This window comes from Akebia trifoliata, chromosome 1 (genome assembly GCF_017979445.1).
Source record: "Akebia trifoliata isolate Shusen 1 chromosome 1, ASM1797944v1, whole genome shotgun sequence".
NCBI lineage: Eukaryota > Viridiplantae > Streptophyta > Magnoliopsida > Ranunculales > Lardizabalaceae > Akebia > Akebia trifoliata.
In genome coordinates this window covers 32869051-32991288 of record NC_141375.1, presented here as the reverse complement: position 1 = coordinate 32991288, position 122238 = coordinate 32869051, and the positions used below count along the sequence as shown (strand labels likewise).

General features: G+C 34.9%; 12 protein-coding genes across 17 annotated transcripts; 7 read left to right on the top strand and 5 right to left on the bottom strand.

Annotated features, from left to right (window-relative positions):
• Nucleotides 1-2694: 2694 nt before the first annotated feature.
• EMB3142 (nuclear pore complex protein (DUF3414)) lies at nucleotides 2695-32992 on the top strand. 3 transcript variants are annotated; one of them, XM_086453486.1, is made up of 45 exons: nucleotides 2695-3023; nucleotides 3110-3205; nucleotides 5357-5431; nucleotides 5531-5635; nucleotides 5748-5858; nucleotides 6542-6701; nucleotides 7436-7521; nucleotides 7904-8026; nucleotides 8123-8350; nucleotides 8573-8662; nucleotides 9306-9467; nucleotides 10539-10655; nucleotides 10733-10939; nucleotides 11961-12062; nucleotides 12193-12336; nucleotides 13746-13876; nucleotides 13981-14100; nucleotides 15303-15426; nucleotides 17396-17593; nucleotides 18123-18241; nucleotides 20258-20408; nucleotides 20494-20606; nucleotides 20682-20763; nucleotides 20868-20954; nucleotides 21079-21156; nucleotides 21454-21660; nucleotides 23253-23345; nucleotides 23417-23530; nucleotides 23721-23867; nucleotides 24035-24090; nucleotides 24184-24256; nucleotides 24381-24571; nucleotides 24652-24778; nucleotides 25786-25863; nucleotides 26454-26618; nucleotides 27423-27593; nucleotides 27661-27798; nucleotides 29198-29341; nucleotides 29635-29757; nucleotides 29852-29947; nucleotides 30075-30203; nucleotides 30317-30417; nucleotides 31753-31872; nucleotides 31975-32080; nucleotides 32707-32992. In XM_086453486.1, the coding sequence occupies exons 1-45, from the start codon at nucleotides 2883-2885 to the stop codon at nucleotides 32788-32790; spliced, it is 5613 nt and encodes a 1870-aa protein (XP_086309612.1). In that variant the 5' UTR covers nucleotides 2695-2882; the 3' UTR covers nucleotides 32791-32992. The 3 variants fall into 3 exon arrangements, with proteins under 3 accessions (XP_086309612.1, XP_086309604.1, XP_086309615.1); XM_086453478.1 differs by having other exon boundaries at nucleotides 31954-32080; XM_086453489.1 differs by lacking the exons at nucleotides 29198-29341; nucleotides 29635-29757; nucleotides 29852-29947; ... (3 more) ...; nucleotides 31975-32080; nucleotides 32707-32992 and having other exon boundaries at nucleotides 27672-27804.
• A 1439-nt stretch (nucleotides 32993-34431) lies between these two features.
• On the bottom strand, nucleotides 34432-40702 carry LOC147411888 (DEAD-box ATP-dependent RNA helicase 15-like). The gene is made up of 12 exons (XM_086453500.1): nucleotides 40541-40702; nucleotides 40333-40449; nucleotides 39070-39170; nucleotides 38294-38466; nucleotides 37949-38180; nucleotides 37717-37835; nucleotides 37129-37185; nucleotides 36857-37041; nucleotides 35385-35529; nucleotides 35190-35273; nucleotides 35030-35093; nucleotides 34432-34832 (listed from the first exon to the last, which is right to left on the bottom strand). The coding sequence occupies exons 2-12, from the start codon at nucleotides 40446-40448 to the stop codon at nucleotides 34822-34824; spliced, it is 1287 nt and encodes a 428-aa protein (XP_086309626.1). The 5' UTR covers nucleotide 40449; nucleotides 40541-40702; the 3' UTR covers nucleotides 34432-34821.
• A 2895-nt stretch (nucleotides 40703-43597) lies between these two features.
• Nucleotides 43598-48069, bottom strand: LOC147411887 (heme oxygenase 1, chloroplastic-like). Its single transcript, XM_086453470.1, has 4 exons — nucleotides 47424-48069; nucleotides 45699-45922; nucleotides 44637-44744; nucleotides 43598-43904 (listed from the first exon to the last, which is right to left on the bottom strand). The coding sequence occupies exons 1-4, from the start codon at nucleotides 47875-47877 to the stop codon at nucleotides 43812-43814; spliced, it is 879 nt and encodes a 292-aa protein (XP_086309596.1). The 5' UTR covers nucleotides 47878-48069; the 3' UTR covers nucleotides 43598-43811.
• A 1029-nt stretch (nucleotides 48070-49098) lies between these two features.
• On the bottom strand, nucleotides 49099-53173 carry LOC147411886 (peroxidase 25-like). The gene is given in 5 exon segments (XM_086456515.1): nucleotides 49099-49579; nucleotides 49581-49716; nucleotides 50613-50775; nucleotides 51692-51871; nucleotides 52961-53173. Coding segments are annotated over 5 exon segments (975 nt in total). The 3' UTR covers nucleotides 49099-49296.
• Nucleotides 53174-55390: 2217 nt separating this feature from the next.
• Nucleotides 55391-58563, bottom strand: LOC147411885 (DNA binding / DNA-directed RNA polymerase). Of its 3 annotated transcripts, none has more exons than XM_086453458.1 (3): nucleotides 58439-58563; nucleotides 57150-57981; nucleotides 55391-55586 (listed from the first exon to the last, which is right to left on the bottom strand). In XM_086453458.1, the coding sequence occupies exon 2, from the start codon at nucleotides 57883-57885 to the stop codon at nucleotides 57181-57183; it is 705 nt and encodes a 234-aa protein (XP_086309584.1). In that variant the 5' UTR covers nucleotides 57886-57981; nucleotides 58439-58563; the 3' UTR covers nucleotides 55391-55586; nucleotides 57150-57180. The 3 variants fall into 3 exon arrangements, with proteins under 3 accessions (XP_086309584.1, XP_086309575.1, XP_086309569.1); XM_086453449.1 differs by lacking the exon at nucleotides 55391-55586 and adding an exon at nucleotides 55636-55650; XM_086453443.1 differs by lacking the exon at nucleotides 55391-55586 and having other exon boundaries at nucleotides 57095-57981.
• A 1446-nt stretch (nucleotides 58564-60009) lies between these two features.
• LOC147411884 (RNA-dependent RNA polymerase 6-like) lies at nucleotides 60010-66986 on the top strand. The gene is given in 4 exon segments (XM_086453431.1): nucleotides 60010-60197; nucleotides 61941-64363; nucleotides 64366-64814; nucleotides 65910-66986. Coding segments are annotated over 3 exon segments (3615 nt in total). The 5' UTR covers nucleotides 60010-60197; nucleotides 61941-62094; the 3' UTR covers nucleotides 66807-66986.
• Nucleotides 66987-69404: 2418 nt separating this feature from the next.
• On the bottom strand, nucleotides 69405-70588 carry LOC147411883 (ethylene-responsive transcription factor WIN1-like). The gene is made up of 2 exons (XM_086453419.1): nucleotides 70365-70588; nucleotides 69405-70242 (listed from the first exon to the last, which is right to left on the bottom strand). Exons 1-2 carry the CDS (start codon nucleotides 70442-70444, stop codon nucleotides 69690-69692), a joined length of 633 nt encoding a protein of 210 aa, XP_086309545.1. The 5' UTR covers nucleotides 70445-70588; the 3' UTR covers nucleotides 69405-69689.
• A 12087-nt stretch (nucleotides 70589-82675) lies between these two features.
• LOC147411882 (phospholipase D alpha 1-like) lies at nucleotides 82676-88102 on the top strand. The gene is given in 6 exon segments (XM_086453408.1): nucleotides 82676-83132; nucleotides 83273-83378; nucleotides 84885-84959; nucleotides 85061-86948; nucleotides 87484-87797; nucleotides 87799-88102. Coding segments are annotated over 5 exon segments (2484 nt in total). The 5' UTR covers nucleotides 82676-83132; nucleotides 83273-83285; the 3' UTR covers nucleotides 87913-88102.
• Nucleotides 88103-92653: 4551 nt separating this feature from the next.
• LOC147411881 (phospholipase D alpha 1-like) lies at nucleotides 92654-97717 on the top strand. 2 transcript variants are annotated; one of them, XM_086453397.1, is made up of 5 exons: nucleotides 92654-92900; nucleotides 93040-93149; nucleotides 94697-94771; nucleotides 94885-96775; nucleotides 97071-97717. In XM_086453397.1, exons 2-5 carry the CDS (start codon nucleotides 93069-93071, stop codon nucleotides 97502-97504), a joined length of 2481 nt encoding a protein of 826 aa, XP_086309523.1. In that variant the 5' UTR covers nucleotides 92654-92900; nucleotides 93040-93068; the 3' UTR covers nucleotides 97505-97717. The 2 variants fall into 2 exon arrangements, with proteins under 2 accessions (XP_086309523.1, XP_086309518.1); XM_086453392.1 differs by lacking the exon at nucleotides 92654-92900 and having other exon boundaries at nucleotides 92933-93149.
• A 2728-nt stretch (nucleotides 97718-100445) lies between these two features.
• Nucleotides 100446-101803, top strand: LOC147411880 (HSP20-like chaperones superfamily protein). The gene has a single exon (XM_086456447.1). It carries the CDS (start codon nucleotides 101133-101135, stop codon nucleotides 101622-101624), a length of 492 nt encoding a protein of 163 aa, XP_086312573.1. The 5' UTR covers nucleotides 100446-101132; the 3' UTR covers nucleotides 101625-101803.
• A 10231-nt stretch (nucleotides 101804-112034) lies between these two features.
• On the top strand, nucleotides 112035-115858 carry LOC147411879 (EIN3-binding F-box protein 1-like). Its single transcript, XM_086453382.1, has 2 exons — nucleotides 112035-112392; nucleotides 113216-115858. Exons 1-2 carry the CDS (start codon nucleotides 112368-112370, stop codon nucleotides 115135-115137), a joined length of 1947 nt encoding a protein of 648 aa, XP_086309508.1. The 5' UTR covers nucleotides 112035-112367; the 3' UTR covers nucleotides 115138-115858.
• Nucleotides 115859-119938: 4080 nt separating this feature from the next.
• On the top strand, nucleotides 119939-121928 carry LOC147411878 (uncharacterized). The gene is made up of 3 exons (XM_086453371.1): nucleotides 119939-120637; nucleotides 120804-120976; nucleotides 121561-121928. The coding sequence occupies exons 1-3, from the start codon at nucleotides 120023-120025 to the stop codon at nucleotides 121694-121696; spliced, it is 924 nt and encodes a 307-aa protein (XP_086309497.1). The 5' UTR covers nucleotides 119939-120022; the 3' UTR covers nucleotides 121697-121928.
• The last annotated feature ends 310 nt before the right edge of the window (nucleotides 121929-122238 follow it).

Here is a 122238-nt window from a genome sequence, read left to right as displayed (position 1 = left end):
CAATTTGTTCTATTGAATATATATGGATAGTGAAGGGTTCGAGGAAACCATGAAGTTGTTTATTAGTGAACTCCTCTAGACTACATGACAATGTAGTAAATGACATACATGATTTTATATGATGCAATTTTTGTGAACCTAACCGAAGTGTATGTGTAGATTTCTTTGACTTATCTCAGACAACTATTCGATGACATGTTCCCTTCCTCCAAATGCCAATTGTGGCATTGGTGTAGTATGTGTTGGTGGCCCATCAGGGTCTAGGAGGGTTCAAGAAAGTTTTGGAAAGTTGAGAAAATTCCATTTTTTCTGTAAAAGTCAAGGGATTGGTACGAGAATTAGTGGAAGGGTGTTTGAGGTTTGAGGTCTCGGGACGGGTTCTGAACTTCCAAAAAAGTCTAGAGTGTGTGTGGAAGGGTTTAGGGCTTTCGATTTCAAAAGTGATTCAAACATTTGGATTTCTAGGAGGCTTTAGGGATTTTGGGGAGAAGATCAAAGAGTAGGGTTTCAGTTTCTTCTCTACCTTTTGGACCTAACTAGAGAATCATAATCCTTGCTGAATGTTGTCATTTTGTACCGAAAAAGATCAATACACAATTTTTAGATGTCAACACATGAGACATGTATATTATTCTATGAAATAATGCTAAAAGGCCTTTTTTTAAAATTGAAACATCGTTCATTTTAGAACCCACTTTATTGATAAAATATTTTAATTTCGAAAATAATAATTTATCATTTTCACAATTAAAATGAATAATGCGTCGTTTGATAAATTTCCAATTTTGGCATGTTGATTTGATAATTTGCTATTTTTTTTTTTAATGGGTACGAGGTCAATAATCAATTATCTCACCCCCACATAACTTATCATGGGGGATGTTAGTTGCACTTGGCAATTATTTTTGTAACAAATTACTTAGAAAAAGAAGGCTACCTAAGAAAAAAAAAAGCCTTTTACTTAAATAAAACTAATTTGTTACCTCTTATTATTTTTCATGTCAAGGATTAATTTATTTGCAGTTGTTTAGCAAATATTCTATTAAAAAATACTTTTATCGCAATTGTTCTTGGCATATTCATTCAATGCTAAAAAGTAAAATCCGTTGGACCATAGAGTTTACTAAATGACCCGTACAAAATTATATCACACACAAATTGACTTTTCACCATCAACGCAATAGTTAGAATTTGAGGAAAAATAAAGATTTCCTAGAGACCAGTTCAAATCTTCTAGGGATAATACACATTTTCCTAGGGATAAATTTGTCTTAGGAATCCCTAACACTCCAACGGTCATGTACCGTTGGAGTGCCTCAACCCTATAGGTATGTTTGATTGCACATGAAAATATAGGATGAAAAATCAATTTTCATGAAAAATGACATTTTTCTAGTGCTTGATTGCACATGAAAATGAAAATTCATTTTCCACCTCAATCAAAAAATCTACCAAAACATATATTTCACTTTCTCACCCATATGGGTAGGAAAGTGAAATACACCTATATTTTTCATCCCCAATTCTTTCACACTCATATATTTTTCTTTCGTACTACCACCACCACCATCATATTAACCTTGCTGTCGTCATTGCCTTCGTTGTCACCGTCATCACTATTTTCAGTCACACACACACACACTCTCTTTCTCTTCTCATTTTTTCACCCCTCACCTCCGCCACCGCTACCACCATCACTACGTTCTCCCCTCATCTTTCTTATCATTTTCTTCCTTACTTACCTCCGCCACCACCGTTGCTATTGCCGCCATTGCCACCACCACTGCATCCTCCCCCCTTCATCTTCTTCCTCTCCCCCTCCTCTCATCTTCTTTCTCCTCCTCTTCTTCTCCTTCTTATTATTTTTCCTCGTATAATTTTCCCATGATTTTCTCCAAGTAAAATCAAATATAGAATTTGATTTTCTAGTCCTACTTATTTTCTATCACAAAATGTTCATGGATTTCAAATTTCATGGAAAGTCACTCTCCATGCAATCAAACATACCCTAATAAATTGGGATTAAAAGTTTAAGAATGGCTTGATTTTCGATGAGGATGATCTTTTAACCATAGAGATCATTTTTACAACAAATCAACTCATTCCAAAACTTCTAACCCCATAAAAAATGATCTACAAGAACACTCAAATCTTATGCGGTGCCCCGTTCCTATAAATTAGGATAGGTATCTATGTGGCACACTTTAATTAGTATTTAAAACACCTCAATGCCCAATCAAATCATTCTTGCAGCCCAAGGTGTTTGAATTCCAACAAAATGTACCATTTAGACACCTAACATTTTTTTTAATAGGAACATGAACGGGACATTGAGTTGTAACTCTAATAAAAAATAGTTGTCGCACTTGTTGTCAAATTCGTTGTCCCTTGAGCCGTGCTGCATTTATTTGAACAAATAAATGGATGCATTAAGTTAATTTTTATTAACACACTAACTTTTACTCATAACACACCAATTTATATGTAGGTAAGGGACTTGTTCATAAGATTGGAGTGTTGTCAGTAAACTTTGGTGTGGCAATAGAATTTATATTTGTTAAACATGTGCACCGGTTCGGTATATTGCCTCATCCGAGTTACATCGGGTTCTGAGGCACCGATCCGATCCAAAAACGGTCCACTGAGGTCACTCCAGCGTTATAAACTTTTAAAACCACTCCACTTTAGGGCATCACGGTGCTACACGTACAAACCCGCGTAGGGTTTAAAAACGAAAGGGTTTTGCAGTCTCACACAGTTCTGTACGCACTTCCCAAATCTCAAACATTTCGCGCCCTTTTTTCTCGCCCTTCGTTTCTCCCCATTCCACTCTCCAGGGTTTTGGAATCGCAGAGAAGCAGAGAAACAGAAGATCGAAAATCATGGTTTCTCCAAAACTCCTTCTCTCCATCATTGAATCTTCTCTGCTCGGCCCTTCTCCTCCAACACCTCGTCAGAGAATCGAACTCATGCACGCTATACGCAATTCTCTATCATCTCTCCAATCGCTTCTCTCTTACCCGGTATGTGTTGATTTCGGTTCTCCAAGCTACGGATTTTGTTTGATCGTCTTTTATTTCGTGAATCTGTTTGTTTTCTTCATTTGCAGCCTCCGAAACCATCGGATAGATCTCAAGTTCAATCAAAAGAAGTTAGACTTCCTGATTCTCCACCAATATCACTTGATGATCAGGATGTTCAGATTGTAAGTTACTTTGATATTCGTGTTTAGTTCCATTTATTCCCCTGAAATTGTAGCTCATTATTCAGAATTGGCAATTTTTTGCTGTTTGGTTAGCTCTCTAATACTGAGTTTTATTCTTACATTGTGAAGAACATAATTTAAATTATGAGTCCGAACAAAGATCTCTGCTTTATCTGAAACCTCATGCAATTTTGTTTTATAATATATAATATCATATGTCCTCATCCGCTGTTTATTTGCTGATGATTTTTAGGCTTTGTTATGGTGTCAATTTCCTTTATATCTATTACATCTTGAATATGACGCTCCACGAAGATTTTTATCTCAATCTCATGGAATCAGTTTCTCCACTGTCATTAATCACATTAATACACTAGAGTTTGCCTGTGCTTATGGTATGGGCATCCTCTTTGGGGTTTATGGGATGAAAAAGGAAAAACAATAAATTTGGAAGAGTATTATAGGAAAAGGGGAAAAGAGGAAAAAAATATAGAAAATTGTATGGGTGTTTTTGGAAAGGGGTAGAAGAGAAAAGACAATAAAGTTGGGGGGTATTGTTGGGAAGGGGAAGGATAGAGATGACAAAGGAGGAGGGACAACCGTCCTCGAGATACGTTTATGGGAGGTATAAATCTTGAGACAAAGGAGAGGGGTCCACCTTGTGTTTTATTGTATATATTTTAAAATAGATGTACTCTCAAATAAGATAAATTACTTCTTCACTATGTCTGTTCCTATGGTCATTAATGGATAACCTCTCAAATTTTATAGTTGACATTGAAATCTTAGAACCCATTATATGTTTTGGAAGAGACAATGAGAAGAACATGTAAACTTCTTCTTTTTTATTGGTAGAAGAACAAGTAACATTGATGGTCAAAATTTTATAACACTAACCAAATGGACTTATTATTATTTTTTCAAACATACTACGCAAAATAATGTTACTTGAAAATATACTGTCAAAATTTCTGAACACTAACAAAAAAGCACATGAATGTTTATCTGCATTTCTATTTCTATTTCTCCTTACACTTGTTTGGGCTGTAAATTTGAATTAGTCTCAACGAAGATGAATTAGGTTTTGCATTTCTCTAAAGAGAGCAATGCAGAGAGGGGAAAACGAGTGTTCAACGTGGGAGAGGTAACATGATCAGGTATTCTGAGGATAAATGGTGTGATGATTGCTCTCTTAAATTCCATTATCCTCTCCCATTCTTGTTATCAAATAGAAAGAATCAGTTTGTACAAGATATGCTTGGAATTTAGGCTCAAAATGAATCTGAATAAGTGGGACATGGATTTGATTGCCAACTTGATGGAGCATATATCAGCTTTTAATGTTGCCTCGGGAGAGAAGATAACTGAGTGTGAATAAAGAATCAAGATGATATGTTTTATGTAAAAGTATTTATTCTTTGCTATCTATCTATCTACTCAATAATATGTTGTTTATTTGATCAAGCGAGAGAAGGTCATTGTCAACTAATGGGTTATATGTAACAAAATGGTGAAAAAATCTACCATTTCCTTCTTCTCATTGCCCCAAGGCAAAGTGCATCTGGTTCCATTTCTTTTTGCGTTTCAATATTTTTGAATAATTCTGTGTTCTGTTTTGGTCTTTTTCGATTCATGGTTTTCCTATGCATATGATGTTAAAGGTAGAATCCTATGGAGTTTTTTACCCTTCTAATTCGTTGGTGTTTTTGGAGAGGGAGGAATGCCTTTTGCAATATCTTCATTGTTTTTTTGGGCACGGTTGCAAGAGGTGTTTTTAGGGGGTCTTCTTTTAAACTTTATTTTGATGGGGTTCGTGTTGGATAAGGTTTTGGGGGCTTGAGGCACCCGCTTTTGGGGCGGGGGTTTGGTTTTGTAATGTTTGTTTTGGGTAGCTTTTTGATAACCTTCTCAACCTGTCTGGTTGTGCATTTGTTTTGTTTTTTTTCCCTTCTTTAGAAGAAATCTTTGTATTTATAGAAAAAAACGGAAAAAAAAAATCTGAATTTCCAAAACAAATAAATTATAACCTTTGGAAAATCGGTCACCAGTAATATATGTCATGAAAGTTATTATTGTTTTCATTTTCTCTCGCCTGATTGCTATGTGTTTTGAATGTTTTTTGATAATTTTGGCAATGCTGCAATCTCTCAGGCCCTGAAATTAAGTGACGATCTCCATCTTAATGAAATAGACTGTGTCCGATTGCTTGTTTCTGCCAATCAAGAGGTACCTTGATGTTTTATTCATTTTTCTCAACTTGCAGTGACTTATTTTTATACAGATATTGATATTAACAATAATAATAATATTACTGAAATTTTTCAGTGGGGTTTATTGGGAAGAGAGCCGCTGGAAATTTTGCGTCTCGCAGCAGGGATCTGGTATACTGAGCGAAGGGATCTAATAACTGCGCTCTACACTCTATTAAGGGTTAAGTTTGTAAAATTTAGTTAATTTATTACACTGAAAGTTGATTCTTCTGGTTGCACCGACCCTATTTATTTTGTTTCATATGGGTATCTTTTGAATTGGGGTTTTGCAGGCTGTTGTTCTTGACCAGGGACTTGAAACTGATCTTGTGGGTGATATTCAGAAATATCTGGAAGATCTCATCAATAATGGGCTTAGACAACGGTTGATTACTCTTATAAAGGTTTCAAACCTGTTCCGTGCCCCCTTCTGCCTTCTGCTTTTGAATGTTGAAGTCCTGTTTGTTTCCAACTCTTTGTAGTCAAAATTAGTATAACAGTCTGACAGCATGGACGCCAGTCCAAGATATTCTTTTTTGCTGTCCTGATTATTTGTTTTATGTATACAATAGCTTCATTTTAATGCAGTCTACTTAATACTCATGTCTTGAGGAACTACTGTTTAAGGTCAAGCGCACTTGTTCACACTTCACACTTCCACTTTTGATTCTCAGGGAATAAGAAATTTTATTAGAAGAAAATAAGGAATGGGAAGCTAATGATCACTATAAATTTCCCTCTTTGCCTAATGTTTTGGTTAATGGTTATTCAAATTTATATGAATATGCATTGCAAACTTTTATCGCCTGTATACTGTATTAAGGATTATATATATATGGTCCATTATAGAAAAAAGACATACAAGCCTTCAAGGAATATGGGTATGCCTTTTTAGATTATTTCACTTTTGTTGTTTAATTCCATTTTTTTTTTTTGCATCTTAGATTGCTGTTTTTTGGTAGTCTTTTTTTTAATATTAAGTTTTCTATACATTCGTTCTTACTTTTTTTTTTTTACTCTCTCTACTTCTTGATTGACTGTTGTAATGGTTGGTGGCTTTTAAGTGTGTGTGTGATCTATATTTTAGGAACTCAATCGGGAAGAATCAGCTGGTTGGGGTGGGCCTTACGCCGAGCGCTATGTTCTTGATTCTAGAGGTGCTCTTGTAGAACGACACGCAGTGGTTTGTAGGGAAAGACTCATCCTTGGTCATTGCCTTGTCCTATCTGTCCTCATTGTGCGGACAAGTAAGCTCATAAACCATCCATTGTGTTGATATTTTCCTGTGGTTGCTCTGTTTTTGAGGTCTAATGATCATTAAATAAGTAGTTTCACGAGAACCTATTTTCAGGTTGAACTTTTGATGTGAATCATTGGAACAAATGTAGTTTGAACCTCTACTTGCTTATGTGGATTTCATATTTCTGGATGCCATGTGCCATCAACGTGGAAGTAGAAAATTTTCTTACTGTACATCTATTCACCTCAAGTTCTACGTGTTAAAACCTGGTTCTTTAATTTTTGTTTTGTTAATTTGTTGTTTAGGTACTTGTAATAGAATACTATTGCTTGTTAGTTGTAAAAAAAAAAAATAAAGGGCTCTGTTTGATCTTTGCTGTTTTTGTATCCCTCGCTACTCACTAGCATGGAAGAAAACACAGTATAATAAGAAGTCCTTGGAACAAGCGCAATGTTACATGACAAGATCATATTCCTTGTAATAGTGAAATAAATATGTTTCTTTTCGGGCTCGCTTACTGGAAATAATATGCTACATTCTTTTTGTTTTGAAATTCACGTCTTATTAATTTAAACGTCATGTGTGGTTAGCATTACATATGTTATGGTTCTGTTACATGCTCCATATTTTAATTGATCTGCCCTGAACCTTGATTGCCATGTCTTTGCTTGAAAAGTCACCGGCTATGTGGCTGGCATCTAATCTATAGTGAAAAGATTTTGAAGTTTTGTCTTTGTGCAGGCTCAAAAGATGTAAGGGATGTGTTTTCTGTTTTAAAAGATTGCGTTGCTGAAGTGAATGGTTACAGTGGGACCCTAAAACTTCAGGTATATTTTACTATTCACCTTGGCCAATGTTGTTAAATAGCATAGGCGACCAGCACATGCTGTTGGCATATGCGATTTCGCACATGCGGCAAGAAAATTTTTTTGAAAAAAAAAAAAACGCAGAAAAATATGGCATCGCACAAATCGCATATGCCATCACACACAAAAATATACCATCGCATATTGGCAGATAGCATAACTTGGGGTATGTGACCGCATTTGACAACACTGATCTTGGCCATCCCATTTGGGTTTTCATTCTTATTCAGTAGTTTCGGTCCTACTCAAATTCTAGAAGATCATATTACGACAATTTTTTATCCTTCGAAGTGCCATTGTTGGACCTGTCTTATCATATAGTACTTATTCCATGTCTATGCAGATCGCATTTGGCCTTCTGTTTTCTCTCTTGATTGCTTTCATATCAGATGCTTTGAGCACTGTTCCAGATAAAGCTTCTGTGCTGTCCCGTGACGCTTCTTTCAGACGTGAATTTCAGGAACTTGTAAGCTGAAAAAAAAATCGGTCTGCTTTTGTCATTTTTCCGATATACTGGTTAAATTTTCCAAATGTTCAATTGATATTCTTGGGTCTACTTTAGGTTATTGTAAGTGGAAATGATCCTAATGCCGAGGGTTTTGTTGGGGTTGCAAGACTTGCCTGGACTGTACATTTGATGTTAACACATGATGGAATTACTACAAGGGAAACAGTTTCAGGTTCTTCTTCCAGTGAATTGGGAAGTATTTATTCATGCTTGGAAGTCGTTTGCTCAAACAATGTTTTCCAGTTTCTGCTAGATAAAATCCTCCGAACTGCAGCTTACCAGGTTTGACTATTTATGTTTACTGATGTTTTGATCGTTGAGTAAGACATGTACGGGTAGTTGGGTTCATGTTGCGTTCTTTTTTTTGTTTCGAACTTCAAACAATGGTTTCCTTTTTTTCTATGTAGGCCTCATGGTAGTATTGGAAAACAGACACATGAGGCCTGCAACGCTAGGTATTTCACTTCCTTTATTCTGACTCTTTTTTGCTTGTCTTTGGTACAGAATGATGATGAGGATATGGTTTATATGTATAATGCTTATCTGCACAAGTTGATGACATGTTTCCTTTCGCATCCGCTAGCTAGAGACAAGGTTAGTTGGTTTTCATTGTCTTCTTTATTCTCATAATTTTTTGATATGCTGTTTCAAATATTTTGGTGTGGACAATAAAAATAGTTTCACTGAACCTTTCTATTTGAATTCTTAATAGAGACCTGTTTAAGTCACTATTTAAGGAACTTCGATCATCTGACCCAACTTGGGATTGGCGTTTGGTGATTTAAAAACACCTTTACAATTTGGAATCTGTTTGGACTCTGCCTGACTCGGTTTCTGTCTCGTTTTATGATTTGAATCTTTTGGTTTCTAACTCTTTTTATGACTTAGCAAAATTTCACTACTCAGTTGTTGCATCGCCACTTGGGGGTCACATGGGATCAGGTTGGGATCTTCCAAATTGGTAAAAATGACTTGGGATTGGTGCTGGACGTTCCCATTATTTATTTATATATTTAATCAGTGACTATCTTGGAAGGAAGCAAGATAGAATCAGAACAATACAGAAATCAGTTCATTTTTTTTCCTGATCATCTCCACTGTTATCTGATGTTATTGTGAACATGGGGAGAGATGGTTTTATATTGTTAAATGGCTTATATCATGTTGTGCTTATTTCAATGAGATGCTCTTCTTATCTGGCTTTCATCTCTGATGCTTTCACATGCTTGCTCTAAAGGTTAAAGAAATAAAGGAGAAGGCTATGAGCGCCCTTAGCCCGTACCCTGTGACTGGATCATATGACATCAAACATGACACTGATATGGATTCTCAACAGACTATTGAAGCAAGTCCTCAACCCTTTGTCTCTCTCTTGGAATTGGTTAGCGAAATCTATCAGGTCAGGAGACGGTATTATGTGGTTTAGTATAGTACGTTTTTTAAACATTTCTCATTAGAAGTGGTAACGGGTGGAATCACTATGCTATCTTTTGATAAGGTGTGATGTGAACTAATAAGAATTTGTATGTATATATCGATTATGGGATTTTGTGCAATTTTCCCCCCAATAAATATAAAGATTCGTGAAACCCAAGGAAACGGATACGGACCAGCAGGTCAGGGAGACCTTCGTAAAGAAAAACAATAGAAGAACACACCAAGAACAACCAAAATTACAATGCACATGATACAGTACATCCCCACAAACAATCTCCCACTTGGAAAGGAAGTCCCCAAAGAAGATTACTCTTAATTTATTCGATAATTAGTCCAAAAGAAAAGAGAAAAAAAAGATACCTAAAATTTTGATGATAACTTCACTGTTCTAAAGTTCATTTCCATTGAAGACACACCCTCTCTTCTCTTTCTAGATGCCCCAAACAAACTGCAAATGGAAAAAGACTCCCAAAATTTGTTTTTCTTGATCTAAAAGCTGTGGTGTGCCAACTTGGGAAGCGAGAGAAGAGTGATATGGAAAAACCTAGTCGATATGAAAATGAACAAAAAATTGGATCAGATAGCTCTAAAAAAAACTATATGGTGGAGAATACGAGTATACATGTATGACATTATTCCATCAACTTCACATGGGGGCAAAAGTTCACTGTGATGACACCTCAAGAAAGTAAGTGATTGGTGTTTCTTGGAATAACCTAAGAGGTGCCGAAGGACTAGAAAAATGAATGCCAAATCCAATACAAGAAATCACAATGAGTAAAGTGGTTAACGGTCTTCTGACATGCTCCACAGAGAGAGCTCATATTAGGCATTTTCTTTTGTCTTTATTTTCTGCTATTAGGAGTCAATATCTGTTTCTACGGATGCTTCATGCTGTTTTCTCAGATGAATCTGATTACCAATGTTATTTGGTCCTGTAAATTTTCTGTCTGTTATATGCTTCAATATTGTTCTCATACATTTTCTGTTAAATGCACATTGACACGTCCTTGCTATGCCAACATTTTAACAGAAGGAACCAGAGCTGTTGTCTGGTAATGAGGTCTTGTGGACATTTGTAAACTTTGCTGGAGAGGATCATACTAATTTTCATACGCTTGTGGCTTTCTTGAATATGCTAAGTACCTTGGTATGTAAATCTTACTTCATGATGCCGCATACACTTTGTTATACTTGTGAATTATTATTTGACATGTGCATTTTCAGGCATCTGGTCAGGAGGGTGCTTCAAAGGTTTTTGAGTTACTTCAGGGTAAAGCATTCCGCTCTATTGGGTGGAGTACTTTGTTTGATTGCTTATCAATTTATGAACAGAAGTTTAAACAGTCCATTCAAAGTACTGGAGCTGTGTTGCCCGAGTTTGAGGAGGGTGATGCCAAAGCACTTGTTGCATATTTAAACGTTCTTCAGAAGGTTTTCTTATTGCATTTGTGCAAATGTTAAATGGCTGTTGTAATACCTTTTTGTTTAGCATTTAATTATACAATTAGTGTGCTCTAGAAGTTGCAAGTAGTTCTATTATCTCGAGCATTATCAGCTTAATCAGTTTTCTTGCATCTAATCTGAATGTGTTTGTGAACCCTGGCATGCTAACAAACCTCTGCCTGTGTGCACTTGCATGCATTGTGGGGTGCATATGAGGGTGATAGTTGTATGCGTGTGTACAGGCAGATGCAAGTGTGGTGATTCTGAATATTTGTTGGTTTGTGACTTATCATAGAGCAAACAAAACATAAGCTACACAGTCAATTTGTTTTCCCCCAGCGTATTTATCATCAATTTATTCATTCTGAACTTAGACTGAACTGGCAATGATGGAGGTTCTTTGGTTCAGGGGCAAGGGCAGGGTGTTAAAATACCTCTCTCCTCATTTCTTAAACCACCGGTCTCCTATTTTTTATCCTTTATGCCTCCCCTTTTTATTTGTTGACTTCTATTACTTCTGTGAGATTCATTCCCATTTAAGAAGACTGGTTCTTTCCAGAAAAATTCCCTTTTGTCATGTTAGACAAGTTGGGAACATACATCACACCTATTACATTAATTCTATTTACTTTCTAGTGTTTTCTTCTTTTACATTTCTTTTGATAACTTAGGATGAGGATTAACTAATTTCCCCAGTTGATAGTTTTACACTATTTTTATCTCATCAAGTAATCTTTGTATTACCTCATGTTAATGTAGACCTAATTACGTCATACCGTCATATGTTATTTGTATCCTATGCTTATATCTTCTAATATATAACTTATTGTATGTCTGCACTGTTGGCTTATAAGAATCCTCAGGGCCAGGCTGCTGGTATGTTTTACCTTAACCCAATCACATGTCCATGGCTCATGTTACTCATGTTACTTAGTTGACCATCTATATTTTGTTTACCAACTTTAGGTTTCTATTAGAAGCTGATAAGGTCATTTTGACTGTGCTGTAGGTTGTGGAGAATGGAAATCCCATTGAAAGGCAGAACTGGTTTCCTGATATTGAACCCTTATTCAAGCTTCTTAGTTATGAAAATGTCCCTTCTTATTTGAAGGTCAAATGCCATTTTCTGACGCTAATGTCTTATTGTTGCTTCTTTATTATAAAATTTGCCTCATGTTGGAAAAAGAAAGGTGCTTGGATTTTCCTAGTTATGCATTCTCTTATGTGTTATCTATCTACAGGGTGCTTTACGGAACACAATAGCCAGTTTCATTCAAGTCTCTCCCTTCCTAAAGGATACTATCTGGAGTTACCTTGAGCAGTATGATCTACCAGTAGTTGTTGGCCCCCCCATTGGGAATAATGCACACCAGATATCTACACAGGTACACACTGTGGGTACCATATGGTTTGGTGCATAGCTAAAAAACTACTTGAAATCATGACATGACCATAGGCCAACATTGTATGCTTATCTTTTATTTTAAGCTTCACCTGGTCATTTCCTAATCAGTTCTTTTGTTTGATAGATGAAGATTATGATTATATTAATGATAATGACATGGAGAAAATCCCCTTTTCATAAAAGAGCACTCTACATAGATGATTAGTGAGGCAATACTTTGTCAGCTACATTTACAAAATGTATGGCTATGCAAAAAATGAAAAAGAAAAAAACAGCTACTATTGCCTAACAATAAAAGAAAAAAAAGCCCAACTACTGTACCCCTTTAAAGTATAATTGTTTTATGAGGATGGTCATACTCTATCCAAAGTCTTAAGTTGTCAAAAGAAATGCCTTCAAATTGTTTTACGATAGTGTATAAATCATACAACAAAAACTTTTATCCTATCAATGCCGATTCTTTCATTTTGTTGTATCCTCAGATGTTTGGTTAGTCCTTTCTATCCAAAGGTTTCATCATAAAGAAAGGGAGTATTGTCCAATGGATACAACTAAAAATACTTGAAGCTCCTATATTCCAACCATGAGTTAGCATGATCACACTATTTGGATTGATCCAATAAATTTCAATATAAAGAGCTCTTTGCCTTACTCCATTTGTGAAGATTTTGTACGTAGATGGTGATCAGTTTAAATCCGAGTATGGGGATGCAAATGGGCCAGGCTGGGTTGTCTTCGAGCCTGGCTGTGTGACAAAGGCATACCAAGCTCGACCCGTGGCCTGCCTATACTGCAAGCTTCGAGGCGAGCCTATTTTTATAAAATTTCAGGTTTTTACATGCCCCTCTACGTTTTGGTGAGTATTTGATTTACTCATCTGTTTTCAAATTAGTGGCATGCCCCCTTGGCCTTGGTCCTCTCTTATAGGCTAATGAAAAATGACCTAAAAGCCCTCTTCTTCGACAACTTTCAAACTGTAAAAGAAAACGTTCTTTCTACAACCCTCGTCCCCCCCCCCCCCCCCCCCCCCCCAAAAAAAAAAAAAAAAAAAAAAAAACTTGGTTGGACCCACGTGGACTGCCATATTGGCCAAATAACACCTCAGCCGCCTAAAGTTTATGGCCTGGATTAGATTAAAAAGGAAAGAATAATTCAAAAATGGAACTTTTTGTTTTGGCTTGAGCAATGGCTTTGAAAATGGATGGTCACTTAAGTTCCAAATTAAAATCCAATGGTGAAAAATTACCTTTTTAATTTTGTGCTTTACATCAATGTGGTATCTGATCATTTTTTTGGATGTGAGATGTCTTTGAAAAGTTACTCTCTTGCACAACTACTTACCATTCAATTTAGTATTAATTTAACATTGTCAAACTGTGATTGTGACAGGTTTATGACATGCGGTTTGAGTTGAATGAAATAGAATCAAGAAGAGAGAGATATCCTTCCACTATATCCTTTCTCAACTTGTTAAATGCTCTTATTGCGGAGGAGAAAGATGTGAGTGACAGAGGGCGTAGGTACTGTTCTTTGCATTGCTTGAAGGTTTTTAAACTGTTTTGAAATCTTGTTTTCCTGTTCCTTAGAATTCAATACTGAGGACTTAAGTTGTTAATTTTCCCAGGTTTGTGGGCATCTTCAGGTTTGTATATGATCATGTGTTTGGGCCTTTTCCCCAAAGGGCTTATGCAGATCCCAGTGAGAAATGGCAGTTGGTTGTTGCTTGTCTTCAGCACTTCCGAATGTGAGTGCATACTCCAGTATATTCTGAATGAAAGTAACATTTCACTTCTTTGGTCTTATACTTAGATGTAGCAGGGAAATTTTGACTTAATATCAAATCATTTGATAGTGTCATTGTTCCTTACAACTTGAACTTATTTCTCCCTTACGTAGCGAAGACATGACATTAGTGTTTCACGTGGATACAAAATGTTAGATACACTGACCCCTTTAAGGCCGATAAGGTTGCACATCCATGGTTGTCAGCGAGATTTACAATCTTATTCCGAAGCAATATTTTGGTTAGGAGAAGAACTGAAAGAGTCTCGACCGAACCAACTGAGACATTCAGAAATGTTAAATGCTTCGGAGGAAATTATTCAGTCCAGTCTCGGCTGCAATGGATTTTTCCTCTGAACCATTCCGAAACAGCACAAACCTTTGAACCATGTTTTTCGGTATTAGTCTCAACTCTCAAGGCCTGGATTGTTCGGTGTCGATACCAAGTTGAGTAGGCCTCCTAGATGATCTCGGAACTGAGATAAACAAAAGCATTGCCTTTTTCTTTTTCTTTGAAAATAACCAGAAAAGAGGATGGTGTGCCCACCTCTCCTCCAAAAGTGTATAGTTTGAATTGCCCAAGTTGACTTGAGCTATACAGGGAATTTACCCTTGTCAGGAGAGAGTCATGCTAAATCAAGGGAGGTCCCTTGTTGGTTACTATTCACACCTTGATCTTGAATCCGAATTTAGCTGAGGCCGAGATGATGTGGGCAAGTCATCTTAGTCTTTTCTGAGACTTGAAACCATGGACACGTTGGGAAAATTTACTCCATATTTTGAGAGAGATGGTTATTAAAGTAGTTTAGTTGATCTGAGTATTCGTTGTTGAAACAATATAGTTAGATCGATAGACATTAACATCATGTTAAGAATATGTAATATTAGCTGAAAATAAAGTATTTGAATAAATCTTGAGTATATGTTGGCATGTGTCAGTTGTGATTGCAATATTCTCTTTAGCGTGGGAAATTCTTAGAAAATGAAATTTCTTTTTATAAGGCTTGTATTTTTTGATTTGTTGTATACATTGTGCGCTTCCCCATTTGGCAAAATGCATTTATTCGTATAATCTAAAATGATTTTCCACCATTGATGGGGATTTTGTTTTGTCAAGCAAAAAAGAATTGAGATGTTCACATTTTGAGATGTTGTACTGTGCAGGATACTGAGCATGTATGACATCAATGATGAAGATGCTGATAATATTATTGATCCAGCTCAGCCTCCAACAGTGTCACAATCTGCTCCTCTTGAAACACAGCTCCCTGTATTAGAGTTGCTGAAAGTATGTGTCATGTTACATAGTTCATTTGCTTTTCATTTTTTTTGTCAGCCAACAAAGGCTTCTGTATCCAGCTATATGCTTTTTTAACCCGAAATTTGTGCTTATAATTATTTTTGTTTTGATTTTTTTTCTCTGTGATTCTAGATCTAGTGTTTTTCTTTTAGCTTGTTTTCCCGTGTTTGGATGCTGTGAAAATTGATGTCAATTATGTTTTGCAAATTGCATATTCTTTTTTCTATTCAAGTTCATGTTAGTCTGCTCATAAAGCTTGCTCCTTAAAAATGATAATTATTCAACATATTTTTTGGGCTACGGTTTACAAGTCAGTCAACAATTAACAGGATCATTTTCTAGTAACCAATGGCGTGCTCCAGTCGGTCAAACTTAACATAACTACATGTTAATGGTGAATCAAGGGTAGTCGGCTTCCTTTTTTTTCAAAAACCCTTTAGGGTGTGTTTGAATAAAAAATAATATTTTTATGGGGAACTATCGCTTTCATTGTCCCCAAGTTCAAACCAACCTTCTTTTTCTTTAGTAACACCGACTTCTAATCTTTCCCTTATTTTAATTATTTCCCCCTAAAATTGATGAGAAAAGAAAAATCTTATTATCATTAGGGGTGTAACAATCATCTTGCTCTTTGCTCTTCATCCACCAACACGACCATTGATCTCCAGCCTTACGTTCACCCTTGCTCAACTACTTCTCCCTGCACCTTTCACAAATCTATTGGCTTTGGTAATCTCTCATTATCCATACAAAAAAGTTTGGTTGTGGTTGGGCCTATTTAAAAGTGAAAAGCCTCCAGTGATCGCATTGGGGTCCATCTCTGGGCTTCTTGTCATTGTAATTTGGTTCCCTTGATCTTGCCCTATCGATTTTTAATTTATTTATTGTATGAATTACTAAATCGGTTTAGTGATCTTTGAAACAATTTTTTTACCCTGATGCGTGAAGACTGAGACGAGGTATGTTTCACTAGTTAAAGATGCCTCACGGAGACTGAATTGATTTGTCCGAGGCATCGTCTTTGGTTAGTCAAAACATTTAAATCAAGTCTTACATATTTTCTTTTATAGGGTTGGCTAGTAGATGGTTAGTCACAAAATCTTATTTTATATAGTTTTTTTAAGAAGTGCCACTTAGCTAAATGGTAAGATGTGTGGAGAGTTGTTCCCATGTCTTAGGTTCAAACCTCCCTTGAAACCATACTTCTTATGCTAACCACTAACCCATCTTTACCTATAAAAAAAATAGATTTTATTTTTATTTTTAAATTGATTATGTCACCTATAGAATCTAACCCGGTTTACTTGGTCGAGTTGTCATAAAAATCGACCTATCTTGAAGTAGCTGATGTGATGGATGATTCACGTTGACTATCTTGCCCGGAGGTATCCAAGAATGGGATAACTTGCCTGAGACATTGGAGGAGTTTTAAAGCTACAGTGAGGCATGTTCCTCATGAGCATACCTTTTTTAAATACATAAAAAATTAATAATAGTAAAAATAAATAAATAAAGGACTGAATATAAGAGAAAAATCTCTAAAAATATAAAAGATATTTTGAATGCCTTCTGGCCAAGGCCAGGCCTAACCTAGCCCAACAAGTCACCAGGCTACCAAGCCATGGTCAATCCTAGCCTAGGTCTTTCCCCAGGCCAACCAGGTTATGGCCAATTATTTTCCTTGATAGAAACTTTGAGACAAAAATTTCAATCTTGGCTCATTCAATCACTTTGAGAAGTTTTCTTCAATTATGTCTTCATCTGTTTGTTTGTTTGACCGCTTATGGAAATGTTACTTTAGTGCAATCTAACTTAGTGTATTGTTAGCATACTGGAGACTGGATGATTGATGGCATTGCACCATTGGATTCTGAATGGTCTTAAATCTTAATGAAATTTTGGTAACATTCTGATGTCTACCTTGCTTTTTTTTTTTTTTTTTCTGAGGACTTTGCAGGATTTCATGAGTGGTAAAACTGTTTTTCGCAATATTATGAGTATTCTTTTGCCTGGCGTCAATGGCATCATAGTTGATCGAACTAGTCAAATCTATGGTCAACTTCTAGAGAAAGCCGTGCACCTCTCCTTGGAAATTATAATTCTTGTTTTGGAGAAGGATATATTTCTTGCTGATTTCTGGCGTCCCTTGTACCAGGTAGTTCTAATTTCACTTTTTGCGTAGTTACAGTATTGATAAAAGTAGATATATGTTGCATGCAAGGTCATTAAAATGTAGGCAATTCTTGATGGCAGAACATGGTGCCTAGGTGAACTGCTGGGTTCTTAATCAGGTTGTTGGTGATTCATGACACATAAGCAATTAGATACCTACAGAAAATTAAAAAAAAAATAGATTAGAAAAAAAAAATTCTTCCTGTGGTGAGAATGACAGGTGAAGTCAAATGTTGGAACATTAATGATTGAAAATAGATCATGAGGAGATCAATAAAAAAATGTGTCAACTGATTTAATGTAGACATATCCTTGGGGGCTCATGTTGATCTGACGAGTTACCTTGGAGTTTGTTTCAATGCCTGGCAGGTTTCCTAGAAATCAATGAGGTTCTCTTGAGTATTTAACTAATTACATACTGTTCCTTGTTGCCTTGGTTTGTGATTAAGCCTTGGCACCTGTTCAGTGTATTAAATAATGATCTCCTCATCAGATTCTTCTTTGCTAAGCAGCCTTTGGATACTATCCTCTCCCAAGATCAGAATCAGATTATAGCTCTGTTGGAGTATGTGCGATACGATTTTCAACCACAAATTCAGCAGTGCTCTATCAAAATCATGAGTATTCTAAGGTAGGCGACCTGCTCTTACTATATATATTGCATGTCTGCTGTTTGTAATGCTTTTCAGCATGGGTTAAAGTGCAAGCATCTCAGTAAGCTGAAAAGCTTATACTTATGGTTTGAGATGCTACAATACGCTGGAAAAACCATCATACGCTTTGACACCGAGATACATTAAACAACTCTGTTTGATGCCTATCTAATGTGGAACAAATATGATACTTAATTGCTTATAGTACTACCTTTTATAACACACATCAAAGCCTTTTCCCAAGAAACAAAAAACTGGTTTAGTTAATTACATTAAATTTTTAATACTATATTTTGATAGATCAAGAATATTTTTAGTAAAAAGAGGAGGAGGTTCAGAGACCTTCCTTAAAAAGAGCTACGACCAAAAGGAAAACATTAGGACTTACAAAGAGAGTCCCATCTAAAATGAAATTCCTCAAAGAGAACACCTCTGAAGAACGGAAACAGTTTTGACCAAAAAAAGAAAAAAAACTCAAGATATTAATATTGATCTTTTGCAATGAGTGAGCCTTCCCCTTGAACACACAATATCCTAAATTTAAGCCCCAATAATTTGATTTTCCAACAATGAAATAGAGACAATAAAGAATTAGGAAAACACTAAGACACATGAAAAAAGGATAGAAAATGACTCCAAATCTTTGAAGCTAGAGGATAATGAATGAAAAAGTGATCAAACGATTCCCCACTTCTTTTATAAAGACACCAAAAGTGGCTCTAACTAAGATCCAATGATAGAAGTTTGTTCAAAGAAGCAGCCAATATGAAGAAAGAAACCTTGGATGATACATTTGGTCCCCAAATTAATTTCGCAGTGTAAAAAGTGAATACATAAGTAAAATGGAATCATGGATTGATCTCGTAGAAAAATCTCCATTGCTTTTTGCTGCCCAAACCAGTCAGTCATCCTCCCTCAGAAGCATACAAATATATGAGATAATACTAATTAATGATGCAACAACCTGACACTCCAACATTGAAATTTCTTGTGAAATGGAAGTCCCAGGAAAACTCATTACCTGATTGCATCCTTACATTAGATATGAAACACCCTTTCTTAAAAGACAATTCATATGGGGTAGGGAACTTTTCCTTGATAGATGACAAACAGCATCACTTACCTCTTAGAACCTGACTCTATTCCTAGGTCCAACCCTAAATGCTATCCTATTATGGAAACATGGAAGGTGCTTCATAATCCCTTTCCACACACTTCACCCATGAGATGATCCTAAATCCTTACTACGCCACCCATCATGACTTTGACCGTACTTTGCTTTGATAATGTCTCTCTACAATGAATTCGTCCCCACTCCAAATCCACAACCATTTGCTCAAAAGAGCTACATTTGTCTAAGACTCTGAATACCCAAGCCTCTGCGATTCTTTGAAGAGCACAATCTCTTCCAATTCACGGAGTTGATTTTCTTCTTCCCCTCCTTACCATTCCAAAGGAAATCCCGGAACAACTATTTCAGTTGAGACTCGATCGACCTAGGCATGGATAATAAAGAGAGTATACTGGGGTGCTAGCTAAAGTACTGTTAGTCTGAGTAAGCTTTCCCCCTTTGGAAAGGAGGTATCTCACCTCTCGAGCCTAACCTTCTCACAACTCTCTCAAAAAACTGGGGTCTAAATTTGAAAACTCCGATAATAATCTCCAAAGTGGAGGCCAAGATAATGTGATGGGAAAGAATCCACTTGACAACATAAACAACCAGCAAGGGCACAAATGTTTTGGACATTTCCAACTCCAAAAATCTTGCTCTTCCTCAAATAGATCTTTAAACCAGAAATTGCCTCAAAGTAGACAAGAAGACCTCCTAAAAACCTAGCTTGCCCCACGAAGCATCCATGAAGGGAAATTTAAACCATGATTAGGGGCTTTACCCAGGTTTTTGATGTTTGTATGTGCTAATACTTATGTGTGTAAGCTGCTGCTCTTCTTCTGTTTATCCTAGAAAGTTTAATCCCGAATCCGATTGTTGACAGTTCTCGCATGGTTGGGCTCGTACAGTTATTGCTAAAGTCAAATGCTGCAAACTCTTTGATTGTGGATTATGCAGCGTGCCTGGAGTTACGCTCAGAAGAGTCTCAGGTCATAGAGAATAGCAGTGATGATACTGGTGTTCTTATAATACAGGTTGGCACCCATGCTATCTCTGTTCTCGCAAAATATCTGATATGGCTTCTGGATGGTTCATAATTTTTCCTGTTTTTGTCTTCAGCTTCTCATTGATAATATTAATCGGCCTGCCCCAAATATTGCACACTTGCTGCTGAAGTTTGATGTGGATATGCCAGTGGAGCAGACGGTTTTACAGCCAAAATTTCATTATAGGTTCAGTAATTACAGATTGCACAACATTTAAAATTCTATATGAATTCTTTTGAATCATAAAAATTGTTTGTGCAGTTGCTTGAAGGTTATTCTTGATATTTTAGAAAAGATTTCGAAGCCTGATGTAAATGCTTTGCTGCATGAGTTTGGTTTTCAGGTTAGTTGGTACTTGGTACTCTGTTAGTTTTAGGGGGGGGGGGGGGGGATCTTTCTTTTGTTTCTATGAATTTTAGATGAATCTTGGTTGTTTTCTTTATGCAGCTCCTTTATGAGTTGTGCTTGGATCCACTGACATGTGGTCCTACGATGGATCTGCTGAGCAATAAAAAGTATCAGTTCTTCTTGAAGGTACTGATAATGAGATTTTAGAATTTTCTCTCTGGTTTTGTGATAATCTTTATAAAGCAGTTGGGTATTTATCTTTTGTTTCTTTTCTGCCTTAGTTGAAGAGTTATTTTGTGTATAATTTCAGCACTTACATACAATTGGCGTTGCTCCTCTTCCTAAAAGAAATACCAACCAGGCTCTTCGTATTAGTTCCCTCCATCAGGTATGTTTCTCGTTTGTGTTCTATTCTGAAAATCATCTATTTTGGATGTCTACGAGTGCAACTTCCCATTTTATTACAAATTTCCCTTTACTATGATTTCTTTTCTAATTGTTGATATCTCTAGCTTGTGTCTCTCCCCTGTTTGTAATTGTTAATTTTTTTTTTTTTTTTTGAACTTGTTAATGGTTTTCAAAAATGAGGGTGGCTTGTACTTTGATACTTTGATTTGGTTGATGCAAGGTTTTTCCTTTTTCTTTGTTTGTACCTTTTTGTTTACTTACACTTAACTGTTTCCAGAGAGCATGGCTATTGAAGCTTTTAGCATTGGAGTTGCATGCTGGTGACATGACAACACCCACACACAGAGAAGCATGCCTGAGTATTCTTGCTCAAACTTTTGTCCAAGACATTCGAGAATGTGGCACGAATCTTAATAAATCATATCCTTTAACCTTCCACACAGATGCTGACCATCCTGGGATCCAAACTATCAGTAAGAGTAAGGTATTCATGGAGAGCAGTCTTATTTATTTCCTTATAGTGGTATTTGTTATACACTAATTTATTATTTAAGATGGTTTAAGCATCTCATGCGCTTCACTCTACCTTGCAATAACTTCCGTTTTTGCATATTCCATGTTTAACTTTTGTATCCATGCGATACCCTTTGTCAAAATAAACCCTGATTGTTTTGTATTCATTCTTTTTGGACAATCTGACACATACTATATTGAAATGGTATGTAGGTTGTTTGGTTTCTTTGAAAATATTCTCCTGAGAATGTTGAATTCTCAATAACTCATTTGGCCATATACCACTTTTCCTGAAAGAACGGAACAACAGTGTTTGATGCACCTGAAAAAAATGAAGAAAATTCCAAATTCAACTATTTGATCGAGATATTGGAGAAGCTATTAGAAAATTAATTATGATGCACAATCACGGCCACAATGAACATGATCCTTAATTGAGTAGAAAACACCATTTTATACTTAATTGACCTATTGAGTTTCGATTGGACAAGTGGTTTGAACCTAGGATGTGGGAACAGCTCTCCACACATCTTTAATTAGAGTATGGGTTCAAGGGGGTTTGAACCTAGGATGTGGGAACAACTCTCCACGTATCTTACCACTTAGCTAAGTGACACTTCTTATGCTAACCACTAACCCATTTTACCTATAAAAAAAAAATGTTTCAATTGGGAGATGCATAAACATAAAATACGACAATGTAAATTTATTTTTCCATAAATGTATAAAGAAATCCTAATCAAATCCTTTTATTGCATAATTGTACAAAAAGGGGACCTTAGTGTAATCATATTTCCAACATTAGCTCACAATCTTTTGAAAAGCCCCAAGTGAAGCTTAATTTATTAATTAGAGTTTCATGTCTATCAGTACAATATATATATATATATATACAATTAAAGATGGATCTCAATACACGTGGTAGTATCTTTTTGTTTGTACCAACTAGTCTAGAATCTCTTTGGTTCGGGCTCCTATCCATTTCTTAATTGGTTCTTTGCTAGGATCCTGCTTGGGCGTCCCATCACATAATGGGTTCCATTAGGTTCTTCGTAGCATTATACTTCCCCCTTGCAAGTAGGGGAGTGTAAAATATGAAGGTATCAGTTACATACATTTTCAGGGGGAAAAAAAGTCTAGCTGACCAAAAGGCAAGGCAACCCCCCATCACCTAGGCGCACCTAGCGCTTTTGGTAAATTTTTAGTGGCGTGGTGGTTGCTCTTTCTTAAAATAAATAAATAATAATAATAAAAATAAAATAACTCACATTTGGAATTCTTGTTTTTTTTTTCTTACATATTGCCTCTGTGTTGGGTGGAATTTGCCTTTTATTTCTTCTGTCAAATGCATTAACCATTTTATTCTTTAATCAAGTTTAAACACCATACTTTCCTTTGGTCTATTTATGCACGATTTTATAATTCATTATATGCTGTGGTTTCTAGGCCGTTTCTAATGGTAATACAATTTTAAGTCATCATAAGAACATGGCTTTTAATTGGGACCTCCTTATTCTCATTCTTTTACTGGCAGCAGGGTGATCCTTTCTTTGTCAATTTCAGGTGTTAGAGTTGCTTGAAGTTGTTCAGTTTAGATCTCCTGATACAGCTATGAAGTATTCTCAATTTGTCCCTAACTTAAAATATGACTTACAGGTAAATTTCACTGTTCTTTCACGCATGTTATGTTTCTCACTTATTTATGCCTGACAATATCTGTTTTATAGGTGGAAAAGATACTTGGCAATCCTGCAACTTCCGAAAAAGGTGGTGTCTATTATTATTCAGAGCGTGGTGATCGTTTGATAGACCTGGCTTCATTCCGCGACAAGCTCTGGCAGGTTGCTTCCGTTATTCTTTCTCAGTACACAATTGTGGGAGCTTGTTATTAGTATTATATGTAAATCAATGTGAATTCTTAAGATATTGCATAATTCAGTGATGCTTCATATTTGTAAATGTCTATGTTAGAAATTTCTGCTATGGGATTTTGTTTTGCTTTCTGAGAAGTGCAATTTTGTTAATCCCCAGTTGAGCTCAATTGGCAGTGAAACTGAGCTCAGTGATCTGAGAGAGGCAATCCAGCATCTGTTGCGATGGGGCTGGAAATACAATAAGAACCTCGAAGAACAAGCTGCCCAACTTCACATGTTAACTAGCTGGTCTCATATTGTAGAGGTTAATGGTTTTCTTTTTCTCTTTCGTTTTTTTCTTCTTTATTGCATTATTCATTACCGAACTTTGTTTTCTTTGTAGATCCATGCTACTTGCTAAAGTGGGTTTCTCATTAACTTTATTTATACAAACTTCGTAAACTTATACTTTGTTGTTTAAACTGCTTTCAGATCTCTGTCTCTAGAAGAATGACCTCTCTTGAAAATCGATCTGAAATTTTGTTCGAGTGAGTTTCTCTTATGACTTGTCACCATCTTTCTACGTTCCTTGGGCATTTTATATATATATATATATATATATTTTTACTTGTCATTGTCAGGGTGCTTGATGCTTCTCTGAGTGCTTCTGCTTCTCCAGACTGTTCTTTAAAGATGGCAATAATATTGAGTCAGGTATTGCTGTTCCATTTCTACTTATTCAATTAATTTCCATGTCTTAGTGCTGGGTGATTGTTATTTTACTTTCTCTTCATTTTACTATGGTTGACCTTGCGTTTGTATTCTGTGATTTTCCAAGGTTGCTGTTACATGCATGGCCAAACTTAGAGATGAAAGATTCTTGTCCTCTGGTGGTATAAATTCTGACAATGTCACATGCCTCGATGTTATCTCGGTGAAACAATTGTCAAATGGGGCGTGTCACTCTATACTGTTTAAGCTTGTCATGGCAATTTTGAGGCATGAATCATCGGAAGTCCTGAGGAGACGGTATGTTTGTTCTGTTATATTTTATTTCTTATGATTTTTTGTCTCTGAAGGCGTCTGATCATGTTTGATCTTTCATTCAGCCAATACGCACTACTTCTTAGTTACTTCCAGTATTGTCGGCATATGCTTGATCCAGATGTCCCAGCATCAGTACTGCAGTCCTTGCTGCGTGAAGAGCAAGATCGTGAGGACCTGGATCTCCAGAAGGTATCAAGCTTTTGCTTGGTCACAAAAGCTTCAGTTTTGGTCTATCAGAAAGTACAAAAAAGGGCACGCAGTATGCTGAAATTGGTGCCATACCCATTTTTAAAATATTTAGCATGTAGGGTAAATCCCCGTTTCAGTATTGAACTATTTTTTCCAAAAAGGGTACCAGTTGTACTTGCGTTTTGTTAAGTTTACTTTTTTCAAAATGGGGATGTAACTACATGGTAAACATTGTAAAAATGGTTATGGTCAGTAATTTCGGCATCTTGGTTGTCCTTTTTGGTAAGACAGACTATAGTCTATGTAACAATGCCATGGAGACGGATACAAGGTGTCTGATGGCACCTTCAAGAAGTCCAAAATGTTGGCACTTTTATACACGTATTATAATATATTATTTTTGTTATACTTATAAGTTCTTGTAGCCAATAAAAATAAGGGTAATTTAGTAATACTCCCTGCATATTTGGTGGTATTAGGTTTACCCCCTTGACCGAAAGTCAAAATCCCTTTTTGTTGATGAATTAACGGTGAGATTTTGATTTTTTTTTCAAAATTCCCTTAAAAACTTAAAAGTGCTAAATCAAAATTTTACTGTTTAATCATCAACAAAAAGCAACGTCAACTAATCTTTCATTTTGTGGCACGTAAACCTAATATCACCAATTTTGCAAGATTACTAAATTACCCTTAAAAAATAGTGAAACTAATCTATGAAAAAAGAAAGAAAGACAACTTTCATACACCATAAATCTATCAATAACACAATAAATAAGCAGATTTAGAATGTCAAACAACTGCAGTTTTTTCTTTTGAAGAGTTCAACAACTGCAGTTGTGCTTAGTTATCTTATAAATTATTTATGTCTTCTGTAGAAAAGCATTAAGATAAAAAATGACATGCCTTCATGTCCAAGGATCTGTGCCAGCATGTGTTGACATGGATACACATATGTATATGAATCCTATACTGCAAAGAAACTCAAGTTCACTTTTCTTGTGTTACAGATTGATAAAGAGCAGACTGAATTAGCAAGAGCAACATTTTCTATTCTAAGGAAAGAGGCTCAAGGCATCCTGGATTTGGTAGGACCTTTTTCATCATGCATATACTTTTCCTGTATAATTATAATCATTATGAAGTTTTTAATATTTATGTCATCCTTTTACTTGGATGGAATTTATTTGTCGGCATAAGAATTTCATATTCTTTTTTATGTAATATATTGAAGACTGGAAGACATGCTAGTCAATGTGATTTTTATTGACCTTGGTCCAATGGAAAAAAATTTACGTGGACCAGTTGCAGAGATCACTATGTTCTTTCGCCATGCTGGACCAGTTGAAGGGCTACGAGTTTGATTTGTATACAATATTTTGGAAGTTGAACTTTAATTCACCATTTTTAAGACAGTTATATTCCTGTTTTAGGTTCTCCATGAACCTGAACTGCTGGTGTTTCATGGTTGGTTGTTGAGTGTATTCAGCATATTTTGTTATCTTCCATTTTCATTTAAACTTAATGATAGTCTTATATTTCTATATTCTTGGCTGATGGGCTGTTTTGAAGGTTAAGATATCTCACTTCTATGATAAAAATGGTCTAGGATTTTGACAGTGCATGTCTCGATTTTTATTTCCTTTACATTTCTGTATTTTCCACATGTAATCTCCAGGTAACAAAGGACGCGATTCAAGGTAGTGAAGCTGGAAAAACGATATCACTTTATGTTCTTGATGCATTTGTCAGTATTGACCAAGAGAGGTTCTTCTTGAGCCAGCTTCAAAGTAGAGGATTTTTAAGGTCATGCCTCACAGATATTGGCAATATCTCCTATAAGGTGTGGTTTTGTTCCAGAATAAAAATTCTAGTCTACTTTTACATTAATGACATACTAGCATCTATCTATATTTCTTTACACTGCTATGTATTTCTTTTTGGTAATATTGATGTTGAACATTGATTTTATTTACAGGATTTGTTGTTGTATAATTGCATTGGGCCTTACTGATAGTCAATTTGTACAGATGCTTATAGCCTTCCCATTTTATTTTATATGATCATGATTATGTTATTTTAGAGATTTGTTCCCATAAGCATTAACACATGCAGGAATTCATACGTGTATTGATGCATATGAGCATTCCTCTTGCAACAATAGGGTCATTTTTATGCATCTCTTTTTAAATATAGCATTTGTAAACTCATGTACACTAAAATGTGTCATGTTAAATTTTTCTTTGTTTTGTGTTAGTCTTTTGTTGTATGGTTAAAACAGAAGAGATTTACTCGCGGACAGATAAACTAAGCCACATTGATAGAATGATCATAGGTAAGTATGCATTGACTCCAGAATGTGCAAAGCGATTACCATTAGGTCTCCCACGTACTGACATTGAACGAGCACTTACATGAGAAGATCTAGGTCTAGCAGTTGTGCACCATGTGGAGTTGATGCTGCTCAATGGAGATTTCCTATCAAAGCTTTTTTTTTTCTTCTTCCAATTGATCCATGTTGCCCCAGCTACAGTTTCATATACGTAGTCTGCTACTATTTCTTCTTGTTATACTAAGTTTTTTTTCATTTATAGAATGTAGCATGCACTTCTGCTCTTTACAGTTATTATTTTCTATTCTTTCCCAGGATGGTTGGCATTCATTGGATTCACTCCAGCGAGTATATACTCTTGAAGCTGAACTTGCGATGCTGTTGAGAATAAGTTACAGCTACGGAAAATCTGGTGCCCAGGTTCTGTTTTCCATGGGTGCCTTAGAACATCTTGCTTCATGCAGGATGGTGGGTTTACAGTTGAAGGTATGGTTTACATGTTTACATTTGTTTCATTTAATTTGATTTAAATTGATGAGATAGTCTGTACCAGGGAGGTTTCAGGCGGGTTGATGCAAAGGATTTCAGAGATGTTTCTGTGGGGATTGATAAGCAACGGCTTGTTATATGCTCAATTTTGAGATTGGTTTCTTCTTTGACATCATTGGTAGACACGTCAGATTTTTTTGAGGTCAATTCTTCTTTTCTTTTGTAGTTGATCTTTCCCTAAAGTCCATATGTTACTTGCTTCCTCTATATTTGAAATATATTATATTTTATTTGTTTAAGTGATTTTATTTATTGTTTTCATGGTATTTACTTTCGATATATTTCCAAGAAATATACCAAAATATTTTTATTTCCACAAGGCCTAATACAAAATTTGACTCTGTTTTCTTTTATATATATTTCAGTGGAGTCACTATTTATTGCATGAAATATTTCAGTGAATTGTAATTTCAACCGAAACAATCAAATTTTCTATACAAAAATGCAAGATTTCGGTGGAAAGATTTTGATAAATGGTAAAACTCAACCAAAAGACTTTCTTTAATTATTCTAAAAATATTGTAAACTTATAAAATGATATAAAATATAAATTTTTATAGAATGGATTCGTATATTACACTTTATTCATCAGCAGGACCTAGGTTCAAACCTCGTTGAACCCACATGTTGACTGCTAATCCCCATTGCTTGCCTTCCAGAAAAAAAAAAAAAAATTGTTTTACATCCACCTTCTCATAGGTAGAAATATTAGTAACTTATTCATACATATTTAAAATGTTTTATTTCCTGGCTGACCGAAATAGATACCAAAAATTATATCTAATATCTTGGTTTAGGCATTAGTTTATGGCGATTAGGATAGTTTTGGAGGTCAAATATAATTGTTAGAATCATAGCATAATTTTTTTTTTTTTTACTAATAAAAAAAAAATTATGCTATGTTGTGCGCATATGCGATCATACAATTTTAAAATATAAAATAAGGAAAAGTTTGCAATTATGGAAAATTTTATAAGACGGTATTAACACTAGCTATGTTTTATGGAGCTGGATGTTGGGCAATCAAGAAGTATCATGTTGATAAATGCATTGCAGAAATAAGGATGTTGAGATGGATGAGTGGAAGGACTAGGAATGATAAAATTAGAAACGGTTGTATTTGAGAAAAAGGTTGGATTGGCTCCAATAAAAGATAAAATAAGAGGAAGTCAACTTATATGGTGTGGAATGTCCATTGATGGTCAACTAAAGCCCCAATTAAGGAAATATTTGAGTTGAAGGTCCTAAAAGAGCCGAAGAAAGACCCAAAAGAGTATGGATGGAGATACTGAAAGCATTTACGAGTTCACTTCCAATAACAGAAAACTTGGGTCTGGACAAAGTGGAATGGAAGACTAGGATTTGTTTAGCCAGCTCCAAATCTTTGAATAAGGTGTTCTTTTTGTTATCAATAAGCTAGTTAAAAGTTGCACCGGTTTCTTTCGACTCTATTTTTTTAAGTTTTGTTTTTCTTACTCTCTTTCTGGATTTTAACTTGCATGCTGTAAATTTTATTATTGTTATTTGGGATATTGAAATAGGTGAAGAACAAAATTGTTCGTGAGGTCATTGATTTTGTGAAGAAACATCAGTTGCTTTTTGATCAAGTTCTCAGGGAAGATGTTACTGAAGCCGATGAGTTGATGTTAGAGCAGATCAATCTTGTTGTTGGTATCCTTAGCAAGGTAAGGACATTTTTAGTGGGGCACAAGGCTTGATAATTCTAAACAATGTGGGCCAAAAACTTGCTTCTTGTCACCACTGTTTTGGCATGATTTCAAGAATAGAAACTTAATTGGAGAACATTGTAAAATAGTGCCTCCCTTGTAGCTGGGCTGCAACTGAATGGTCCCTAAATAATTGGGTTCTAGTAAATTTATCTCCCGCTTTTGAATGGTGTTCTTTCTTGGCCAGTCGACATATTAATTTTTTCCTCAAAGCTCCATTGGATTACAGTATCACCTTGGACATTCTGTAGGTTTGGCCGTATGAAGAGAATGACGAGTACTGTTTTGTTCAAGGGCTTTTTGGTATGATGGGCACTCTATTTTCTCTTGATGCAGAGTCCTTCTGCTTTGCTCAATCATTACGCCCACTTGAGGTAACGTTATGTTTCTCATGAAAGCTTGAGGCTGAAGAAATTTATGTATTGTGACTTTATACTGAGCAGCTTAAGTTCATTTGGGTTTTATCAGAATCAAAGGAAGTCAGAGCTTATCTTGTTTAGGCTGTGCTATAGTCTGAGTTCTTACCTCTATTTTCTAGTCACGAAGAAGTCCCTGAGGTTGCAGGTATGCATATTACAGTTAATATAGCAACAATATGATTAATATATGAGCCTTTTTGCAACAATTTCAAAATTGATTATGCTCAGAGATGCACTTATTCTTCTGATGAGAAATGTTTGTGAGGTGACAGATTTTAGATGGTCCTAGAGATAGTCAGACACAGCAACAACCTCGGCTAACTTCACTTGTTTGCCTTCTAAATTCTGTAACAACGGCTCTTGAGAGAGCTTCTGAGGAAAAATCTTTGCTCGTTACCAAGGTAAATATAGCTTGAATGAACATGGAATTGTTTTGTGTGTTTTCTTTCTCACCAATTACCCTTGTTCTTTTTTTTGCAACCCTAGTGTAATAAGTACTTGTATGATTTTTCAGATTCAAGACATTAATGAGCTATCAAGACAGGAGGTCGATGAAATAATAAATATGTGTGTGAGACAAGATTGTGTATCTTCTTCTGACAATATCCAAAAGAGGTATTCCATCTTATAGTGCCTGATAGTTCGACTCCATTTCGTGAGATATTCCATTTATTTTTCTATTTCCCACAATCTTATTATATTAGAATAATCTGCCTTAACATTTTTTTCCCTTTTTAAAGTTTTGAATCAGATTATGTTTACTACCTACTATTCAACTGTTAAAACTACATGATTTTTCTTTGTTTGACTACAAGCACATCACTCAAATACGGAAGAAATGACCTTGTTTGGATTGGCATCCCCTTGTTTTCCAATATCGGATGTGGTGGTCATTAATGTTTCCTTAACCATCACTAAGAGATTTACTGTATTTAATTATATTAATCATCGATTCCTGTTATTGGGTTATTTAGGTCGAGTTCCAAAATGTGCCGTCATGTAACTCTTGTAATCCCTGACCTATTATGATACCTAGATAGTTTATGCCCAATATACCCTTATCCACACTATATGATTTTTTTTTTTTTTGATAAGCAATATGATACCAATCCACACTATATACTACCAATACTGATAATCACAAACTACAAAGATATTAAGTCATAACTTTCCTATGTATTTTACTGTTATTTATATTGTCAACTCCTCTAACATTTATTTGTTGGTCTTGCAACAAGAAATGAGTAAATGATATATTATAACAAGTATTACTGCGAAAACTTTGTAATATTTAGTACTTTTGAGAACTGGATTTGGGGTTCAGAAAAAAAAAAGTCATTATTATTTCCCACTTCGGCATCTGTATTTGGGCATCTTTGTCATTACACTGGTCTGCTTTAAGCCTAGCCTCTAATTACATCATATTCAGTTAAGAATTTTAGAAGCACTGATCTTCAAGGACTCATTCTGAAACCAAAAAAGGTATTGCATTCTGTTGTCCATTGTGGAATCAACCCGGATATTTTAGAGATTAGAAGCATTTGAATTGAAAATAATCTGGAAGAACCAATAAGCTTTTGTGTGAAGTTGACTTTCCTTTAAAGTTCTTGAAACTCATTCTTGTGTGGATAGGCTACAATTTATAAATCTTGTCCGACTTGGTTTGACTTGGTGCCAGTGTGTGTTTGAATCATGATAAACTTCATATAAATGTGGATGGCCACTGGTCCGATTTGGTTACTTGTACACTGTTATCCATTTCATTAGTGCTTCTATATAGTATAGGGGCCCACTGGCTCCATCAGTTTTTAATTCTACTCTACTCGTTTCCTTCTTTTTCTTTCATGCCAAGATCCGTAAAAGATGTTTCTCAACCAATATAACTCCAACGGTTCCCCATCTCAAATGTTCTTGTCTGTCTTCTCATGGGTGGTTGTTCTTATGATGCAGGAGGTATATTGCAATGGTTGAAATGTGCCAGGTAGCTGGCAATAGGGACCAACTTATTACTCTATTACTTCCGCTTGCAGAGCACGTGCTTAACATTATTCTCATCCATTTTCGGGAAGGGTAGGACCTTTCACTAATTGTGGACAATTTTGAACTTTGTATATTTTTTCCTATTTTGATTTTTAATTTTTTTTTTCACAGTTCTTCCATTTCTGAATCCAGCGAAACTATGAAGATGATTACATATGGTGTCAAGCCTGACTCTGGACAGGATTTGTTGTGTGGAAAGTTACTTTCTACTCTAGAGAGGCTGGAATTACTAAACGAGGTATAGTTTTTCATTGCCTATTAGTTATTCTTAGGGATGCAATTTGGGTGGGGTCAAATCCCCCAACCTGATGGATTCAACCTGACCTTGGGTCAGGTTTGGGCGCGGTTAGCTAGGGTTCGGGCCCAGGTTTTGGCCAAAAAAAAAAAAAAAAACATTTTGACCTAACAAAACCGGGTTGGGTTTGTTAATCAATATTTTTTTATTGATACTTTAGTTAATCATCATCATCTTTTCTTAACATTTACTTATAATTTCATGTATGAGAAAATGGAAGGAAGCAGAGCTGGAGTGACAATACAAACTTGATAATAGCTATTTGTTAATGTGAATTGTTTTGGAAAAGGGAATCATATCCCAATTCTAGAGCTTGTTAAGTAGGTTAGAAGTCTCTTTGAGTGTTGAGTTATCTTTGTAGCTCCAATTTACCTATTTTCTCGTATAAATTGGCGCCTATGTTTTATGTCATTTCCTCCATTTTAGATGCTAAAAGTTTCTAAATGCAGATATAATTAATGTCCAGGTTCATTAATAGATTGAAAGATAAAAATTTATGACCTCTGGATTTTAGTAATTTGCGTGGTTGAGACTGACATGTATGTTCACTGGTTGTGCCTTTTGTTTAGGATAAAGTGGGCCATAACTTGAAGGTTTTCCGTAGACTATTGAGTTCGCTTAAGGAAATGACAATTCAGAGGATGGCTATCTAAGTTGGAAGTCCAGGGTGGTTTTTGTTTATATCCTAATTGGTTTTCTGGGCATGGTCAGTGCATGCTCAAGACACCTGAAACCACATTGAAACGGCAAATCATTTAAAATAGGCTTTGTTTTCTGTATATTTTGAGCTGTATTATGGACATTTTGTACGTTTACTCCATGTATTAATTATCATGTAAGTTGTGTTTTTGGTTTCGGGAATTGTAACAATTATCTAATTGGAGGCTTCTGCCCCCCCCCCCCCCCTTTTTATTATTATTTTTTTCTCTTGTTTCGCTTCAATTCAATTATAGTCTGCGTTCACCAAGTTTTGTCTACAGTTTTATGGTGCCAGACCAATTTTTTATATAACATGCCAAAATGTGAATTTGGGTATGATGTTCAAAAACCTTGATGGTTGAATCTGGGTCTATACTGTGGTAGAAGAGAAAAACTAGGGACTGGTATTCAAAGCAAGAGTGATCAAGGACTCGTAGGTTATCAATCCACTTATCCGTCTCTAATCTTTTTTATTTTGATAGGTATGTCTCTAATCTATCTTTAGATAGAAAGGTAAGAATAAGAATGGTTTCCCAATTCATTAAAATGTTCTGAAAGGATTGTGAAATAATATCCAAGAAAAATTCACTTCCCTCGACTAGTCCTATTTTCTCCGACTTCAAATTGACTAGCTCGTTTAGATTGAGTAGATTTAGCGAGAAGATACTGCTGCTCATGAACATAAGACGTGATCGTAGGTGGAAGACCTTTCAAATAATATATATAAAGGAGTCGCATGTCCCGTCTCAGTACTCACAAATTTTTATGAGGGGGCTGAAACAAGAAAATATTCGAATTAAAAAAAAAAAAAAAGAGGAAGAATTAAGTGTTGCAGCATTTACAATTGAGTGGAAACTTCCAATAATACTACATTATGTTGTTTTAAATATATTCTTTTTTTAAAATTAGTATGTACTGCTACACATGATCATATAAATTTTTTTTCCATCATAAATGTTTAAAATAAAAAAATTGACGTAAATTTAAGTAAAAAACATGAAAAAGAAGCATCTAACGTATTGCTATATACATAATTCAACCTATTTTATGTTACAAACATTTTACTTCCACTTGGTAAAATGATTGCAACAATAAGCAATCATTTAAAAAAAAAAAACATTTTACTACACTGGGCCACATGGAATCTACAGACTTTTGAGAGCAGCGAAGAACATATATTTAGATGGGCATCCTAAGTGAAAATTGGTAATTTCAAAGCTATAAAAAAGCCTGAAAAAACAATCAAACAGCTATCAATTATTATGAAAACAATGCCCACTCCCGACCAGCAAGACCAAATACACTAAACTACCAGTTGTTTTGGAACAAATTTTTTATGTGAGGCTACCAAACTGACAACCCTCTTATCACCCACACTAATAAAAAAAAACAATGATAGAATACCAACAATTTTACATGTGTTTAGCACCTCTGGTGAAACAAAAATACCTACTCTTGTTCACCCCTTGGCCTCAAGTCCCTGCTCAGTGAAGCATGGTGTCATCAACATAGAAGAGACCAGTCCCTCTAACAAGCATGGAGTGTAGTGGTGGGAAACAGATCAGTAAGTCACACACTTCAATAATTTCTCCAACTTAAGGAAATGCGGTGATGGTAATTTAAAAGTTCTAAATAATATCTCATGTAAATACTGATGCTAAACTAGCATACCACACAATTCTGATAACAATCTAAGAGAACTTCAACGCAACAGTTGCGTGTATGAAATTAACATGGAATCTCTCTCTCTCTCTCTCTCTAACCCTAGCTATTTAGCAGTTAAGCATTCTACCTTGACGCCGGTTCAATCAGTTCCCATAAGAAAATAAAGCAGAAGTCCAATCATTATCCATTAAAAGATGAGTGAATGCAAAGGCATTTCACAGAAGACACTTGTACACACCACCCTCTCTGACCAACCTGGCCTTGCATATGGAGTTCAACTTCCTCTCTGAATAAGCTACCGTGCACCAACTGAAAAACAATTATGATGGCACTGCAAATAATACAAAACACAACAAAAGAGTGAGATGTAGTTTAACAATTGTACGATTCAGTAATAAATTCCTTCCTAAAAAAGCCTAAATAAACCAGGCTGTATGAGGGAAAAAAGAAACCATGTGCATGCACCACATACCAAACCGATGAGAATTGCTAACAAAAAAATTAAGAAACAACAGAAAGCAGACATACTATATGTAGAGGTATCAATTTGCTCTGGCAGCTCCTTTATGTCTACTTCAAACCTTTCCTGCACCTGCATTCAACCAAAACACAAAATATTAGATCACATTCAAAACTTGCACGATCTGATCATATAACAGGTCATTTTGACTTTGAAAAGCTTTGTAACCTGATTAAGAACATCAGAATCCGAAGCAGATGACACAAAAGTGATTGCTAATCCTTTTGTGCCAAAACGACCAGCCCTGCCCACCTGTCAAGAATCAGGAGGAGAAAAACACTGGTCAGTATATGAACAGATATGTTACAAAAGAGTAGGAAATTCACTGATTAATGATGAACCAAAAATGATAAGAAAACCAACCCTATGCAAATAGGTGTCTGCAGAATCCGGCATGTCATAGTTGATCACAATGTTGACACGCTCAATATCTATACCCCTGCCAACCAAATCAGTCGCCACAAGAATCCTTTTGTGTCCCTCTTTGAAACTCTTATAGCGTGTCAGCCTGCAAAACCATATTATGTCCTGTATATTTAGATGTTGAAGAAATTTGAAAAGTCATCCCCAGTTGAATTTTAGGATAAGAGTTTAATTGACCATCTAATTACAGACAAGCATAGTCACCAAAGTCTGACTTATTGAAAAAGTCACGATTAAATCGTGACTTTTTTTCTTCACCGATTTAATCATATGAGTTAACTGCAACTTTTTAATAAGACAACTTTTACGAACTTCACGATCACAATTAAATCATGAACTTTGCGATTAAATCAAGAAAATGAAATAAAACATTAATGTACTAATAAGAGAATATGGCCTTGATGAAGATGATGTGACCATTTTACCAATAAAACATAAGATATTAAAGATGTAAATGAGGATGTCAAAATAAAACATAAAATAATAAAGCTGTAAATGAGGATGGCATTAATTTTGATATTTTTGACCAGTTGATGAATCCTAACTCGGACTTATGATTGTATTTACCAAAACAAATATTGACTATATTGTGGACCTGTGACTACTTTGATATGGTATGATTATTATAGTTTGATATGGTATTTAATGATGTAATATGAGAATACCACTTAGTAGAAACAATTCCACAGTCCTAACCATAACTTGATTTTATCCTGATATTATCGAAGTTTTTGATTTTTCCCCTTGCTGACTTATAAAAAAACAACTAACAAGATTTAATAATAAAGGACTTGACATGCATGCATGTTTATCACCAGAAAATAAATTGGCCATGGTGCAAAAATATTAGTCATACAAAGAAACAAAAAATCCTACTGAGGAAATAAATTCAGTTCGAAAACAATTTTAACAATAAGACAAGCATACTATCAAACTACCGTGAACTCCAATAATCCTAACCAGGAAGCCTAATCCTCTTCCAATATAATAAGCCCATAGTTGTCATATGCAATTTCTGGTCATATGATCACATGCCATCATGGCATATGCAGTAAAACGACCACTAGGTTATTATGCCTTAATAAAAAAAAAAATTATGTGATGGCATTGCCCATCGATCAAAATGTGTACTTGTCCTTGTTGGGTCTTTTTATTTTATTTTATTTTGGGTCTAAGATTTTGAAAGAATCTAGGGGGGTCTTTTTCAAGGATTTTATGGGTAGATGGGAGTGGGTTTGCTCTGTAACTCCAGTCTAGTAGTATGTTTCTGGTTTTGTACTCTTTGTTGGTCACCTCTACCACATTAACATAATTTTCTTTTACTTATCAAAAATAAAAAACCTAACTAGATTTAGTCGTGAAAATAGTTTAACTAGAAAAGAAAAATCAACAAGCTGAACTGATGTTACAACCTTTCTTCCTGTGACATTCCAGAATGGATGCAAATAGATGGGAAATTACATTCCACAAGTAATTTGTTAAGCTCAGCTGCTCTGTTCACGCTTTTGACGAAAATGACAACTTGATTGAAGTCCAAAGCATCAAGCAGGTCATTCAACTTGCGGTTTTTCTCCAGCTCGCTCAATTTAATGTAGTGCTAAAATACAATAACGAGGTTCAATATATTTGTTACCTGCCTAATGAAATTAAAATCGAAAGACTGAACCTTCCATATGTCAAATACCTGTACGAGGCCATGTAGGGTCAACTTCGCTTCATCGTCCACATAAATTTCCATTGGCTGAAGGGGAACAAAAATCACATAAAATCAGATTAGAGGCTTTCCCTCAAGCAAATTGAGTCCACTATCAAATAAATGATGAATGGACAACTGCAACTAGTATTATCCCTCCTTATAGGTGCCTTCTTCGTACACTCACAGTCTAACAAAACATACCGACTCAACATAAGTCATGTTACAATGCAATGGTACTTAACCCCAAGCAGAATCCCTTGTACTAATCTCCAACAACCTCCAACCCAGACAAAATGGTAAATCATCACCAAGTCAAAGTAAACAAATTCAGAAAACATAAGACTTCAATCAACAACAAATACTAAAAACTTTTGAAGAAATCCAACCACTATTTCGGTATACTATTAGTACCATACCAAGACTCGACTTCCTAACAAAGAAGTCCCACTGAGACTAGATAGAAAACACTAATCTCAGAGAACACCTCTCTTGTAACCCTTAATATATCTTTTGCAGAAAATTGGCAATATAAACAAGACGACTTCTAAATCTGAGAGTTAGGCCACATGACATTACGTCTTGCATAAATCTCTTGCAAACAGGGCGAATCTCCTTGCTGAGTGTTGCTGAAAACATCATTACTTGCTTATCATGAGGTGTCATCTTGAAAATCTCTTGCACATCTCTCCGCATATCTACAGACATGAATGAATGAAAAGATAGGAACCAATAAATAGAGAAAATAAAACACAAGATAAAGGCATGAATTTTAGGAAATTGCGAAGTTCAGAAAAAGCAGCAAACATACCAAGTGACTCTAGCATCTTGTCACATTCGTCAAGGATAAAATGCCTCACATTCTTCAATGAGAGGTCCTTATCTCTTGCCAGTGCTAATATCCTCCCAGGTGTTCCAACAACAATATGTGGGCACTCATTTTTAAGCAAATCCTTGTGATTTTTTATGTGAACTCCACCATAGAAAACAGCAACCTTAATATCAGGCAAGTAAGTACTAAACCTCTCGAACTCATGACAAATCTGCCAAGTAATCAGAAAAGGGGGGGGGGAATAACTTAATAATTCCAATAAATCTATTGACAAAACACCCAGAAACGATAAGCACCAAATGAAGATCCATGTAATAAACAAACCTGGTAAGCTAATTCCCTTGTATGGCACAAAACAAGTGCAGCAACTTGTCCTGCGACAGGCTCAATTTGCTGCAAAGTCGATAAGACAAATACAGCAGTTTTCCCCATCCCAGATTTGGCTTGACAGATAACATCCATCCCCAAGATAGCTTGAGGGATGCACTCATGTTGCACTGATGAAGAACCAAAAAAATTGGAGCGAACGAACTCTCAGTAAGTAAAAAATGACCATCTGGGTTCCCTTTTTATGGAAATGTTTACCAAACGAGTTTCTCTCCCGAAATCAAGAGTATGGAAGTAGTGTTATTACCTGAAAAACACCAACTTAAAAACTTTAGAGCTGATCCCATCATACATAGAAAACTTGTAATGCAATTTAACATAAAACCTCGAAAGGAATGTTCAAATTATACTTATTGAAGCAAGAGACATTAAGCTAAATTCGAGGCCACTAATGTAATTGACAAGAAAAATCAATGTTTATATTCCCTCTAGGCCAGGCTATGCACACACATAGAAAATTAGACTATGTTCCAAAATAAGCAGAAAATGTGCAGTCCAACACACCACAAAAAAATTAACAGTGATGAAAATAGAATAGGGTAACAAACTTGAGACACCATTATCTCATCCACTATCCAATCAGTTTTCCAGGATAGTAAGATTTTAAAATTTAAATTTAGTGCTAGTTAATTGAAATGATTCAACAACTATGCGATCATATTTTCTTTGGAAACTAACAAGTTAGATGGAAGGAATAAGTCAAAAAAGATTGCCTTCTGAAGGATGCTCAAATCCCGAGTCTACAATAGCTCGAAGAAGCTCTGGCTTCAAAAGAAAATCCCTGAATCCCGAACTGTGAATTCCAACATAGCCCCTGTATCACAGAAAAGATACAAGATTAAGAATGACTAATGCAGTATACCCACAAAGGCATTTTAAAGATATATAAAAAAGTAAATAAAGTAAGGCAAACAGTGGAATTTTATTTTAATCGGCAATTCAATTTTGTATAAGATAAGAGATAAATAAATAAATGTTTATTAAGAGGGGGGGAGGGGGTTGTCATATAAAAATAAGTAGCATAGTTCGGAGATAAACAATTGTCTCCTGAGCTGCAGCCACAAACAATTCAACCAAATTCCATGAGATGCAAAACAATTGTTTAGTGGAACAAACATCATCATTAGCTATTTTCTCATAAATCAGAAAGAGTCTGAATTGTATACACCTAAGGTGGAGGATTGAAACCCTCCTCCCACACCTCAATACATGTCACGTAAGTCACAATCTGAGTAATTATGCTTAAAATATATTCAATTTATAATTTCCTAAGATTGTGGCTTACATGGCATGTATTGAGTTGTGGGAGGGTTTAAATCCTCCACATTGGGTGTATAGGATATGGACTCAAATCAGAAATAGACCAAACAGCTTGCCTAATTAACTCTCAGAATAGTGTTTTTGAATCCTTGATAGGGATTCACCAGTTAAAACAGGTTCTTCGAATCTGACATGGCACAACAACTGGGCAAGATCTGACAAACTTGAAAACTAACAAGCATTCAAATTGTTGTCAGCCTCATGTTTTCATTGATGAAGACAATCTTCAACAGCTATGGCAACTGAGTCAAACTGAACCTGAAGTCATGATCTACTAAATTGAGTTACACTATGTTGCCACCTTAATCTCGTCGCCAGATTCACCATAACCAGACTTTTAATGGACAAACCAAGAACATGAAACCAATCACCCAAAAAACCAAGAAACTCTACATCATTTGAAATTAACTGAATGCAGTAACCCTAAAATGAAAATTTTAGATTGGAGGGAAAAATCACTCAAGGAATGAGAACCCAAGTAAAACTGTGAACACTATAAACGCTTAAAATATTCAGATCTACAACTAAAATTACTGCCTCAAAACCAGAACTAACAAAAACCCTAATTTTTTTCAAAAAGGGATCAAAATATACAGAATCAATCTCATAAACAGAGAAAAACATCAAATCAAGGAAGAGAACATCAAGAGACTAACTTCTTCACTGCTTCTCCAGTGCCTTTGGCCGCAATGGAATCGGGCGCCTTGTCTTCGTCCTCTTCGTAGTCGAGGAGCTCTTCTTCGTAAGCATCGTTATCTCTTACTTCTCCCATTCTACATAACAAATTAGGGCTAGGGTTTTAACTACAGCAAAGGAATAAATGTTAGGGTTTAAGATTTTCCAATGAACTTCTGCGGATCTTACCTTCGAATCCGCGACAACAAGAATGGATAGGGTTAGGGCTGAAGAGTCTGCAAGAAAAACAATTTTAAAAGAACAAAAAACCAAAACCGGGAGAAGAGAAGCACTCGACTCGACTCGACTCAAGGATGAGAGAGAGAGAGAGAGAGAGAGAGAGAGAGTGTTTTAAGGAAGAAGTAGAAACGACAATAACAATGCAATTTGCAAGTAGAGAAAATGTACGATATTGCCCTTTTGTCAGTGAATGATTGAATTTTATTTGACAAAAGTGCCCTTGCTTGAAATGGAAATGTTAGGCGGCGTTTGCCAACGATATTAGTTTCCAATAGATTATGGAAAATGATTTTCAGAATAATTTGTTTTGGGGGAATTGATTTAAGATGTGAACTTCTATACAAACACCAACTATTTCTTACAACACTCCAATAAGAAAATTATATGTGATGTCTCGTGATAGTAATATTTTCCACTTTTTCACAATGACACCCCATTCTTTTCATTTGAATTATATTGATTGTTATTATAGAGTGGTGCACTTGTGTCGGGGTTTCATAGTGTGGTCGATACCATAATAATACATGGAAGTGGTGGTAAAAAAAATCGGTTCAAATGAAAACAATGTATTTTTAACTTTCAAAAGAGTCGAGGAAGTTGAACATGAAAAGTGATATTTCTTTTTTAAATTCAAAAGGCGAATCTCAAGTCATCAAAGAAAATGGGAAGAGATGGATTTGAACCCTCAGTACGAATGACGAATGTGCCTCTATCTTTTTATTACAATACGTCATTTATTTTGGATGCTCGTAATCTCAAGCGATGATTTCGTTTGAATTTACTTATAAAAAGTAGTGAAACATTTGATTTTTTTAGCTGAGTAAGCAAGGGATTAGTAGTTAATGGATGTGAAGGTGAGGTTCGATGTGATTTAAAGCTAGTTCATGGAATCAACTCTTCTCAAGCCAATGTAAGACCGTGTGAGTAAAACATTTGACCTTGTGTCCATTTAACTAAAATATTTGTAAAGATCTAAACTCATTTGTGCCACCTTAGTATTTATTATAGAGTCACGCCGGAGTCACTCAAGATTGTATCTCGATGAAAAGTATCTATGGTTCTTACATACTTCCATGTCTGAAAAGTCAGATATGATATACAATCTTGACGTCACTTCAACATTTAGTGTGTCATAAGGTTTATGACAAATTGATGTATTTATATATAAAACTGTAATTGAAACTTATAAAAAACATTGATAAATATATTTTTAGGGCATTTTTGAAAAATAAAAAATAATGGAGACATTTTAATGTTGAATTGACTAAAAAAAAATGACACTCATTGATGTAGCAATGTGCACAAAACCATTGATTTTTTCTTATTTATCTCAAAGAAAATCTATGGCCCTGTGCACACTTGTCAATGAATGTCTTTTGAGTGCCTTTTTTAGTCAAGTTAACATGACTATTTAACCTTACTAACTGCAGTGCTGATTTTTTAACTAGAAAGTCTTCACTTGGCTGAGGTGGCACGAATACAGAACCATAGATCTTTTTCCTTGGGATGAACAATTGCACATGTTAGAAAATCATTATTCTTAGCTATACTCCAACTCAATCATTGTCACCACGAATCAATATATTTTAATAGTATTAACTATTATAAAGAGATTTCCTTAAATGAACATTCCAGATTCTTCAAATTCAAGTCAAGTTATAGTCGAGTAGGTCAAAAAAGAATGAAATTTTGTCGAATGATTTTTAGGCAAAGTACGGTTGAATGATATAAAATGCCATTAACGTGAACCCCACAGACAGGGATGCAAATAAAGAGTAAAAGATAATACACACAAGAGTCCCGATGAATGCACACCATTCCAAGGAAAAAGATCTATGGTTCTGTGTCCTTGCCACATCAGCCGCATAGGATTTATCGAATGCCTTCCATCATTATTCTACACACAAACATGCGGCTACACAATGTATCCCAAAAGAGTCGTGACAATCTGACTCCCTCACATGGCATACTCAAAATACTCTCTGATGTGGCATGTGCTATAACTAGATCTTTTTGCCTTGGGACACAAAAATACATGGTTATATATATGTATCTGAGTAAAAAATCTATGGTCATAGCAAAAACCACATCCGGAGAGTATTTTGAGTATGCCATGTGGGAAGAAGCTCAATCTGATCTACGAGCACCCTCTCCTTCTCAATTACATCTCAATTACATCGATCCTCATATTACATTGACCCTCACTTCTAAAAGCAATACAAACTAGATTTTCACATCATAACTTGTTGGTCTGTACTCAGAGACACCTTGGGAACGGTTCTTCTTACTAAGGAGGCGCTCTTAACTCTATCCGTTTGCCTCGCGGAGCGCTAAGAGCTGATCACAGCCGTCTCGTATAACAACCGTTTGTGGACATTCTGTCATGTAGAGTCTTTATAATTATTCCCATTGTAAGATCTACCATTGAGTGAGGCATCCTTTTGTCTAATGCTTCCGATTGTTTAGCTATTTTAGGATAGCTACTCAGATTACATTGACCCAAACTCCCTAGCAAGAAAACGGCTTTAGTTAGCTCTATGGCCGTGAGCTCCAAAAATCATTACTCGTCCCAAAATACAGGCCACCTATCATCCAAAAAATGACCCTAGCTTTTCACAAGCTGCCAAGCTCAAGAAACTCTCAAGAAGGGTTTCAATGGACAATGGGTACCCATTTAACCAGAACTGAATTAGAATAGGAACTGATAAGATGGTTCTGAGTCCATTTTTTATCGTACAGATTAGAATTGGATCTCTTGGAACCAAACCGATTGAGAACCAAAATCAACAAGGAATCGATAAGAATTGAGAACCAAAATTATTTAAAGAGAATTGTTTACCATTCTGATTCTGGTTCCATCAATTTGAGAACCAGAGTCAAAACAATAGGAACCGAGACCGAGAAAATTAATGGTTCTGATTATGGTTCCTTTAAGAACCAACCCAGAACTGACCCATTGACACCCCGTACTTTCAACCATCAATCATGATCCATAACACTACAGACTACAAGCGGCAAACTTGTGTACTTGAATTTCTATCAAATGATAGGATACAATCTTCCTTATGCACAAAAGCAGTAAAATATCTGTTTACTGTAATTGACATTGCAGAAATTAATATAAAAAAAATGTTTTTAAATACATATAGAATTGCTAGAGTTTGTGCCATCACATAGCATACACCTGACGATGAGGCAAGCAGGTTCATATTTTTACACGTCACGACAATATCAAACGGAGGATATCTCCCGAGTGCTTGAACGATTTTTCGGTTTCCTCCAAACAATGGTTCTTTTCTTCTCTGGACCAGCTCTGAGTGAAGGCCAGAAATAAACATAAATAGATTAGCTATAGAGCTGCCATTTTATTGAGAAATTCCAAAAGGTTGGATCAAGGTGAAGAACAATGATGCATAAAGGAGGCTGTGAGTCTAAATTTTTTCAACACCATCTAGGCTTGAGACCCATGGCTCGCTGACATAATATAATGCAACTTTGAGGTGTTCAGATTCAGCTTATCCATGTTTAAAATGGGGTACAAATACTTAAGAGGGGAACTAAGACCACCCTTGAGAAATAAATATAGTTTGAAGGAGGGCGACCATCAAAGTTTGGGATCTTAGCTCGGGTTCAAAGGTGGACTTGGAGAGTTAAATAGAGAGTATATATAGACTGCACGTCCATGTGGAACCCACCCAAAAACATGATCGGGTGCCCTCCCAGGAATGACTTTTTCACTATTGGATTTGCATTTTAAAATTTTGGGAGTTCAGTGGCCGTCCATTTTCAAAGCATTTGATCAGGCAAAAAAAAGTTTGTTTTTAACCTAAGCTAGACCATGAACTCTAGAGTGCTGAGGTGTCATTTGGCCTAATGTGGCAGTCCATATGGCCTAAATTGTCCCAATTGAGGACCTCAGTCCAAGCTCTACATGGCACTTAGATCCATGTAAACTTTTTCTTATATATGAAAGGAAACTAACAGAAGAACTAACCGATATAAAAATAATAACATAAGAATTAAAAAGGTTTATTTAAGAACTTACTTCAGCAACTCCGTTCAGCTTCTCTCTCACATTTTGCAACAGTTGGGAAAGGTCACCGTCCCACTTATAGAACTCCAACTCTTTTTTGTCAAGTATCTTCTCAGCTACCTAGAGTGATGGGGGAAGAAAAAATGGAAAGAATGAAAGAAAGAACTAAAATCAAATACAATGAAGTTGAGGAAAGAGTTGAGTCAGACATGGCCTGACCTGGCTTGTGCAGATGTTGAACCTTTACTTGAAATTATTCATAAAAGATGGTTTTAGACTCGATCCATGATTCTGTAATTAAGATATCTAAGAGAATACTTGATAGCGCCTACTAGCCCCAGTCAGAAGGAATGTGCAAGTTGAAGGTAAAAGCATGGACACACTTGAATTATAAAAGACATGGCTTTTGCGAATGAATGGCCAGTAAGGATTAAACCTCAAGAATAAATGTTGCAAAGCTCCAAAATGCAATAGTGAAGTAAATTCTTCTAACCAAAACCTTGAAAGTTAGATGATGAAAGGATACTAAACTTCCACCTGACCCTAACAATGGAGCAGCGGTCAAGCTCACTCAACTATCTCCGACAGTTGGGAATCTATGGATTCTACCCAAGCTCAAGCAATCAACAATGGAGAAGCAAACTCTCTCTCCTAGATCTAACCTTCTCCCAAAACAAATTCAAAAAACTCCCTCATCTCCTAATACAATGGGCCTTCTGTATAAGGTCCCTAAACCCTTGTCTATTGGTTATTATTTTCCAAAAGATCCTATCTGCAAAACCTTCAACAATAACCAAAAGTTACAAGTCAAAACCCAAACACCAATGTAGTTCACATCACTAAGCCTCAGGGTTTATAAGGTAACATCACGTATTCATGCAAGTAGCCCTCCGACTCATATTAGATTGGAAACATCGCCGAAGGCACACCTACCAAATGATCTTAACCACAAATCTAAATTTAAAATACGAAATGCCAAGAAAAAGAGTTGCTTGCTGTGAAAAACATAATGTAAGCAATTAGAATTCCGAATCTTGGGTATACAATTTCCTTAATGAGTTAATATCTTATTACCTTTTTACCAATCATTCGACCTCCAGCAGAGTGTGCGAAGTACACATTGTAGAAGTGACAAATGAATGCTTGAGGATCCTTCTCAGATAAGTCTTCAAGATAACGAGCATACGAAAGCCCAGGTGCCGATGGCTCAGGAATGGCATAGCCTCGCTCCTTGAACCATTCCAAATCTTTAGCCAATTTGTCTGACCTTTCCAGGCCTGTATTCTGGAACTCAGCATCTGAAACCGAAGTATCATCAAGTTTGATGGTCATGGATGAACTTCACTGAATTCAAGGAAAGACATAAAATAAAAATAAAAAAAGGGGGAGGAGAGGGGGGTAATTCAATATTCTCTGTTCGGTGAAATTTTGTGCCTTCCCTGTTCATAAGACGGATGCATACATATAGCAAACATTGTCATAAACTAAACTGGCCATAACCCCTAAAAAAAGGTGTGCCAAACCCACTTTTTTAGCCACCCCTCATGGCAGAGGTTTCATCATGTCTTGCATTCTCCTTTGAAAATAAGATTATCATCATCATCACCATCACCATCACCATCGATGCCTTATCTCGAAGATTTGGGGTTGGAAAGACAGAGGCTCATAGATAAAAGAATTGACAAGTTTCAAGTACTAGGCTAGATGTAGACCTGTGTCTTGCTGTTGTCACAAAATCGTACAAATGTATGAAATGGTACTAGCGTGTTCAAGATGACTCATTAACAAAAAAGGACTACATCTGTTGGTATGCCTTCTGATTTCTAAAAGGATTCAATTACTCAACATCACTGATTCACAACAACAATCAATACTATTTAGCCGATTAAGCAAAGCCCTATCAAAATCTAACATCCAAGGTGCCAGGGCACCAATCATATTTACGGCACATGGGCCTTTTCTTTATAAGTAGCCTTGGTTGCCACCATTCCTCGCCATGGCAGCAACCAATCTTCAATGTGACCACCAGTATTAGGCAAAAAGATTCAACCCATCAATTAATTTGAAGTCAATACTGTCATAGACAGCACCCAAATCTCCTACCTCTTTGATAGAGACCAAAGATTTCAGAGTTAAATGCTTACAAGATATGATAGATCCAATACCAAGATCAAAACTACATACCCACAAAAAAAGTAAATAAATAAAATATGAACATGTGCAACGACATAAAATTGAGGACAATGTTGATTTGTTCAATAATTTCAGAAAAAGCAATACAATAGGGGCTTTCATAAAATTGGGTTTGTTCATGCATGTATCGTAAAGAAGGTAGCAGATGCTCAATCATAAACCTTATTTTTCATAACTAAAACATATTTACATCACTAAAAAATATAATTATTTTACATCAAAAACGCAAAACCTGGTTCACAACTAGATCGAGATTTTCAAATATTGAACGAGTCATCTTGGATGAGTCAATGTTATGGAGAATTAACATTGATTATCTTGCACGGTAGCCTCCCGGGGTGATCTCACCTGAATCATCCCGGTCTCGGATGAGTTGTAAAACCATGACTAGTACAAAATACAACTCAAACAATAAAAATAAAGCAGAAACAAGATTACCAAAACAGAGAGAAAAGAATTTAGAGTGATGGGCTATGCAACATTTATTATAAAACCCTAATTCCATAATCAAAATTGAACCAAAACACAACCGACCCATTAAAGAACAATAAAAAATAAGAGATGGGCAGTTCACAAAAATTCAATAAAACCAGTCTAACAGCTTACATTCAGGAAAAGCAGCTTTTTTGACAATCGTCTCGAGTGTATCATAAACTATCTTGCTATCAACCAGAAACTTAAGATACCCCTCGATCGAAGGTTCCCATTTCATCAATGGCTGCCCTTCAGATTCCTTCTCCCCCTCTTTTGCTTGATCCCTTGTATGCAATTTCATCGCCACAAATCTCATTTCCTCGACAAACCCTTTCGCCTCACCTGGATACCTCTTATTCGGCTTCTCAGCTGTAGTTGCCGAAACAATAACTGATTTCAAAGGCATCTCTACTCCTCCTCTTCTTCCACCTATACCCAAAACAGAGAAATTTCTTCTCAACACCTTGGATTGGAGACCAAGGTTTCTGAGAGAAGCAGATGTGGGATTAGTCCGAATTTTTGGGGTTATGAAGTGGGTTTCGTTTGAAAAAAGCTGAGATTGAGATGTGCTTATTGCAGAAGCCATTAAAGTTGAAATTTTGAAGAAAAAAATCGGGTTTTTTATGAGATTAGAAGACAAATCAGGGAAGAACGGATGATTGCGTGACTTCAAATGCAAGTTCACTTGGGATTTAATTAAGACGTAAGAGATGCAATAAAATATTCAGTGAAGATTTGTGTCCTTATGGGTCACTGTAGAGTCCTATGAATAAATAAACAATTCAAAAACCTGATTTAGAAGTTTGTTGAAGTTATCCTCTATTTAGAAGGAATCCAAATCCTGTACTCTTGGGAGTTGGATAAGATACCAAAATCCAGGTTCTGTTCTGCTCCACGTGGGTCTCTTTTGAGCCACTAACCATGGGAGTCAGGCAGGGGGTATCAAATGGGTCGGATCTGGTTCAGCTCTTTGGATGTGTAAACTTGAAATCATTTTATTTTTCAATTTTGATTATTCTCTATTTCGATTCTAAAATAAGTGGAATTGAAATTAGAATTCCAAATATATGGATATGTTTCAATTACCATAGATAGTAGCATTTCATATTCTTGACATGTAAAATTTTTGAGTTGTGATAATGTTACGCTCTCCTCTAACATACACCACCATCACAGAATCGTAAATCATGTGCCTAGGGATATACAAGGAAAAGATTTATGATTATGTGTATCCTGATGCAAATGATGATCTATAGTTCTGTGATGAAGGCGTTGCGGGGTATGTCAGAGGGAGGGCGGGGGATTCATAAAATCATTATTATTATTTTTTTTTTCATCACAAAATATGCACACACAAACAAAAAAAAAAAAAAAAAATAAAAACAAAATACTTATGAATAATTGTAAATTATTTTTTCCTTTCAATTAGAATATTTTGATACATATTTATACGAAAAGTTGGTCTAAATGTATGGTGCATGTTGTTGAAAGGGAGCAGGCAGGCCAAGTTAATACTCCGATTTATGGGGGTGTCAATGGGTGTTCAATTAATTGATGTTCGAGATTATGTATTTTTATGTATCATTTTTCAAGAATCCATGGATTCTACATCCGTATGAAATTATTTCAAACCTTAGACAATTGCTACTAAAACTAAACTTAAAATGAGTAGAAATGTTTTAGTAGGGTAACTTGTGAAAAATGAATCATTGAAAAAAAAAATTCATATTCCGATCGTTATGTGACTTTTTTTCTTCTTCTTTAAATTACCTTTATGTATTTTCATTAATACTAGCTCAAATCCAATGAACCTAAACGAATTATCTTTGTCTAACCCTACAAATCAGGTTTGCTCCAGAGTAGCGAACCGTGATTCACAAATCCAAACTCGAACCTAAGGAGCCAATGAACAGGTAACATAGGGCTCAAATTATTATTTAGATAAATATTTATACATTAAAAGAAAAATACTATGCTTGTTTGCTTCTACATAACATTACTTTTATCAATTAAACTTAGAACATATCTTTCTAATCTCTCCTTGTGGTCCTATCTTCACCTCCACACTACTCATCTTGATCATAACTTTCGGAAATTCCAGGTCGAATCGTAAACCTAACAAACCTCTTATGCTTCCTGCATAATTTTGAATTATGGTTCGTGTAGCGGCATCTCCCCAAAGCCTCTGATCTGATTCAAGAACTCCATTTCCATCTCTCACATTCTTGAAGTATCTAACGTCGAATTTAGTCTGGCTGTCCTTGTCTAGTGCCACACGTTTGAAGGAACCCATTAAGAGGACAAAGTGCTTGGAGTTGTGCCAATAATGCTTGGTTCATGGTTGGATCAGCATTGCCTGTTGCAGTGAAGTTGTACAAGCGATATCGGAAAAATAAACAATCTGTTTGCCCAATTGTATGTGCCCCTACAAATAAAAAAACAAATATTGGCTAAATACGTGTATGTATTATTTTATTAAGGGTCAGATTACTAATGGAAAACAAAAAACATAATTCCTATTTGAATAATTAGTTATGTTGCATTGTAATATGATGTACTATGATACACCATATTATATCTATTGAGATTAAGATAAGGTTAAATTGATTTGGTTGAGATTTATTAAGGATAGAGTTTATTTCTAGATATAATTTGATTTCTATAGAACCCTATTAGGATTGCTGTAATTATTATCTAAGAGAATCAATAATATCTCATTATTCTATAACCCAACTATTAAAACATGAAATTCAATGGTTCTTATATAAATCTTGACCGTTGGATTTTGTTTTAACTGTCAGTATTACGTGTTTTTCCATGAATCATCTAATTGCTTAACCAATCACACTTGACACACTTGACAAACACCAACCTCTACCCACGGCCAACCCAACCTTGGACATGAAAAGCTCAACCCAAGCCCAACCCAAGTCAGATTGGTTGGGTTGGCTCATAAAATTTATGATTATTTATCCTAAAAATATATTTCAAAATTCACATACATGAAATTATAAGCAAATATTAAGAAAAAGATGATGATGAATAATTAAAGTCTGAATTGTGAATTGTGAATGAGAAAGAAACAAAGACATTCAAAAATATTTTTAAATTATAACCATATTAAGTTCGAGTACGGGTAATTCAGGCAACCCAATGTCTATGCCCGAACCCACCCCGGTTTGGTTCGATAAATGTTTTTCCCAAACCCGACCAAATTGACCGGATTAAACACATCGGATCCAGGTTTGACCCACCCAAGTTGCAGCCTTACATATATGTAAGAGAGAAAAAGAGAGAGAGAGAGAGAGAGAGAGAGAGTACCAACTAATGTGACGAGATCTCTGTCATCTAAGCCTTTAGCTGCAAACTTTTGTCTTTGAACGGCTATAGGATCGGCAGGAGCTGGTAAATTTGAGGCTCGAGATGATGATGAGATCCTACCATCTCTTCTTCCCGTTGGTACTGACCAGCTTGGACCATCACTCTTAATTATTTCACACCAAAAACTAATTAATGCACACTAAAGTACACTTGGAATAGATTATAATATATGACAAAGTCAATGGTCAAGATATCATGAGATAGGTGGGTCCATTTTAGTATAAAAGATCATGTAGGGAAGGCCCACAGAAAGTTGGTTCCAAACCTTTACTCGCACGATATCGTGTAAAACATATCTAAGATGAGCATGGTTTCTAATCTCAATTTGACATCCTGTTTCAATCATGATTGAATTATCTTGGAGGAGTCATCTTGTCTCAGATGAGATAAACCATTTAACTTGATTTACAATTATTTATTAAAATATATTTAAATATAAAAATTATGTATATATATTTTTATATAAAATAAGATAGATTACAAGATCATTTGTTAATATTTAAATCATAAAATATAGTTATTTTCATTAAAAGAAAAAATGCATATATAATCCTTAATTGACTTGATTAAGTTTTATTGACTTAGATGATATTTTCAAAATATCGTCTTAGGCATCTTGTACGTTCATGAGAAGGAGTGAAGCCTAAGATGCAGTCCATCTCATTAGTGGATGATACCAAGATAACTCCGAAGAGTCATCTTGGTTTCGGAGTAGATTTGAAACCATGGGGATGAGTGATAGTCTAATACTTATGGTGTAACTTGAGTTGTCACAGTGGAGAACCCAACCCTACTTGGGCGAGGTTTGGGTTGCTCTTTACCTATCACAACTATATAATGTGGGAGCAAATTCAAAATATATCAAAATTTCAAGGGGGAGAATGTAAGTTTAAAAAAAAAATGTAGGAAAAAGTGCCCTACTGTAAATCCGCCCTACTTCCATGGACTAATTGTCCATTGTACAAGAGAATGTGTGTGGGCGTGCATGCATGTATTTCATGATTTTTTAACTCATTTACCAGGTTGACCGAATCACGAGCAGCTAAGGCTAGGATGTCGGCACATGAGACTACACCAGGGCACAAGGCCTCCAATTGTGTTTTCGCATCATCGATCACTTCAAATCCTCTTAGTCCAAGATTTGGCAACGCATTTCTCTCTATAGAAGACCTAGTAATTAAAATCGACTCATCACAACCCTGTTCAACATATTGGCCGTTTGTTCACAAAATCAAGTCAGCCTCTAGTTCAATCTATTTAGAAAAAAGTCCCTCCGCCAGGGTCCTTTAAGGTTTTTTTTTTTTTTTTTGAAATATTTCGTATCGGTAACATCCACTCCACTATTTGGTAATGTAAAGAATTAAAATTATTTTTATGCCCTTGGTTCAACATCATAAAATCTTACTAGGCTTTTAGTTTGGATCATTAAACTCCATTTCTAGAAATTGATTTTAAGATCTGTTTTTGTATTTTTATGGATGTGATGTTTACCTTTGCTGATCATGTCTTAACAATTGTGATTAAGAATATTATATACCTAAGAGCCAAAAACATCACTTCAGAGCAAAAAATGCATGAAACAAAATTTAAAATCGCAAGAAACAGGTACTAAATTAATTCTGATTTTAATCGATGTTTTATTCTAATCGCGGGAGAATCACTTTTATAATCCAAACCAAATATACTATTATATTTAAAAATCAGATTATGGGCAAGTATCTAGACCAAGAATCCTAAACAAATGGCCCCCTTAGTATCACATATTAAATCAATAAAAAAACAATAAACAAGAAAATAATTAAGAAACACAACATTTATGTCGTTCACTCTATGTCCATGGAAATCATAAAATTAATTAGTTAGGTATGAATTTGTAATTCGTTCAAAAGATAAAATTGCCGAAAGGAAAAAAGTTACCAAATTAAGTTACCCCAAAGAATATAATATGTCTATTAGTGTGGTGAACTATACCAACTAATCTTGGTGAGGACACCACATCCACAACACGTCTTTAAAACTCAATTTGACGTCTCGTATCATTCGTGAACGAGACTGAGTCGTCTCAAATGAGTTTTTCGATACGTTTGAGATATCTCGTTCAACAATGACAAAATTGATCGTGAGTTTTAAATCTCGTCCGATACATTGCCTTGTCTGTCGGTCTCATTATTGGGTGATTCCGAGACGACTTGGACGATACGTCTCAGTCTAGGACGAGTTTTGAAACCATGCACCACAGTGTCCCTCAATTAACAATAGGAGTGATAATGAGATCCAAGAAGAATTACCTGGACAAAACAATCATGGAAATGTAATCTTAACAAACCAGCTGCAATGGTAGGATCTTTATTAAAGTGTGTTTCAACAGTAGACCTAACTATAACCTCAGCTCTTGGGCATGTAGAAGAATAAAACCCTGGTTTTAAGCCTCCTTGCCCTTGGACTGAAAAACCCATTAATAAAATCATTAGAGAAGGCAAGAACACTGGTGCCATTTGCATTAAATTCCTCTTTTGAGTCTTTCTAAGACACATCTACTTGGTATTGATGGTGAGTTTGCTTGGCTCATCCCTTTTTTTTTTTTTTTTTTTTTAATTTAAAAAAAAAAAAAAAAAAAACAATATTTGGTCTCATCACCTACACTTTGTGACAGTGGAGAGCAATTGGCACGTGAGGACTATTGTTGATAAGTTCTTCTTTATTGACTTTGGATTTTGTATTGGTGTTGGAGGTTGGTTTAACTGCTAATATTGTATATCGAAAGGTATGAAAATGGCTCATTTCTTATCTTTGATTCCTTTGCTTTATTCCACGACGCGTAAAATGTTTCTTTCTATCATTTTCTTCTTTTTCATTTAGTGCTTCGTGCTTTGTTAGTATATATGTTCACACAATTTTGATGTGACTTAACTTCCAAACTAGACCAAATTATTTAAATATGTAACATTTTTGCAGGCATCAAAAAATAAAAATTTTATTTAGAAATTTATACATTTCACGGGAGTTGTCAACTTAACTTGACTTGGACATTCAACTTGAGTCAAGTTTTCGAGTTTCAAAAATATGGTTCACGCTAGCTTTAGTTTTTGTGGATTTGATCGACATAGGTCAGAACTTGGACACCATCATCTCTTTCAGTTCCAGTTGATGAAGTAAAGAAAGGACATTGGACTCCTTTGGATGCTTTATTAAAAAGATGAAGATTAATCTTTAAATAATTTATGCTTAACTATGTTTGGATTGAGTGAAGTGGAGTGAAGGGAAACTCATTAAGAGAAGAGAAGAGAAGGGAAAGGAAGGAAAGGGAAAAAAAGATAAGATAAGAGAAACTCAATTTCTCTCCACTATGTTTGGATTGATAGGACAGAATTTGGAATAATTTTAAAATTTTAAAATATCTTAAAAAAGATCTAGGGGTAGAGTTAGAATTATAAAATATTTTAAAAGACCTTCTCTCCACTTCTAGATAAAAAGAAAACTCACATGTTTTTCTCTCTTCTTTTCCCACTTAACAATCCAAACAAAAAAAAAAAAAAAAATAGAGAGAAATTCATTTATGTTCTCTTCTCTTCTCTCCATTTCTCTCAATCCAAACACAATGTAAGTGTCCGACAGCCAAATACCTACTATTACGTTTTGATTGACTATAATCTATAACCTTCCATTAATTATGACACTAACCCTAAATCTCTCTCTCTCTCTCAAGCAATCCAATTTTTTTTTCCATGAGAGAGATACAGAGAAAAAATTAAAGTTTAGATAATTTGTTCTCTTTTTAAAGCGAGGGCACTTCCAATTCCATGTCATATCTCTAGGGTTTGATAATTTTATGTTATTTATGTATCTTTTATCCAAATCGTTAGATGGATTCTCAATCTAACAGTTAGGATAAGTTCCTCTTTTGTAATCCTATAAATAACAATATTTGAAATGTTTTAACATAATATTCAATGAATCTTGAAACGAGACATGACCCTCAGCAAACAAACAAAGCTAGGCGGTTCGATTAAAACGAATTGTTATTTCGACTAAACAGTTCTGAATTCATTCAGAATTCCAATTCGAATCGACTAATCCGGTATATTTTTTGCATTCATATTTTTATGCTTTTGTGTACTAGCTAAAGTGTTATGTATGTCTTGGGGAGATCATATTCACTCAGGGATGGTAGTAGGTAAACTAGAAGGGGAAAGAGAAATCAACTTGGACTTTTTATTTATTTACCACGCGATGATTTTATAAAAAAAGATTGAAATCACCATCTTTATTTCTTGCAAGATTGGGTCTCTCTGATGTTTTGCCCGTGGCTTCTGGGCATTTCTAATAATATCACATGTAATTACAATTTTGGCATTTCTAATTTCGAATTACAAGTGAGATCTCGATGAAAAGCATCTATGATTCCTACACACTCCCCTCTCCCCCCCCCCCCCCCCCGCCCGCAACACACACACACACACACACACACACACACGCACATATAATGTTACTTCAGCAGTATCACAAAATTAATACCAAAAGCAAAAATGCGACATTTGAACAATGATCTAGAGGGCTCCTTGAAATCTAAGCAGCCATTCTGATGAAACCTAACTCTTTTAAAGAATTTCATGGAAAACCCATATGAGTCTGAATTGAATTACTTCCATACCTCTTCCACCTTGAAGAGTTCTCTCCAACCATTTGGCATGTTTACTATTAGGAGCCAACCTGCAGCCAGTCCAGCATCGGCTTCATCATCTCACTTTCAGACGGATGACAACTTTGCATAAGAACTTGCGATCTCTCCATAGACATTATTGGAAATCAAACTCGCTCTTTGTTTATATTGGAAACATTATGAAAGAATCATTGTTTTATGCACAAATAGAGCATTTCACAAAAAATACCGCCAAGAGGAAATCCCTAATCAATCTTTCAAAAAACAAAAATTCCGTATTGGTCAACACGAAACAACAGGCAAGTCAGACTCGGGCACCTATTGAGTAGCTGAAGTCAGTCAATATATTACAAGTAATACAATCAAAGCTAAAAAAAAACACGTATAGAAGCCAAAATGTTAAAATTAATCAAAAAGTAGGCATTAAAGACTAAGCATAGGGCCTTTCACTTGACTTAGAAATTGGGTCTTCTCCCAGTTTCATTGTTTCAAGCCTTAAGACCATTGTCTCTCTCTATAAATTGTTGATATTTAGTTTAAAAGAACTAATCTAACATAACCATCTCTCCAAAATGTTTAGCAAGCCTCACTACCTCTAGCTAAAATATCTAGGCAGATACTTAATAATCTAACCTGATAATAATCTAACCTAATAGAGCGTTGATTCTAAAATATGAAATTTCATTAACTTGAAAACGGTCATTTTTGACAGACCATGGAGTTATTGGTCCATCCATGAAAAACGCAGAAATGTTCGGTAAAAGCTAGTTCTAACGGAAATTATACTAGGGAAAACAGGAATTAATTACCAAGCCAGAGAGCCTAGTAGCTGACTTAGGAAATTGGTCTCTCAGTTCAGGCCCAGAGACATGTTTCTCCCTTTTGATCTCTGAGTATTCTATTTGTAGAAAAATAACTATTCCACAATTGGCATAACCATCTCCCTAACATAGTTAACCAGCCACGACTTCAAAACTTGGAATTTCAAACAAAGAAGCAGTAAACTAGGCACTAGACAACAAATTAACTATACAAAAAATCCATATTTCTCCCAACAACTCCCTTGAACATGTGAGAACTTTAAGTAACAAATCTAATTATGAAAACAATAGGGTTGCAGAACATATTTGGTGTAGCCATACCTAGAGACTACAAGTATAGGCACTACCGTTTTATTTTTCTTTTTCTTTTGCTAAGTAAGGATAAAGGTGTTTTATTCCTTTGCCGCATTGAAGGAAATAAGATACTCTGGCCAATGCTGCTAATGTTTCATCAAAATTTTCTGTCCATTTGAAATACTCTTGGTAGTAAAAACACATAAATCTAACTAAGCTACTCACACTATCGAAATGTGAAAGATGCAATTGGAAACAAAAAGAAGTTAAATGACAATCACCTTTAAAAGTTTAACACAGAACTCATTGTTGGAACCATAAAGGTCAAAATTAAGTTAAACGGTATGAATGGTCCACGAACAACATTGGAGAACCCTGAAATGCATGCAACAAAAGTGGGACCCAACCAAAACTCAATAGGTCCCAACATTCTTAAATGACTGTAAATATCTGATTATTAAGTTGCTCTCAATCATTTGTAACATTCTTTTATGTTTACAGGTAAAAACCATTCGAGAGGATTGAATTTAGAACTGCGATCCGTTATGCGACCCAGCAAACATCAACTCCCCCCTCCCCAAGAAAAAAAAAAGAGCAAGATTTAAAACTCTGACATTTGGGTCTAAAAAATGAATGGAATTCGAAGATCAAAATCAAGAGGTGTTTAGTATTCATAATCATAACTTAGAACTGAAGATATACCTTATTGGTAAATGGACAGATACCAATCCACTTAAAAATCCAACCACTTATTGTAGTAAACACAAGTTTTTGGGGAGATAATCCCATCAGGTGTGCACTCATATAACCATGGACAAACACCACACGGAATTGAAGCCAAGCCCCCAGATTTCGGAACCCCCATCTTGTTTGAGCGTCTGAAACACAATGTCCCCAACGGAATATTTTCAAAGTCCCCCGTCTCTGTACTCCTTACCTCCACAACCTCATCATCCAAAACCAAAGTTCGCAAAATTTCTGCAATTTGTTGAGTAGTACACTCTACCGAAAACTTACGAATCGCTTCTGAAATCTCCTCAACTGTGGCAATCTTCAACTTATTTATTTGCTTCAAGCATTGCTTTTTCAAAGTGGTTATAAATTCTGTGTTAAGTTTCCCATCCACATACCAAGCACCACCTGTGAGTTCCTTTGAAGGTTCAAACTCTACTGCCATGTAGTGTTTTTTTCCTTTGTTTTTTATATTAACAACCTCCTTAATCAATCCCTTGACTTGAAGAGATTTGAGGGACTTAGTAACCACATTGTCTGGTAGATTTGTCTCACGTTTCATGTCCCTAGTCCAAATTCCCATGTCTTCTTTGCTTCGAATCAGGTCATAGAGCACACGCTCCGCATCCGAGAGAGTTTGAGAAACTGTCTTAGAGTCGGGTCTTTTTCGTTTCAATGCCACCGAATTTTCCACTACTCGGCCCATTTCTAAGATATAATTTAAACTGATGATCCAATATATGATGAAAGAATATCAATGTCTTCTGATTTCCAATCAGAACTTGGTACACATAATACAATCCTGTGAGTGAAAATAAGATTTTTCACATTTGAGCAACACATATTCTAAAAGAAACAAAGAGAAATAGACATCCTAAACAAATTTATGTCCAATTCCACATAAATAAAAATTCAAAAAAAAAAAAAAAAAAAACCAATTTCCAATTGTTGTGATCAGAATACCTAGAATTACAAACCTTATGAACAAGAAGAACTCTTTATTAAAAAGTACTCATTTCCATTAAAAACACCAAAGATATTTAATTAAAAAAAAAAAAAAACCCCAAGCAATTAAAAAACCAAAAAAATAAAATAAAAATCAATCCCCATTGAAGAAAGCACAACAAAATCAATACCCAATAAAATAATGCACCATTTTTTTTTAGGGGTTACAAGGTTTGAGATCAAATTTCTCCATAATTTGAAGGAGCGAACTTTGGAAAATAGTCAAAATCTATGAGAGAGAGAGAGAGACTTACCACGGCGGTGACGTCGGTCGTGGTGGTGGTAGCGGCGGCAGTAGAGATGGTGACGGTGATGAAGACGAAGAAGAGAGTTGAGAAGTTTAGGTTTTGTGATTTGAGTCGAGATCCCACACGGTGTCCCTTTGCATAGATAGAAACGGTGTCTACGTGGCAAAATTTGATTAGCAAATAAGCACGTTTGACCGCATAAACGGCTTGATTAGGAGCGGAGGTGTTTTACTCACCACTTGGTGTCAGAACCCTTTATTTAATTACTGTTAAATTCTACAATATGTTTAGAAGAAAAACTCCACGATGATTAAATAAAAATGATTAACTAGACGCTATAATGTGAATCAGAATTTTTTTTCCTGATTTTTCAATTTTCATATTTTGTAAATTTTCTTGAAATATTAAAAAATATATAAATTATGATTGAAAATAAAAAATTACTATGTAGTTATAAAAAAAAAATTCAAATCTCAATTTCGTTCTTCAAATTTTATTTATTAAAAATTATTAAAAAAAATATATCTAGATGTTCAAAATTAAAAGAATATCATTCTTCATGTGTCATTCATGATTAAAGATTATCGAAAATAATCTCAATCGCAATTGGAAAACTTGTGCAAAGAAGATGAGAAAAAGATAATTTGGATATTTCAAATATTGTATATAGGTGAGATGAGGTCGAAGGACCGTTAATAAAAGATGAGTTTACTAAATGGATTATTAAGAAATCTCCTAAAACTTAAGGATTATTTAGAAAAAAAAATCCCTTCGTTAAGGTCTTTTAAACAATTTTCCCTTAAATTAATGATAAAATAATACAAAAATCTTAAATTTATTATAGATACTACAAGATGGCATGTGTAAACCCATATGTATTTGAAGGACTTATTTGTAATTTAAAATATTCATTAAAAGTTGGTTTTGAATATTACATATATAGTAAAAAATATATTTTTATAATTTTAAAAATTAACCAACGTGATTGTAGAGACGTGTAATTGTAATTTTCTTATTTTTGATCAAAATGACCTTGATCATATTAAATTTAAATGTTAATGTGGGGTCATTTTTGACCTTGATCATCTCACTATAATAGTAAAGATGTAGAAAGTAGTTATTTTTGGGAAAAAAAACTTATTTTCACTTAATAATGAATTTGCATGGGCACTTTCACCTAAAGTGCATTGTGCTCCCAAACAGGGCCTTAGTTATAGAGGGTAACCCAAAAATTAGAAGACTGCCTAACACTGATGACATGCAATTTTTTTTGACTTGAGTCTTCTTTGATAGACTACTTGAAAATGTCTTGAACAAGGGAGTTTGACAAGAGATTGAAGATGAGGGCATTCATGTCATTTACATTTGTAAATCATAGAAGACTGACTTCAAGGGGCCTATCAATAGTTCGAAAACATAGAGTGTATCTCAAAAATTCACCAAAATGTAGAGGTGTATACCAAAAATGTCCGAATCACAGATCAAGCATTGTCCGAATCTTGCAGTTACGAAGCCGTGCGGAAGATATAAATGCCCTTCCCGCGTGAAGCAACCATAATATTCCCCTTCTGACCCAACCCAACTATTCTCACCGCTTTTTTTTTTTTTTTTTTTCTGATTCTAATAATAAACCTTCCTCAAGAAGCAAAGCAAGACTAAAGCAGCTTCACTTCTCTCACTTGTCCATCTCTGCAAAATTATAAATTATTTCTCAATCTTCGGGGGCTCCATCAACGATCGATCGCTCGCTTCGATTGCTAAGATGGTTTGTAGTGTTTCGTTTCGCTATGTTCCGATCAATTTTTCTGCACGCATGGCGATTTCAGTGTTTAACAATGTTGGTCTTTTTTTCCTTTTTTTTTTTTTGGTTTTAATTTTTGATCTTAGGGTTGAATTCAGGTCTAGTATGAAATATGAAAATTCTCTTAAGATTTCTTCCCAATTTGCAAAAAAAAAAAAAAAAAAAAATCGAGTCTGTTAAAGCTAAAATTGTTTGTTTTGTTTCAGATTAAATGTAGAACTGTTTTAATCGTGGTTTTGGTGAAATTTGTTTGTTTGTTTTGTTTCATTATTGTTGTTGTTGATTTTATTTATTTATTTTTAATTTTTAATTTTTAATTTTAGGGTTGAATTCACGTCTAGTGAGATGAAATTCATTTTAATTTGCGGGGATTGCTAAATTCAGTGAAGATTTCTCCCCAATTTAAAAAAAAAAAACCTCTTGAGGCTGATAAGACGAAATTTGTTTTGTTTCAAACTAAATGTAGAACTGTTTTAATCGTGGTTTTGGTGAAATTAGGGTGTTTAAATACTCACTTAGTTTGGAAGTGAAGAGTCGGCTAAGTTTCAATGTCATGTTTGGGCATTTACTTGTCTTTTGAATGTGAGGTTTTGATATATGGTTGCCAACTCACATTGAGCGAATGTGATAAATATACATGTTTTAGTTTGTAATCTTGCTATGAGAGCAGGATGAAGCTTGGTACAAGTTTAAATGGAATTTTGTTTAATTTTACAGCTTTAGTCTCGCCATTTTCAGATGGGAAGAACATATCTTTGAAATCTTTTGTAGCACAAAAATGGCAATCCAAGAGTGCCATAATATTATACCAAATCTTACATAAATTCACTAGAAAATAAAATTGAAAATTGTATCTTCATATGGAACTTCAATAAAGATTTCTTGCCACATTTGAAAATAAATTGTTTGGATAATAAGACAGTTTGTTTGTCACTTATACTAAATATAGAATTGTTAAGAGTTCTGATAATATAACTCGCCAGCTGGCATACTCAATCAACTCCCTGACGTAGACAAGTTCAGGAACCGTAGATCTGGATGCTTCGGGATACACTTTTTATGAGGTGCAATCGTGTATCCCGAGGCATACAGATCTACAGCTCCTGAACTTGTTATGTCAGGGAGTTGATTGAGTATGCCACCTGGCGAGTCATATTATCACGACTCAATTGTTAATTTTGGTTTCAATGTTCTTCAGATTTGGTGGTGCATAGTCTATTGTTCACAGGCAATTCCGTACAATTACAAAAACTAGAGAAATGATCCAGAGAAACTAATAATTGACAAAAACTGAAGAAATATTGTTGCCTTGATCAATAAGATTTATAGAACAATAATACAAATTCCAAAAAACTAATACCCCTACCTAAAAAAAAATTCGAACTCCAGATCAAACCGAAAGAACAATAGCAAAGATGACAAACACATATGACCGATATATAAAATATAATTTTTCTGGCATGAAAATAATAATCCAAACATGCCCTTAGCTTCATTTAATTTTAAATAACTATGAAGCCTTTTCCCTATTTTTTCTAAGAAGCTTGTGTTGGGTTTTATTTTATTGTCACAAATTATTTTGATACGAGGTTATTGATTTGGAAATTTCTTTTAACTATATCGTCCTTCCGTGAGATTATCATTTTAGGATTATGTGAAAGATGAATTTTTCACATGTTTTCTGGGTTTGTCTTATTCTTTTTGCAGTTTTAAATTAATTATGGTTTCTCAACTTCCATGTACATGTAGAGTTTCGGTTTCAAGCAAATCAGGAGAATTTGAATAGGAAGGATCTAAATTACAATCATTGAGGCTTGGTGTCTGAATTTGTGAAAGTTTTCAAAAAAGAAGAAGAAGGAAAATGGGGTCAATTGGAACTGAAAATGAGATGAAGGATATGGTCATTACGCAGGTAAGTTTTGGAGGATTTGATATACAAATTAGCGCAAAAACACTTGCAGCTTTCTTAGAAAATGAAATTGGAATCATTTGGAGGTGTAGATTGAAGAATTCTTGGACCCCTCCTGAGTCCTATCCAAATTTTGATGTCACAAACACTGCAAACATCCAAAGAACTGAAGATTATGAAAGGGTAGAACCCCATGCCTTTGTTCATTTTGCATCTCCTGCGGCAGTGACCAGAGCATTGAATGCTGCTGGGCGTTGTGAGCTTATCTTACACGGGAATCCTCTAAAGGTGAATCTAGGACCTGAGAGTTCGTTCCGCATTAATAAAAAACGGAGGACAACAATCCCCTTTAAGTTCTATGATGTCCGTGTTGAGATTGGAACTCTGGCTAGTCGGGATGAGTTCTTGGTTGGTTGGAAGGGACCAACATCTGGGGTCAATTTTGTCATCGATCCCTTTGATAGCACCTGCAAGATTATTTTGTCCAAGGAGACGGTTTTCTCATTTAAAGGTATGCCAAGGCATGCTGTGATAAATTGTGATTTCAAGGTGGAGTTCCCTGTGAGAGAGATCACTGAGATTAAACAATACAAGGGTACATCTTCATTGATAATGTTATTGCAGCTGGCATCATCTCCCCATCTCTTTTACAGAACTGCCGGTGATATCCATGATACAGTTCCATTTGATTTGTTGGATGATGAGGATCCGTGGATCAGGACCACTGATTTTACACTTGGTGGGGTGATAGGTAGGTGTAGTGATTACAGAATCTCTGTGTCACCTCGTTTTGGGTTGAACTGGGAGAAGGCCATGAATTACCTAAAAGAACGGAGGATCCCAAATGACTGTCCTAGACATCTGCTTAGGGTTCAAGATGAACCTGATTTTGGCACGCCCATTTCGGACTCTTTCTTCTGCATTCAGTTCAAAGAAGGAATAAACTTTGAGATAATGTTCTTGGTTAATGTTGTAATGCACAAAAGTATTATCAATCAGCACCAGTTGTCTGAAAAGTTCTTCGAGTTACTAAGAAGCCACACAAGGGAGGTTAATGTCACAGCATTAAGGCATATTTGTTCGTAGAGGCATCCAGTATTTGATGCATACAAGAGGTTGAAACTTGTCCAAGAATGGCTACTTAAGAACCCTAAACTTCTCAAGAGCTCCAAGATTTTGAACGATAATGTTGAAGTGAGGAGATTGGTGATCACCCCAACCAAAGCTTACTGTCTTCCTCCAGAAATAGAGCTTTCAAATAGGGTTCTTAGGAAATATAAAGAAGTTGCGGACAGGTTCTTAAGAGATACTTTCATGGATGAAGGTTTGCAGATGCTTAATTCTAATGTTCTCTCCTATTATGTTGCTCCTATTGTGAGGAATATTACATCAAATTCATTCCCCCAGAAAACTAGTGTGTTTAACAGGGTGAAGAACATTCTGAGAGATGGGTTTTATCTGTGTGGTCGGAAGTATTCCTTTTTGGCCTTCTCATCCAATCAATTGAGAGACCGTTCTGCCTGGTTCTTTGCTGGAGATAAGAGCATTAGTGTCTTTGATATCAAGACTTGGATGGGGAAGTTCAACGACAGGAATGTTGCTAATTGTACAGCTCGGATGGGGTTATGCTTCTCATCCACCTATGCCACAATCAAGGTTCCATTGGATGAGGTCAATTTTGAGCTTCCGGATATTGAAAGAAATGGGTACGTATTTTCTGATGGAATCGGCATGCTGTCACCAGACCTCGCAGCGAAAGTTGCAGAGAAATTGCAATTGACTGTGAACCCTCCTTGTGCCTATCAAATCAGGTTTGCTGGTTGTAAAGGTGTCATAGCTTGTTGGCCGGGAAAAGGTGACGGGATCCATCTCTCCATGAGACCGAGCATGAATAAATTTGTGTCTAAGCACACAATCCTTGAAGTTGTGGCATGGACTCGGTTCCAACCAGGGTTCTTAAACAGGCAAATCATAATTCTGCTTTCAGCCTTGTCTGTACCAGATGAAATTTTCTCGAGAATGCAAGAATCAATGGTTTACGAACTAAACCAGATTTTCGAGAACGTTGATGTGGCTTTTGACATCCTTACTACTTCATGTACTGAGCAAGGAAATACTGCAGCAATGATGCTGAGTGCAGGTTTCCAACCTCGAACGGCGCCTCATCTAAGAGGGATGCTGTCTTCCATAAGAGCTGCCCAGTTGGGAGACCTTCTTGCAAAGGGATCTTTGTTCCTTCTGGACGGTGGCTTATGGGGTGCTTGGATGAGCTTGGAGTGCTTGAGCATGGACAATGCTTTATCCAAGTGTCAACCTCTTCATTGGAAAATTGTTTTTCGAAACATGGTTCTGGATTTTCTGAGACTACGAAGAATGTACAAGTAATCAAGGCAATTGTCGCTATAGCTAAGAATCCCTGTCTTCACCCTGGAGATATTCGGATTCTTGAAGCTATAGATGTGCCTGAACTGCACCATCTTGTTGACTGTTTGGTTTTCCCTCAAAAGGGAGACAGACCACATACCAATGAAGCCTCAGGGAGTGACCTTGATGGGGATCTTTACTTTGTGACTTGGGATGATAATCTTATACCTCCGAGCAAAAGGTGCGAGCCAGCAATGGATTATGCCCCAGTTGAAGCCAAAAAATTACCACATGCGGTCAATAATCAGGTAAACCATCTGACATGCTTGGATTACTACTCATTCTGTGCTAATTTAATTTCCACTCAGAAAGTTTGGATGCGCATATTAGGACTTTCTATCGGAATCTCTTGTTTTATTTCTTCTTTAAATCTCATGTTTTAGGTCCAGTTGGTTTATTCATTTCATGCATTTAGACCAGTTAGTTGGAAGTGCTCCATCATCAAACTTATCTTATTGGTTGCTTATGCAATTTGCAATCTAGCATCACCAATTGCCTTTTTACAATGTATTTCTGTTTTCACTGCTTCTTACTTTGAGATCTAATCATTCATTTTTCTCTCTTAGCCGGTGATGGAACACGATCAGGAGGGCTTTCTTAGTAGTTCTACTTTTTGACCTTGGTTTTATATCACCTGTGTTTTAGAGCATAGCAATTAGTCAACTTTTACTAAATTTTAAGAAAGATTAACCATTCGATTGAGATCATCATCATGATCATGAAATTCAAAAATTTGGGGTATGCTGAATGAATCCTATTCCTCCATTCAAGTATGTTTAATGCCATGCTGTTTGTTATGTTCATATTCAAGGTTTAAATCCCATTCTGTTTCATTTTTTCGGGTTTTTTTTTTTATGAACATAAATTTGGTTTTAAATCGATCAAATATAATTTTTATTCATGAATAAATATAGAAAACTGCTTTTAAGTGTTTAAAGTAAAAGAATAAAATCACTCTTTTTCACATTGGATGCGCATTGAAGCTATTTAAAAACATTCCAAAACAAACATAGGCACAACAAATGATGACTTGTTGCCATACAAACCAGTTTTTCTATATTTGGATAGGATAACTGATGGGTCTATTTGTTTCTTAGGAGTCCCTACGTGAGATCTTTTTTTTGTTGGTTCCATCCTAAAATTTCTTAGACATAAATATTTTACTTCTGCTTAACTCCTTTTCAAAATGTCATTATTCCGAGAATTTTAGATCCTAAAGTAGTTCCTTTGCCTTTGGTTTTTCTTTTCTCGTTCATTCTTTAGTTTTGGAATACTTGCTTCCAGAATTGAACCTGGGCAATGGAACAAACTCTTTCATTCCCAAGTCCGTATTTGTTTAACAGGACATAATAGACTTTTTCACTAAAAACATGGTGAATGAGAACCTTGGCACAATCTGCAACGCCCACGTGGTTCACGCTGATCAGAGTGAGTATGGAGCCTTGGATGAGAAATGTATGAAACTGGCGGAACTAGCAGCCACAGCTGTTGACTACCCAAAAACTGGAAAGCCAGTAACCATGCCCCAATCACTTAAACCAAAAATGTACCCAGACTTCATGGGTAAGGAAGAGTTCCAATCATACAAGTCAAACAAGATTTTGGGAAAACTCTATCGCAATATTAAAGACGCTTCTGACAGGGACAAACTATCACCATCAGAGCTATCCTTTGCTCGTGAAGACATACCTTATGACACCGATCTCGAGATTCCAGGATCTTCAAATTTCATACTTGATGCATGGAATCATAAGTGTTCATATGATGGGCAAATCAATGCTCTTTTGGGGCAATACAAAGTGAACACCGAGGAAGAGATTGTGACTGGGCATATATGGTCGATGCCGAAGTACAATAGCAGAAAGCAAGGAGAGCTGAAGGAGAAGCACAAGCATGCTTACCATGCCCTAAGTAAGGAATTCAAGCATGTTTTTGAGAACTTGGGGCAAGATTTACAACTACTAACCAAGGAAGAGAAGTGCACATTGTATGAACAGAAGGCGTCCGCTTGGTACCAAGCCACATACCATCCTCTCTGGGTGAAGAAATCATTAGATTTGAGAGAGCCAGACGGTGATAGAGTACCCGCAGTGCTGAGCTTCACATGGATCCCTGTCGAGTACCTAGTAAGGATCAAGATCAGATGCCGGGGGACTGAAAGTCTTGATACTCGCAAGCCTATAAATAACCTTGCAAGTTACTTGACCGTCGAATTTGACCAGAAATCGAGACTGTTATAGATTCTATTCTGAGTCATATTTGCTTTTTTGGGTTGCAAAGCCACTCTGCAATGTTTGTCATATAATGTTTAAAGGTTTTTGAAGTGGATCCCATGACTCAAATGAACAGACCAACATAATGGGTTTTTTGTGGTAGTCCCTTGATTCTAGCTTGAATGAAAGCAAATTTTTTCTTTGGTTGTTGGTTATGGTGTTGTGACCTGTTTTTTTGTTCAGTTATTTAAAGCATGAGAAAAGGGTTTGCTGATTTTATCTAATAATCAGAGTTGGAACTACTTTCTTTCCTATTTTTAGTATAAAAAAGGTGATTATGTCAGATATTTTGTACCTTTCCTGTCACAGAATTTTACTAGTGCAGGTGGGTTTGTGTATTGGGTTTAAGGTTAGCTGATCATGGGATCCATGCCTCAATTGTATTCAAGTGTTGTTTCCATGACCTAGGTTCAAATCTCGTTGAACCCATGCATCTTCACATTGACTACTATCTGTATACTATCAATCTGACATCGAATAAGATGAGAAAAAGAGATGTAAGCCGTGGTTTGCCGACAAAAACAAAAAAAAAAATTGAATATGCATCGACAGAAGTAGGGATAATTATCTCCATAATAGGCATCCTAAAGAATTTCATTAATTGAGATGTTATAAATAAATAAATAAATAAATAAACATTTTAGGGGGGGTTCATATTATGGAGATAAATCATCTTTACACTACTATAAGACAATAAAATTATTTTTTAGGAGCATTTTTGAAAATAACAAAGATTCTGAGCTTGCTAATATCCATCCAATGCTTGTATTTGATATTAACATCGTGTCTGTTTACGTGTAAGCATATTTGGTGTGTGATATTCATTGTACATATACATGCGTTACCCTATTTTTTTCCTAATTAAATTCAAGAGATTTGGAACCACAAACTTGTTTCTCATCTCATTAGATAATAGATTTTTATATAATTTATATCAGTAAGAAGTCACAATTAGTCTTGATTGATGTATGGCACGCGAGTTTGTCTATAGTTTTAAAACATTATGTTGTAAAATAGACTTGTCATTAAGTATAATTGAGAGGTTGGTTCAGAGATTTAAATCTGTCGTCTTCCATTTTCCCGGATCGTTATCATTTTATAATTCGATGTATTATTGAAATCACATCAGAATAGAACCCAAAGATATAATTAATTAATCGACAATATGTTTTATGATTTATCGATAAATTAAGACTTGTTTGGAGTTTTCTAATTATCGTGTTTTGTTTCCTTTTCATTAGCTAGTTGTATTCTCTTTATGTTCTTTTCGACATCACTATCTGTTGTTTTCGTTAGTTAGCAATTTTTTTACAGGCCAATTTCTTATGTTCTTGATTGTCTTAATCACGCTTTATTAAGTCACGTAACAACCTTATTAGATTTATTTTAAGGTGGAAGATCAATTTCTAAGCAAAATTAGTTGTCTTTTTCAATACAGATCATCACATTTTTTTGTATGATTGGCTTTGTTAATGTTCTTATCAACATCAAAAGACTAGAGAAATGATCTTTTTCTCGAGGGTGTCAACACGTAGATTCTAGTATCGATATATTTTGTTGGTTCTAACAGTAGTTACGGTACGGGTTGATTATCAATGATCCCATTGAAACCTTCACGTACAATTATTTTATTGTATCTATTCCTTGTATATGTTTGCAGAATGGATTGTAGACCAACGAGCGATTCATTATGGTATCTTATTTTACTCAATTTTGTAACTATCTGCTCGAGGAGAAAATATGATATTTTGGGAAGAAAAATAAGTTGGTTACCGTTGGGATAACCAAAAAGGCATTAATTTTGTGTTAGAAAACCCGTGAATTTGTAAGGATTGTAATCATTCTCATACATAGTAAAACTCTAGCATCTCTCATCCCTGGACGTACGCATAGCTGAGCTACGTAAAATATTGCGTTTATTGTTGATTATTTTCTTGTTTCTTTGTTTAATCTATGCATTGCTAGATCTTGCATTTGATCCTGAAGACATCTATATCCATTTATTACTCTAATAATATAATTAGATGCCTTCAAATGATAAAATTGTTAACTGATGAGGAAAAAAATATCAACTTAATTATATTAAGCTTGATCTCAAAAATCAATGTAGTAATTTTAATTTGAAGCCTTTTGTTTCATTTATATTTTCAGTTGTTGGCTTAAAATCGATAATTTCATTGGAGAGGAGGGAGGAGACCTTCTAGAACACCATGTTAGAGCAATTGACCAATAATACGAATCCAACAATGATTTTCATTAAGGATGTCTTCTTTTATTCATTTATCCCCATAATGTAGCAAACAAAAAAGTTTCTCATAAATAAAAAAATTAAAAAAAATTAAAAAAAAAAAAAAATCCTTCTCTTTCTACCATAACCTTATGATGAGAAAAAGAATTATTACTATTCAGAAGAAGAAAAAAAATATTCATCACCATTATTCCATCTAATCATATATTTTATTATCCATTAGTTCTAAAGTTAATTAAATCAAATCAAGAACATGAAGAAAACCCATAGCTATCATATACATATATATATAATTAAAGAGAAAAAAGACAAAAAGATAAAAAAATCAAAATCAAAGCCCAATTAAATGGGGACAAACAAGTCACTCACACAATTTCATTTATTTTCTTGCTATAACATAATATATTTGTTCAAATAGTCCTCTCCTATAAGTTGTTACAATTAACTTCTATTATTATTATATATATAGATATATAGATATATATATATATTTTTCAGAAACATAATGTAAATTGTGGATAAAACTATATCAAGCAAAGTAGCCTAGAATCTTTATGCCAAACCAGCTACTTGAATTCAAAGACCCAAACCATAGATAAAGACTACAGTTGAAAGCTCCCTTCTTCCCCTTTGAGAGCTCCATTTGAGGTTGAAGAAGGAGTAGGATAATTCCTGCTTAGAAGCTCTTCTATCATTTGTAATGCAATTCTATCCTCTTCTTCCATCCCATCTCCAATTACATCTTCTTGATCCCTCTCCGGTGTCTCCGGCAACAATAGTGGTGTTGTCTTCATCGTCTCGGAGGAATCCGCATTCTTCTTCCCGAGCTCGACCGTCATGACCCAATTCGAATCCGAACTAGCCCCGGCACGCTTTTGCCAAACTCCAATATGGGAATTCTCGGTGTCGAGCCTAAGACATGTTAACGAAGGCGAGGGAGTCTTACAACACTTTCGAAGCTTGGCATTAAGTATCGCCGATAAACCCGTCGGAGACGAAGGAGAGTCTTCATTAGTCTTTGGGTCACCGGCCGGGGTCTTGATCATAGGGAAATTGGTCTTTGCATTTCGACCACTCATCAAGATAGCGGCCGCATCGTAAGCTCGAGCGGCCTCTTCGGCTGTTTCGAAAGTTCCTAGCCACACCCTTCTCTTCCTATAATACAAAAATTAATTAAAACACAATGATAGAATATCAACAAAAAAAAAAAAATTGTTATTTGTTATTGTTACTTGGTAGAAGATTATATATATATTATATATAGATTGAGATTTTACAAAAGTGGGTGCCGAATTTCAGAAACCCATGAGCCCCAGTGTCGTTGCCTGACGCCTCTGAACTTCTTTGATTGTACCATATTCTTGTCTCGGTGTTTGAAGAGTTTATTAAAGTACTGAGAGTTGCAGAAATGAAATCATGGAGGGGATTGTTAAATAACAGGTCATGAAAGAATCACTCTATAAGGGAAGAGATATGGTGTCGGTGAACTAAAAGTTTAGTACTTCTCAGTAATAAACATGTCACCTACACATCATATAAGTCGATAACGACTGTCATTAATGCTAATTTAACAAATAACAACTATCAAACCCAAGGTTTCATATTTTCTTATGAGTAGAATTTAGAAATCATAGTTTTAAAATTCGTCGACTACTCCAAGTCAATTTGATTTTATTCGATTGGATTTCAAGATGACTTGGTCCCAAATATGATGGAACCAACTCAACTAAATCTAGGCACCAAGTCGGTTGGGCTAGAAGCTAGACTAAGTTCTTTAATTATGTATTGTGGAGAACAAAAAAGTTAATATTTATAAAATTAAGTTTTTGAGTTGACTAAGATTTTTTTATTTATTTGGGAGCTTGTTTTTAACGAGTTCAGTAACTCAGTGTTCATGGGATTTGAACATCAATTTTGGTATTATCCCCCAAAGACTTTACCAACTAAGCTAACACTTGCTAAATACACTTTTATTTTATATTCATTTTCAAAAAGAATAAAGATTTTTTGATGCCCCCCTTCAACATACGCCCATTGTCGTGGCATGTGCTAGAACCATAGATCTTTTTTCTTGAGATACACAACTATACATATTCATGGAGATGTGTAGTTATGTATCCCGAGGAAAATATCTATGGTTTTAGCACATGACACTCTAGGGGGTGCATATGTCAGAGGGGGTGTCAGAAAATCACGACTCTTTCATATAATTCTAAGTTTTAAATAAAGAATGACGGTATTGGTAATTTTAGTTGAGAAATTATGTTGTAAAACTTGTCAAATCAAATCAAAACTCAACCAAATGGATTTGTCTCAATTATGTTTTGAGTTAATTTGGTCTGAAAATCGAACTTAAAAACTTGGTGAAGTCAAGTCAATTTAGTATCCGACCGTTGCCATTGTTCAGTAATAATTTCTTATAAACTTTGAAAAAGATTTATAAAAATATCCTCCAATAATAATAATAAAATCCTTGACTTTGGACAAAAGACAAAACAATAACACATTTGAAAAATATATTCATGAAGAAATATAGACATCATAGGGAATGGCGTTACTTAAGTATAAATGCTAAGTAGGTGTTTAGATAAGCTTTAAAAACGAACTTCTACTTCCGATGAGAAGTAGAAACGCTTCTTTAGATATTTGGATACTAGCTTCCAGCTCCTCGTGGGAAGATGAAGCTTGTTTCTCTGGAGTTACTTTAAGGGTGCTTCGAGCTCTCACGCAAAGTTGTTCCATAGCAGAGAGTTGGAAGTTCAATTCTTCGAAACTATCTAAAGGGTGCTCTGAACTCCAAGCCCCTGTGGAACAGTGTTCTAGAGCCCCTCTTTTTACAATTTTACCCTTAAAATTATCAATTTATTTCTTCTTAAACAAAAATCCTATATTACTATATAATATATATATATATATATATATATATATATATATATATATTTTTTTTTTTTATTATTCAGGATAGTTCTTGAGCACCAATCTAGTTTAAGAGTACTTCTCACAACGTTTCTCGAAGTTGATTCTCAAATGCGTATATACTTCTCTAACTCTTAATAGCATTCCAACGTCAGCTCTTCTTTAGAGAAAGGTCTCATTCTTGATCCGAGCAAGTCCTAAGTCCTTTTTTTTGGTAGTTGAGGTATTTGGATCTCTTAAAACATGCGACTAATCCTGGCCATGGGCGATCCCCTCCTCCCACCCCCACACACGTGTCGGGGTAAATTTTGGAATCAATCCCTAAGGTGGTCCCTATCCCTTTACCATGCACGCAAAAGGTAAATTTTGGAATAAATTTTTAAAAATGATCCTTAAAAGGGGGTTCCAATTCAAGACCTATGCTTAGTTACCAACACTTTAATGAGGACGTTTTTTTTCAAGAAATGTAATTTTCAGATCCCTTTATAAGGGAAAATTGTCCATATGAGCACACGTGGCAGTTTCTAATTCAGGAAAAATAAAGTAAAACTTCATTGAGAATCTTTTTAGGTTTCGTTCTAAATAACTTAAGAGTGAGTGGAGGGAAACAAAGGGGGTCGTTGTGAGGGCCCCACGTGGGTTGGAAAATAGAAGCTTATTCTTCAATAATCTTCTTCAATTCACGTAATTCCCAAAAAAAAAAAAAAAAAAAAAATTTTGAATGTGATGGACAATAATTATTTCGCAATTTAACTAAGGGGTATTTTTGTATTTTTCTTTAAAGTCTTAAATATTAATTGAGCCATGTAGTGACCTTAAAATTGTCCTTTATATTGCACATCCTGACGTCAAAGTAGGTGTTTTTTCACTTGTACTCTCAAGAAAAATATCTATAATTTTTACACACTGTCACGTCAAGACGTGGCATATGAGGTACAAAGTTGACGTCACTTCAGCATTATTTATATTAATTTTAAATAAATAATAAGCATTGATATCGTACTATTAGGTCCGTTGAAATTGGGTAATGAACTACCACTCTCGTGGTCGATATAAAAGCCATTGAATTAAATAAAAGTGTTGTTATTGACACCCCAACTTTTACTCATTACACTCCAATTAAAAATAAAAAAATAAATGAATGATTGTTTGAGGAGTGTGTGTGTGTGTGAATCTTTAATGGGGTTCTTATAAATAATTTGAGAAATTGGAATGTAATAAGTAAAAGTTTGGGTGCCAATAATAGGTCTGTTGAATAAAAAAGAAATTAAGCTTATTTTTATACGTAGATATTGTCCAAAACTTTTATCTTCTAAGTGGACCTCAGAAGATGCAACACGTTGCATTGTGAAAGGTAGGATCATATAAGTTCTATGGTCCTCGAAACTTAGTATAATTGTCCTTATTAAATTTTGAACTACACCCGTTGCAACCGCCAACAAATCAAAGTTGACATCACCGTCTTAAAGGAAAATTTTACGTCCTGCGTCGTCTGACAGCGAGTGTTCAACGAAAGGTTGAGTTAGAAGATATTCTCATCCTTAACCGTGTGGGCCACTTCGAAGTTTAGGACGTATGTTTATGTCACACGTGTCTGCCCACGTCTTATTAGCAATCTCCCATTTAATTGTAGAAAAATTCATGAATTTTTTATTTTTTTCAATGAAAGTATCATTCTCCGTATTATTAAATTATTTTGAATAATTCACGGATTTTAAATTTAAAAATAATAAAACACAATTTTTACAAATTTTTATAAAATTTAGTGAAAAAAAATACTACTATGACTTATTGTATATTGCAAAGTGTAAACTTGTAAATTTTAATGTGTTATACAATCTGACTTTGAAGTGATCATGCTTCAAAATTTTGGAAGAATCTACATTTTTACATGATAAATGTTATTTTTATCTTTAAAATAATAATGACATGACCCTCTACATTTATTTGAGATTACACTTTAATTTTTCAAATCGATGATTTGTCCCTTGACTTTAGTCTTCTTTTAAAAATCAATGGAACAATTACCTCAATGTTCATTATCATCACCATTACTAATTTCATCATCAACATCACTATTATTTGGTCGAATTTTTGAAATGAAACGAATAATACATGTATGAAACATATGTCGCATATTTTTCATTTATCGAATTTTAGATTAGATTTTTACAATCCAAAATCAAATATATATAACTTGAATTTTTCACAAATAATTTTTTCCATATTCCAGATTACTAACAAAGTACCCACTTTTGATGAATATTTGGGATATCGTTATATTTTCATACAAATACTCGATTTTATTTTCAAAATCAATTTATTTTACATCTTACATATGACAATGATGATAATTGGGGCTAGTGGTGGTGGTGGTGGTAGTGACTACGGTGATGTCAAGGACATTGATGAGAAGATGTCTCAAATATGCATAAAGAGCAAGATAAAAAATACTTTTGTATCTAGGTATCATGATAACGATCGAATAAGGTCTCATCACCAGACATATGGTAAAGAACCACTTTAATTCCCGACAGATTTAAAGTCATATATTCTTAAACTTACTCGATTGTTCAAATAACGACGTATTACATGTCCAAATATCAAGAGTGAGATATTTCACATATAGAAACAAAGTAAGAATAGTTGTTCACGATAAGAAATCCAATTTATTTCCATCTTATTTGGTTTAATAGTAGAAAAACTTAAATTTATAGAGAAAAAATGGTAGAATTATAATTTTTAGTGTTTTTATTAAACTTGATAATTTATGTTCTCTCTGATTTGAAGAGAAAAAAAATAGCAAAAAAATTAACCTATTTTTCTCATAATTTCTCTCAATTATTTTTCTTTTCTGTCCTCACTTAACAATCCAAAAAAGAGAAATGCAGATAAACTCACTTTTTTTTTTCTCTCTCCATTTGAAAATATCTTTAACCTATCGTCGAGTAAATATATTTTTTCCTTCTACAAAGTTTCAAGATTAATAAATAAAAATCCTGACTAACTTAATAAAATTTCAAATCTTACAAAGACTTGTTGTGGGGCCACATGGATTATCACATTGGTATATCCAACACCAGAGGCTTGCTTTTAGTTTTCATGGAAAATCTCTTATATGAAAAAAATATATATGAATCTTATTTAAAATGGTGAAAATGGACTGTTACCTCCCAAATTTAAATTCAACCCTAAAAATTAATTTTTTATTATTATTTATAGAATTGTTCTTAGAATTTCGTCCTCAATAACACTGTTGTTTCCTGCTAACATGGCCTACGGTTGACTTAAATATATTATATCTAGCTAATATAAGGGTTGATATGATGGGTTGCCACTTGTCACTGAGACAGTGAGATGAAGTAAATACACAAGACTGTACGACTGTCAGTGGATGATGGTTGAACCTGATCTTGAACCTATCCGAAAAGAGTAAGATCCAATCTAATAGCTTTAGATTAGGTCTCTACGGGATCGATTGCTGTTCGGATCTCAAAATTTGGATCTAAGTAGGACAATCATATTGGATCCGGATCGGATCTAATTAAATTAGTGAGCTGCTATTACACACCAACTTTTACTTATAACATATCAATACATATGTATTCAAATCGGCAAATTTAATTTCGAAAGGATTGGTGTGTTGCTACTAAAAGTTAGTGTGACAGTAGAATTTCTCTTAGACATGTTTTCTCGAGATACAATTAAAAACCATTTACGGTTATGTGTACACCTCCATGTCAGAAATGTGAGAATCACAGTAAATCCTAATGTCACCCCAGCATTACTCTTTATAATGTTCACATAGAAAACAAGTTGAACAAAAATCTTCCGACAGGTTTGATTACATGGATTGTGTGGAGTCCGCTTCCTTGTGTCTAGATAAGATGAGGTTGATATGATAGTAATTAAAAGAGGTGTAAGAAAGTGGCCCTATGTTGATAGGGCATAAAAAAAAAAAAAAAATAGAAATCCAACTATTTAATGATTAGAAGTGGGCATAATCATAGAACTTATCGAATTTTTATAAAACTTTAGAAAAATTTGTTGAAGATGGCGTCTCTAGAAAAAAAATATTTTGGTCCATCTCTAAAAATTTTTTCCAAAATTTTTCTGAATTTATTTGAATTAATCGAACTTTCCCCATCAAAATGATTTTCTAAATCCAAACTTAGTTATTATGAAAGCGGGAGTAAGAGCAGGAACAAGAATAGAAGAAAAAGCGAATTCTAGAACAAAAGTGATAGGTTGAGTGGATTGATTATGATGTAAATATAGAAAATGTAGTTGCACCAAATCATAATATTTCGAAAGATTCGATCAGATTTAAAAAAAAAAAAAAAAAAAAAAAAAAACTTAACTTGATTGATGGAACATGACATATTGTTGGTGGTAAGGTTGATAGTAACCATGTTTATTAGGTAAGATATGATTAAGGAGACCAAAACCCTTAATTAAGGTTTAATAATTTAGACCGTCAATACGTAATTGTATATGATTTTAGAGTAATAAAAAAGAGTAAGGTTAGATACATGATGAGAGAGAGAAATAGAAATAAAGCCTTAAAAGAAGAAAAATTATGAGATGTGTGTGTTGTCTGCCTATAAGAATGAAACTAATAATGTGGTTTAAGAGCAATCTACTTCTGCTACAAGCATACCACATGAAATCATTAACTCTTCCATGGTCCATGCTTAGAAAAATCAAGTTTTTCATTGTCCCACTAGTTTTTAGATGATAATTTTTTTTTCCAAGGATGATAAAGAGTCTTTGAAAAAGATCAACTTATAGGCCCCATGGAATTAAAACTTGGCCCAATGGAAGTCAATTTGAATAAACAAAGTGAACTCGTAACCAAGTTCGGATTTGACAATTATTTGTCGGTTTGGACTTACTTCGAGAAAGAATTTGAAATTATAGAAGTGACATTTTAAGCTCTAAGATAAGTAATTGGTTAGGTAGGTCATATGGATATCCGAACAATGATCTTCGACCCACACCCAAAAACCCAATGGGAATCAGAGTGGTTTGGGTATGGGTTACCCAATTCGTCAAAAAAGAATCGAATCGTGAATTGGTTCAAATCAAACTAGTTCACGCACGGTGAGTTCGTGAAATGTGACGAATTCAACGAAATGCATTTTACATTAATTTTTTTAAACCCCCTTTGCATGTTAATAATATTTGAGATATCCCCACTAAAATTTTCAACTAATAACATGCCACTTTCACCTTAGTCTTTAATAATAAACTAATGAAAAATGACCAAATACCCCCATGTTCAACATATAAATAAAAAAATAATGAATTTTTATTTTTCAAAATCTGACATTTTCAAATATCTTTTTTACCCTACTTATTACTTAAACCTTCAAATATCATTATATTTGTGACTCTATCTACCCCTACGAACCAAGTATATATATTCTCTTGAGTGGCGAATCATGAACCGCAAACCTGAATTCGAACACAACGACCCTACGAATGAGGTAACATAGGTTTGGCTTTGTAGGTCAATTATTGTCATCCTTACCAGCCTAATTAAGTCACTATCTTCTCATTTAAGATTTTCTTACAATATCATTATCATATTTATGCATCTTTGTCTTCTAATGAGTTGTTAAACTCAATAAATGAAATCTCACTTTAATCTCTAGCATTACTTTAAAATCTGGTATCTCATCGCGCTTGGTCCCCCCACTAAGACCTAGTTGATGAGTTCTGCTTGTAATTTCGTCTTCTACTGTTTGAATTAATTTAAAATTATTTATTAATATATATATATATATATATATATATATATATATATACAAACGTGTTTTGTTCTATGTGAATTAAAATTTTGGATTGAGCTGATTTTTGGTGAGGATGATCTTTATGACGAAGAGATCATCATTGTAAAAAAAATCAGCTAATGAGGTTAAAAGTTTCGGATTGAATTGATTTTTTGGTGAGGATGATCTCTATGATATATGAGTAGATATATGTGTACACGGATCTTGATCCATATCTATATATACTTAAATAATTGTAGTTTTTTTATATTATATTATTGATTAGTAGATGTTCATTGAAAAAAAATCTTATTTTTATAGATAACAAATATTTAAATCACTAATTTTTTTTTTTTTATAATTATTTTACATAAAAAATATAAATCCAGTTTAATCGACCAAGTTTTCATTACCGCATTCAAAATTTTCAATTCGAAAGGCTATTTTCATTGAAAACCTCAATAATTCACAAGTGATACAATGACGACTTGCTCAACCAAATAGCTTAGTACCTCCATTTGTTAACAATAAACTAGAAGGTGGCAAGTGCAAATGCACATGTATTTGAAGGGCTCATTTGTAATTTAAAATATTACTTAAATCGTGATTTTGAAGATTAGATAGTTAAAAAAAAAAAAAAAGGTATTTTTATAATTTTAAAAATTAATTAATCTAATTTTAGGAAAATGAGTACTAATGTTCTTGATTTTTCACCAAAATAACCTTGATTATATTAAGTTTAAATGTTAGGAGAGGGTATTTTTGGAATCCAAAATTTGATATGGACCCATTTCTAATACACCTTCTCATTGTAATAGTAAAGATATCATAGACATAGGTTCAAATCCTGTTAATAATAATAAATAAACAAATAAAAAAAACCAGTTTGAAGGATTAAGCATCAAGACTTGATCTCTGAAACTCATCATCCAGGGTTTTATTTGTACACCGTGTTGTATGATAGTAAAAGCAAACAAAAAGTCCAAGTTAGTTGTTGAGGGTGTCGACTACACGAGAAAGCATTATTCCCAACTCCCAAGTATAGTAAGGATATGGTAGTTGTCAGATGGATGCGGGTTTAGAATTTATCAGATACGAAATCGTCGTACCTACCATTGACTCTAGACCAATTACCTTAAATATAGTCTACCAACTAATAAATCCTTACCAGCCAACTGAAGTTCAATATTTCAATGGGCTTGGCCCACAAACTTAACAAACTATAGAATTGAATTCTCCAGTCCTTTTCTAGTGTTCGTAGAGATTGGTTATCCAATGTCCTTGAGCAGTAATTTTTTCTTTTGGAAGCACGTGAGAAGCATGGGACGAGGCTTTTATGGTAAAGATACCGATGTATCCAAACTAAAGTATGTATGGTGCTTGTCATATATATGGTTTAGAATTGATATACCATCACTGTTGGAGCTAGTGAGACTCAGTCATAGGAGAGAGAAAGGTGGGATAAGGTTTTGAAAAACTGTCATTGTTCAAATGGATTACTGCATTGGCAATCCAATCCACAACCCTCTAGATTTCATGGAAAACTTGATCCAAAAAAGATTGTGTGTGTGTGTGTGTGTGTGTGTGCGGTGGGAGGGGGGCCCATGGCATTAGATCATATTTTTGGATGCCAAAAGGTAAGTTCAACGATCTTACTAAGTCGTAAGGCTATTCCTACTCTTATCAACATACCTAGGTTGGTGTGACGTTATCAAAATACCCTGGTGATTTACATAGGGGTTGGTGTGGCCTTAGTAAAAATTGGTATGGTGTTATTTATTTATTTTTTTTTGACAAAAATACGGAGGTTGTTACAAATTAAAATTAAGCATAAAGGGATTTAAAATAAAAATAATCTAGCTCATTTAATTGATAAGAGCAACTCCAACACAAATAGGCATCTCTTGTGGGCATTTTATTGTCCAGAGCCTTTTTTGCCTATTCAAGAGGTCTTTACTCCAACCATATTAGCAAAAACCACTTTCCATAGATTCAATTACGATAAGATGTGCCGCAATTATCATCATTTTTTACCACCAATAAATAGAGAGAAAGAAATTCACTCTCTTCTTTTGCCTTTAACACTTTCTCACTTCAAAATTTTTTAAAGTAAAGAACTAAACTCCGAGTACGTTAGAACTCTTTTGGAGGGCTTTGGCTTTGTATAACAACAATTGAGAGAGACACAAAGCGAGAGCCCGAGTGCGTTGGAGTTGCTCTAAAAATGTTATATATCTTGATTACTTTTAAATTTTCTTTTTTAGAAGAATGCGGATGGAAATGAAAATAGATATGAATACTCCTTCAACAATGAAAAAAGTGATCGACTAAAAGTTTTACCAAAAACGTGATTTTGGACATGTTGGAAAGGAGGAATAAGAGCCATTTAGTCAACCCCAAATCCCATGGATAAGGCTTTGATGATGATTAGTGATTTTGCTTTTCTTTTCCAACTTTGCCTATGATGATGTTTTTTATTTGATCAAATTCTTATGATAACCAACTAATGGAATATGCCACTCAAAAAATATATATGTATATACTAAATTGACGTGGCATGCGCACAAAACCAAAGATTTTTTCCCTGGGAGACACAAGGGAAAACATATGGTTCTGTGCTCATGCTTTGTTAGATGAGTATATGTTTTTTTAAATGAGTTTATCACTACACACAGATCTATTCTTCTTCTTCTTCTTCTTCTTTTAGAGTTTTTATTAATTTGAACACAAATTCTAATTTTCTATAATTAGTGGCTCTATTGATATATTTTAGTGGATTTTAATTCCTATAAAAGGCCATCTCACGATAGATAGGTCCCATGACTTGGGGACAATGATAGAATTAATCATCATCTTGAAGAGGTCTAGGTATAAGTGAAAATATGTGTGATTTGAGATTTGTGTTATGTTGGGGCAGATTTTTTGTGTCAAAAGAAAAACTTTTGTTGAGAGTTATTAATTTAAGTATCGGAGGTTCTTTAACATGTACCACACAGGTACCCCCAAGATGAAGATGACAACAATACATATGAAAAGATTGCATCTACAAGAAACTGAATTTCGAGCATTGGTAATGTCGTGGTGTTTATATTTGAATAATAATTAGTATCTTGGATTAATAGACACGCAATCCCCTTCGTCCTTCCTCTTCTTTAATTGGACAACTAGAGGTACCTTTATTCTATTAAAAAACATTCCAAAGGCCATCATCTCACAAAAAAAATAAAGAACGAAAGCTGGCCCACCAAACATAAAGAGCTAATTTCATCATCTTAGAAGTCCCAACCCATAATCCATCTTAAAAATCGAAGGTCATCATCTCTTAATAGTACATTTAGTAAGACTTTATACTCAGTCCATGAACCCCACTCTCTACATATCTCACGATTGAAATATCAAAATTGTCCTAACTGTTTGAACCCGTCATTTTCGTCCAAAAAAATTGGATTTCCAACATTTCAGTCGAGTTTTGGAGACTCCATTCAGACGTAAAAGATTTGAGATTTAAAAGTCATTTCAAAATTTTTTTTTCAAACATTTTGAAGACGTGTGTAAAAAGAATAATATTTTTTTTACTTTATTTTTAGATGAAAATCGATCAAGGATAGTTCTTTTGGTTTGAAATTATCGACACAAGTTGTTATGTCAAGTTTTTAGTCAATATTTCATGTACTTTAGTAAAAAAAGACTTGAAGAAAAAAAAAACAGGTGAATTTTACCAACATCCAGCTCACCATTCTTTATTATCAAGTTCAACATTAATATTTTTTAAATTGTCAAATTCTAAAATAAAAAATATTGAACTTGACAATAAAAAATGGTGAGCTCGATACTATAAATATTTTGGAATATCAACTTTGTTCTTCATTTTTGTTATAAATTGTAGAAATAAATCAAAAAATACATCTAATGTTCAAATTATAATTATATTATTTCCATTTGTCATTCATGATAAAATATTGTTGAAAATGATAGCAATTGCTGTTGGAAAACCTAAATATATGAAAAAGATGAGAAAAAAGAGCAGTTCGACTATTTCAAGAACATTATGTGTGAGTTAAGGTTGAGAGAACATTAAGAAGACTATCAAGTTATTATCGAAAACTTAGGGATTATTTAAAAAGAAATTCCTCCTCTAAGATCCTTTGAGTAATTTTCCCTAAAAGAATCTAAGGAAGCACATCCATGCCTTCCTAAGCTTTAAATTTCCTCTTCAATAACCGTAAGACTCGAGAAAATGGATTAAGCTTTACTTTCTACTTGAAAACTCAGTGTTATTTTATATCGTAGATGTGATTGAGATGGCTTGGATGAAATCATCAAAATCTAGACGGAATAGGCTCGGATGGATGAAATATTAAAAATTGAGATAACTTACCCAAAGTGTTAGATCTCAATTAATATTTTAAACAATGTTAGAATTGTTGTTGGAATCAGCATTTTTATGAGCCACTTTGTTAAGTAGTATGCCTTGTGTGGGTAGAAAATACTTTCTCTACCTTAATCCCTGAAATTTTTTTAGTATGAAAGTGGTGGTTTGTTGATCCTTACTTCACTAGTCGGGATCTGCGATTGCATTCTGATGATCAAATTAGAAAATTCATGTAAAACAAATGGATAAAAATAAAATGTGGATAACGTACATTTGGCTTCAAATGAACCCAAATTTATAGAGTTTCAAATACTTGTATATTTAGCAAAAATGTTCTATAGATATTAGTTGACATGGATATTTTGCAAAAATGTTCGATATAATAATGGTTTGTATGCAAATAATGAAATAATATTTTTTGATTCATCATCTAGTAATCTAATTCATAAATAAATATATTACTTTAAAGTTTAAATCCAATACAAACCGATTTAAAAGTGTAACGAGATGACTCTTCCGATTCAACTCGGTCTTGGAGGTTACCGAGACGATTCAAAAACTCTGGTTCGAAAACTATGGTAGCATGTTGAGCTTTACGCGACGCAGAGAAGGAGTTGCTTTGCCTTAATCTTCGAACAATGGATCTTTTTCTTCTTGGCTACTCTTCTGAGTTTCTATTGGAAATCTTCTCTCTCTCCTACTTTTCATCTCTCTTGCAGTACTCTTTGAAGCTAAGTTCGTATCAGATTCTCTCTTTTCTCTCTTTCTCTAGGTTTTGGTTGCTTTCTTCTACTTCACAGAGTAACAGAGAGATGATTAACGGATTTTTTTCTTGCTTTAATAACCCTAGATTCTCTGAAGAAACTCTTTGTATTCAAGTTCAAATTTCTCACGAATCCTTTTGTCTGTCCTCCTATAAAATCCGCTCGATGGAATGCCATCTCGTAAATTGAAGTTTTTAGCAACAAGAACTCTCTATTAAGGTTTCATGTCAGATCTCGTCTTCAATTTCGCTTAGTTCGCTTTGTTGGAGTCTGTAATTCTTGTTTCTTTGCTAGTTTTAGTTCATTAAAGTGATCATTCTTGAACTTGAAATGTTGTGGTGTTTTTGTTTCTCTTAAAGGCGAGGAATAGTGATGAATCTGCTCCACGGTACGCTTCACGCGACGATCTTAGAAGCTGATTTGTTATTGCATCGTGACGGAGCTACAGGAGGTGTGTACGAGAAGGTATCTGATGTGTGAACTTTCTGAGGGATTATGTTTAATCTGTTTTCTTGATTTTTCTGCTTTTTCAAGTGTAAATTTTTTGCTTATTTTTCCTGAAAAGCAGATAAGAAATAATGATTTACGTGGTCTCTGCCAGGATCTGTAGAACATTCAGGAAAATCTTCTGTAATTTACATCCTCCACTTTGAGAGTTCTGGATTCTGGAAGATGTTTGTGATGATTTTGTAAAACTCCTGAATGTAGTTGAGTAGATTCTTGATTAATAAGCAGCTGTGTTGGTGCCATTTTTTTTTTGTGTGCCAAAAAAAGGTATTTTTGTGGCTCAAAATGGTGATCCAACAGGTCCTAAACTATAAGATACTTCCAAGAGAAAGTTGCAAAGATTTTAGAAAATATACAATAGTTGTTTATTTTGAAAGCTTTTTAAATAACAATGATAATTAAAGTTTCTGAGAGCTTTTAAGATCGAGAGCAAATTCTAAGAAAATTTCCGATGAAAAGTTTCTTGGATTTTATCTAGCTCTAATCTGTTGAATTTCTTTTTTGAGTTTGTCTTTATTTTTCCCTCTGTGTGCAGAGTTGCTACATTTACAGATTTAGCCATGCTCCAGAGTCTAGAACTCTCAAAATATACTAGTATTAAAAGATTCTCGGCAAAAGGTTTTCAATTATGTATTTATGTACATTTTCATTTTGTATGGTTACAAAGATCTTAAAAAGCTTCACTTTCAAATTTATAGTTTATCGTTGTTCTTGCATTGGTATTTAATTCTTAGCATCTCTATTAAAAGCATGCCCTATATTTTATCATTCTAAATTTTTTTAAAGACCAAGAACACCATTACGAACCTTCTGATATATTTATGAACATGTAAGTGCCTTAGTCTGCTTGATCTTAGATTCTAAAAGTATATCTAATCGATGATTTCTGTTTCATATATTTTATTTTTCGTCAGAAAGTTGTGAATGAAATATGAGTTTACCAGTGTCCTCTATAACTGGATTTTCCATTTCTTTGGAACTTAAGAGTTTCTGTTGAATATATCACCTACATTTCCGGTATTATTTTATTGGAAATCAGTGCCAATCAATGGAAAGTTGGTGTGAAGACTTCTAAAGGACTGAATATATTCTAAAATAGCTTGTAGTGATGATTGTTATTCTGTAATGGTGAAGAATCCAAAGAATTTTTGTACATTGATCTTTAATGTGAAATCATTTTACTGAAACCTAGATAATGTTATTTCTTGTTTTTCTATCTAAACAACCATGCATTAGAGAGAATTCTGAACAAAATTGCACTTTTTTGGGGTCAAAGAATGTCCTTTTTTAAACGCCATCACTCCATTCAGATGTAGAGTTGCTTGTTTTCTCTCTCTCTGAAATCCATCATATATTTTGTGGATAGATGTGAACCCAACATGGTTTCACTTATTTCTTTTAGTAATTTAGCTTTATTTCTTTTACCCTTTTGTCTTACTTTTCTTTCTTACTGGAAATCTGGAGACTGCTGGTACACAAACACCATCAAAGAGAAGGTTATTTTCCAGGATAAAGAAAGTGTTGTTGTGCCACCATCAGGTCATCTTTATTAAAATTATGACATTTCATTCAAATTATCAAGTAATCTTCTTTTCATTCTCTTAATTTATGCTAAACACCTTGAAAATTCCTTCTTGTAGGTTTTGGAGGACATCGAGGAGAGCGTTGGTCTTACCAGATTCTATGCAACCATTGATCTTGAAAAGGCTAGAGTTGGTCGGACTAAACTGATTTACAAAGAGAAGGTCCATCCACAGTGGAATGAGTCTTTTCGCATATATTGTGCCCATGTGGCTTCTAGTGTTATCTTCACTGTCAAAAACAATAATCCTATCGGGACAATCCTAATTGGAAGAGCTTACTTGCCTGTTGAGAAAATCCTAAATGGGAATGAACTTGATATATGGCTTGAAATCTTGGATGAGAACCATGATCCTGTAAATGGGGGTGCTAAGATCCATGTGAAGTTACAATTTTTCAATGTTACTCGAGACCTTGATTGGTGTTGTGGGATTAGAAGTCCTAACTTCATTGGAGTCCCTAACACATTCTTCAGGCAGAGGGAGGGATGTAGAGTTACTCTGTATCAAGATGCCCATGTCCCAGACAACTGCATCCCAAAAATCCCTCTTTCAGGAGGCAAGTATTATGAAGCCCACAGATGTTGGGAGGATGTGTTTGATGCCATCTCTAAGGCAAAGCACTTAATCTACATTACGGGGTGGTCCGTATATACTGAGATCAAATTGGTGAGGGACGCGAGGAGGCGAAATCTGAACGAAGTTGTTACTCTTGGGAATTTGCTCAAGAAGAAGGCAAGTGAAGGTGTCAAGGTTCATATGCTTGTTTGGGATGACAGAACTTCTGTTAGTGCATTGAGGAGGGATGGATTGATGGCCACACATGATGAAGATACTGCAAATTACTTCAAGTACACCGATGTTCGCTGCATCTCGTGTCCCCGTAATCCTGATAATGGGAGGAGTATAGTTCAAGGCTTGGAGATTTCTACGATGTTCACTCATCACCAGAAGACTGTTGTGGTGGATGGTGATCCTATTGAAGGGTCACAACAGAGGAGGATTGTGAGTTTTGTTGGGGGTATTGATCTTTGTAACGGAAGATATGATTCACCTTTCCATCCCCTTTTCCGGACCTTGGATACAACCCACCATGGTGATTTCCATCAGCCCAACTTCACTGATGCTTCAAGTTCTAAAGGTGGTCCGAGGGAGCCCTGGCACGACATTCACTGTAAGCTAGAAGGGCCCATTGCTTGGGACGTTTTGTATAACTTTGAGCAAAGGTGGTTGAAGCAAGTTGATAAGTATCCACTTGTTAATGTCAGAGACCTTCCCAACATCATTATTCCAACCTCTCCGGTTATAGTGACAGAAGACCCTGATACATGGAATGTTCAGTTATTCCGATCCATTGATGGTGGGGCTGTTTTTGGCTTCCCTGACACACCTGAGGAGGTAGCCATAGCCGGCCTTATTACTGGAAAAGATAACATCATTGAACGAAGCATTCAAGATGCTTATATAAATGCAATTCGACGAGCAAAAAATTTCATTTATATCGAAAATCAGTATTTCCTTGGAAGTTCATACAGTTGGAAACCAAGTGATGACATTAAGGTTGAGGATATCGGTGCTTTGCATCTTATTCCAAAGGAACTCTCCCTAAAGATTGTTAGTAAGATTCAAGCAGGGGAGAGGTTTGCCGTCTATGTTGTACTTCCTATGTGGCCAGAGGGAATCCCAGAGAGCCAATCAGTTCAGGCAATATTAGATTGGCAGAAGAGGACAATGGAGATGATGTACACTGATATCACTCGTGCCCTCAATGATGTGGGGCTTCAGGCAAACCCCAAGGACTACTTGGCATTCTTCTGCCTTGGGAATCGCGAAGTAAAGTTGAGCACAGAGTCTATACCACTGCAGAAACCAGACCCCAATTCGGATTATAGTAGAGCTCAGCAGGCTCGGCGTTTCATGATCTACGTCCATTCAAAGATGATGATTGGTAAGTGAGCACTTCTGGAGTTTGTAAAATTCCAAGTAGCTTCTCTGAATTTTATTTGAGAGATTCTATTGCCACACCAACTTTTGCTAATGCCACCCCAATTCGTATTTGAATGACTAATGATAAAATGACGCGTTGACACATATGCGGTCTGTACGCAGTTGACTTGGCAAGTGCACAGAACCATAGATTTTTTTCCTCGTGTATCCCAAAGAAAAGATCTACGGTTCTGTTCACTTGCCACATCAATTGCGCACATGTTAGTGCGTCATTTTATCATGACTATTTAAATGCCAAAGAATTAACACACATCTTGGGGTGGCTTTAGCAAAAGTTGGTGTGGCAATAGAAGCCCTCTTCTATTTTTGAAAATTCTATCCCCCACTTGTGACTCATCCAGTCTGTCTCAACTTGGAACTCACAAAATCTATTTTGAACAGATTTCCTTATTTTTTTTAACCCAAGTCTTGGTCGAATATTGTCAACTCAACTGGTTCTTAATTCTCGATACTTGTTCACATGAGCCCTTTTGCAGTTGACGATGAATACATAATCATTGGATCTGCCAACATTAACCAGAGATCAATGGATGGTGGAAGGGACTCTGAGATTGCCATGGGGGCATACCAACCTCATCATCTAGCTGATAGTCAACTACCCCGGGGTCAGATCCACGGCTTCCGGATGGCATTGTGGTATGAGCACCTTGAAAAGCGTGATGACTCCTTTCTCCATCCTGAGAGCTTAGAGTGTATCAGAAAAGTGAACATGATCGCTGACAATCTCTGGGTCATGTATTCGAGTGAGGAAATATATGAATTGCCAGGACACCTACTTAGCTACCCAATTAAAAGTCACCGACAATGGAATCACCGAGATTCCCGGGATGACGTTCTTCCCCGACACCAAGGCTGGCATCCTCGGTACCAAATCTGAATATCTTCCTCCCATCCTCACTACATAATGACATTTTTACATAATTTTGGATATAGTAATTGATCTCTTGACTTCCTTGTTGGTTACTGCACTAGTTGGTTGTGCCATTATGAACTTATGCTATAGAGATGGATGTTAACTACAATAATTATAACTAGTTTTGAGGCACATGAGGTGCACTTAATCAACTAATGGAATTTCCCTTTTAAGAACCATAAGCTTCTTATTTTATTTTATTTTTAAATCTTCTGCTAGTCAAATAAATCAAATTATTGTATTATTGGAATTTTAAAGATAAATTTTGTACTTTGAGAAAATAGTTAGTGACTGTGCTTGTTGGAAATGTATCTGCCATTGCCTTCTAATAAAAACATTTTTACCACAAAACGGAATCATAGATTAAATAAAAGCTATGAAATCTTTGAAATTCTTATGTAGGAAAACAGAGAGAGAAACTATAGGAAACACCTCAGTTTTGCATATTTCTTTATTTATTTCTTAGGGTGAAAACTGAAAATGGATAGTTCGGTTGAATGGAATTGTGAAAAGACACAGCTACCCTTGAGTTAATGAAAGAAAGAAAGAAAGAAAGAAAAACTATTAGTTTCTCTAAAGGAACAATTTTCTTTCCAAGTAGTAGATATTATTGTAATGGTCTGATGTTTTTTTTTTGTTGTGATGTCTACTGCATAGTTTATGAGTAGGTAGCGTCATTCAAAATGCATGCAGCCAACTTCAACAAGGGCTCCAAATTTCAAATGTTAAGGTATTGATAGTTAATACTACTTAAAGGTGTTCTATTTACTTGAAGTTCCTGTTACATACCTGATGAAGTAAGGTTTGGTTTTTTTGTTTCCTTTGTGTTGGAAGAAAGGATTTGGTTTTTTTGTTTCCTTTGTGTTGGAAGAAAGGAATTTAATTGGGGTGGAGACTGAAATAGTCGCATTAACCGTAGGTAGGTTTGATTCCAACATTGAACAAATAGACAAGAAAGAATATTTTTCCATCTAACAATATAGGAAGAAAGGCATGAGAATATAATATTGGCTAGTGATCGTAAAAGCCCCGATTCTTGATTATGTAGAATAGGGGAGGTAAAACGTTGCAAACATTATCAACTCCTCGACAGCAGAGGTATGGCCAGTCTTTTCATGGGATAGAATGTTCATCACAAAAAAAAAAAAAAATTACGTCATAAAGATTGTTGGAAATTTGTGCCCCATTCAAAGTCATTTATTGTAAATTTTCTTTACTTTTAACTGATGTTTAGGATATTCATTCATCAAGCACTATTATATGATAATATGGGTCGTCTTGATTCCTTCACAACATATACTAAAGTACACAGGTGTTACTGAAAAGCTCCCTTTGACTGATCAAGATCAATAAACTATGAAAGATTAAAACAGAGAAAACAAATAATGCAGAGATTTACGTGGTTTGGTAAAATTGCTTACATCCGCAGGCGTCGATGATAATTTTTTATTGATGAAAACTATGAAAATACAATACAACTTTTAGGGTTTCTGAAAATTGGAATATATATGGCATCCTAGGGTAAAACACATGTATTTTAATTACGAAAATTCCCCCAAAAGTCGTACAGACAACCAAGATACCCCCAAAAAACCCAAGTTACGACCATAAACCAACAACAGGTATATCGGAGGTTGACAGATACACAGCTTAAGGTTGTGTCTGGGAGACCAATTAGTCCAAGTCCTTGTAAATTTAAAATGGTCATAGTTTGGATGAAGCAAGGTATTTTATTTTACTGGTCAGCTATTCAAAGTTTCTATCATATTGGATGATCTTGTTTCGTTCATTTAAGTAATTTAATTCAAGCTTGTACGTATGGAGATGTACTATTTTACATTAAATTGAATCCAAGGATCATATACTCAATAGAAAGATTACTATAGAAGATGCCAATACAACGAGATATTTCAAGCTTGACATTGGATAGATTCTCTTGAAATGTCCAAGATGCATATATCATAGTGTGGCAAATCAGACATTCAGATCAAAATGTTACGATTAAATCTTCAAAATTATGAGTGTATCATTTTTCATTTGTCATTCGGGGTTACAAATCAACAAAATTGATTGAAAGTTATATCTAAATCTTTGTAATTTTAGAGATTTTATTATAATTTGGAAAAACTAAGGGGAAAAGAAATCCTCTCTTCCATTGTTTTCTTTAACTATGCTCTTTAAAAAAAAAAATGTTATTGAAATTCCAATTAGAAAGATGGAAAGAATGTTGACAAATGTAGTGGGAGCATATGATCACATTTGCAATAGCAAGATTTGTTCAACAACCCAAATTTTTAGGGTAAAACTTCCATGAAATAGGAAAAAGAAATAAGGGGACAGACTGCACAAATACTTGGCAAAATTTTATTTGTTGTTGGACATTATAAATAATTCAAAAATGCAAACAAACCATGGATATAAAGTATTACAGCTATAGACTAATGCACAATTTATTAAATAAAGTGTGCTTAGTTTCTTGAAATCTATCAATTTTAATATGTTTTTAGCAAGAGATGATAAAGTCTAAGTAAGCATCTATTATAATACAGAGCAGAGCTAATTGTCGCATTTTTTTTTTAAAAACTACCCTTGGAGTGGGGATCCACGCCGTAAAGTTCAAATTGAGGGTGTTAATTTGTTACTTAACAAACCTTAGAGTGGATCTAACTACATCAATTTGTGGCATTCAAAAACATGATTTGATACCACATGGTTATAGAGGAAAAAATTGTAAGAACTTTGATTTTTTATTTTCTCTTGAAAAAAGATAAATTTTCACCTTTGAATTTTAGTTCTAAATTCAAGAGATCATTAGCCATCAATTTTCACCAGCTTTGATCAAGTTCATTTTTTTTTTTTTTTTTTTAGTTTGGTTTAATCTGATTTTTTTTTCCATGAAATCTAGAAGGCTGTGTGTTGTTGAATTGTCCATTTAATAATTCATTTAGGCCCGACAACCCTTAGTACGATTTGAAATCTTACCAAGTTAGTCATGCTAGTCTGATTCTTGAAGTTAGGTTTGTCCGAGTAACAAACTTGATAAAATAAGGGAGTTTTTGTAATAGAATTGTAGCAGATAAGTCTAACTAGTAAATCTTTCTATAATAAAACACAACTGTAGGGTTAATGATGATAAATATCTCATCCAACTATACTTTTTGTGAGTTTTCTCTAATATTATCATATTTTTGCTATTTTACTCCTTTAATCCATTTCATTATTTTTCATCTTTTATCTCTTAACCTTAATTTCTTTTAATAATACCTCTCAACTTTCTTATTTTTTCGTTTTTACCTTCTTAATCCCAAAGTGGATGCCTACACCGCGAACTCTAATACAATAATAAAATATTAATATTTGAATATATATATATATATATATAAGGCTTTGAAAGCATTCCACACCCAAAGATATTCAGGAACTTGGTTTTTTTTATTTTATTTTAACTATTCAAACCTTAATGGTTTCGTAGGTTTCCTTACTAAGAGCATCTCTAATGACGTCTCACATTTTGGAATTGTCTCTCATAAAACACTCTTGAATGCACATGCCATGTAAATTCTCAAAAATGAAATAAACTAAAAGTAATTCTATATTAGACATTGCATTTAGAATATTTCAAAATTTGCTAAAATGTTTTTTGTGTTGGAAAAAAAATATGTTTTAAATTATTTTCTTTTTACTAAATTATCATTCAAAGCATAAAAAAGTATTATTTTAAATTATTTATTTTAAAATATTAGAGAGGCATGTGTCAAATATGTTATTTTTTTTTTTCATTTTATTATTTTAAAAGAATTGTAAAAGACAAATATAACATTAGCATTAGAGATGCTCCAAGGAATATCATATTGTCAACACAGATCTATTTCTTAGGCAATTCTAGGAATATCGTCTTGTCTAATGCAAGTCTTAAACATCGTTGGAAAGTGGGGTTGTGAGACAGCCCAACAGCCTTTTGACATGCGGAGCAAATAACATCAGAAATGGAGAGAATTTCTTTCTCCTGTTTGCACATCCTCCGCCCACAAATTTTAATTTTAAGATTTCAAATCTTAAAATAAATCCTTTGGCGCATATAGATTATCACATTGACAATCAAACATCACATCCTTCTAGATTTTACGTAAAAAAAATATAAATTCAAGCTTGATCCAAGGAATTTTGATTTATACAACCCCTCCACATCAGATCATGGTTTTGATTGTCATAAGTGATCCCATCAGGAAATTTTTGTTTTCCATATTGGGTAGGAGACATAAATTTTCTCTCGCTTACATCATTTGCACCACATGTCAAACAGCTGTTGGCCTTGAGCTAAAAACATCGTTGGGCGGTACTACTGTACTGTAGCCATTTTTTTTTAGGGTGATTAACCGTTTCGTGAGCTGAAAAAGGGTTATTTACAATTTCGGCTAACTGTTCATTTTAATTATCAAAATGTTAATGATCACGTTTTGGTTTTAAAAAAATTCAGAATAATAACGAATTCGACGGTTTTAAAGTGCCGATTTGACTATTCAAAATACTTGGAAAAACCTTCGAATTCATTATCCTCACTGTTTTGGTAATTAAAATGAACAGTGAGACGGAATCGTAAATTTGTTAAAAGCTGATCACTTTTTCGTAAATATCCCTTTTTTATTTATATTTATTTAAAAGTTCAAATTAAAAGCATGGAGCGTTTCAGTTGCTTTGGCTTCTTCCCGCAGCAATGGATCTTCTTGGCGTGGCTTCTGAGCTTCTCTCGAATAGTTATTATCTCTCTCTTTCATCTTTATAGCTCGAATCTCATCTCTATCTCTATCTCTAGGTTTCAGTCTCTTTTTTCTAATACAGAGAGAGAGAGAGAGAGAGAGAGAGAGAGAGAGAGAGATGAAAGATGTTTTTCTTGCTCTGATCAAACCAACATTCTTAGAAGAAAACTTCTTCTTTCTTCAAGTTCAATATCTTTCGATTCTGTCTGTTTGTTCTTTTTGGGTAAAGTTTGATCCTCTATAAAAACCATTCTGTTCCTTATAATTTCTCAAAATTGAAATCGTTCTGAAAAAGAAGTCTCTAGATTGTAAAGTTTGAGGTTAGATAACTACTTCAATTTCTTTCTTTCCTTTTGCTTTAGATCTCTTCGGTTCGAATCGCTAATCGAAAATGACGATTCTGCTCCATGGTACGCTTCATGCCACGATCTTCGGAGCTGATTCCGTAATACTTCCTGACAGAGCTACAAAGGTATGCAACTTTGAATCGACCTTTACTGTCTGTAACCACAGTTTCAGTTGTCTGACGAGTCGAATCAATTCGAGGACATTTAGGTCATTTTATTAGTTTATAAGAGAAGACAGAGTTCAAGAGGGCTAGCCATGAGTTTGAAAACATAGAGGGGCTATCTCAAATATTCACCCTTTTAACTTTGAAATTTCTTCTTCTCTCTCTCTCTCTCAGAAAAGTAACGCATGTAATGTATTGAAGTGAAGGTATCCCAAAATTACAAAATTACCCTCGTTAAGCTTATGCAGTGGTTGGTTATCTAGGTTCCCCATTAAAAAAAAAAAATATCAGTCTTCTCTTATAAATGCTTGGCGTTTGTTGTTTTATTTTTAATACTTTAAATATTATTAATTTATATAAATAAAATTTTATGATTGAATATTATTCATTCAGTATATAGACAGTAGAAAAAGTTATTATTACATTGCTTCCTATATTGCAAAGATCTGCAAATTCTTATAAAAAAAAATTCTAATTTACGGTCTTTTAACATGTATGCAAATGCGAATCTTGATTTTAGATTCTAATGGTATATTTATTTGATGGGTTTTATTTTATTTTTTTACTGAAAACTTGTGAATGAAATATAAATGTACCAATTTCCCTTTGTAATTGGGTTTTTTTGGGTTTCTTCTATTGTTTGATTATCAATAGTAAGTTATTGCCAAGATTGTTAAGAACTTTGAAGGATTCTTGAACACATGAACATATTTTTAAATAGCTTTGATTATTATTATTATTATTATTATATCGTTTACCACCCCAATAAGTCTAGATATATACCATGGTTTTAAAACTCATTTTGACGTCTTGTCTTGTTCATGAACGAGGACGAGTTTTCCGATATGTTTGAGTTGTCTCGTTCAACAATGAGATAATGAACCATGGTTATAAATCTTTTCTGATACGTTTGACTTGTCTATTCGTCTGGTTGGTGGACAATACCAAGACTTATCGGGTGAGTTGTCTTGGTCAAGGATGAGATTTGAAGCCATGCTAGATACCTTATATCATTTAGTCCTCAGTGAATCAAAATACATTCTTTAGCCAAGAAGAAAATAATGTATCCAAATACATTCTCATTGGTAGATAAATCTCCAGGACCTTCATTGTCCAACTCTCTAATACTCTAGATGAGCCTCATTTTTTTCAAGGTTTGGGATGTCCCCTCTTGTATTGTGTTTCTTCGAGATTCGATTTTGGGGTTGTGCTCGATGGATGAAGAGCTGGATTTGCATTAGAAGACTTCAGCAAATCCGCTACATCTATCTTTGATGTGCAGTTATTTCAATGAGGCCTAGAAAATCTTAGTCCTTGTTCTTCTCATTAAACTTGTATAAGAGAAAATATTGAACAAATTTGAAACTTTTTTTTTTTCTTTTTTCGTCGAAAGTACTCTTATCGTTCTTTTGTTCATTAGATTTACTTGCTTTATTCTCTCTGAAATCATTTCTTTTATTAGTTTTCTGTTATTGCTTTTCTTTTTCTTATTGGAAATTTGGAGACAGTTGGTTGGCGAACCCACTCAAGAAGAAAATTTTTGTTCAAAGGCCAAGAAACTGTTGTTCTGCTGCAAGTCTGAGGTCATCTTTATTTAAAATATTGACATTTTTAATTTTCATTTAAATTATGAACTTGTTGTCTTCTGCATTCTTTAATTTAGTTCATGTTTAACATCTTGAAATCCTTTTTATAGGTTTTGGAAGACATTGAGGAGAATGTTTTTGGTACCAGACTCTATGCAACAATTGATCTAGAAAAAGCTAGAGTTGGCCGAACCAGACTGATTAAAAATGAACGAGTCAACCCCCGGTGGAACGAGTCATTTCACATATATTGTGCTCATATGATTTCTAGCGTTATCTTTACGGTCAAGAACAATGATCCTATTGGAGCAACCTTGATTGGAAGAGCTTACTTACCTGTCGAGGAAATCATAAGAGGGAATGAAGTTCATAAATGGCTTGACATCTTGGATGAGAACCGTAATCCCGTACATGGGCGTGCCAAGATTCATGTAAAATTGAAATTTTACGATGTCACTCATGACCTTGATTGGTCTCGTGGGATTAGTGGTCCTAAATTCGCTGGAGTCCCTTATACATTCTTCAAGCAAAAAGAGGGTTGTAGAGTTACTCTGTATCAAGATGCCCATGTCCCTGACAACTTCACCCCGAAAATCACTCTTTCAGAAGGCAAGCATTATGAGGCCCACCGATGTTGGGAGGATGTGTTTGATGCCATCACTAATGCGAAGCATTTGATCTACATAACAGGGTGGTCTGTATATACTAAGATCACCTTGGTGAGGGACTTGGGGAGGCGTAAGCCAGGAGGGGACATTACTCTTGGAAATCTACTGAAGAAGAAAGCAAATGACGGTGTCAGAGTTCTTATGCTTATTTGGGATGATAGAACCTCTGTTGGTCCACTTAAGAAGGATGGATTAATGGCTACTCATGATGAAGAAACGGCGAATTACTTCCAGGATACCAAGGTTCATTGTGTCTTGTGCCCCCGTAATCCCGATAATGGGAGGAGCGTGGTTCAAGGATTAGAGATTTCTACCATGTTCACCCATCACCAAAAGACCGTAATCGTTGATGTTGAGATCCCTACCGTAGGGTCACAACAGAGGAGGATTGTGAGTTTTGTTGGGGGTATCGATCTTTGTGACGGGAGATACGACACACCGTTGCATTCCATTTTTCGGACATTGGACACCACTCACCATGATGATTTCCATCAGCCCAACTTCCCTGGTGCATCAATCACTAAAGGAGGCCCGAGGGAGCCATGGCACGACATTCATTGCAAGCTAGAAGGGCCCATTGCTTGGGATGTCTTGGAAAACTTCGAGCATAGATGGATGAAACAAGGCAGGAAGGACCTGCTTGTTCGTATCAGTGACTTCGCTAACATAATTAATCGCTCCTCTCCAGTTATATTGCCGGAAGACCATGAAACATGGAACGTTCAGCTATTCCGATCCATTGATGGTGGGGCCGTTTTTGGCTTCCCTGATGCACCCGATGAGGCAGCCAAAGCAGGGCTTATTTCTGGGAAAGACAATATCATCGACCGAAGCATTCAAGATGCTTACATAAACGCCATTCGACGAGCAAAAAATTTCATTTACATTGAAAATCAGTATTTCCTTGGAAGTTCACACAGTTGGAAATCAGGTGATGGCATTAAGGTTGAGGATATTGGTGCTTTGCATATTATTCCAAAGGAACTCTCATTAAAGATTGTTAGTAAGATTCAAGCAGGGGAGATGTTTGCCGTCTATGTCGTAGTTCCTATGTGGCCAGAGGGGATCCCGGAGAGCGCATCAGTTCAAGCAATATTAGATTGGCAGAAGAGGACAATGGAGATGATGTACACCGATATCACTCAAGCCCTCCGTGCTAAGGGGATTCAGGCAAATCCCAAGGATTACTTGTCGTTCTTCTGCCTCGGGAATCGTGAATTAAGGAAGAGCGGCGAGTACATACCAATGCAGAGACCGGATCCTGATACAGATTATAGTAGGGCTCAGGAGTCTCGGCGTTTCATGATCTACGTCCATGCAAAAATGATGATAGGTGAGAGCATTAAAATTTGATGTACCTCTGAATTTTGTTTTGAGATATTCTTTAGTCAATTTATAAGTGCATATAATGATGAACGATTCCCTTAATTTATGGTCCTTATTTAAAATTAATTTGATTATTTGACATTAATCAATCCAACTTAATTTGGAATTCAATAGGCATATGGTCTGTTTTGAACAAATCGAGTTCCTTACTTAATCAACCCAATTAAATTTTGGTTGATTTTCCAGTTTTATCAGTTGTGGTGCATCAAACTCTCAATCTGTTTCCCTTGTTTGTTTTGTAGTTGACGATGAGTACATAATCATTGGATCTGCCAACATTAATCAGAGATCGATGGATGGTGGGAGGGACTCTGAGATAGCCATGGGAGCCTTCCAACCATATCATCTAGCTACCAAGGAACCCGCAAGGGGTCAGATTCATGGCTTTCGGATGGCATTGTGGCATGAACACCTAGGCATGCTTGGTGAACCCTTTCTCCAGCCCGAGAGCGTGCAATGTGTGAGAAAGGTGAACAATGTCGCTGACCAAAACTGGGCCTTGTATTCGAGTAATACATTGGAGCATGACCTACCGAGTCACTTGATCAGCTACCCCATCACAATCACCGAAGATGGAATGCTGAAAGAGGTGGCAGGTACCGAGTTCTTCCCTGACACTAAGGCCCGCGTTCTTGGTGCCAAATCTGGCGATCTTCCTCCAATCCTTACTACTTAAAAACACATTCCACACTTACTGTTGGATCTCCACTCTAATATCAGCATTGTTAATAATTAATTTCTCTGTTGTAATTTGAAAAGTGCTCATATGAGATCAAACTGTCTAAATTTGATCTAGTTATTGTAAATGATGTTTATAACAGTTGTGACAGTTAATAGCCATTATATAGAATGGCAAATTGGCAATAAGTCATTATTATTATTGTAACCATGGTTTTAATCTCGCTGCACCCTCTTGGAGCTTGGTCGACTCGACTTGGTTGAAATTTGATTCTATACCCATTTTTCAAATTAGTGTCCAAAACAGGTCATTTGCTAGTAACCAATCTTTTGTGGCTTCTTGTTTAGAACTCCTCTTTTTTTTTTCTGAATCTTCATTCGACAATTTTGTAAATCAGTAATTGGATTCACCGGTTTACAAACAGAAATTATAATGTGTGCGTTTCACAGCAAATAATGAGAGACTCTATACTTAAATGGAACAAAGTACACCATTAGAATTACCATTTCGTGAGTTGAAAATGAGTTATTTACTATTTTCGCTAACTGTTTATTTTAATTATCAAAACGTGAATGATCATGTTTTCGTCAAAAGAAAATTTCAGAACGATAACGAATTCGGCAATTTTAAAGTGACTATTTCACAAGTCTAAAGTGATAATTTCCAATTAGTTCTTTAAACCTGCGAAATAGTCACTTTAAAAACCTCTGAATTCATGATCGTTCATGTAATAATAGTTAATTGTGGCAATTAGATCTAATGTTGGCTGATCTCTGCTATTTTGTGGAATGTATGGGTTCAATTGTTTTTAAAAAGTACATGAATTATCCCAAGATCCCCATTTGGTATTTTTCCGGTACATTTATGTTTATTGTTATGCCTCGTATTTTGTTGGTTGAAGGGATTGAACAAGGGTCCAATTAAGATTTTTACAAGTTGATTAGGGCTTCAAAGATTACGTTTAATATAAAAACTTGTTTGAGATGAACATTTCATTGATTTCAAACTTGTCTTAATCGTATCTATAATATGTTAATCTTTACTTTCAAAATTACTGTCTTTTATTTCTCCGAAAATCCTAATTTAATTTTTAGGGTATTTTAAAAACACCCTCTGTAAAATTAGTGATATTAGGTGTATCCCTTTTCAAAAAGCAAAGATCAAGCTTATCCCCTTGATTTCAAACATTGCATTTTCTTGATGATTTGATAGTGAAATTTTGAATTTTTTTTTAAAATACACTTTAAATACTTAAATTACTAAATCAAAATTTCACTATTAAATCATCAAGAAAAAACAATGTTGACTAACAGTCAAAGGGTTAGTCTAATCTTACATTTTGCAAGGGGGTAAATCCAATATCACTAATTTTACAGGGGGTGTTTTGTAAAACACCCCAAAATTTAGGTCAAAAGATTGGAGGACATGACAAGTAAAATATTTAACTCAACAATTTGCAAATGATTGATTTGAAAAGGAAATTGATGCTTTTTTAACTAGAGTGAGGTTGGAAGATGAAGGCATTTATTAGATCATTTTACATTAATATCTCAGTTTTACCCTTTTGATAATTAAAAATAAAATGCCAATCAATAATAAATAAAAGAGAAAAGAGATTTACAGAATTTAGGGATAACCATTTGTACATTATAAATTTTAGGGTATTTTAGAAACATCCCCCTGTCAAATTGGTGATATTAGGTGTACCCCTTGCAAAAATGCAAGATTAGGCTTACCCCTTTGGTCATAAGTCAATGTTACATTTTGTTAATGATTTAACTGTGACATTATGAATTTTTTCAAAATGCTCTTCAAATATTTAAGTTATCAAATCAAAATTTGAAAAATATTAAAATTCCACTGTTAAATCATAAAGAAAAACAATGTTAACTTATGGTGAAGGACGTCAAGTTAATCTTGCATTTTTCAAGGGGTATACCTAACATCACCAATTTTATAGGGAGGTGTTTCTAAAATATCTTATACTTTAACCCATGGAAAGAACCCAACCCATGAAAAATAATGAACTTATATCTATCTAGAAAAGTTGTGAAACATAAGTTAGCTACATCAGATTGATTGTTAGTTCACAGACCGATCGACACCATTTTGGCATGTGGCACTGATGACGTAAGTAATAAGAAGGAAATTTCTCTCTCCTACCCACATATTCACTACTCAGAATATCTTTAATTTTAGATTTCAAATATTAAAAAGTATTGTGGGATCCACATACATTATCATATTGGCAATCGAACATTACAACCTTCTACATTTCAAGAAAAAATCCTTGATAAAATATATATATATATTTCAAGTTTGATCAATGGTGTTGAAAATGGACAGCCATGCATCAAGCACTCAAATATAAAATAAAAATAAAACAGTGAAAAATTACCCTTTTTAATTTAATTTAATTTAATTTTTTTTTTGAAATTCATAGAATTTCATCATCTACACCACTTTTATATTGGATCATATTTTTGAATGTGACAAGATGGTCGTACTAGGAAATTTCGGTATTTTACCATGGGCAGGAGAGAGAAAAATTCTATTATTATTGCTAATGTCATCAGTGCCACGTATCAAAACGGTGTTGATCTGTGAGAAAATTAGCTCACAGCGTTGTGAGCAAACAATCAATCGCTGCAACAGGCATATGAAAAAAAAATTAACGTAAGATTAAATCAAATAAGTGATGAGAAATTAACATAAAAATATTAAAAGACAAATTAAATAAAGAGGGAAAAATTGCTTGATCGAAAGTGGCACAACATGACAAACACGTGGCCTCGTACGAGATACACAGAACTGCCACGTGCGTTAGCTTACATTAGTCTCCAAGATACAGTTGTTGTGGTTTTGAGGAGGAGGTGTCAGTGTATCCTTTCAGTTCCAGATGATTCTCTTTCAATGTATGTTGTTCTCTTCCTCCTCTTTCAAAATTCAAATAAAGGGCTTAAAACTCTATAAATTAAGTACTTAAAGCTCTTGGTGTTCTTCATTTTCAGACACAGAGAGAGATGGGTTCATTAGCTCGAATGGCTCTGAATAATTTACAGCAAAGGGTGGTGGTGGTGGCTACTCCTTTGTTGTCTCCTCGTATTTTTGAAAGAAAGGTAGCTGTGCTTCGCAAACCCATAGCCATACATCAACATTGGGAATCCCAAATTACGAGGAGATTTTCAACTACTACTAATGCTTCTGAAAGAGGTTCATCATCATCATCATCAATAAGGATCGAAATCGAAAACATTGATCTAGATCTCCAAGTTATCCGATTGGAATGGATCGGATTTCGAGTCTGATTTGATCCATCGACAGCTCTATCCCAAACTAACACCTATATAGCATTCTCATCTCTCTCACATTTGACATATTTAGGACTTTTCAAGATGTAGTCTTTTTTTCTACTTGAAAAAATGTCAGTGTGTGAGGCCCTGTAGAGGATGTTCTTTAGATGAAATGGATCCCTAGATGAAAGATAATGATCCCAAGGATTCATGTGTTTTTCCTCTCAAGTTTGATCCATGTTGAACTCATAATATCCATTAATTCAACTCCTATGTTTTCTAAATTCTAATATTTGATGAATAAATATTTTTCCTAATTTCATTTAATTCGAATGGTGATGTTTGGGTTTGGCTCCCAAATAACAAACCAAAAAAGAATGATTCTTCTGAAATATGGTTACTTTAAACCACTTCTTTTGGAGCAATTTGCAAATATATTCCCATCCGGACTTGGAGACGCACTACTAATGGCATCAGAAAACGTAAACAGACTTTTTGAAAACTTGGGACCTTCTAGTCTCATGGGTCGAATGAAGGACGACGATAAATGCTACAAATTGCGATATGAAGTCCTTGGTTTATCCAAGAAAGAAGTGAAGATCACAATAGAAGATGGGGTTTTGGTTATAAAAGGAGAGCGCATGGAGGAAGACAAAGAGGGCTCCGAAGACGAAAACTACATATACTACAACACTAGCCTTGTGTTACTCGACGACTCCAAGATCGACGAGATTAAGGACAAAATGAAAGATGGTGTCCTCTCCATCACCATACCTAAAGTTGAACGTCAAGCAAAGGAAGTCAAGGAAGTACCGATTAACTGAAGTTGCACTAGTAATCGACTAAGGAGTGGAGAGACTCCCTTGTAAGTCTCACAGGGATGCTAAAGTTACTTGGTTTGTTTGTATATGTAGGTGTTTGATGTGTTTTAAGTTTCTTTTGTTTTACGACAAAAACAAGCATGCGAGTATGCAAAAACAACACAAATTAAATGTTATACGTATGCATGGTGCATGGAATGTCAATGTCATAGTTTTAGCAGTAGTATTCGCGTGGTCATTAAGATACAAGACTATACCCAATAATGGCTCATTTAAAATTCTAACAAAGACTAGTATCTAGTCCTTGGCAATCTAAATCCAAATTTAATTTATAAGATGACCACCATCTACCCATATCCAGCTTCGCGTTCGAAAGGGAGCTCGTTTCTTCTAGCTCCGCTTGCTACTTTTTGCCTACCTCAAAACGGACGCGCATTAGCACACAACAACTAACACTTTGATGCCAACAAACTACTATGCAAATTCCGGCCCGAGGCAATCAATTCAAGCCGTAGTTTGTTGAGCGAAAGTGCTTGGTTGCTGGGATTTCTATAGGAACTGAACGATCATATTTAGTCAAATACCTAGCGACAAACTCCTATTTCTTACAGATATATAGAATAGGGATCCAGAATGCTATCCTGTACCTAACCAAGGTCAGGTGACACCTCATTTTATGCCACGTGGCATTTTTGGGATCCATTAACTATATGGATATGTGATCCATCCCTTTGTGAACCTACGCATCGAAAATCATAGTGTTTGATAACTTGTATCCTCTAGATCTAAGTTCTTGAAAATAGTTTAAATCTAACAATTAAAAATCATTTTTAAGACAATGTTATAATCAATACATGCATATCATCAATCAAACTAATCCTTTGTGTGCAGGTTCACAGAGGAATGGATCACATCCATAGAGTCATTGGGTCATCAAAAATGATACATGGCATAAAATGAGGTGAACCTAACCTTGGTTAGGTACGGGACACCGTTTTGGATCCCTCATTTTGGTCAATACTTGAGATCTATGTATGTTTTTGAACTGTGACATTACCCCTTCACGTAGGTCTTCTCTCATAGACTAATGAAAAATGACCTAAATGCCCTTTGCTTCAGTCTCAAGCAAAAAGATATCCTTGAATGTTCTGCTTAAAACCATTCATCTTCTAGCAATTCAACCTTATCACGCAACTATAGTTTGCCCCTGGGAGGAGTGTTTCAATCCTCCACCCTGGGTACATAAAAATCCAGACTCTCTTTCTAAATGATCATATAGTACGGCTTGATGCAGTCAACATTAAACCCTTATTATTTAGTTCAATTGACGAGGATATATATGGAGTTGCCTCTCAAAGGATTTGATGACTTGCAAAAAAAATCCATTATACATCTTCCAATCACCAATATATATTTACACTTATAAACACAAATCGTACCAACAAAACATTCACATGGATCATTTTCACATCAAATGAAATATATGAACAACCGAGGCAATCCAAATTAAAATGAGAACAAAATCTAAATTATTCTTCTACTCTTGAAATCCTTAATGAAGAACAAACACAAGTATTTTAAAAAATGAAAAAAATTGGAAATCTTCTTTTTCCAAATCTCAAAGTTCAAACTCTAGAGTCTTAAACCTATGTGTACATGAGAAAAAATGGACTCTTTAATCAAATTGATGAAGAATATAGCTTACAAGATTAAAGAAAGAGTCGTGCTACAATGCCTTGGTTGGACACTGCGTGTTCAGCACTGAGCCGAAGTGGTAGTGCACAGATAACCACAGATTTATTTCTTGGAAAATGTTGAACTGATTTCGTTGGACATTGCATTCAACATGCACTGACGTGGTAGTGCATAGAGAATTGTAGATTTTTTTTATAATTTTTTAACCTTCTAACATTTATGCTATTGATATCTATAATCCTTTCTTTTATTATTCTTATTCTTATTTTTAAAAAATTTAAGTTCTCAAAATTTGGTGATCTACGTCATGGTACGTAGCATTATAATTAGATCGTGTTTTTGAAAAATAATAATAATAATTTATTTACTAAACACACTTTTAATCGACCTTTCAAATAGTTTGGAATGTGTATTGTCCTGATAAATAAGATGATTTCATTGCACATTTTGGTCGCTCATCATTGTTATAAACCTATAATGTTGTTTCTAGTAGGTGATTCACATTTTCATGTTTCATTGAGGTGCATTATAGATACATTATTTTAGCATATAAAATGAATTATTTAATTTGACTAATCTGATCTTAGTCTGTTGGTTTAAGATCTACTTAACAAATCTAGTTACAAACCATGCTTCTGTGGAAATTTGCAGAAATCTTCCTGTTGGGATTTGGGGATGCACTACTACGAGTATCAGAAGAGCTGACAAAATTATTTGGGCCCTTGGCACGATTTGGTCTAGTGGGCCAATTAATGGCGGACGATAATTGCAACAAATTGCGATACGAAGTCCCTGGTTTATCCAAGGAAGATGTGAAGATCACCATTGAAGGCGAAGTTTTGATTGTCAAATGACTCGGACTCGGACTCGGACGATGAACACTACTTATCAGCTAAAAACAGCTATTAGTATTACAACACTAAACTTTTGTTAGCTGATGACGCCAAGATCAATGAGATCAATGAAAGATGGTATCCTTTATATCACCATACCTAGAACTGAACGTCAGAAAAAGAAAGTTAATGGGGTAAAGGTTCTCTAAAGAGTCCCACAAAGGGGAGACACACTAGTAAGTCTCACAATGTGCCATAGTAAAAGTATTGCTTAGTTTGTATGTATATAGGTGCGAACTTGTTTCATGTGTAACTATGTGTTTTACAACAAAAAGGTATCCAGAGTTGTCAACTTGATTGAACTTTTTAGTTCCAAGTTTTAAAACCATAGTTTTACTTTTCTGGGGGGCGTGGATAATCATTAGTAGGGCTGTGCTTGACTGCTTGGAATGCAGTCACAAAATTCTCCGAATTTTTCAAAAAATTTGTAAAATTCTCCAAATTAGGGGTTAGCCGATTAATTTCACGAATTGACGATCCCTTAATTAATCATGAAATATAGAAACATTTTTATCCTTCACCTCCAAAATTTTAGTTGCCTTGGTTGAATCCTAACCCAATCCTAAAGAGGTGGACTGCACCTTAGATCAGTTTTAAAACCCCATCACGCCTAACTCAGTTACGTCCAGTTTGATTTTTGGGCTTTACAAAAATATTAAATTCAGACACTTTTCAAAGCAATTTGCTACTACTTTTTATCAGAATTAAGAATAAAGGGTATCAATGGGTACCCATTTAATCGAACTCATTGGGTTCCCTTGTTATTGTAATCGATTCCTTTTTATTGGTATTGATTAGAGTCTGAGTCGGGTCTAAATGGAATCGTAACCATTAGGTTCTATCCAATGGGTACCCGTGGCTATCCAGAATCGATTTATTATTGTCATTTCTTTTTATATTATAAATGATTCAACATTTTCTTTTCTTCAATTTGTCATATAAAATTATTTATTGGAGCTTAAAATTTTTTATATTATAAATGATTCAAGGTTTTCTTTTCTTCAATTTTTCATATATAATATTATTGGAGCTTAAAATGGATCGTCTCTTCTAAAAATTTATTACTTGTAACGAAGAAAATTTTCAATTTTGAAAAAACAAAAAAAGTCATTAACTTATAATTTTAGTAGAATAAATAATTACTAAGTTCATAATTTTGTAGATCATATATTAATTTTTTTTTTTAAAAATATTTTATAATGATTTGATATATTTTTTCTCATTTGATTCTTAAGAATCAGAATCAATGGGTACATGTGTCTCTTGATTGTTCCAGTTCTAATTGCATTTATTTATTTTAGAATAAGAACCGAAAAAATATAATAGTTCTAGTACTTATACATTCCTTACGAAACAAATCGGAGCCGACCCATTGATACCCCTGATCAGAATAGGGGTCTAATCTAATCCCCCTCTTAGTTTAAAACATAGTTAGAAATGAGAGCAATTTATTCGTATATATAATATATAAGAAACTGATCAATTTAGGTCCTAACTTAGCCCCAATTTAATGAGCTCTAAATTTTTTAGCCTAACCGTACTTGGGGGGAACACACTAAACTTTGTTTTTGGGGGTGGGTTAGACCTATGTTACATGGTCCATCGGTTTACTTGTTTCAAATTTGGGTCTGAGATTCGCCACTCTAGAATGAACTCAGTTCATAAGGGTAAGTAGGAATAATTTTTTTCCTAATTCACTTTAGTTCTTTAGATTGGATTGTTTATATATATATATATATATATATAGGGGCGATTCAAGGGCCATATGAGAAAACATATGAAAAAACTTTCGTTTTTCAAAATAAGAGTTAGAGGTTTTGGATTGAGCTGATTTTTTGCAAGGATGGTCACTATGATGAAAAAATCATCCTCACAAAAAATCAGCTCAATCAGAAACTTCTAAATCTATCAAAAGTGATTTACAAATTAGTGATAAAAATTAGTAAAAAATCGACGGTCCACATTCAAAATCACTTTTAATGGGGTTAGAAGTTTCAGATTGGGCTGATTTTTTTTTTTTTGGATGATCTTCCCATCATAAAGATCATCCTCACAAAAAATCAGCTCAATCCAAAATTTCTAACCCATATTTTAAAATTTTATTAAAAACGAAAGTTTTTACATATGTTTTCTCATATGGCCCTTGAACCTGACCATATATATATATATATATATATATATAGTCAAGTATACAATTTATAAGAATACTTATACTGTTAAAAAATTTCAAGTTAGATAGAAATAAATTAATATAATAATTTAAAATTTAAATATAAACAATGAAAAAAATAGAATAAATTAATTTGGTTCATTGAATCAATTAAAAAATTATTTCATACGTCAAACCAAATTGTTTGATCCCCCAAACCCAATCAAAATTTGGTGGATTCGTGATTCGTTTGATTTTATAAATCTAACACAAATCATATAATACTGTGAACTAATTCGATTTCGAACCAGTTCGTGGTTTGAACTAATAATAATGAATTAGGTAACATAGGGGCGGACTGGGTTAGTTGTTTGTGGCTTTTCTTGTTTTTGATTTTTCTCATGGCACCTTATGGTAGTTTTGTATTTTTGGGTTGTTGAGAGAACACCACGTGAACAGAATTTTGGACCCATATTTAAAAGTTTTATTTATTGACACCTGTCCTTTATTTAGGGATATTAAATTAAATTAAAAAGACTTAAAAGTCGTCTGACATTTGGATTAGAATGTATCTTCTGCTCTCTGCCCACTCGACTTAACCTTACATTTGGTTACCCAAGTTTCTGAAACTCACGTGTTTCACATTTATGGTAGTTTGATTAATATATTATTTTCTTGATCCATTGTATGTAACATGAAATTTCTTGTAAGCCTCGTGGAAATCAAAAGGTTTCAAACCTTAACAACTTCTAGACATCTAGGTTTTGTCATAATGAGAACAAAAAAATGTACTTAATTTATTTGAATTTGATCTTTGATTGGATACCGAATTTGAATCGATCTGATAAGAAATTTATTGGGTTTGATCGAATCAATCATTTTAAGTTTGGATCCGATTTGATAAGTATTATTCCAATCCAATTCGAAAAATCAATATTTTTAAAATGGTCTCACACAATGCAATCGTGCTCGATTTAATAGTTTTATATAAAATATAATATACATTATTCTCATTGATATAAAAAAAAAATCCTAATAATTATGACGTTTAAATGTATGGAAAGAACATTTTTGAAAGAAAATTTTGGTCTCAATCAAGAGATTGTTGATTTAAAATCGATCTCAATTTAAGACTAAATAGGATTCTTATCGGAATCCAAATCCTTGATCCTGAGTAGTAGTTAGTGGATTAAATTGGAAAGGATTTCAGATTTTACTAGGTCCATTGATAGTCCTAGAATACTTTACAATGCTATAGTTATTGGATTAGATTGGATTTGAATTCTGATCTAATCAGATCCATTGACAATCCTAAAATATATTTTACAGTATTTATGTGGAACTACACCTATTAGACGGTTATGATTCCATTTTATTGGAATCATTTAGATTCGGGTCTCTAAGAACCGAACCAATTGAGAACCAAAACTAATAGGAAGAAAAATTTGCAATTTTGGTTCTGAATCCTTATGAACCAAACCGAAACCAATTTTAATCTCTCTCTCTCTCTCCATGTCAATTTGAATCAATTAATCAAAATCTTAATTTACATCAGCTATTGAATAAATATTACACTATCTTCTTATTAGACATTTGATATGGGATGCATCTGTTAATGTTAATGTTATGTTTGCGCCTTGCATTTTATTGATAATATTACAATGACAAAATGATTTTACAGGGTAATTTTTCATTCTTAATTTCCTAAATTTTACTTTACGGGGTAAGTTTTTATGAGGGATATTTTCACTTCATTTTTTTCTCTATTCTTTTTTTTTATAAAAGATGATGAGAGATTAAAACTCTATTTTCATGGAAATAGTGAAAAGACTCATCATCAATGTGGAATTGGCAATCTTACTAAATCAAGTAAATTTTTATAATTCATAATTATTTCATTGTATACATCACTAGATTTAGGGATTGATAAGTAAAGGTTGTCCACGTAGGATAAGCAAGATTGATTAAATATGTTACTGTAGATGCAAAAATTTGCTCTACCTCGTGATCCTCATTGATATAAATATTCTCATTTTTCTGTGCTCGTGGGAGGGCCTGCAATAAAATCACTCCAAAGCTCAAGTCAGTCTAGCACAATTAGTGTAGAGTATTTTCAGAGGGGAAATTGTGTACCTTTGAGCGTGATGCATCCTTATATTTAAGAGATATTTGCCTTTAAATTTTTTTTGGATCTTCTCCATTATTCTTCTCTGAGTGATTACACCCACTTAAGAATTTGCCTTGATTTTCATGAAGATAGTTACATATTTCCTATTTTGCATAATCTGTTCCAAGTTCCATACCTTTGAAACCTAAGAAATCGACTTAATGTAAGGTCGGATGATCAGTTAAATTACCACATAGTTCGGTTATTCAACTACAATTCTTCGAGATTACCACGTGTCGTTTGTTTGATAAATATCCTCCATAATTACCTTGGTGATTATATAATAATAGGTCAAGTGGAGAGTTTTAAGTTAACCAATCCAGTTTTAGAACATAAATCAAACAAAAAAATAATAACCAATTGGATGTGACAGCAAACCAAGTTTGCAAAACTCTAAACCTCTAGTGGAGATAAGAGTAATTCAAGTGGATCAGATACATATGTACATGCAGATCCCAATTGAGTGAGTTGAAAGCACTAAAAATAAATGTCAAGTGGATCTAGGGAGAACAAAAGAGGTAAAACAGACACAATTGGTCGTATTAACTATAAATACTAGAGTGGACATCCCTCTCAAGGTAACTAAAACTTTAAGCAATCTCCATGATCATGATCATGGACAAAAGGTTGTACTAGACTCTCGATGATAATTGAAAAGTGGATTGTTGAAGCAATATTAACAATTTAATTACAATATAAATCCCAAGTGAAAGTCTTCGAAGCATGGTTTTAAAAATCATCCAAGCTCTACCTTACTTACAAGTTGTCTAGGTGTTGTTGCAAAAGAAACAAAATGCCAAATGATTATAATTCTACTTCTTTTGATTCATCGATCAGATAGAAAAATTATAAATAAATAATAATAATAAAAATTTCAACGATCTAAGATGACTTGAATGCAAAACCAAGATTTAAAACCATGTTTGAATTTTGTTGAGTGAGTGTGGCATATTTCGAATGATTAACATGTTTTTTTTTTAGGAATTATATATTTTTCTTGAGTTTTGAAGATCAATTTTGATTAGCTAACTTGGAACAAGAATTAACTAAAGCGGAATTTTCTTAAGATCTAAAATCTAACAATCAATTATATTGATTGTTACTGATTGATCAGGTGCATTGAATTGTCATCCAAAACAAAGCTACACTAGACGTTTTTATTTCTAATAGTCAAGAATCATACATATATTAATAAAAATGATACAAAATTAAATTAAAAAAAAAAAAAAAAAAAAAAAACTTAATTTATTTAATTTTCTCCATGTTCTTCCATCTCTACCCTCTAATAAATGGGTCAAACATTGAGTAGTCAACAGTCTGAAATAATTGACCACACGTGGCACCATCTTTTTGATCCAAGGAGAACAGGCCCACATGAAATATTTGCTCCTCGTCGTACCTAGAATTCTCTCATTCATGCATCCTTGTACCTGCCATGTACGTCATCATCTAAAACCGATTCATGCACACCTCAATCCCATGTATGTATCCAAAGAGATAAGAATTGAAAAAGAGCTTTGTATTCAGACCTATGGTCTTATTATTATTCCTTCATGCATCTTATGGCTGCCACGTCGTTTCATGGATCCTCATATCCCTTCCTCGAATGCTCTCTCTCTCTCTCTCTATCCCTCACTTCACACCTGTCCTCTTCATTTAAAGTCCAAATCTATCCAATTACACAGAATTAAGGTCAACAAATTACAAATTAAAAAGCTAGGAATCTTTAAACAAGGTTGAAATGGGTACCCCATTGACAACTAATCCATCTGTTCTTGATCATCATTTTAGATAATATATACATTATAAGGGTGGTTTGGTTGATTATCGGATCAGACACGATATTCCAATCCAATAATAATTATGGGTTCATGTATAGATTTGGGTTTCCAAAGGATACCATATCATATATGAGTGGTTGGTTATAATCCGATAACTATGGGTCCAGATATCATTGATTTGGATTTGAAAAGGAAGCAAATCATTAAATTATCGAATCAGTTTTGGATCAACCATCTTCCACTCCTACAAGGATCCAATCCGATTATGTATTTGAAATATACTAACATGGGTCATGTAACAGGAAATTTAACACTTTAAGATATTTGTTTAATCCTCGAAGCATGTGAAATATCCTCCAACACACATACCAGATAATTTATAAGATAAATCCTTTAACGATAGCCCTTATAAGGGATTTAAACTCAACAACTCTACTTGTAAGGTGTAGTCTTGGCAGGATTTAGGATTTTAGAGTTGAAGACAAATGAGTTTTGGAAAATAATCACTTTTAGAATTTTTGTTAGCTTCTCAAAGAAGATTTTGGATAAAAAATTTGTTAAATTCATCCAATTATAATCCCACCTTGGTAGTTTTTCTCTTAAATTATCTTTATTTATTTTCACAAAAAGAATAACATTTCAAAAATCAGTGGCTTATAAGCCAAACCAATTTTATTACAAAATCCGGTTGGACCCAATCAAACCGCCAATTTGGACCGATAAGGTTTAGACACAAATTAAACTTACCCAACAAAAAATATACACCTAAAAGTAATATATAATGAAATTTTAACCCTAAACTTGAACTAACTCTAGTTACATCTAAATTATTCATTTTTCTCTTAAATTACCTTTATTTAATTTCACAAAAAGGATAACATTTCAAAAATCAGTGGTTTACCAACCAAACCAATTTTATTACAAAGTTCGCTTGAACCAATCAAACCGCCAATTTGGACCGATAAGGTTTAAACACAAATTAAACTTACCCAACAAAAAATATACACCTAAAAGTAATATATAATGAAATTTTAACCCTAAACTTGAACTAACTCTAATTACATCTAAATTATTCATTTTTAAAATTAAATTAAAAAATAAGTTCATCCCATCAATTAAAACACCTATGTGGATTGATCAGTTGGATCCTCCTCTAAACAAGTGTATTACGATAAGAATTGGATCGATCAGTTGGATCAGGTTAAACCATACCCCACAAGTCTTCAAGGGTAAAATTAATTATTAAAAAAAAAAAACATTTTTTAGAAGATGAATGATCCACCCAGTTGAACGGGTGATCCAATCGAATCAATGAAGAGATGGATCCGAATGAAACTTAATAAATTTTAATTGTTTATGCTTATTTCATTATTGGATGGAACCAAGTTGACGCACTGGACACACCGAAGTGAACCGATCCAACCAACTAACCAAGTCAACGACCGAACCGGGTTTCAAATTCCAAAAGTCCAAACAGTTAGTTGATACTCTTTTTTTTTTTTATAACCTGATTTAACATTAATCTGGATTCTGGAAGAAGACCAATTGTAAGGTTGTCCAACAGCCCATATTAAAAGAAGAAACAAACCACCAAGGGGGGAAGAACCTTTAAAAGTCCTCGTTATCATTTAGCGCTCTTTTGGCAACAAACAAGAGCGGTTTCCGGTTTCTGGTTTCTAGTTTTTTCCACGTAGGTTTATGTTAAGGGAATTACGGGAAAAAGCGGTTTTGGGGATGGATACATTGCACTTAGAAGTGGGGGAGGTGATGATGGTTGGACGTAAGTAATGAGTCCAAAGGCGACACCTTGAAATAAAAAGGTGTGGAGAAGAGGAGAAGTTAGGACATCACCACCCAACTAATCTTCTTCGTTTTTTTTGCCCTCTTTGTTAGGGTTTCTAATGAACTTTGTTCTTCGATCTCTGTGATGCATTTTGCTTTTGAAGATCTATATCTGCTTTTCTGCTTTGTGTTTCTCGTTTTTGCTATCGATCAAGGTTTTTCTAGTTTGAAACAGTTTGAATTCGGTTCCTTCGCTATTCTTCTTCTTCTTCTCTACTCATGCCGACACTCGTCAATTACTTTGGTAAGCTTCGGATCTCTTTGCTTTCTTTCTTTTTTCTTGAATTTTGTTCGCTTGTGATTTTGTATCCTGATGGGGATGAAAATTTCAGTTAGGGTTGCAGATTTGTTTGTTTTTTTTTTAAATAATTTTGTGGTGTAAGACAGCCTAGCGTATATTGGATGGATTTTAGGGTTCATTCTGCTTGTATAGTTACGATAGTTGATCGCATGGTATTAGGGCTTCTATTGGATGTATTTTAGTGTTTGTTCTGATTGTATAGTTCTGATAGTTGATCGGATGGTATTAGGGCTTCTGTGTCATCTATAGCTGTCATTTATAAGGGTTTCTTCTGGTTGTATAGTTATGATAATTGATCGGATGGTATTAGGGGTTTGTGTCATCTATAGCTGTCATTTTTTAGGGTTTCATCGTTGTTGATAGGATAGGTTATTGATTGTGTGAGAGTTTAGCTCTTGCTTCGTTTTATTTGGAATTTTGTGGGTTTCTGATTGTCAGGGCAGATTGGCACCTTTCATGATGTTTCTTCTGATCATCTTGGCTCGATTTAGAAAAATGATGGTCGAGCTTAATTGTTCCAAGAATTTGAGGATGATTTTGTGAAATTGGTGTTTAATTTGTATAACGGAAGAATTTCTTGGATTTTTGTCCATTATATCTTGTCCCTTATAGAACAACAGTAGTTTGTTGAAGAAAAATTCATGATTTCAGTTTCTGATTGGAAAATTCAGGAGAAAAACATCTCCTTTGATGTTTGGTAATTTTAAAAATATTCTAGGGTTGGGTCAAGTTTAGCTGAAATATTCTCTGGTTTATGATGTTTCAGGGGATGATGATTTCTGCCCCGGGGCTTCGAGGAATCTCATGGATTCAAGCCTCTTGCCTTCTCTTGGTTCTCATGCAGACGTATACTATCCTCCGTGCAAGCGGGCTCGTTACAGTGCTCCATTCGTATTTAGAGAAGAAAAACCAGAGGGGCAGCCGAGGCAACCATCCATTGAAGTTCTTCCTGATGAGTGCCTCTTTGAGATCTTTAGACGGTTGCCTGGCAGCCAAGAAAGGAGTACTTGTGCTTGCGTTTCCAAGCATTGGCTTACGCTTCTGAGCAGTATTCGTAGGACCGAAGTGTCCGAACTCAATAAGGAGACTCTTTCAGTTTCAAACAACAACAAAGTTGTCTCTGAGGAAGAGAATCAAGAAGTTGAAATTGATGGCTATCTTACAAGGTGCTTGGAAGAGAAGAAAGCCACAGATGTCAGACTTGCTGCCATTGCTGTTGGAACTGGTAGCCGTGGTGGGTTGGGTAAGCTTGTCATCCGAGGGAGCAATTCTACTCGAGGGGTTACCAATCTTGGTCTTTCGGCCATTGCCCATGGTTGCCCTTCCCTTAAGGTGCTATCTCTCTGTAACGTCTCTTCGATTGGCAATGAAGGTCTAACTGAGATTGCCAAAGGATGCCAAATGTTGGAGAAGCTCGAGCTCTGTCAGTGCCCTTCTATTTCCAACAAGGGTTTGCTTGCTATTGCTGAGAATTGCCCCAATTTAACCACGTTAACTTTAGAGTCCTGCCCAAACATTGGGAATGAGAGTCTACAAGCAATTGGGCAACACTGCCCGAATCTACAATGCATCACGATTAAAGACTGCGCACTTGTTGGGGATCAAGGAGTTGCTAGTCTGGTAGCTTCAGCTTGTTATTCCTTGATGAAGGTCAAACTCCAGGATTTGAATATCTCAGATTCCTCTCTTGCATTTATAGGGCACTATGGTAAAGCTGTTACTGATCTAGTCCTCGTTGGCCTTCAGAATGTGAGTGAGAGGGGATTCTGGGTCATGGGAAATGCACAAGGGCTGCAGAAGCTCAAATCTATTATAATTACGTCTTGCCGAGGGGTAACAGATCTGGCTCTCGAAGCTGTGGGGAAGGGTTGCCCAAATCTGAAGCACCTATGCCTTCGCAAGTGTTCCTTTCTATCTGACAATGGGTTGGTAGCTTTTTCCAAAGCTGCAGCATCTCTTGTGAATCTGCAACTCGAGGAATGCAACCGGATCACCCAATCCGGGATTCTTGGTGCCCTTTCGAATTGTGGGGTGAAGTTGAAGACGCTTTCCCTCGTGAAGTGTATGGGTATTAAGGACGTAGTTCCAAGTTCGGCTCTGCTCTCTCCTTGCAAATCTCTACAATCCCTGTCCATCCGCAACTGCCCAGGTGTAGGAAGTGCTGGCTTAGCCTTGGTTGGAAAGTTGTGCCCACAACTGCAACATTTAGATCTGAGTGGGCTTTGTGGAGTTACTGATGCTGGGCTTATTCCGCTTCTTGAGAACTGCAAAGCAGGGCTAGTGAAGGTTAACCTTGATGGCTGCATTAACCTGACAGATGCCATGGTCTCAGCCATGGCCAGGCTGCATGGTGCGACCCTTCAATTGCTAAACCTTGACGGCTGCAGGAAGATTACTGATGCAAGCCTAGTTGCAGTTTCAGAGAACTGCCCGTTTCTCTGTGATCTTGATGTGTCGAAGTGTGTGATCACTGACATTGGCATTGCTGCTCTGTCATGTGCGAAGGAGCTTGACTTGCAGATCCTCTCAGTGTCGAGTTGCTCTCAGGTAACTGACAAAAGCCTGCCATACTTGGCAAATATGGGTCGGACCCTTGTAGGTTTGAATCTTCAGCACTGCAATTCAATGAGCAACAGCACAATCGAACAGCTTGTGAAGCGGCTATGGAGATGTGATATCCTCTCCTAATCAGGGGTGTTATATGAAGGATGAGCTTCGATTGGAGCACCAATTGACACGTAGTAGTAGAAGTGTAGAAGTGTCATACCCAGAGTCATCTTATATGGGTATTGGTATATACGAGGTTTCCACAATCTGTTTTCTCCTCTTCAGGTGACTTGGTTGTTTTCCTGGGACTTTGGCCTCTCTCTTTTTTCACAGGTTTCCTTCTCATAGGAAAGCTGTTGCAACTGTTTGGGAGTCTCCTTCATGGCCATTAGTTCCCTGAGATTACAGTTACCAAGTTCTGGTTTTTAGGGTTCACTTGCGTTTGTTTTCTTTGATAGGATCTTGGCCGTCCACACCTGGGTTTTAGCTCAGCTCAAGCTTGGTCTCGTCGGTGTGGAAGGGCTAAGCTTTCTGTTTCAGTCTTTATGCCTCTGTCGTCGAGTCTGTTCACGTTGGTTTTACGGAGTCCGTTCCACGTGATGGTTTGGTCTTTATTTCCTTCAGTGTGTGTTTGGTGTTTCGTTGTTGTGTGGTTGCTTTGGGCAGTTTTTAGTTCAGTTCCTGAGATACTACGCGGGTCTTGGCAATGGTAGCAGGTTGTATTGGTCTGCCATGACTACTCATTTTTGGGTCGTCGTTTTTCCTTATCAAGCCCTAGTTTTACAGGCTTCTGTTGTATTAACTGTTCTCTGTAACTTCTTTATATGAATGAATAGTATCTGCACATTTTATTCTCTCCTCACTCTTACTAGTCTGTTGTAATTTCTTGCTCTCATCTTATTGTAAGGCTACAATCCTAACAATATTAAAAAAAAAAAATTAGAAAGGAAGGAAGCTTTACAGAAATACGTATGTTCCTCGAATAATTTCATGATATTATGGCTGGCACCGACATCTTTCCTCCCCAAATCTTTCATTATTTCCACTCCTTGAAACTAATTATTTGTTGTGAGTTTATTCCATGGAAAGAAAATAATCTAAAACAAATTACTATCTGAATTTCTACTCTTGAAAGAACAGAATCCAAAATCAATTCGGAATGCATTGCACAATAGTGACATTCAAATTCTTCAGAGTTGAGAATTTGATGAGTTGGATCGTTTCCTCTCTAACGAAGCAATAGACGCTTGGATAGTAGGACTCATGTCCACTCATGAAGTCTGGACTGTCTTAAAGAGAACTTATGCAAGCCACTTGAAAGTAAGAATCATTTTACTCTGTCTTCCTGCCTCATGTCCACTCATGAAGTCTGGACCGTCTTAAAGAGAACTTATGCAAGCCACTTGAAAGTAGAATCATTTTACTATGTCTTCCTGCCTCATGACAGATCCCAGCAATCAACCCCCCCCCCCCCCCCTCTCAACATACACACACACACACTCACTCACGGGGCGACACAAATCATAGCACTGTTGATATGCCTAACCTATCTATACAACATGAAACCGATTAAGTGAAGATCAGAAACAGCTCTGTTGGCATATTATCCATATTGGCTGGTTCTTATTCCCACGTTATCGTCAGATTTAGTTCTTATTAAAGAAGATTGCAGTATGGGGAAACATTGTCTTCACCAGGGAACTAGTATGGATGGATTGTATCGACTAGTAGTAGGTCCCTATAAGCAGCAGTCATGAAATCCTTATTGATGTTGTGGGTTTTCATATTCCTTTTCATCAACAATAAGATGCATGGATTTGTGATGCATGCCAACAAGGGAAAATCCATAAATTTCCATTCAAATGTTCAGCTACAACGAGTTCTAGATCTCTTGAGATTGTTTGTTCTATTGTTTTGGAGACTTGTCTCCAAAGGATACTGCTATCATGCTCATTTCTACCCTTGAGATTGGTTGTTCTATAGATGTAGCTCTAGAATCTTTAAACTGCAGTATCCATATAGAATGCTCATTTCTACCCTTAAGAGTCCTCAGTGGAACATTTTCATCAACAAAGGTGGCACATGGAATTAGGTATCTTTACTTGTCGCCCGAATATGACGATGTCTACCAACTTGGCTCAAATGAATGATTTACACAATAGTAGGAAATAAAGTAGGTTGGATGGTTCAACAATTGTGTAAATCATTCATTTGAGCCAAGTTGGAAGACATCGTCATATTCGGGCGATATGTAAAGATACCTAATTCCATGTGCCACCTTTGTTGATGAAAATCACTGTATATATGTACAATCAGTGGTATAAATCATTTTCTGTACATATGGGTCTGTAAATGGATTTTCGTTCATATGGACTTCAAATTTTTTTTTATTCTTGAAAGATGGGGGACATCGATCACTGAAAACATCATTCATCATGTAATTTTCATTTTTTGTTTTTGAAGCTCTATGACTTATGTAACTGTTGTATGTGTGCAAATTTGTGTTGTGTGTTGTTGTGGTTTGTGAAGCCTAGTAGTGCTGGTCAACAAGGAGGTACTGTAAATCAAGTCACACGTTCACGCCAATCGGACTTTAAAGTTCTCGTTTTTTATGAAAGGTTGTAATCTGTAACTACAAGTTTTCTCTTCATAGTGGAATCACGTAAAACCTTTGTGTGATTGCATCTTGCCTTGTGTTTGTTTTTCGATTCGTTTTCTTAATTTGATTGCACCTATTTTCTTAATAGTGTGCCCTATCGAAAATCATGATTACTTCATAATATTATTATATGTCTTCGTAAGGTTGAAACGGATATTTGCACCATTATTTAACACTTTTGCAAAGTCCCATATTAAATTAATCATCCTCGAAAAGTTTATCGAAATTTTTTAACGTGTGCTTCGCACGTGCAAGGATCACCATTCTTCATAAATTTGATTGCTTTGACAAGAAAGTCATCTGTTCAAGGGATCCTTTTAAGTAAATATTGACCCTTTTTTATGGGATTTGGGAAAATCTTTGTTTCTCTGGAATTGACTTTCCACAAATGTGCAATCAAAATAATTACATGTGTATGGGTAAACTATTTTCCAGAATCTTAGTATTAGTCGTTCTTTTCTAGAAATATTGTTGGGTTGAGGCAGACTGTGTTGGGTGTCAGAGTATGTGGAGTGTGCTACGTGGAGTACCAAGGAGACAAGAGACAAGTTGCAAGAAACTCCTCGATGTACAGGATCTTCAATAATGTTGGCAATGAAAGATGCCCAATAGTACAACAAGGTATCTGTATGTTAAAAAAGCCCGCAGCCCAAAACCTAAGCCTGGCCTGGAATTTTTTTGGGCCCAAACCCATTCATCCTGAACTGGCTTGGATATATAGGCAGATCTGTACAAGGCTTAGATCTTTGAAAGGAGAGAAAATGAGATTTTTTTTTTTTTTTTTTGCCCAAACCCATTCATCCTGAACGAGCACTCTAACATTATGTTTGGATAGAGAGAAGTGAAGAGAAGAGATACTCAGTTTCTCTCCATTATGTTTGGATTGACAGGAGAGAAAATGAGATAGTTTTGAAATTTTAAAATGTCTAAAAAGAGATCTAAGGGCAAAGTTGAAATTATAAAATATTTTAAAAGAATTTCTCTTCAAATCTCTCCATGTTTTTTCTTTTCTTTTCTCTCTATTTTTTTTCTCTTTTCTCCCTTACTTAACAATCCAAACAAGAGAAAAGAAGAGAAACTCTTTTATTTTCTCTCCTCTCCATTTCTCTCGATCCAAACACAGAGTATGATGTTGCCAAACGACTATGTCAATCTAATATCGAGTGATTAATCTTATATGTGTGGAAACATGTTAGATACCCACCTAATATAATTGCATACTTCACTAGAAGACGAGCAATTAACCTTTAACGAGAGACTTCAAAGGACAGAGGTAGAGGTACGACCAATATTTTAGCAAAATCACTTTCCTAACTAAGAAATGAGGGTCTTACTAAAACTCATCTATCATCAAAATAAAACCTCGAGATTTATTATGAATCTCAATCTGTTATGATGGTGGATGAGTCTTATTAAGGTCATTTTTCCTTACTAAGGCTAATACTACTCATATTTTACACCCACATGTTCGAAAGGATTGTATCAAACTTTTTAAATTGACAAAAAAAAAAAAAAAATACTAAAATATACTCAACTGAAGTAAAAAGTGATCACAATCATAGATTTTTCTTATTTATCTCGAGAAAAAAATATTTACGAGCTTGTATGCATGCCAGATCAATTGAATATGTTTGAGTATATCTTTTAGTTATTGAATTTTGCTTACGTGTGCTTTTAGGACACACGTTAAAGTGCAATAAATACACTTTTTGAAAATTGTATCTTGTATGAAAATTAAAATATATATATATATATATTTTAAGTCGTGCTGAGTAACATTGACGTGGGCGTGTGTACTTAGAAGCATAGATGCTTTTCATCGAGATACGAGGGAAATATCAATGAGAGCATCTATGGTTCTATGGACACCAATGTCCCCATAATGTCCCTCACGATATTATTACAACATTATTAAATTATTTTTTATTAAAATAGTTTCTTATTCCAATTTTCAAAAAGTGTATTATTGCACTTTAACGTGTGCGTTGGCAAACAAGACCCTACAACTTACAGTTAGTTGGGAATCACATGAGAAGATTCGTACGACCGCGTAGGCGCGTAACGGCTTCTTCTTGGAAGTATGTGACGACGCCAGCGAAGAATAAAATCACGTGCGCTGTATAATATATTCGCCTACCTTTCATCGACAAAAGAACCTCGAGATTTTGTTGTGGTTTAGTTTGATGGATGGTGGATGAGACTAGTTGGACTCTTCACTGAACAAAGCAACGGTTGAGATCTATTCAGGGTACTACTATAAAATTCTCACTAAGCTTTGGCTTAGCTAACTTAAGAGGCTTTTGTTTCTTCTTCTTCATCTCTGAAGCCCTGTTTAGGGTTTCAGAATCTGCTTCTTGGAAGAAAAAAATGCTTCTAAGAAGTTCTTCAACACCGATCTTGAACTCATGGATTCCTCATTCGAAGGAATCTTCTCAGGAATCCGATTTGTTTCTTCAGATTCCTAGAAATCGATCGATTAGTTTAACTATCTCTTCGAATATGATCTCTCCAGTCGAATCTTCGATGAAGAAGATGACGAGAGCAGCATCAGAAACCGATTTGAGAGAGTTTTCTGTGTCTAATCGGAAGATTTTCAATCGAAGTCGTAAAAGCTTATCTTCGAGTTCTGTTGAAGAAGAAGAGGAAGAAAAAGTTGTGGGTTTTGATTCGAAATCTCCGTCGCTGAAGCGCTTGTTTAGTAATTCTGGTTTGAATGAATCGGTGGAAGGGATGGAAGAAGAAGTTTGTGTTGTGGTGGCAGTGGAGGATAAAGCTATGGGTGGTGGAATTGGGAACGGTGGCGGTCGGATCTGTGGCGGTAGTGGTGGTGGAAGATCGAATGGTGGAGGTGGAGATGAGCGTTCTGGATTTTCAGATTCGAATCGTGGGAACGATGGCATCGAAGCTTATTATCAGAAGATGATCGAAGCGAATCCTGGAAATGCTCTTCTCCTCGGGAATTATGCGAAGTTCTTGAAAGAGGTAGTAAGGGGAAAAAAAAAAACCCATCTTGATTCTACTTTTGGGTAAAAAGAAGAAACACCAATTTAGAGAAAAGGAGCAATAATCGCTTCTGATCTTTTTTCTCTTCATTTGTTTCTGTTTTACTGAAATTTTCTTACTTTTTATGTGATCTTGTTGTTAACAGGTTCGAAGTGATATGGTCAAAGCCGAAGAGTACTTTGGGAGAGCCATTTTGGCGAACCCTAGTGATGGAAATGTTCTATCTTTGTATGCGGATCTAATTTGGCAGACACATAAGGATTCCCCTCGCGCAGAGAGCTACTTTGATCAAGCTGTTCAAGCAGCCCCCGATGATTGGTAAGAATTATCAACATAGTTAGATTCTTAATTTCATGATCCTCCATTGAAATTTCCTCAGAATCAAGTTTTTAATTGGATTCTGTGAAATGGGTTTCACTTATTTCAATCTGGGTTCTTAGTAAAATAGCAGTTTTGATGATTAACCTTTCAAAAGCTATTAATAGAATCTTGAATTCTTGGTCACCATTTTTAGGCAGGAAAAGATATATTTTTTTGCACAAAAATAAATTTTCCACCAAAAGTTGCCATCCATCCAACCCCACTTGAGATCACCAATGCTTTACGCTTTGGAGATCTGCACTACCCATTATCTAATTGGATCGTCTTCAAATGCATTAAATTACCATACGCACAACACATGTTTCAAAAATCCCCAATCGTTGATTTGTCTGTTTAATATATTTTATAATGGGGTCTGTTTATTAGTATAATATTTTAGGAGATTAATTGATCCTGAACTGGGTTCTTCATAAAATTGCAACACTGAGAGAAATTTTAGCTTAAGAGCTTTGACTTAGTTGAAGAAGAAATGTTTTGAGGAATTGATTCTTGTGTTAAAAGACTCATTTGCTGATGTGCAGTTATGTTTTGGCTTCATATGCTCGATTTTTGTGGGATGCCGAGGAAGAAGAGGAAGAAGCAACAACTGAAGATCATGGAATAAACATGCCACCCACTTTACTCCATGGAGGCCTTCCTCTGACTGCTGCATATTAGTTCTCCTTCTCTCCCCAAGATCATGGAATAACAAATATTATCTTCATGGAACCCCTCTTTGTAAAAAGTTAAGTAGGGTTGTATAAAAGAAAGGCAAGTAGGGGATGAATAATGTTTTTTAACACTTTGACTCAAATAATTTAGTTTATTGGTGAGAGGAGTTGTTAGGGAAGAAGCGTCGTTTCTTCTCAGAGATGTATGAGGTCTGGAATCTGAATTTCACTTTCTTGTTTCTTTGTTGTTGACTCTATATGGGGTCACTTGTTTTACTCATTTATCATTACTTCTTTCCTTCTTTTAAGGCATTATTATATGTTGCCAAGTCAAACATTTCATATGAAAAAAAATAAAAAAAAAAATCTAGCCACAACAGCTAAGATGGGAGGAAAAAGTATTCTGCATGTTGCCAAGTCAAACATTTTATATGAAAAGAAATAAAATATCTAGCCACAACGGCTAAGATGGTAGGAAAAAGTATTCTGTATTCCCCGAGAGTTGTGAAGGATGGCAGACACCAAAGACCAAACAATAAAATGGAATAC

What these genes read in the sequence shown, in the direction of transcription:
- LOC147411888 (XM_086453500.1), bottom strand. Translation starts at nt 40,448, where the DNA reads ATGGGAGAAGTAAGAGATAACGATGCTTACGAAGAAGAGCTCCTCGAC. An exon ending in ATTTGAGCATCCTTCAGAAG is followed by an intron (nt 38,467 to 39,069) that starts GCAATCTTTTTT and finishes GTTCTTCATCAG; the next exon opens with TGCAACATGAGTGCATCCCT. An exon ending in CCCTACATGGCCTCGTACAG is followed by an intron (nt 37,042 to 37,128) that starts GTATTTGACATA and finishes ATTGTATTTTAG; the next exon opens with CACTACATTAAATTGAGCGA.
- EMB3142 (XM_086453478.1), top strand. Translation starts at nt 2,883, where the DNA reads ATGGTTTCTCCAAAACTCCTTCTCTCCATCATTGAATCTTCTCTGCTC. An exon ending in CAGCCAAAATTTCATTATAG is followed by an intron (nt 20,607 to 20,681) that starts GTTCAGTAATTA and finishes TTGTTTGTGCAG; the next exon opens with TTGCTTGAAGGTTATTCTTG. An exon ending in GCTGGTCTCATATTGTAGAG is followed by an intron (nt 23,868 to 24,034) that starts GTTAATGGTTTT and finishes AACTGCTTTCAG; the next exon opens with ATCTCTGTCTCTAGAAGAAT.
- LOC147411879 (XM_086453382.1), top strand. Translation starts at nt 112,368, where the DNA reads ATGCCGACACTCGTCAATTACTTTG. An exon ending in GACACTCGTCAATTACTTTG is followed by an intron (nt 112,393 to 113,215) that starts GTAAGCTTCGGA and finishes ATGATGTTTCAG; the next exon opens with GGGATGATGATTTCTGCCCC.
- LOC147411885 (XM_086453458.1), bottom strand. Translation starts at nt 57,885, where the DNA reads ATGGGCCGAGTAGTGGAAAATTCGGTGGCATTGAAACGAAAAAGACCC.
- LOC147411880 (XM_086456447.1), top strand. Translation starts at nt 101,133, where the DNA reads ATGGTGATGTTTGGGTTTGGCTCCCAAATAACAAACCAAAAAAGAATG.
- LOC147411881 (XM_086453397.1), top strand. Translation starts at nt 93,069, where the DNA reads ATGACGATTCTGCTCCATGGTACGCTTCATGCCACGATCTTCGGAGCT. An exon ending in TGTTCTGCTGCAAGTCTGAG is followed by an intron (nt 94,772 to 94,884) that starts GTCATCTTTATT and finishes TCCTTTTTATAG; the next exon opens with GTTTTGGAAGACATTGAGGA. An exon ending in CCATGCAAAAATGATGATAG is followed by an intron (nt 96,776 to 97,070) that starts GTGAGAGCATTA and finishes TTTGTTTTGTAG; the next exon opens with TTGACGATGAGTACATAATC.
- LOC147411883 (XM_086453419.1), bottom strand. Translation starts at nt 70,444, where the DNA reads ATGGTACAATCAAAGAAGTTCAGAGGCGTCAGGCAACGACACTGGGGC. An exon ending in GAAATTCGGCACCCACTTTT is followed by an intron (nt 70,243 to 70,364) that starts GTAAAATCTCAA and finishes TTTGTATTATAG; the next exon opens with GAAGAGAAGGGTGTGGCTAG.
- LOC147411878 (XM_086453371.1), top strand. Translation starts at nt 120,023, where the DNA reads ATGCTTCTAAGAAGTTCTTCAACACCGATCTTGAACTCATGGATTCCT. An exon ending in ATGCGAAGTTCTTGAAAGAG is followed by an intron (nt 120,638 to 120,803) that starts GTAGTAAGGGGA and finishes TGTTGTTAACAG; the next exon opens with GTTCGAAGTGATATGGTCAA. An exon ending in CAAGCAGCCCCCGATGATTG is followed by an intron (nt 120,977 to 121,560) that starts GTAAGAATTATC and finishes GCTGATGTGCAG; the next exon opens with TTATGTTTTGGCTTCATATG.
- LOC147411887 (XM_086453470.1), bottom strand. Translation starts at nt 47,877, where the DNA reads ATGGCTTCTGCAATAAGCACATCTCAATCTCAGCTTTTTTCAAACGAA. An exon ending in GTCGAATGATTGGTAAAAAG is followed by an intron (nt 44,745 to 45,698) that starts GTAATAAGATAT and finishes CCATCACTCTAG; the next exon opens with GTAGCTGAGAAGATACTTGA. An exon ending in AGCTGAACGGAGTTGCTGAA is followed by an intron (nt 43,905 to 44,636) that starts GTAAGTTCTTAA and finishes GCCTTCACTCAG; the next exon opens with AGCTGGTCCAGAGAAGAAAA.